We start from the raw sequence: 144179 nt of genomic DNA on the forward strand, positions 1-144179 counted from the left end.
TTATTTATATAGCACATTTTCATACAAACAGTAACTCAAAGTGCTTTACATAATAAAGAATAGAAAAATAAAAGACACAATAAGAAAACAAAATAAATCAACAATAATTAACATCGAATAAGAGTAAGGTCCAATGGCCAGGGGGGACAGAAAAAACAAAAACAAAACTCCAGACGGCTGGAGAAAAAAATAAAATCTGTAGGGATTCCAGACCATGAGACCGCCCAGTCCCCTCTGGGCATTCTACCTAACATAAATGAAACAGTGGACTCTTGGATTAAACTCTTTGGATTTAGGGTTCTCACGGAAGGACTTGATAATGATGGTCACGTAGACTTCTGCCTTTTAATCCATCCATCATTGTTGGATTGCATTTAAAGTGCTCTACTGTATTTGCCTGGCGAATTCCTATTGGCAGGCTATTCCAGATTTTAGGTGCATAGCAGCAGAAGGCCGCCCGCCTCACCACTTCTTTTAAGTTTTGTTCTTGGAATTCTAAGGGGACACTCATTTGAGGATCTGAGGTTACTATTTGGAATATAAGGTGTCAGACATTCAGATATATAAGATGGGGCGAGATTATTTAAGGCTTTATAAACCTTAAGCAGAATTTTAAGTCAATTCTGAATGACACAGGTAACCAGTGTAGTGACATTAAAACTGGAGAAATGTGTTCGGATTTTCTTTTCCTAGTTAGGATTCTAGCAGCTGCATTCTGCACTAGTTGCAAACGATTTATGTCTTTCTTGGGTAGTCCTGAGAGGAGTGCGTTGCAGTAATCTAGTCGACTGAAAACAAACGCGTGAACTAATTTCTCAGCATCTTTCAGTGATATAAGAGGTCTAACTTTACTTATGTTTCTTAAGTGAAAAAATGCTGTCCTAGTGATCTGATTAATATGCGATTTAAAATTCAGATTACAGTCAACAATTACCCCTAAGCTTTTTACCTCCGTCTTGACTTTTAATCCTAATGTATCCAGTTTATTTCTAATAGCCTCATTGTATCCATTATTGCTAATCACTAAGATTTCAGCTTTCTCTTTATTTAACTTGAGAAAGTTAATATTCATCCATTCTGAGATACAAGTCAGACATTGTGTTAGTGAATTGAGAGAGTCGGAGTCATCAGGTGCTATTGATAAGTACAGCTGTGTGTCATCAGCATAGCTGTGGTAGCTCACATTGTGCCCCGAGATAATCTGACCTAAAGATAGCATGTAGATCGAAAAGAGCAGTGGACCCAGGATAGAGCCTTGTGGAACACCATATTGGATATCATGTGTCTTTGAGTTGTGATTACAACAACTAACAAAGAATTTTCTCCCTGACAGGTAGGATTCAAACCAATTTAAGACACTGCCAGAGAGGCCCACCCATTGACTATGGCGATTTCTAAGAATATTATGATCAATGGTGTCAAATGCAGTACTCAGATCTAAGAGGATGAGAACAGATAAATGGCCTCTGTCTGCATTCACTCGCAAATCATTTACTACTTTACCGAGTGCAGTTTCTGTGCTGTGATTTGTTCTAAAACCCGACTGAAATTTATCAAGAATAGCATGTTTATTGAGGTGGTCATTTAACTGCATAATGACTGCCTTCTCCAGAACTTTACTTAAGAAAGGCAGGTTAGAGATGGGCCTAAAATTTTCAAGAGCCGAGGGGTCAAGATTATGTTTCTTAAGAAGGGGTTTAACTACAGCAGTCTTAAGACAGTCTGGGAAGACCCCCGTATCTAGTGACGAATTTACTATGTCCAGAACATTATCAATTAGCACGCCTGATACTTCTTTGAAAAATCTTGTTGGTATTGGGTCAAAGATGCAGGTGGAGGGTTTCAGTTGAGAGATTATACTATGTAATTCAGGTAAATATATCCTGGTGAAAGAGTTTAATTTGTTTATAACAGGATGCTGGGGTTTAGGAGGATCCTTAGTGTTGGAGGGATATATTATGTTATTTCTAATATCATTCATTTTTTGATTGAATCACTGATGGTAACATCTGCCTTTTCTCCCACAGCCCTGAGAAACCGCCCATTGAGGGAACCTGACTCCTCCCCCTACAGGCCCTCCATTATAAAAATGAAACGCTCCAGGCATGTTGTGTCTCATTCCAGAGACAACAGACCAAAGGCTGGAGCTCCTATCTGAGCTTCATGTACCTGAGAGAAGACTGAAAAATCCTCTTCTTTAGTTAAACTGCTTTTCATTTTGCCTTATTTGATGAGCCATCAAGCACCTGTATCTTTTTAAGACTTTTTAAAAAGTGCCTCAGCACTTCCTCCATGACCAGTATATTTCCTTGGTCGTTGAAAGTATTTGCAGTAGTGAGTATTAAAATCGGTGTTAAACAAAAAAGGAAAGAAAAATATATTGTGTTAAGTGAGTTAAATGTAGTTAAGTTAGTGGTTTTAAAAAGGTGAATATGTTTTGAGAGTAAAAGAAAGCTCTACCCAGTGTTAATATAGTGTGCTCAATAAATTACCCAGTACGTGTATACATACTGTATATTATACTAACATACTATATGTGAGAATATACCAGGTATCTTACAACAGAAATAGAAGTAAACCTATAAAAATGAACATGATACAATGAATTACATAGGCAGAGAAATACAATTTGCAACTCACTATATGAATAGAGGCATATTATTACCTGCTATGCCGTTACTGCCACTCTAAATCAAGATTTTACCGAAGAATGATTTTCAATAAGTTCAAGATGAAGCATATTTCTCACAAAAATGGTTTCTTCCTTTGAACCTATTCATCCATACATACATTGCCATATTCAGTTTATCTGTCATGATTTGGGGAATCATTTTTGATTCTTCTCTGCTTTTCACTTGTATTTAACATATTTTCTCAGTTTTCTCTATTTTTTATATAGAGAACTTGATTCCTTACTTAGTTTTCTGCTATGATTTGGTTTCATTATATATACATTTTTTTTTGCTTTCTTGTAGTACTTGGTTGGACTTTATCAGATTTATTTTAGGTTTTGGAACATGTAGATACCACTTATGACAACAGTGTTCCTAATTGGAGGTAGCGCATTGGTACCACTGCTAGCTCACAGTAAGGAGACCAGGGTTTGTGTCCAGGGTCCTCCCTGTGTGGGGTCTGCATGTTCTCTCCATGTCTGCATTGGGTGTCCTCCTGGTGTTCCGGTTTTCTCCCACAGTCCAAAGACATGCAGGTTACGTGGATTGCCATTTCTCAATTGGCCTTGGTGTGTGTGTTTTCACCCTGCAATGGACTGGCATCCTGTCCAGGGTTTGTTCCCCACCTTGCACCCTATGCTAGCTGGGATAGGCTCCAGCAGCCCCCCGTCACCCTTTTTAGGACAAAGCAGCTTAGGAAATGACTGGTTTATTGTTCCTAACTGGAATTTAGTTCATTAGGTTGAATTAATTTTGAATCTTTTTAGACATCATTTTGTTTCTCACAGGTGGGATTACTATTCATTGCTATGTAAGCAACTCAGAAATGAGCGACTCTCACATTGCATGGTTGTGGGTATAAATGTTACGATGAGAACTTTGTATTCATCTGAATTTATGGTGTGAAAACGAGGAAACTTGTGCATTACACTTTTGATTATCTATTTGGCAAATTAATCTTTGCAAACAAAATATTGACTACAGTTTAGAATTTATTTTTTGGTTTGACGACTCTGTGGTTGACTTCCTGTTTTACAAATCTTTGTCTGTTTTCTTGTCCGCGTCTTATCTGGTGCCATTTGAGGACAGGTGGGAGGACAATCGAAGACCTCAAAGAAGCATAGGGTGCCAGCTGGATCACCCCATATAATCCTAAATTAAATATAAAGAAAACAGGCACTATTTTTTCCACAACAAATAATACATACAACAGAAATAAAAGGCCATCATTTTGATTTTTGAGATGTGGCAGCTCAGTGGTGCAGTCCTATATGCAGTTAGGGACCAGATTGAGACATCTCTTTCTGAGGCATCTGGGATTTTATAGGGGTCTGGCAGGAAGGGGCAGTGCCAGTGGACCTCAATAGGCATCTTCTTGCCACTGCCATTGAAAGAAGAGATAATACTGTTAGTGACAACACCCCCTCTTGCCCAGGGGTGGTATTGATTGCTTCAGATGAACCCAGAAGGTGATCTTCTGATGTTCATACGTGATACGTTCTTAATTATTTTCTGCCTTAATCTTTCTGGCAGAACAGGTTTCAGTTTTGAGCTTTTTTTGAGGCACCTACATATTTTTTAAATCTTGACACTGCCATTTTTTTTTTTATCTCGGTAGGGTGCTGTCATTTTCCGGTATTGTTTGTTCACTGTCACTGCCATGGTGACTACAGAGCACAGAGGTCAATGTCACACACTTTTAGATTGTCCGAGATTCTGGATTCAAAACAAAGAATAGACTGAGATGTAATTACATTAGTGTTTAGGATTTTGAATCTTTTGACACACATTCTTTAATTTTGAGTTTTTCTTTGGAGTTATTAGGTTATTTGGTAACAACATCTGCTATAATTTTTTAACTTGGACTGTTGGAATATCTATCTCTCAGTGTGTTATTCACTCTGTTTCTGTTTTATTTCACTTCTGGCCAAACATTATCCATAATACTGTTATGAGGAGCAGGAGTCTATACTGATAGCATGAGGAATCAAGCAGGACCCAACCTTGAAGGGAATGCCAGTGCACGTCAGTGCACACACCCATTCAAAGTGGATCAGTTTATAAAGTAACCATCCATCCATCATCCAACCCGCTATATCCTAACTACAAGGTCACGGAGGTCTGCTGGAGCCAATCCCAGCCAACAAACCCTGGGCAGGGTGCCAGCCCACCACAGGGTGCACACATACCCACACACTAGTGACAATTTAGGGTCACCAATGCACCTAACCTGCATGTCTTTGGTAGGAAACCAGAGCACCCGGAGGAAACCCACGCAGACACGGGGAGAACATGCAGACTCCACGCAGGGAAGGCCTGGGAAGTGAACCCGGGTCTCCTAACTGCGAGGCAGCAGCGCTGCCACTGCGCCACCGTGCCGCCCATAAAGTAACCTACTTTTCAAATTCTTTGTGATTTTGTAAGAAAGTGCAATACACAGAGAAAGCCCCAATAAGTGAGAAAAGAAGCCAGGTCAGATCAATGAGGCGGTAGCACTAGACACTTGGGCACAAGGCATCCATTTGCTTTTTTTTTTTTTGCTTTTGGAGTTTTTTTTTTGTTTTTTCTGTCCACTCTGGCCATCGGACCTTACTTATTCTATGTTAATTAATGTTGACTTATGTTTATTTTTTATTGTGTCTTCTATTTTTCTATTCATTTTGTAAAGCACTTTGAGCTACATTTTTTTGTATGAATATGTGCTATATAAATAAATGTTGATTGATTGATTGATTGATTTGCTCACTCATGTATTTGGTCATTCATTTTCTAAGCTCACTCCTGTGAAAAGATTGAAACTGTCTGGTTAAAGACCAGTAAAATATGAATAGAGGATAAGGAGAAAAAAAGATGACAAGTTAAAGGATGTAAGCCAAAAGAACAGTTTAAACTAGCAAAGGCCAGAAGCCAAATGATCCACAAGTACTAACAATCAAAGTCAAAATGGAGTCAAAAAAATAAAGTAGCTTTACAAAAAAGATGTCCCTAATGAAAAGCACAGTCGCTGATGCAAAGTTTAATTTTTCTCTCAGAAAGCCGCCAAATAAGGGACATCCGATGATGTCATGCACAGCTATGTCAGTGGTCATGTGACTAGCAAAGTGTACCATTTCTAACAAAAACACGGCTACTGGCACAAGATAAAACAATAGTGATACAAAACAGTCCACAAAATGACACCAAACTGAATAAATGACATAACATTAGATATTGTAAAATACATTAAAATACGTATTTCCAATGAAAAAAAAAAAATATCCAAAATTTGTTTATAAGACTTGTTTATTCGAATAAAGGATTGTGTGGTAGAAAAGCCATATGTTGCAAGTGATGATCAAAACAGTTGAGTTTTTGCAGACAGTTTTGCAGTTGCCAAACTCAGTAGAGAGTTTTTGTGGGTTTAAATTTATTTAGTTCTGGGAAACAAGAAATTTTGCTTACCGAAGCACTTCCTTGTTTCTCTGTCTGCTTTCTGCAAAGCTTATAATCCATGCCACACTGGCAATCTTAGTTCTGTCTGGGATTCTTTTTCACGTCACTATGGAGATGCAGTGTGCCATTTTTTTTTTATTTGATACGCTGCACATTTTCCACACAGAAACACACTAAAAGGCACCATTGTGCAAATTTTCTCCACAGCAACTTTATCTTACCAACCCTGCACTGTGTGCTGTACCCACCTGCTGGTTTATGTATAACTGCACTCTATGTCACTTTTTTAAACTCTTATCTTATTTACTGTAATATGTATTTATTAATCAATCAATCAACCGTCACGCATGAGCACAAAGGGAGCCGCTTAAAGACCCAACGAGCAACATAGCATACCGTGCCAGGGGACAATGATGGGGTACTAACCTCTCTTTCTTTATTTCCGCAGAAAGAACAAAGCACCAACATCTTGAATTTACCTGGACTTGCTAAAAGAATCCAGCCACTTCTGGGTCCCTTCCTTCCCTCTTATCCCCTTCTGATGACGTCATGGTTCCCATCCACCACCACGGTTCCTTCCCAGCATTCCATCTGCCTGTCTCTGGTCTCACCCCATAAATTGTTCCCCTTCCCTACCATCTTAGTCTGTTGTAACCTTTGAAAAAGCACACATTGACCATCAATTCTTTACAGTATACGGGGCCGGAAACCCCAAACCTTTATCCTTGTTTTGTGCTCTTTTTACAAAATGTATTTATTTATTTGTTTATAAATCTTCTGCTACTCTTATTTATTTATTATATTTATTTATGCACCACTGCATCTGTGGCACAAGAATTTCACTATACCTTTGAAGTGTATATAACAATAATGATCTCTAATCTATCTTCTACACAAAAAAGACCCCTCTACCAATCCGTGCTCCCCATTTTGAGAATTGAAACCCTGAGTTTCACCGTGAAAACCAACTTTTTCAAATCTTTTTGCTCATCACAACGAGGAACCAACCCTGAACAAAAAAACTGATCCATCACAGGGCACGTTCACTTATGCCCACTCATTCAGTCACACTGGGTCAGTTTAGAGTTTCCAAGCAACCTAACAGGCAAGTCACTGATACATCGAGAAAAAACTGGAGTTCACTGAGGCTACGTCCATACTACTACACTTTCATTTAAAAGAGGTTTTTTTAAACAAAAACTATCTCTGTCCACACTAGTGTTTCTTCATTCTTTATGAAAGTACAGTATCTCCATTAGCAACTGATAATGTATTTGTCTTTTGCAAATGTATGCAGCATTCAAACTGAACAAACTTCATACAGGTAAGCAGCACAACAAGTGCCTTGGAAAGCAACTCCTCTATGTCTGCTATGTTGGAATATATTTTTCTTCTATGAAGACCAAACAGGAAATGAGATGTTGTAATGAGCAGGATCCAGTCAAGGAACGGGCCCATTAATAAGCACAAACAAACAAATGAGAGGACAATTAGCACTTGTGTTTTTAAAACTCTTCACTTTCATCAATCCACACTGCAATGCTGACCCAGAATTTTTAGAAGTGTATGGTTCTGGAGAGCGTTTTCAAAAGTCTCTGTTCTTGTGAATTAAAAACATAGGAATAGTGTAGGCAAAAGGCAAACATGGAGACTAATGTGTGCATTTTTAAATTCAAACACAGCCTGAGAAAAATTATGCGGTGGCAATGAAAATAAGACTGCGACCTAAATCAGATTGTTAAGCCTGACAGGTCGCAGCACTAACCTCTCTGTTGTACTTTTACTTGTTCATTTGTTTATTTTTTTATTATCCGATCTTCAGCTGAATTCAAGATTCTGGTAAGGTGTCGCTTATACCAGCAGTATAATCAGAAAGAAGAAATCAACCAAGTGTGAGATACCAGTCCATCACAGAGCCTAACATGCATGTCTCTCGAGAATAACCCATGCAGACTCAGAAGACAGCTGGGTGTGGCATTCAAAATCCATGAGGCGGCGACAATTGGCACTCTACCGGCATGGTGCAAACCAAACCCACAACTGCTTCTCTAAAATCGCAGAAATGAGAATTATGCATCTTGAAATGTTACAGCTAAAATTATATCAAACTAGTAACGCCGCCCTGCACGATAACGTGCAGTGAATACACTTGACTTGAGCATTCCTAGTTTTCATCCTCTTTCTCTGTCTCTGTTCAGCATTCGTTTGCTCAGAGGTTGATGCGCTTGCTGCTTCCTGAGCAGATCTTCTTTTCTCCACTCTAGCGGCCCGCTGCTTCTCTTCTTTCATCAGCATCTTTTCGTATTAAAACTGATTAACTCATTGCTTGCGTTGCAATTACTTAGTACGTTTTCTTTCATTTTTCACTTAAGCAGGCACTTAAGTCTTCAATCTGCCTCAAGAATGATTAGCGAAGGTGGTAGGGAATGAGAACGGCGCCCATACACATGCGCCACATGGCCGCCCTGCTGCGCGCTGCTGAGAGTTGATTCTACAATAAAATAAAATAAAAAATAAAAAGAGTAATAAAAATCATCATCCCGAAAGCGAATAGTAGATGTCACGTACTATATGTGTACCAAATTTCAGATCAATAGTTTAAACGGTTTGCGAGCTACAGGTGATTTAAAATCCTGGACAGACAAACGAACAGCCACAGTAGCGTATTATATAGAAAGATAGACCAAATCAGTCCTCTCACTTCTATGGTTTTAGATCCTGATTTCTTTCTATTTCTTATTGTTGTAAATACACTGTGATTATTAAAAGCAATGTTTAAGTCAAAAGGTTGATTTATGGTCCAAGTTTTTAAACTTGGATTATTGAACAGGGAGCTCCAGGCATGGTGGAGGCCAGCGTTTTTGACAACTATGATGAGTGACTAAGAAAGCCTCTGAGAACCATAATAATAGAAGAGTGATTAGTCATTTTCAAAAATGAAAAAAAAGTAATTATCCCTTCAAAGGTTTCTTATCAGTGGGAGTTCGAACGTAAGACAGTGACAACCGTATTGCAAAATGTTCACACAGCTTTGCCATTTAATCAAATGATGTTCATTACACTAAGTTACAGATGTAATGGTGGAGCAGCAATTACTACTGCTTTTGTCACAGAAGACTGTCTGTGAGGCTTGCATGGTCTCCTCGTGTCTTGTGTGCATTTTCTACCATGTTCCAAACATGTGTGCATCAAGTTAATTGTGTGGAAACGTTTGTGATGGGTTTCAGGATTGGTTCCTGCCCTGCAAATCTGGACAGAGGAAGTAAGTAAAAAATAATTGTCTAATACTGTAATAAGCTTAGACGTTTAATGTGTCACTATGCTCTGTGCAAATATATTTTATATATCTGCCATTTTCTACTCACATGCACAGTTGACACAGAGCCAGATTGAGCCCAGGGATTCACCATATAGAACTTGAAATGGGCAGTCAGACTGAGGACCATTGCATACTATTTTACTGTGTCAGTCAGTCACCTTTAATGACCTCTTGGGCACAGCCATCAGCAGTGTGTCTGTTTGTGGAGAGAGTGTCAACCTTGTCGAGAGGTTTACTTACCTTGGCAGTGACATTCATGTCTCTGGTAACTCTTCCTATGAAGTCAATAGATGGATTGGGAGAGCATGGGGGGTCATGAGGTCGCTGAAAAGGGGTGTGTGGTGCTCCCGATATCTATGCAAAAGGACAAAGGTCCAAGTGTTTAGAGTCCTGGTGCTTCCTGTCTTGCTATATGGTTGCGATACATGGATGCTATCCAGTGACCTGAGATGAAGACTGGACTCCTTTGGTACCGTGTCTCTCTGGAAAATCCTTGGGTACCGTTGGTTTGGCAGTAATACCTGCATTGTGAAGGTGCGTCAGTTACGGCACTACAGCCATGTGGCGCGTTTCCCAGAGGGTGATCCAGCTCATAAGATCCTCATTGTTGGGGACTTGAGTGGCTGGATCAGGCCAAGGGGTCGCCCACGTAACACCTGGCTGTGGCGGATAGAGGGTCATTTTTGGAGGGTGGGACTGAACCGCGTGCCTGCCTGGGGTGTTGCCAACTGGGACCCCGAGATGTTTCGTTGTGTAGTGGGTGCGGCAACACACTGTACCAGTGCATGCTCCCCAACTTGACTTGACTTGACTTGAAAGTCAGCATGAAACTGTATTCTCTTTTGCCTTGTTTGGAATGGCATGATTTACCTAAGTGGGGGAGTGCACATGAACAAAGAATATAAAGCCTTGGCACATCGCCCGGAACACATTTGAAGCCAACGGACGGATGGAAGATAATGTCATCTGATCCTGAAAATCTTTCCACTGCAGCAGCGAAAATGGCAGACTCTACACATCGGGCCCAAACTCCCAAACTGGGTGCATGCCATTGGCTTCCTTTGACTGTTAAGCCGTCATTAAACAAAGCTAAGTTATTTCTCCTATGTGATTTCTTACCACTGTATCACTAAGGGAGAGGTATCGCCTTTTTATATTATATCTATATAGATTCGGGTTATGTAACTCATTCCCAGGGAGCTGACGCTCTTTGCAGGATACAGGCACAGCCATCCATTTTCAAAGCCACTTAATCCAGAGCCACAGAGTGTTAGGGTAAAATTGTATGCAAATTATAAACTCTGGACAGGGCACCAGTCTATCATAGGGAGCACTTACTTATAATGAGGTGCCAACTAAATGAGCCCACACATCTCTTTGAAGAAGGTGGAGTAATCACAGTACTGTACCTTATGATAAAACCCATGTAGAGGCAAAGACAACATGCAAGCCACACAAAGTGCATGGACCAGAGTTGGAAGACAACACTCAGGAGATGGCACTACATTGCCAAGTGCAAATATTCAGGCAAAATTTAGCATCAAAAATTAATAAATAGATTTGTGTTTTAGTTCAGCTATGTATATGTAGTGTTGATCTCCATGAGGCCATCTATTTTTCCTCAACTTGTCCTTGTGAATTAAAAAATTATACCAATTTATTAAACAACTAATTAGCCATTTTATAAAATTCAGATGTGATGCATTGATCGGTAAATCTACTTCGTATTACTTGTTATAAGTGCAAGTGGTGTGAAAAGTCTAAGGTTAAGCCTAAAAGTAGTCCAGAATCCCATTAGCCTGTCCGGACAAAGGATGACTCCTAGGCAGCCCAAGTTGGGGCTACACAGGGTTAAAAGGTACTTTGGCTTCAAAAGTTAAAATATATATGCAATATCCTAAAATATTCAAAATGTCCCAGAAGGGTGTGGATTACCATCAACCCCTGGCTTGTGATTAAAAATGCAAACAGAAAAAATCTTAAAAAAAGATTTGTTAACAGAAAAAAAGCTCAGAAAACCAAAAGGAGTTACCAACAAGGAAATCTAACGTCAAATAAGTTCCAAAACAAAATCCCTAATTGAAATCTCAAAACAGAGGCATAAAGAGCCGTTAAAACCAGTAATCTAAAGAAACAATGCAACACTCACGGAGAAGATCCACAGTCAATACGCCACTGACCGAACTAGGATTTCAAAGCTGGGGGCAGTTCCTCAAGTTGAGATGTTTGTGGTCCCTTCTCTTAAGTGGGTCCTCTAATAAAATACAAGAGACATAGCAGAACAAGATTACGCATGCAGAAATAAAATAATAAATAAAATAAAATTGACATAGAATACGTACATAATAATAAAAAAAAAACCTAACAATATTAACCCTTTAAACTCAGTCCCCATTGTTTTGGACCCACTGGCAGAAGTGAACAATAATGAAACAATTTTAAAACCTGCATAAAAAACATAAATTTCCTTGTTGCTATATTTAAAGTACAGTGTTTTGCCATTCAAATGCCATAGTGCTTACTTCAATATCATATTGCAAAGTTTTTCTTCCTTCCCTCATAACTGTTCAGCTAGATGTAACATAGCAAAACCCAAACTCCACGGTTTTCTTGATTCAATTGCACACAATTTGATCAACAGACTATTATCTCGTAAACGAGAAGGGTGTTATAGCCTTCAAATTACATTACATTCCACTTTCTATGCTTTCCATTTTCTATATTTTTATTTATGTAAGATATTTTTGAATCTTGCAACAACTGGTGTTGTAATTTCGAGACTCGGTGTAATTTCTTTACCAAATATTTATGTTATGAAAGAGTAAGAGCTGCCCTTCAAAATGATACCTAGCCCATGGGTCTCTGGTAACAGATATGGATGCTATAAAATTATTTAGTATTTGAAAACAACAAAAGTGGGAAAAAAATAATCCTGTTTTTTTTTTTTTGTACTTCTTCAAAAGAGTAAAACTATACATATTAGATGTAGGTATTTCACAGCAATTTTTTTGAGGTGCTCCTGACATATTCACTTTCACTTTTACATTGTTTGGAAGAATAGTTAATCACCTACAGTGATAAGAATAACATTCAAAGTGCATTTTTTGGTAAAAACATTTCTGAATGTTGTGTCTTATTCTACTGTAGCATTTTCATATAGCATAACATGGTAAAATTCTGAAAGAGAACTGACTAGCCTTTATGTTGAATTATTTTATGTTGAAGTTATAGCCTGTGTCACACATATGCGCATGGGAGGCAGCTAGAGGGCTTAACTAATGGTAATACCACGCCAGACCAGAGTGTGGCGAGCTACACTAACTCTCTCTCTCTCTCTGTCTGTCCTCTGCAGATTATCTTCAGGAAATCCCACTGGGTGCCGGCACTTTTGATGATGTCTCTTTCCGGTACCAGCGCCATTGATGAAGTCACCTCTGGTCCCAAAGACATCACTTCTGGGCACGACACTCCAGATGACGTCACTTAAAGTCCCAGTGACATCACTTCCGGTGCCAGTCCAGATGACGTCATTTCCTGTCACGACCTTTAAAACCGCCATTTTACTCAAACTAAGGCAGTTCTGTTTTGGACATTGTACCATGCACAACTCTTGGAAAAATTTGCCATTTTGCAGCCAGGGATATTATACGGGTGGCTGCCCCAAACCATTGATGTTTCCTGTGTCTTATTGTGACATCTGTTAAATCAAAGAAAAGAGTCAAAAGCATAGCTGAGTGTAAAGGGTTAGCATAAACGGTGGTATTCACGGAATCAAAAAGGAGCAAAATAGGAACTTAAATGTAACAGTAGTTAGCCAGCAATGGAGCACATTTATTCCACCCTTCTATTTTCACTTCCAAAAATCAACTTTGTGATGAAAAAGCTATTTTGAATATTATAATTACCAGCCGTAAGTTTGTTAAGTTTCTTATGCTAGTGTGTTGACAGTTTCAGGTAACTTCTTTTTTAATATTTAATGTTGGCTTTCCAAGTGGACGTGTAAAAACATGATGTATCTGTGGTCACAGTGGTAAAGATTGTCATAATAACCATCTATTGCTATAAATTAACAGTTTCTAAAAATTATTTCTTGACTCTGCAGTGCTTTGTACTAAAACACAATCTCGCCTCACTAGCTTCATCTCCAAACTGTCCAACCTGAGCTGACCCTCTAATGTCCTCATTTCTAATCCTGTCCATCATCAACAAACTCGATGTGAATCTTAGCATCTTTAACTCTGTCACCTGCTCTGCCAGCTCTGTCTCCTGCTTTCTGGTCAGTGCCACCGTCTTCAACCAATATAACATAGCTGGTCTCCCTACCATCCTGTAGATCTTCCCTTTCACTCTTGCTGATACCCGTCTGTCACAAATTACTCCTGATACTCTTCTCCATCCACTCCACCCTGTCTGCACTCTCTTTTTCACCTCTTTTCCACAATCCTCGTTACTCTGAATTGTTGATCCCAAGTATTTAAACTCATCCACTTTCACCAGCTCTACTCCCTGCATCCTCACCATTCCACTGACCTCCCTTTTATTCACACACACATATTCTGTCTTGTTCCTACTAACCTTCATTCTTCCCCTCTGTTTTGTCTTGGTAGAGTAATATATTGCTCTACTTTCCCCTTTTGTATTATTAATAAGTAGCCTTTGTCAGAATGCCTCAAGTCTCCCAAGCTTTCCACTGTTTATAAGGTATTACAGTAGAGTATATAACTTTTCTCCACCTTCCCTTTTACATCTATAACCTCAGGCAATTAGGTGTAGTAAAAGACAAGCAGGAGTTAAGTTACAATTTAAACAATGTAGTATTGATAATATTAATAAATAATAACAATATGCAAAGTACATTTGAATATCGGCAACCATACAACCTGATTAGATAGATAGATAGATAGATAGATAGATAGATAGATAGATAGATAGAAAATGGTGATGTGTAGTTTCAGGCGGCACACAGACTTGTTTGTTACTTAATGTCTCTAGTTAAGGCATCACTTGTGGTCTTCTTTCTTCAGAACAGGCCGCATGCCTGTTTCAATATGGCTGCCGAGCTGTGCTCTCCATTGTGTTGTCCTTTCAGTTCATCAGTTTGGTAAGAGAGAGAGATGCTCCTTCATCAGATGTTAGTAAGGGAGAGAGTGAGGTTAACCAAGCCAATTTTATAGATGTTCTGTCCAACTCTTACAGCCAATAGGGCATTGTGGTACTTAAAGGCTTCTGATACAGATTCAAGACAAATGGGGAAATAGAACATCATAACACCTGCCATCCCCCAAAACCATTTGTTGAGGTAAAGCTTGGCAGTTAGGCAACCTGGCTTTGTGTGGGAGATGAGAGAGACTCTAGCAGAGAAACATTTGTTTCAAGCACTTCCCCCAACTCTGTCATAAAATTCACTTTCCTGACTTAGTTGTACTTAAATTACAAATAAAGACATACAAAATATTTTTCAACTTATATGTAAAATCTCACATCACAACATCCTCTCTAGAGCAGATCTCCACCTCTCCAGGGTCTCTTCAACCTGCTCCCTACTCTAACTACAGATCACAATGTCATCAGCAAACATCATATTCCACGGGGACTCCTGTCTAATTTCGTCGTTCAACCTGTCCATCACCATTGCAAATAAGAAGAAGAAGAATCATTTGGTGTGGGTTTTGCAATTTTATCGTGTTTTGTGAAAAAAACGTAATTATATTTTTATTGTGTTCTTTTGTACATTGCGTTCACATTTTGTTTTTCTAGGGGCTCTGCCATTTTGTGACCTTGTCACTAAGATGTGTCCCTCAGTGGTTTTGCACAATGCGATGATGTCTGACAAAAAACAGTGCAACATAGTAAATATTGGCACAATGTATTCCTTTTTATCTGTGATTTAGATTACTCATGTAAATGAAATCATTGCTTTGTGCTTCTTTTTCTTGAAATTGTATTTTTAAATCCCTGTGCATCAATTTAGATAACAAGTTTGTTCTGTGGTTTTGGTTTAGTCATTTAGTCATCTCTCTTGTATTCCTGGTTACAGACCTTCTATGGCTTTGATTCATTTACTGGCCACTTTCCATCCAGACCTATTCTTTCTGGTTCAGGTGCTGAACAGAACATCTATTGGTTTTATGGCTATTTATGTATTTGTTATTAAATTTATACAAAATACATTCAGGTTTACTATTTTTTTGATTTAATCTGCTTCCCCTGGGGGATAATCTCAGCTCCCTACTAGTTCCAGTGAAAAATGATAAGATATTTGAATGTCTCAGTTTAGTCCCATTAATCAGTGATGACGTTTGCCTAGAGAAGAACCACATGAGAACATGACAAAAATGCCCATGCCGTTGTCTGTCTGTAAAGAGATATGTTATCTTCAAAAAAGCCAAACCAGTTCTGCTGAGGCCAGTAGGAACATTTTCTCACTGTAGAAGGGATCAAACAGATCCTGTCAAATCAACACCAATTCAAAGATTTAAACAAAAGAGAACTTTCAACAAAAGCAAAAATGATAAATGGTTTGTCAAAGTTTAAACCTCACACCTCTGCGGTCAACACTTTCTTCCGGCACATTTTGGGATGGGCAGCCAGTATTTACAAAGACAAAGGACCTAATTGCAAGAAAACTGGTTTTAGTAGTCTGAAATTGAATTGAATCATGCAGGTGTTGACTTCTGTCTAAAAGGGCTGATTGAAAGAAATTCATTGTGTAGCAGAGAGGCACTAGCAATCTACAGTCTACACGTGAAAAATTCATATTTTAAAATGGAGTAGTGAATGAGTTACAGCTGCTGTTCCACAGCTCGAGGGATCCTGCCAGGTGATTGTCAGTGCGGAGCTTGCACTCTCCTTCTCTCCACATGGGTTTGTTTGAGTGCTCCCAAAGACATGGCGATTGGATTAGATTAATGATTCTATTTGAAAACTGAAAGAAATATGCACAAATATGGCATTCAAAACTGTTGTAAGATGATTCAGTTTTATTATTAAGCTGCTGGAGAATAAGGCAGGATCGAACACGGGTCATACTTGTGCCAAAAGAAATCTCTCAGTCCAAAAGTTTGTTTTAAAAGATTTATTGAAAATTCAAAGCAGACAAGTCCACACAAGAATCAAGAAAAAAGGTTGTTACACACATAGAATAAAAGGCAAAAAAATGCAAAAAAAATGTCTCTTCTCTAAACTTAGCTTTTCTTGTCAAACTTCAGTCGCTTCTATACTTAAAGATGCTTTACTCTGCCTTCAGTATGCTCTAAACATATGGCACTGCTCATTCAATAGAGCAAGTTAACTTCATACTATTGGCCACATGTTAAGTCACGGTTTGAAACCGTGTGCCCTCCATGCCTTACACACGGCAAGGCAGGTCATAAACTGAGACTAATCTGTGGTGAGAGGGACAAGAAACAGTCAGAATATACCAATGCAATTCTTTTTGTAGGGGTTATAAGAACCTCCCATAGTCTATGCACTAAATATATAGGCAAACATTTAATATAACTTAAATAACTAGCAAATGGCTCTTACCATTATTATTGTGTCCTGTCTGTCTCCTTTATTCAAGGCAATGTACGAGATACAAGACAAGACATTTTATAAACTGATTATATTTCTAACAACTAGAGCACAGGCGGTGACTTCTCTATGTGATACCAACAACAACAACAACAACATTTATTTATATAGCACATTTTCATACAAACAGTAGCTCAAAGTGCTTTACATAATAAAGAATAGAAAAATAAAAGACACAATAAGAAAACAAAATAAATCAACATTAATTAACATAGAATAAGAGTAAGGTTCAATGGCCAGGGGGGACAGAAAAAACAAAAAAACTCCAGACGGCTGGAGAAAAAATAAAATCTGCAGGGATTCCAGACCATGAGACCACCCAGTCCCCTCTGGGCATTCTACCTAACATAAATGAAACAGTCCTCTTTGAATTTAGGGTTCTCACGGAAGGACTCGATGAAGATGGTCACGTAGAGTTCTGCCTTTTAATCCATCCATCGTTGTTGGAGCATCATGAAGCTTTGAGTAGGTGGAGGTGGCGCAGGCCACCACCACAAAGAAACCGGAAAAAAGAAACAGAAGAGAGAGTAGGGGTCAGTACGGATTTTAGAGCCACCATGAATAGTCTGAGGGTAAGGATTTAATGGATAATTTTGTGGTTTAATGTCCAAAGCTTTCACAACTACGCCACAATGCTTGTCGTCTTACATATTAGAGCATGCAGTTTTACTTAAATGATCACACAAAACTACCCGTCACTTTTTACTGCAATACTACAACTTGTGTCGGGTCAAAACTCCTTTACTAATAATACAAGACATATGCAACTATATACATGTGTAGAGTAACTCTTTGTCTATAACATGGAACGGTTCAAAACAGTTTCTACCAGTGACAAAGTATTTGCCCACCTTTGACACCCAGTTGTCAAATCCTCTTTGGAAAAACACTTTTGGGCACTCCTTGGTCCAGCGTCTGATAGCTTCTTCCACTTCACTTGTATCATCAAAATGTTGTGTCCATAGGCTGACCAAACAAGTGAAAGTCTGAGGGTGCCAGATTGGGGCTGTAAGGCAGATGTGGTACCAATGACCATCCCATTTTTGGCAAAGAAGTGTGGGGTCATGGATTATTATGGTGTACATCCTCAAGAACTCAATGACTGCTCTTTGTTTCTGTTTCATATCCATGATTCCACAACACCTAGAAATTACAGAAGTTATGTCAGCAGTACTAAGGTGTTGTACCATGTTTGCCATTATGAATGTAGTGGCAAGTCAAGTAAAATTATACCTTTTATTGGCTAACTAAAAAAGATTACAATATGCAAGCTTTCGAGGCAACTCAGGCCCCTTCTTCAGGTAAGACATCTTGTCTGGAAGCTTGCATACAGAAATTATGTCAGTAAGCTGGTAAGAGTTACAGTATCTGGTGGTGTAAAAACATTGCATTTGGGTTAATAGTTTCAGAGAAAATGGCAACCATTAATTACTTTCAGTACAAAGTACGGAGCACTAGGAGCACTGTCATCTGAGGGGCAACATTAACTGATCATCTGAGGGTTGTTAAACTCTGATGATAATACTGAGTGAGTGCCGTCACCCGCCAAATGCCATTTGTGTAAGTAACGCTGTATACGCACAAAGGGCTAGTGAAGGGGCACGCACTCCAGGCAGCGAGGGGACCACGGGTCAACAAACACTAATAATACTGAATACCCAATGTGGACAATGATGGGCAGCGTCCGTCAACCTCACCTAGGACTATAGAGGGATTTCGACTGACACTGAGTATGGTCCTCATATTATAAATATAAAAAAATTGTAGTTTGTACAAATTGTACAAAAACTGTACTGCATGCTGAGCATGTGTTACGTTTTTATGAACTGAATGTTTTAGTAGACACTTAGGGTTGTGCAATGCCTGAACGCTCTAGCAGATTGAGTTCAAATCCTTCCCTGAAGACAGTCTGGGCAGAGTTTTACAGCTCTGCCTGTTTTCTTCCCACACTAACCTAAAGATGTGCATGTTACATTCATTGGCATGTCTGAGCTGGCTCCGTCGTTTTAAGCGTGCTCTGTGATGGATTGGTGCCCTTTTCCGAATCGGCTCTTGCCTTGTGCCCTCCTGGCACACCTTTAAACTCCCTGCCCTCATCACTTCGTCTTTAACTTATTAGTGATGCAATTCCAGTTCAGGGGTCATTCTGTGGCTTTCTTCCTCTCACAGTCCACAGTTGTGACATTTGGGTAACTCGTGGTATTTACTTGTGTGTTTATGTGCTCAAAAATAAAAAGTTCATTGGAGCAACTTAATTTTACTAGCTCTAAAAATTCCACAACGTGAGTAGTTCAAACACAGTTCAAATGAGCTAATCAAACCGCAGTGTCAGGCATAAAGAGAATGAAAACAATTTGAGTTACTCGCACTTTAACTGACAACTGTGAACACAGAACAGTCAATCATTCTCCAATCTGCTACATCCTAACACAGGGTCACGGGGGTCTGCTGGAGTTAATCCCAGCCAACACAGGATGCAAGACAGGAACCAATTCCGGGCAGGGTGCCAATATTCACACACACACCCACACACCCACGACAATTTTAGAATTGCCAATGCACCTAACCTGCATGTCTTTGGACTGTGGCAGGAAACTGGAATACCATGAAGGAAACCTATGCAGTCACGAGGAGAACATGCAAACTCCACTCAGGGAGGACCCAGGAAGCGAACCCGGGTCTCCTTACTGTGAAGCAGCAGTGCTACCACCGTGCCACCCACATAAAACAGTTTTGTTAAATTAAATTTGTGAATATTAACTTAATAACACGTAGATACAGTGACTGCAAACTCTCACATTAAATGATTATTTCTTATCAGTTAAATACACCCAAAAAACAAACTTTTATTTGTACACATTTGATTTCACATTTCAATTGAACTGGCAAGTCATCTCATTACCAACCAAAACCAAATCATTATTAAATAATATTGACGAGTAACCAAGTACACCAGGATTAGTAAAATGTAAGAAAGCCTCCACAAGGTGAAAAAAAGCCTACTCATGTGCATCAGGTATGCCAGATTATTGATGACCAACAGTGCCCAATGCCACCTTCAGAACCACACTTAAATTAGTGTAATGGCTAGCCTTTACTTATCTTTCTCTAACATTAGAAATGTTAGTTTAACATTAATTCTCTTTCTCTAGCATTACAAAAATGGGTGGCCATTGCTAAAACTCTGCAAGATCTTTACTAAAAGTGGAGGCCTTTATTGCAAAGAAACTATATTTATGCTAACATGGCATTTTTGCCACCAAAAATGAATCCAAAATTGCTCAAACATTCTGGAAAACATACGAAGAACATAGCACTCTATCTAATCCCTTGTCTCCCTAAAGAAAAAGTTTTTTAAAAAAAGCCAGCTTTGGCCGCATTGCTGTGTGGCATCCCAACACAATTAATGATCCAATGCTAATTAAATTAATTTGCCATTCATAAATAGAAGTTAACTGGGTTATTGTGACATCCAAACATATTATGTCAGTTGTTCTAGAAACAGATATACATTTTGACAAAAATCCTTTTTTAAACTTTAAAAGCATATTCATGTGGAGTAAAGTCAACCTAAGATATCCGGCTAAAGACTAAATACCCCAAAAAAAATTTCTCTGAGTGCTGCTGTTAATTAAAGCTATGAAGTCCACTCATACTGTTACTATGAAAATTATACTTCCTAATGTGACAACCCATTGTACTAGAAATTAATCCATGAAGCCGTAAAACCGAGTAAAGGCACAGCAATGTACCCTCAAGAATCATTTTTTGAGTGTGTGAGCACCTGGCAAAAATCATGTAATGACCTGGGTGAATATAATAAACCAGTAACGGCAAACTACACGATAATGTGCAGTGATTACACTGGACTTGAGCATTCCTAGTTTTCATACTCTGTACGTTTAGCATTCGTTGGCTCAGAGGTTGATGAGCTTGCTGCTTCCTGAGCGGCTCTTCTTTTCTCCACCCTAGCAGCTTGCTTCTTCTCCTCTTTCGTCGGCATCATTAAATGATTATGTCAGTGTTTGTGTTGCAATTACTTAGTATGTTTTTCTTTAATTTTTCACTTAAGCTGGCACTTAAGTCTTCAATCTGCCTCAAGAATGATTTAAGATATGAAGAGGGAGGGGAAGTGATGGCGAAGGTGGTAGGGATGAGAATGGCGCCTGTACACATGCACCGCACGGCAGCCCTGCTGGCCGCTTCCGAGAGTTGATTATACAAAAAAATTAAATAAAAATAAAAAGAGGAATAACCTTGGAGGTCAATCATCACCCCGAACGCAGATAGTAGACGTCACGCAGTATATGTATAACAAATTTCAGGTGAATAGGTCTGAATGTATGTGCGTCTCGGGAACTGCAGGTCTGACATTGTGGTCAGCAACACAGGAGCGCTGCAGGGGACTGTGCTTTCTCTAGTCCTGTTCAGCCTATATACCTCGGACTTCCAATATGACTCGGAGTCCTGCCACGTGCAAAAGTTCACTGACGACACTGCTATCGTGGGCTGCATCAGGAGTGGGCAGGAGGAGGAGTATAGGAACATAATCAAGGACTTTGTTAAATGGTGCGACTCAAACCACCTACAACTGAACACCAGCAAAACCAAGGAGCTGGTGGTGGATTTTAGGAGGCCCAGCCCCCTCATGGACCCCGTGATCATCAGAGGTGACTGTGCAGAGGGTGCACACCTATAAATACCCGGGAGTGCAGCTGGATGATAAACTGGACTGGACTGCCAATACTGATGCTCTGTGCAAGAGAGGGCAGAGCCAACTATACTTCCTTAGAAGGCTGGCGTCTTTCAACATCTGCAATAAGATGCTGCAGATGTTCTACCAGACGGTTGTGGTGAGCGCCCTCTTCTACGCGGTGGTGTGCTGGGGAGGCAACATAAAGAAGAGGAAATCCTCACGCCTGGACTAACTGGTGAGGAAGGCAGGCTCTATTGTAGGAATGAAGCTGGACAGTTTGACATCTGTGGTGGAGCAACTGGCACTGAGCAGGCTTCTGTCAATGCAGAATCCACTGCATGCACTAAACAGGATCATCTCCAGACAGAGGAGCAGCTTTAGCGACAGACTGCTGTCACCGTCCTGCTCCACTGACAGACTGAGAAGTTCGTTCCTCCACCACACTATGCGACTCTTCAGTTCCAACCTGGAAAACGTTAACATTATACAAACTTATTGTCTGTTTTTACCTGCATTTTTATCACTCTTTAATTTAATATTGTTTTTTATTAGTATGCTGCTGCTGGAGTATGTGAATTTCCCCTTGGGATTAATAAAGTATCTATCTATCTATCTATCTATCTATCTATCTATCTATCTATCTATCTATCTATCTATCTAAACAGTTTGCGAGCTACAGGTGATTTAAAATCCTGGACAGACAAACAAACAGCCACAGTACAGTATTATGTATAATAAATATGAAATTCCCATCCATTCATCTTTTGGGGTCACTGTTAGCTGGAACCCAGTGGGAATGGGCCGGAGCCAGTTATTATTATTATTTCAATGGTACATTTTCATACAAAGGGTGTGGCTCACAGCATTTTACAACACATAGCTACATGCAAAGAAAAGCTTCTGTTTCTTTTAGCTTTATTTCCCTATTTTGGTTTGTTTCATTTATTTACATGCGTCTCCCGGTTTTTGCTCAGGAGTTTATCTGCCACTTTGCTGACTGAATACTTTCATTCAGACATCACAGGTACCTGCACAGGACTCTGATCAAGTGCTGGTGGTAACCAGAAAAGATGACACAGAAAAGCAAAGATTGATAAGGATTGCAGATTCACTGAAGAGAATGATCATTCTATAGATATCTAGGTTATTAAGAGTAAAACTAAACCGAATCTACAAAAAAGCAAAATTTAAAAAGTGTGATTTTAGCAGTTTCTTAAAATGTTCCCCAGTATTAGCGTGGCGTATCTCAGCTGCTGAAGTATAAGGACTTAACATCTATGAAAGAGGCACACCGAAAGGATCATTTGTTAAAGTTTTCTCAGATCTCTTTAACAATTTAATTGCTCAATTTTCTATAATTTTATTTATATATAGAGATACCTACATTTAAAAAATAGAAATATAGTACAGGTTGGCAGTATCTAGATACAAAAATTCATTGTAGGTGACATTTCAGTTACATTTATTCAGTGTGTGCATTGGCTGACAATCAAAATCTGGCACCCTCTTTTTTAATAATTTCACATGAAAAGCATACAAATATTTAATTCGTTGGTAATCAAGCACTGGTATCCTACAGAAAAAGCCCAAAGCCATCCAAGACATTTATGACTGTTTGGTGTCTTTGAAGTAATGATAGTGTCAATAAGGAAACATGGAGAATTGTTTGTTCACTTTGGCTTTGCAAAACAACCTGCCATTGAATGATCGGTCCAGGGATGACATTGCTAGCACTGAGTCTGCAGGCCATATTCTGTGATCTACCTGGTAACTTACCAATTTGGTCAACCCGAGCACAATATGTCTACCAACACCATTTGGTCCACAGAATGACCAAATGAGGCCACTATCAGCTTCATCTCCACTGAGCTACTGACAGATATTACCAACAACTGCTGGGAGAGAGTGGACAAAGTGTGTGTCATAGCCACTCATCAAAAATGTGACCTTCTCTTTCAAAAAGCAAGCACATAAAGTGCAGAAAATAAATGAACATGCACAGAAATGTAGGAAAAACTGTGCAAGGATAATGAGAGTGTAAATAAGTTAAATGAAATTGCAGAGATAAAATGGCCCCTCATGGACCCTGTGATCATCAGAGGTGACTGTGTGCAGAGGGTGCAGACCTATAAATATCTGGGAGTGCAGCTGGATGACAAATTGGACTGGACTGCCAATACTGATGCTCTATGTAAGAAAGCTCAGAGCAGACTATACTTTCTGAGAAGGTTGGCATCCTTCAACATCTGAAATAAGATGCTGCAGATGTTCTACCAGACGGTTGTGACGAGTGCCCTCTTCTACGCGGTGGTGTGCTGGGGTGGCAGCATAAAGATGAAAGACGCCTCACGCCTGGACAAACTTGTTAAGAAGGCAGGCTCCATTGTAGGATTAAAGTTGGACAGTTTAACATCTGTGGCAGAGCAACGGGCACTAAGCAAACTCCTGTCAATCACGAAGAATCCACTGCATCCACTGAACAGGATCATCTCCAGACAGAGGAGTAGCTTCAGTGACAGACTTTTGTCACTGTCCTGCTCCACTGCTCCACTGACAGACTGAGGAGATCGTTCCTCCCCCACACTATGCGACTCTTCAATTCCACCTGGGGGAGTAAATGCTAACATTAATTTTATTTTAATTTTTAAAATTCTTTTCATTTTTATTACTATTTAATTTAATATTGTTTCTTTGTATCAGTATACTGCTGCTGGATTATGTGAATTTCCCCTTGGGATTAATAAAGTATCTATCTATCTATCTATCTATCTATCTATCTATCTATCTATCTATCTATCTATCTATCTATCTATCTAAAGTACAAGAAGTTTAATACAACAAAGAACACTAATTTCCACCAAGAAATGGCTGTTTCTTTCAGTTCTGTTTTGCACACACACAAAGTCTACCTTACATTTTTTTTTTGAGAACCCAACCCTATTCCATCCCATCCCATCTGCTCTAGTCTGGGTTGAGATCCCCTGTGTGCCAAATCAGAATTTGAACACTTGATAGAATTTCAGTCCATCTTGGGGTCCAGTCAGTCATTTCAGGCCAAATTAGAGTCCCCAATTCACCTAAGAAGCTCCTTTCTTAGGAGGCAATAGAAAAACATGAAGTAGCAAGAGAAACACCCACCCAGACACCAGTTAAATGTGCAAACTTTGTCATAACTGCACATCGCAGGATCATCTTCCGCGCTCATCAGAGTTATGTAATAACACTCTGGGACAAAAGGTGGCGCTGTCGCTAGTGGTATTGTCTCTTTTCTCATCCACAGCACCAAGAAGATTCCCAATGAGGACAACTGAGCACCCCGTCCTGGTTGGAGTCCTATAAAAACTGGATGTCACCTCATTTATACCTGAGCTGGCTGCAGAACAGAGTTCCCCCTAGACAGACCCACTCCACTGAGCCGTATTGAATTAAGAAGCCAACATAACAACTGCCTATTATTTGTGTTCTTTTGCACCATTGTGGGCCTGTTTTCTTTTTCTAACTGCCAGCATCAGATTAAACAGGGTGACCCAGTTGGCACCCCAACAATTCTTTGAACTTTTCCAATGTCTTCCCTCATCCACAGCTTAGAGACAGCATTTTTACTGGACTATGAATAATATAAACATTTTAAAGTCAGAAATAGTCCATTTTATTGGCCTGTAGTTTTCTGCTGTAAGCCAAGTTGAGCATACAAACAAAAAGGCCAAAGGAGACTTCAACCAATATGAACAATTTAAAGGCAGAAACAGTCAATTTTAATAGTCTGTTTTGGCCTGCATTTTTGTAATGTAATTCAAGTTAATCATATTGGGTACAACATCTTGAGCACTGGACAGCAACGACATCACCTGCACTTCAGAACAGGTCATCCTCCTGAAGCCTAAGCATGTTTGGGCCCAGCCAGTACTTGCATGGGAGACGAACCAGGAAAAGCTTGGGTTGCTGCTGGAAGAAGTGTTGGTGAGGCAAGCAGGGAGCGCCTACCCTGTGGTCTGAATGTGGATTTCAATGGCCCAAGGCAGTGACGGGGACATTGTGCTGTAAAAATGGTGCCGTCCTTTGGATGAGACTTAAAACCAAGGTCCTGACTCTTTGAGGTCATTAAACATGCTTGGACATCCTTTGTAAACAGCAGCCAATGTCCAATATCCTGGCTAAGTTGCCCTCCATGGCCTAGTCATTCTGACCCCTAATCATCCCCGGTTTCTAATCTCTCTCACCACCTCATCACCTGACAGCTAATGTGGTGAGCATCCTGGCACAAAAATGGTTACCATTGCATCATCCAGGTGGATGCCACCCATTAATGGTGGTTGAAGTGGTTTCCCACTCAATATGTATAGCGTTTTGTGTAGTGAGAAAAGTGCTATATAAATGTAAAGAGTTGTTATTATAATTATTATTAAGTAATATTGCAAAATAACCAATTACACCAAGGTAGTTAATATATAAGAACTTCTTTCATCACGATGAAGAGAAGAAAAGCTCACTCATGTGGATTGGGTTTGCCAGATTATCAAAGACCAACAGTCCCCAAAGCCATCTTCAGAACCGCACATATGTTTGTAACTTCAAATAAAGTGACGTCTAACATTAGATAAATGGGTGGCTATTGTTAAAGCTTTGCAAGATCTTTACCAAAAACAGTGGTCCTTATTGCAAAGAAAGTAAAATTATGCTTATATGGCATTTTTTCTACCAACAAATAACCCAAAAGTGCCCAAACATTCAGGAGAACATCCCAAAAAATTATTTTGTCCAATCCTTTGTCTCCTGCTACAAAATATGTAATAAAGAAAGAAAGAAAGATTTGGCAACATTGCCTTGTGGCATGCTAACATAATTACTGATTCAACGCCAACGAAATTCATTTGTTTTTTTTTATAAACATAAGTTAAACAGGTTATTGTGACATCCTAATATATTATGTCAGTTGTTCTACAAAGAGATAAGTAAAGCCCTTCAATGTACTCATTTTTAATTAAATCAACTGAATAGATAGATTTTGCCAAAACATATTTTTTTAATGGTGGCGCAGTGGTAGCGCTGCTGCCTCACAGTTAGGAGACCCGAGTTCGCTTCCCGGGTCCTCCCTGAATGGAGTTTGCATGTTCTCCCCGTGTCTGTGTGGGTTTCCTCCAGGTACTCCGGTTTCCACCCACAGTCCAAAGACATGCAGGTTAGGTGCATTGGCGATTCTAAATTGTCCCTAGTGTGTGCTTGGTGTGTGTGTGTGTGCCCTGCGGTGGGCTGGCACCCTGCCCAGGGTTTGTTTCCTGCCTTGTGCCCTGTGTTGGCTGGGATTGGCTCCAGCAGACCCCTGTGACCCTGTAGTTAGGATATAGCGGGTTGGATAATGGATGGATGGATGGATATTTTTTTAACTCCTAAAAGCATATTAATTATGAGTAAAGTGAACCTAAGGTAATTGGCTAAAGACTTAATACCCCAGAAATGTTTTCTGTCAGTGGTGCTGTTAATTAAAGCCATCAAGTCCACTCATACTGTTACTGTGTAAATTATAATTCCTAATGTGACACCTCATCAACTAGATATGAATGTGTAAAGCTGTAAAACTGGCTCATTTTGACTAAAGTCACTTTAAGTTAGCATTAGCTTGAATTAATAACAATGTACCCCAAGAATCATTTTTTTGAGTGTGTGAGCACCTGGTAAGAATTATTTAAAGATCTGGGTGAGTATAATGAATAAGAAAATCCGATCCATACATCTTTAGAATCAGCTTATTCCATTTTGGGGTCACTGTTAACTGGAACCCAGTGGGACTGGGGCAGAGCCAGTCTTGGATAGGACCCTGGTGCACAACACAGGAGAGCATGACACATTAACAATAATTTCAATGGCACATTTTCATACAAAGGGTGTGGCTCAAAGTGCTTTATAACACACAGCTACATGCAAAGAAAAACAAAATTACATTTAGATAAGAATAATAACAAATAAATAGTATACAAACGATAAATAAATAGTGCACAGTTGCATAAGAATGATCTATAATTAAGAAAAGCACAGTCATCAAGTATAGAATTGTTTTGTAAAATTCTAAATGACATTCTGATGATATAGTCAGATGGCCAGGGTGGACACAAAGAATAAAAAAAATCTTTAATAAGCTGTAGAAAAATAATTTAATCTACAGGGATTCAATGCCAAAAGACTACCCAGCATCCACTGGGCATTCTTACTATTACAAGTGTTTTTAAGTTGTACTTTATTGTTTTCTTAAGGGTTCATCTTAAAGGATTCAACCCAGTGGACCTTCTGATAAGTTGGGTAATCACTTTTCTCTCATGATTTGGTAGCTTTTGGGTCCTCAATGGCTGTCAGTGTGTATTTCCATCATTAGGTCCTGCTCGGGGCTTGGCCTCTGAGGTCGGGACTCATGCATAATCGACACGATGGACAGCTATGAGTGCAAATCCTTATCCGAACTGCGTATACCAGATCTCAGAAGTATTCAGTTTAACTTTGTGCTCTTTTCTCACGTGTACTTTTTTTTGACCAGAGTTGTCAGGCGTCCTATTTGAGCAGGGATGTCCAGAGTTCAACAGACAAATCCCAATTCCCATATTGCTTCTGAAAATCCCAATTGAACAAAAATTATATGTAGAAAAACATAATTCAATTTTTATATTGAACACCTAGTCAAAGAGACTCACAAAATTTTTGTAGACAGCCTGGCCTACCACCTTTAATTAATAAAATTTGTAACTGTCAGCTGAATCCAACTGTTTGAATCGTGTGTTTACACATACGTCGTGTAGGTATTTACTGTACGTATACTTGTTTAGATATATTTAGATTATAAATGTTTATATATTTATATATAAAGTTTGCTCAGATCTCTTTAACAATTTAATTGCTCAATTTTCTATAAAAAAATGTTCCCCAGTATTAGCGTGGCGTATCTCAGCTGCTGAAGTATAAGGACTTAACATCTATGAAAGAGGCACACCGAAAGGATCATTTGTTAAAGTTTTCTCAGATCTCTTTAACAATTTAATTGCTCAATTTTCTATAATTTTATTTATATATAGAGATACCTACATTTACAAAATAAAAATATAGTACAGGTTGGCAGTATCTAGATACAAAAATTAATTGTAGGTGACAGTTACATTTATTCAGTGTGTGCATTGGCTGACAATCACAATCTGGCACCCTCTTTTTTTAAATAATTTCACACGAAAAGCACACAAACATTTAATTCGTTGGTAATCAAGCACTGGTATCCTACAGAAAAAGCCCAAAGCCATCCAAGACATTTATGACTGTTTGGTGTCTTTGAAGTAATGATAGTGTCAATAAGGAAACATGGAGAATTGTTTGTTCACTTTGGCTTTGCAAAACAACCTGCCATTGAATGATCGGTCCAGGGATGACATTGCTAGCACTGAGTCTGCAGGCCATATTCTGTGATCTACCTGGTAACTTACCAATTTGGTCAACCCGAGCACAATAAGGCTACCAACACCATTTGGTCCACAGAATGACCAAATAAGGCCACTATCAGCTTCATCTCCACTGGGCTACTGACAGATATTACCAACAACTGCTGGGAGAGAGTGGACAGAGTGTGTGCCATAGCCACTCATCAAAAATGTGACCTTTCTTTTTGAAAAAGCAAGCACATAAAATGCAGAAATAAATGAACATGCACAGAAATGTAGGAAAAACTGTGCAAGGATAATGAGAGTGTAAATAAGTTAAATGGCAAATGAGATTGCAGAGATAAAGTACAAGAAGTTTATCACAACAAAGAACACTAATTTCCACCAAGAAATGGCTGTTTTTTTCAGTTCTGCCTTACTCACTCACAGTCTACCATACTTTTTTTGGAGAACCCAACCCTTTGCCATGCCATCTCATCTGCTCTAGTCTGGGGTGAGATCCCCTGTATACCAAATCAGAATTTGAACACTTGATAGAATGTCAGTCTATCTTGGGGTCCAGTCAGTAATTCCAGGCCAAATTAGAGCCCCCAATTCACCTAAGAAGCTCCTTTTTAGGTGGCAACAGACAAAAATGAAGTAGCAAGAGAAACACCCACCCAGACACCAGTGAAACGTACAAACTTTGTCATAACTGCTCATCAGCGGATCATTTTCCGCACTCTTCAGAGGTATGTAATACCACTCTGGTACAAAAGGTGGCGCTGTCGCTAATCGTCTCTTTTCTCTCCACAGCACTGAGAAGAAGCACAATGAGGACAACTGAGCACACCCCACCTGGTCGGAATTCCTATAAAAACTGGATGTCTCCAATAGGAGGCACCTCATTTGTACCTGAGCTGTCTGCAGAACAGAGTTCCCCCTAGACAGACCCACTTTACTGAGCCGTATTGAATTTAGAAGGCAACCGAACATAATGTCTGCCTATTATTTGTCTTATTTTGCACCATTTTCTGCCTGTTTTCTTTTTCTATCTGCCGCCATTGACTTAAACATGGTGACTCAGTTGGCACCCCAACAATTCTTTAAACTCTTCAAGTGTCTATCCACATCCAAAGCTTAGAGACAGCAATTGGACCGGACTATAAATAATATGAACGATTTAAGGACAGAAATACTCCACTTTATTGGCTTTTATTTTTCTGCTGTAGGGCAAGTTAAACATACAAACAAAAAGTCCAGAGCAGACTTCAAACAATATGAAAATATGAATGATTTAAAGACAGAAATAGTCCTTTTTAATTGCCAGCATTTAAGTTATGTAATTCAAGTTAAGTATATGACCAAAAAGTCATATTGAGTGCGTCCTCTTGAGCATTGGCCAGCAACCACACTATCTGTACTTCAGAACAGGTCAACTGAAACTAAGCATATTAGGGCCAGGCCAGTACTTCGATGGGAGACCAACCAGGACCAGCTTGGGTTGCTGCTGGAAGAGGTGTTGGTGAGGCCAGCAGGGGGCGCTTACCCTATGGTCTGAATGTGGATCTCAATGGCCCAGTGCAGTGATGGGGTCACTGTGCTGTAAAAATGGTGCCGCCCTTTGAGTGAGACATAAAACCGAGGTCCTGACTCTCTTTGGTCCCTGGGCATCCTTTGTAAAGAGAAAGGTGTATGTCCTGGCTAATTTGCCCTCCATGGCCTAGTCATTCTGGCTCTCTAATCATCCCCTACGTCTAATTGACCAATTGTCTCTCACCCCTTCACCACATAACAGGAAATGTGTTCTGAGCATACTTGTGCAAAAATGGCTGCAGTCATATCATCCTGGTGGATTCTATATATTTGTGGTGGTTGAAGTTGCTCCACATTCTCTATGTAAAGAGCTTTGAGTAGTAAGAAAAATGCTATATAAATGTAAAATGTAAATGTAGAACAAATCACAGCACAGGTACTGCACTCGTTAAACTAGTAAATGACCTGCGGGTAAATGCAAACAGAAGCCATTTATCTGTTCTCATACTCTTAGATCTGAGTGCCGCATTTGATACCATCAATCACAATATTCTTAGAAATCGCTTTAGTCAGTGGGTGGGCCTCTCTGGTAGTGTCTTAAATTGGTTTGAGTCTTACTTAACAGGTAGAAAATTCTTTGTTAGTTGTGGTAATTATACTTCAAAGACACATGATATTCTATATGGTGTTCCACAAGGATCTATTTTGGGTCCAGTGCTCTTTTCAATCTACGTGCTTCCATTAGACCAGATTATCTCGGGGCATAACATGAGCTACCACAGCTATGCTGACGACACACAACTGTATTTATCAATAGCGCCTGATGACCCTGACTCTCTTGTTTCACTGACGCAATGTCTTACTTGTGTTTCTGAGAGGATGAGTAGTAATTTTCTCAAACTAAATAAGGAGAAAACAGAAATCTTCGTGATTGGCAAAAATTGATATAATGAGGTTATTAGAAATAAACTTGATGCATTAGGATTAAAACTTAAGTCAGAGGTAAAGAATTTAGGGGTAATTATTGGCTCTGACCTAAATTTTAAATCACATATTAATCAGATTACTAGGACAGCATTTCTTCTCTTAAGAAATACAGCAAAAATTAGACCCCTTAAAACTTTGCAAGATGCTGAAAAATGAGTTCACGCTTTTGTTTTCAGTCAGCTAGATAACTGCAACACACTCCTCTAAGGACCACCCAAAAAGGACATCAATCGATTGCAACGAGTGCAGAATGCAGCTGCCAGTATCCTAACTAGGAAAAGAAAATCTGAGCACAACTCTCCAGCTTTGATATTACTACACTGGTTACCTGTGCCATTTAGAATTGACTTTAAAATTTTGCTTATGGTTTACAAAGCCTTAATTAATTTCACACCATCCTATATCTCGGAATGCCTTTCACCTTACACTCCAAATCGTAACTTTAGATCTTCCAATGAGCGTCTGCTTAGAATTTCAAAAGCTAAACTTAAAAGAAGTGGTGGGGCAGCCTTCTGCTGTTATGCACCTAAAATCTGGAATAGCTTACTGATAGAAATTTGCAAGACTAATACGGTGGAGCACTTTAAAAAACTGCTAAAAACAGTTTGTCTTTCTCATAGCTTCATTTTAGTTTAACCCTGATATTCTGTATGTACGTTTAATTATCTTTTTTTTTTTTTGCCTCCAAAATCCTTACTAACCCCTACTTTCTCTTCTGTTCTTTTTCCAGTTTTCTTTGGTGACGATCTGCATCACCACCACCTGATCAAAGCACCATGATGTTCCTACATTGATGGATTGAAGGCCAGAGGTCCACATGACCATCACTATGCAATTCTTCCATGTGAAGCCTGAAAACCATGAGGACTGATTAAGATCATTGATGTTAGGTAGAATGCCCAGTAGGGGTGGGTGGTCTCTTGTCCTTGGAACCCCTGCAGATTTTTGTTTTTTTCTTCACCAGCCCTTTGGAGTTTTGTTTTTTTCTGTCCTCCCTGGCCATTGACGCTGACTTTATTCTTTGTTAATTAGTATTGCCTAATTTTTATAATTTTTCTTTCTTCATCTTGTAAAGCACTTTGAGCTCCATCACTTGTATGAAAATGTGCTATAGAAATAAATGTTGCTGTAAAGAGTTATTATTATTTTCCATGATGACTGTGGATTGGACAATAATTGGTATCCTGCTGAGAATACAGAAACCTGTTACTAATATGGGCAGTAATTTGTTAAAATTAAAGGAATCGATCAGGTTTGGATTAGCCTTTATAAAGATTAGGAAATTATAAAGGTTAGCTGCAATCAATGACTTTGTCCTTAAGAAAAAGGGAGACACCCCAAATGTAACAGTAAAGACAGACTGATGGCACAGTATGATGAGCAGTGATGGATAATCAATTCAGTGAAGTCTAATAATTAAAGGACCACATGTTATTCGTTTTGGATATTTGTTTTACTGCAGGGCACTATAAACGGCAGGCAAAAAGGTGCAACTTTTCAGTTTGCTGATTAAAGTAATCAAAACAAGAGCATTAAATAATTCATTCTTTGAGGTTTAGCTGGCATTTGGATAGTAAAGTTTTGAAACCAATAGTAAACAGCTGTAATTCTAAATTTAGTCTTCTACAAACATCTAATTCCACCACTGAAGAGAGAGGGAAAAAAATAACTACATTAGTTCTGCCTGAGTAAACATGCAGTAGTCTATAATGTCAGTACTGATATCTTCAGGCATAGGGAGGCTGGATGAGTGTTTGTGGAGCTGCCAAGGATGTTGTTTTAACCAAATGCTGAACCTAAGGAGAAGACATTATTGTTCCACTTATTTGTTTTCACACCTGCTTCATTCAGGTCAAAGTCATGAGGAATCTGGGGCCTGATTGTGAACGCAAGGCAGAATTTAATCTCAGGAGGGACACTTCTCCGTGAATGGGTATTGTGGTGTGGCCTGAAGTGGGCATCACTGAGCCCCAAAACTCCTGACACAACTACACACAGATAGTGTGGGCCAAAGTGAAGGTATTTTTAATAAACAAAGTACCTTTCCCCAAGTCTCATTTCCCCAATCACAACAATACAATCCTTCTTTCCTTCCTTCTCTAATCCCTCCTTTACTTCTCCAGGTGAGTGTTGTCTTCTTCTTCTTCTTCCCAACTCCAACTCCCTGATCTGAATGGAGGGCTCTTTTCTAACTCTGGTACTTCCAGGGCTTAATCAGTTCCCTCCAGGAAGCACTTGCGGATGAAGTAAGACTATAGCGGCCCTTGTACTGTCACTTTCTGACAGCTCCCCTTGGCAGGGCAGGCCCGTGGGTTCACAGCTCCCATGCTGCCTTGCAAGTATCCATAATGGGGCTTGCTAGATGGGATGCTGCCACCCAGTGTACAGGGGGAATGCTCGACCCATAGCAGGCAGTCACCCACTATGCTGTCCTTTGTAGTTGCCGTGGAGGAAGGACAAGCATCCTAGCCGGAAAGAAGGATGAATTGTTGTCCCGCCAGGAGGCTATAATGGATGAACCAATACGCAGGTCCAATTAATATAATGGAAGATTGCTTTCAGAGCTCCTACGCTTCGTCCATTAGAGTCAGGAGGCCTCCATAACTTAAAAGCAGGGAGCTATAAAAAGCGCTCTTGTGCCATCATCCAAAGTTTATAAAACTAAAAGGCAGGCAGTGTGGAGCAGTGGTTAAGGCTTTGGACTTCAAACCCTCAGGCTGTGGGTTCAAATCCCAGCACTGATACTCTGTGAGCCTGAGCAAGCCACTTCACCCGCCGGTGCTCCAATTGGAAAAAGAAAAGAAATGGAGCTACCAGTAATTGTAGTGCTTTGGATAAAAGCAGCAGGCAAATAAATAAAACCATGTCTCCAAAATCACTGTCTTTTGTAGTTGCCATGGTGGAAGGACAAGCATCCTAGCTGTGAAGAAAGATGAATTCTTGTCCGGCCAGGAGGCTATACTGGATGGACCGGTCATATAAGAATGCCAGGAATAGTCATGGGAAATGGAGTCCAGAAACGCAGCCCTGTCAGGGACTTTGGGTGCTGCCAGGGGGAGGACTGTCCTTGTGTGTTCCAGATGACCTGGCCATGACACTGGAAGCATTTCCCCAGGCCTAATTTAAAAGGAAGCCTGCAGCCTCACTTTACTGAGTCAGACTTGGGAGGCAGCGGGCAACACTCTACTGGAGGTGAAAGGAGAGAATTTCTAGTTGTGTATTATGGCTGGTGCTTGTCTGGAAAAACAAAGCTGTTGTGAATAAATGTCTTTTATTGGAACCCAGAATTGCATCAGGTGATATTGTGTCTGTGGTTTGGGGCTCAGTGGCTCCCCTTTGTAGTTACACCTTTCCAGTACCTAAGTCCATCCTGGGAATTGATCAGTGGCTATTAGGACACCAGCCCCGCTGTATCCAATGTAACGTTTTTCCACATCTTATTCCTGGCACGAAAAGGAGATATTTTCATTGTTGCCCTGAACCTCCATTATCGAGGCCTCCTGACCAGATAAGGCAGTGGGGTGCACACAGGCTGGGACGCTGGTTCATCCCTCACAATACATTTACACACACTTCCACACTCACTCACATGGGGCTAATTTAGAGTAGCGAGTAGGCCACAGGAAAATACACACACACACACACACACTCATACACACTCACAGAGACATACAGAGAGAACATGCGGTCAGAACAGTGCCATTGTGCCAAACTGAACACGTTTTGAATGCACAAAGTAAGAGAAAGTTTATCATCTATTCTGTTCATATGTCTCTGTCAGTTTTGCTGACATGAAATTTTCAACAAAATTCTAACTGGATTTGAATATTCAGTGTGATAACTGAAAATGTATGCAGAGCCCACACTGGCATGCAGCGAGCTAGGATACAACGTTTATAGGATGAGTGATTATGTGATAGACTATGCAGTTAGATTTAAATTATTCACATATCTGGTGCAATGGGGGTGTCTCCAACATTGACTTTAAACATATTTGTTACATTCGTTTACAACCCTACTTCTGCTTTTTAAAAAAACAACGTATTATTTTTTTTTAATTTAGATTGTAGCAGTCTAGCCATTCTTTAATTTTCCAAGGCTGCAATCATCCAGTCAGGTGGAAAAAATGGCAGCCTATCAAAGGGCACACTCCGACAAACAGGTCCAATTAATCCTACGCTTCTGCCATTAGAGTCAGGAGTTAAAAGCAGGGAGCTAAAAGCAGGGAGCTATAAAAAGCGCTCTTGTGCCATCATCCAAAGTTTATAAAACTCTAAAAGTCAGGCAGTGTGGTGCAGTGGTTAAGGCTTTGGACTTCAATCCCCGAGGCTGTGGGTTCAAATCCCAGCACTGATACTCTGTGACCCTGAGCGAGCCACTTCACCTGCCGGTGCTCAATTTGGAAAAAGAAAAGAAATGGAGCTACCGGTAATTGTAGTGCTTTGGATAAAAGCAGCAGGCAAATAAGTAAAATCAGTTCCTTTAGCGCACGCCTCGGACATCACAAATGGCACTGAAACAGCACCACATGTTTGTAAGACTTAGAAACAGCTTTTGAAGCCAGACATGCATTATGGTAGCAGTTATCAACAAGCCAAGCAATGACTTAGACTCACAATGACACTTTCTACTTAAACTAATTGTCACAGCAAATGGCAAAGCATTAGCAGCATTAACAGTGCACTTTCAGAAGCCAAGCAATGTGACAAGCTGTTTTGAAAGAATAAAGAGTCAAATTTTTACAAAAACGTTCAGCTGATTTCTCCAACAGCAGCCTACTTTCGACTCACCCCTAAACTTAGCAAACATGCTTCTGGGATGGGGGACCAAACTGGAATGATCAGAAAATGGACAGAGGGAGAATGGGGAGAATGGGAGTATAGGCAAAGTCCACAGAGGCCGTGCTCAGATTAGGTTCTGTACCCAAACTATCAATCAATCAATTAACATTTATTTATATAGCACATATTCATACAAAAAAATGTAGCTCAAAGTGCTTTACAAAATGGAGAATAGAAAAATAGAAGACACAATAAAAAATAAACATAAGTCAACATTAATTAACATAGAATAAGTAAGGTCCGATGGCCAGGGTGGACAGAAAAAACAAAAAAAAAAACTCCAAAAACTGGAGAAAAAAATAAAATCTGTAGGGGTTCCAGACCAAGAGACCACCCAGTCCCCTCTGGGCAATCTACCTAACATAAGTCAAACAGTCCTCTTTGTATTTAGGGTTTTCATGGAAGGACCTGATGATGGTCACGTAGACTTCTGGCTTTCAGTCCATCAATGTTGGTGCATCATGAAGCTTTAAATAGGTGGTGGTGGCGCCCGCCACCACAAAGAAACCGGAAAAAGAAACAGAAGAGAGAGTTGGGGTCAGTATGGATTTTAGAGCCACTATGAATAGTTATTATGATGAAACTACAGCTGAGACCTTCTACATCGAGTAACAAGATTAAAAATTTAAAAAAAAAGGCATCAACAGCAGGGACAATTTAATCCACGATATAATGAAAAAGGAGAATCAGAACTGGAATTAATTTCAATCGACCAAAAATAATGTTCCTTAATAATAACAGACAGATGTGCACTTTGAAGAATGACTCAGGGTAGCACAGCAGGGGCCATGGCAAGCTTAGACTTGGAATGAGTCATTCCTTTCAAGGAACTACTCTGAAAGTGGACTCCACTCAGGGAACGCCTTTTACTGGAAAAGTCTTTTAACAAAATATGACATTCACATTCCTTGTTACCCACAAACTGGTGGAATGGAAAACAGAATGACCAGCAATGATACGCTACATTTACAAAATAAACTTTTTAATAGACGAGAGGTAGAAAGCTCTGAGAGAAGCATTACAAGCAGAACAATTGGCTCACGTCCATGAGAAATAATGAAGCACTGATGACTCAGCAGTTAACTGCACCAAGGCAAGCAGACACAAGGCATGACTTCAGTGTCAGCACCGGAAATGAAAAGAATGCTTGGAGGAGAAACAGCCTGCAAGAGACAGATGTGGGGCAAGGACAGAAAGTAACAGACAGGAGAACATTAGAAACTCACAACCACTGGAGCTCCTCTGGTCTTTCATGGATGGAAAAGAAGATGATTTAACTTCGAAACTCTATTCAGTATCGGTAATACACTCAGGAATACTAGAAAGATTACAATATGCAAGCTTTTGAGGCGACTCAGGCCCCTTCTTCAGGCTTGACTTCTCACTACATTCATAATGGCTAACATGGTACAACACTCTAGTACTAAAGAAATAATAGAGAAACAGATCTACAGTCCTAAAATAAAAAGCAAATAAAAACCAAGTTAAAACATAGGGAACTGTTGACACTTCTTATGTTTTGTAAATAGCTTATTCTTTTAGCTTCTCTAGAGCAGGGGTCCCTAACTCCACAGTGGCTGCAGGTTTTCATTCTAACCCTTTTCTTAATTAGTGACCTGTTTTTGCTGCTAATTAACTTCTTTTGAATTACGTTTATTTGACTTGCTCTTGAAGACTCAGACACCTTAATTGTTTCTTTTTCCTTTATTAGTTGCCAAACAATAATAAGATACAAAATGCGCCAAAACGTGACTAGCAAGTGTCCATCATACAATATCTAAAAATAAAGAAAGATGAGGGTCTCAGAAATGTTCATCTGCTCAGGTCCTCAAAACATTTTAACAATGCCGGTTCAAGTCCCATCTACCCCATTGGGCCCTTGACCAGCAATGGCTCCGTCCTGGGTATAACATTAATCTACAACCAGCGCTGGAAGCAGGTCCTCCATCTCAAAGGGAAAATTTAGGGGTTGGTGGCAGGATTGGCACTCCAGCCACCATAAAAAAAAACTCACACTGTTCCACTCCATTTGAACTAGTGTGGTGCTGAGGTGTCACCTGCTGCTCTTGGATCCCAGTCTGGGTGGTTCATTGTATGGTGGGTGCATCAAGTACTCATCATTTGATCCCAACCTCTCTCTCTCTCTCTCTGTCTCTCTTAGAAAAGAGAAAATCAGCAATTTCAGAAATGTCTGCTATTGTACAGTGAGAGCAGCAGCATGTCATTGAATTAAAGAATGGGTTTAAATAACAATAATTAAGCAACTGCTTGGAGTGAAATTGGTTGGAGTTCCAGGCCCTGACTTAGTTGGTCTTCTGTTGGCTCACTCACTTTATGTTTTATTTCTGTTTGGGTGCCATTTAAGGAAAGACATGAAGCAATTCAGAGGAACGATGAAGAAATTCAGTGGAAAAAATCTTAAAAAACCAAGTCAATTAAAATGAATTCACAAGAAGTTAATTAGTAGCAAAAACAGGTCACTAATTAAGAAAGGGGTTTGAATGAAAACCTGCAGGCAATGTGGTCCTCGAGGACTGGAGTTGGGGACCACTGTATTTTATTACTTCTGGTGGATGGCAACACATTTCTTTTGAAGTGACTTTGGTGGTCACATTGCTGATGTAACTTTGCTAAGCAGTGGTCTTCAAAGATACATGGATGTAAGGACGGAAAAGGAATACTTTCATATGGGTGGATGTTTCAACTATTTGATCATTTTTTCAATTTTCGCCATGTATTTCTGTCTCTTGGGCGTTCTTGCATTCTGTATTCTGGACTTTGTCTTGCAGGTCTATGAGCCATCATGTTTTTCTGCTGCTCAATTCTCTCTATTCAGAATTAATTCTTTCTTGTCTATGTACTTTGCTGAAAGTCTTGTCTTCTTATACTTTCTTGCCCTTGATCACTTAATCACCTTCTGCAATTTGTTTGATGTTCAGCAGATGTTGCCGTTCTTCTTTTTCTTTCAGCCATTATGAAGGTTATCACTTGGATTTTCAATCACTTTTCCAAAAACACACAATGAATGGTCCCTTTGCCATCCTTTATTCATATTTAAATAAAGTTCAATGTTTGACGATCAATAAACACAATACTTGCATATGATTTATGAATTCTGAGCATGTACATGAAGTGTCCTGGGGGATTACCAATAGTTGGGCTACCAGTGACTGTACTTTTTTTACAATAAAAATTTCAAGCAACCAGGTCGGCGTGAACTAAAATATTTCTGAATTTACAGAGCATTTCATGCCATATTCAGGGTGACCCCTTGCTTGACTATGTGCTTCAGTGTCTCTTCTTATTTGTTTTCATTCTTCATTAGTTAATTGCCTTCTGTGATTTTCTTGACACTCAGCAGATGTTGCTGCTCTTCTTTTTCTTTCCACCATTATTCTGGTTATCATGTGGTTCATCAATCACATTGCTGGAAATGCATGACCACTGGTCAGATTGTTGTCCTTTAGGGCCACCAGGTTGCCACTATCTACACTCTTTGAATTTCCATATCATGCAGTATCATGCTATATTCAGGATTACTTCTTGCTTGTCTATGTGCTTCACTATTCTTTATTCTTAACTTCTTCTTCTTCAGTTAATTGCTTTTTGTGTTTTGCTTGATGCTCAGCAGATGTCACTGCTGTTCTTTTTCCTATTGCCATTATGGTACTTATTACATGCTTTTTTTCAATCTTTTTTCTATGAACACACAAGCACAGGTCACTTTGCCATCCTTTATGACCACTAGATTGCCACTACCTAAAATGTTTGGAATTTCCAGAATATTAAAGGTCATACACTTCTGTATTAAGACCAAGATCAAGGTTCTAGTCCCATTGGTTTGCGAGTTATCATGTGACAGACAGACAGACAGACCTTCGCATTTTACATACGTATATGGAAGTGAAAGTCTGTGATACAGTCTGCAAATTTGTAGCTGGGAATCCACAAAGGGAGAAAATGAATCATGTATCTTAAAATAGCTTTTTATTCCTAAGCTTTTGAATCCTACTGGGAATCATCATCAGAGGAACATGATTGGACTTGCAAGAATTCAAGGCAATATATACTGTATAGCAAATAAGTATTAATAAGGTGGGCTTTAGAGGGTGTTGGTCATAAAGTTTTATTTATAAGTGCATGTTCCTCTTTTCAAACCTGCATATGCTGGGTTCATGTCCAAATGTCTGCTAATGGCATTTTCATTGGATAGCCAGGTTTAGAGGCACTGTTAGATGGGAAGATTCATACCATACACCAGCATACCACCTCAAAATGAAGGTACAGTAAAAGAAATGGGAATTACAGTGCTGGTGTTTACCGTCATTAAAGGACCCTGATCATTAATTATTAGGAGGAGGGAAGTCCATCTTCACCATTATGGTCTTCACAGTAACGCTGCTGGGCCCAGCCGGTTGGATTTTATATCACCTGCCGGACTACAAGACGCGTCCTCTGCTGGACTGAAGCCCCTTACAGTCACCTCAGTGGAAAAGAAAAGCAGAAAAAGAAAAGTGCGGCTGTAAAATTGCAGAAATAAAGTGAAGTCCACAGAAAAAAAAAAAAAAAAAAGAAATGGGAATTACTGGATATCAAACCTGTGAGTTGCATATTTCACGGTGGTGTGGGGCAGGTCTTCTGTATGTGCTACTAGAATTTGAGTGCAAGAAACTTCAAAACACTTTGTAGTGAGTTGCCAAGTCACGTCTGAAATGGCAGGCTACAGTGAAGGCGTACAGCTCAGCTAAACACTGCAGCTCCCCCTGGCAGCACCCAAGTACTCCAACAGGATTAGAGCTCCCGATATTCCCTGTGGGTGTGCCAATGGTAGTCCCATCAGAGGGATGCTGCCACCCTATATACAGGGGGAGTATATGGCTCAGTCTCTCTCTCTCTCTCTGTCTTTCCATTATGGCCCCCTGGCCGGGAAAGATGAACGGCAAAGTACCTGGCCAGGGTATGTGAGTGTCCATCCACATCCTCGTCCTTCTATTATGCACTCTTAAAATTCAGAAAGAATCTTTTATGTATTTGGATCTGTAACAGGCTCCATAAAGTAAATAACCATGACTAGATGGTACCAGATTTGTGAAATAGCAATGGCTCATAATTTTAAAAGGACTCTCGCTGCATACAATAACACAGGCTATGTCCAGGTTTTCTTAATCTGTTAGTTTCCTGCTAGGTAGCCTACCATAGATTAAAGTTTTTTTTCCCCCACATATTAAGTTTTTCAAGGCACAAAGAACCAATTTCATAGGCAAATCCATCCCAGAATGAAATGGTTCTTTGTTAAGCAACAGTTCAATGAGAAACCACACAATCCAGTAAAGAACCATATAGTGTCATTAAAGACCCAGCATTTTTAAGAATTTGAATTAAAATAGAAAGAAAGAAAGAAAGAAAGAAAGAAAGAAAGAAAGAAAGAAAGAAAGAAAGAAAGAAATCCCTTCCAGGCAAAGACTCGTGAGTTATGTCCATCAGGATGCCCATCCCACCATTACGGCATTCACATGGGGTATGTCACATTATGTGACGAGTTTCACGACAGTGTTGTGCCTGCTGAGTCGCTGAGATTATGTAAATGAAAGCTACAGGAAAAGTCTTGTAATGTGACATACATAGCCTTTGGTTGAAGCAGTTCTTCCGAGCAGGAATGGGATAGAATTCCTGTACACTGATATGCAGAGCTCATCACGAATTGTTTAGTTGAAGTTATTGCTGCACAGGTGGGTGACACCAGTTACTGAAAGCAAATAACCACAAATACAGTACATAGCACTGGATCATTTTCCTCATAATTAATTTTAGGATTTTCCTAAAGCTGATCACATTTTAGGTCATATTTATGCAAAAACTGAGCAAATTCTGAAGGATTCATTCACCAACATTCTAGCACCACCGTTATGTATGGCCAGTTTGAGGGGGGAGGCGGGGTAATTATTAAGCTAACAGTCATGGCTTTGGAATGTTGAAGAAAAGCAGGATTACTTTGAGAGAAGGTAGGATAAGAACCGAGGACTTTGGTTCTGTGAGGGTGTGCAGCACCACTGACTAAATAAACAGAAATGCAAATATATGCCGTACGCACCAAAACTCGTATTAATCAGGGGAGTTCCGTCCTTAACAACATGAGGAGAGTTTATTACACGCTCTATGGTAGCTCCTGGTAGGACCGTGCAGGACGGCACTGGAAGCACAGATCGGCGCTTGTTTCCTGTCGGACTCTTATTTAGAGAACACTGATGTAACTTTGGAGTCCTGGCTCTTTTCTTTTCACATCTTAGTAGTTGTAGTCAAATGTTTGTAACTGCGCTTCTATGTAGTATTTATTATTTTTGTTTTACCTTTACCAGTTTAATATAACTGTGCTTCATACGTTATGATAAAAGTGATAAAATGCTTACGTTAAAGAAGTGTGTTTTCAAATGAAGGTAAGCTGCGAATTTAGCAGGTACTTAACGGAGAGCCGGTATGGGCATACCTTTGAATTACTGTAATCGCCATAACTGCGGTATACCATTTATTTGTTTTTCAGCACTACTTAATACTGCTTAATAGTTAACAGCATGTTGACAAATACAGAAGTATTGTTAAAAAAATATTTGACAGCTGTAAGGAAAACCTCTTTGCCAAATCTTTGATAGTCCAGCAGGTGCAAACTCACCAGACAACATCGATATAGTTAATGGACACTTCGTGTCATTCTAATAAATCGACCCTTGTAATGCTGTGCAGAGACGCGGTGGATGTGTTTGTTCCTGAAACACTTGCTGGTGTACTTATGTTCAGTGTTGTCACCTTAACCAGGTAACCGGAGAATCATTGGCATGTTTAATAAGGTGTACACGGGGGTTCTGATTAAGTATAACATCAGTACACGTCCGCCACATACATCTAAGCGTCAGAAAACCGGAACCGCATACCCAATAAGCAGTAAATGGCTCATTCAAGCTTAGGAGCAGAACATTTAGCAGGACCTGGCCTCATTTGAATCAACAACATCATCTTGATCTTCCTGTCTGTATTTTTCCAGTTTCTCACAGTATCGTAACACCGCCCTTCTTTAATGTCGTTGATGACCGATTTTTTTGCCTTTCGAAGCCTTGTTATCTGATGACCTCTTTTGCTACCAGTCTGCGAGGCACCCTGTGTGTCTGCTTTGTCTTCACCACATTCAGATGAGAAGACTCGTTCAACATATCGACAAGTGTGGCAACTCCAGTAGTTGACACATGAAACCAGATACAAGTCAGAATTGTTGCTTCTGATTATCATCTAAAACTTGCTAAGGCCTTTCCAAAAAGACAGTGGTTTCAAACCAGGGAAGTGTCTGACAGAATCTTGAGCGAAATGAAGTGTCTAAAGCAGGTGAATCTAACTCTTGATATAAGGCTTGATTGAACACGCACAAAAAGAGGCTTGAACTGAGCTTACACCATTTCCCACGCAAAATGTCGGGATTTATACATGATATCATGACAGGAGAATTTGAGTATATTTATGACAACTCTGACCTTTGCTTACGCAATATTTCAAAGAAACTGGGAAATGATGACTCCCTAGGGAACCAGCCAAACGACGACACGCACACATGATTCATATTACTGAGCAGTTATAATGTGCATTGAAGTGACCTCAAAAACAATGAATATGATGTACAGACTCTTATTTATACCCCTTTTAAGAGGACCAATGCAATGTATTTATACTGATGAACATTTTTGGTTTTTCTTCGTTGTATATCAGGTACTTGTCACTTCTCAGTGAATTGGCCAAGGTTCAGTCCATCATGCCTGCTGTGCTGGAAGCCATTAACCGACCGGCGAGGCACTACGCCAAGTTTTCATGTGGTCTGGTTGCACATACAAAATATAAAAAAGCAATTTTCAGCAGTGTCTGGTTCTCCTAGCGTAATCGGAGCGATTGACTACATTCATATTTCAATAAGGGTGCCTAGTCTGAACAAAACAGTCTATTATTGAACAAGTTATTTATGATGCCAGGATGTGGTTGGCACATGGCATGCATGTCTTATGAACTGGTTCAACCAGTGATTAATTTAATTTAAGGCACAGTAGATTTGGTAGACATGGCAATACTGTGCATGGTGAATGGCTTGTTGGTAAGGTAACAGGCTGAACCCTCAATGTTTCATATGGCTTGTACTATTCATCGTAAGAGCAATCACTTCATTACATGTGCCAGGTGGTAGTGACTACTAGTTACCAATTAAATAAAAAGGTTAGAATGAAAACCTGGAGACCCCCGAACTAAAGCCACTTCTCTGGTATCAATGACAGAAAGGGCAGAACGACACAGGGGGGCAGTCTATAGCCCCTTTCTCAGGTTACATCTGGTATACTTTTTGGATCTCAGTTTGGCAAGAATGCAATTCTGCGAAAGAGGAAACTGGTAGGCATTACACAGGATGTGATGTTAAGGCATGTATTGCCAGTCACCGTGCTAAGTATAATTTGGTGATGCACCGACCAATAATTATGTTTTAGTGATTTGCAGAGTTGATCATTTTTCATTAACACAAACAATACACAAGAATTTGTACTTTGTAAATTGTGTTTGTGATAGTCCTCAAAATGAACACTAAAGGGCATTCAGTGACATTAGAGATAATAAAACTTGCAGTATATATTTTTTTTTGGCACATAACAGCTAAACGAGTACAATATGCAGTGAAAAGATGTAAAAGAGAAGCATAAATTAGCAAAAAGGTACAAAACAATATCCAAGTGTTTGGATTTTCCAGTAGGCTCTGTTGATTCAGTTTTGTCGCATTTGGAGCTATGTCAGATAACCCAGACACTGTGTCTAAAAGATTGTCCCTCAAAACTCTCTATGCAGACAAGGAGACAACTTGTGGGTGAAGCCACAGTGAGGCCAAAAATCACCTTGAAGCATTCATTGGCTGTGACCACAGTAAAGGCGTCGCAACCAGCCGTTTCAATGACACAGGCCAGTAAGGGAGTCTAGTAGAACAGAAGCCACTACTCCCAAAGAGCTGTGTGAAACCATATCATCTGGAGTTTGCCAAAAAGCATTAGAGTTATCTAGTTGCAGTGTGGCTAAAGATTTTGTCATCAACAGAGCATAAGATAAAACTTTTTGGCCAAAGCTCAAGGAGATATGTGTTGTGCAAATGCAACACTGCTCAAACCTTACAAAAAACCTATGGTTGTGCTAGCATTATGCATAAAATACAAAGAAGAATGGATGGTGAGTAATTACTGTAGGAGAACCTTGTTGAGTCTGCTAAAAAAAAATAGAACTGAATGCAAACGTACATCATTCAGCAAGGCAGTGATGCCTACTACATCAGAGTAAGCTTAGGGTGTATCATTGACAAAAAATAAATGTCCTACAATAGCCTACTGAAAATCCTGGCGCTATTTAAAAATTGTAGTGGCCAAGTGTCATCCAACTCACGGTAAACACTTGCAGCAGGTCTTCCTGGAGAATTGGGCCGAGATCACTCCCAACAGTGTGCAGGGCTGGAACAGACTTCCCCAAAATCACTTAAAGCTGTCATGGTGATTGAATACTTACACAAACAGAATGTTTCCCTTTTCATCTTTTAAAAAAGTGTCACAATAAAAAAAAAAAAAAGGCTGGAGAAAAAAAATAAAATCTGTAGGGGTTCCAGACCACGAGACCGCCCAGTCCCCTCTGGGCAATCTACCTAACATAAGTGAAACAGTCCTCTTTGTATTTAGGGTTTTCATGGAAGGACCTGATGATGATGGTCATGTAGACTTCTGGCTTTCAGTCCATCAATGTTGGTGCATCATGATGCTTTGAGTAGGTGGTGGTGGCGCAGGCCGCCACCACAAAGAAACCGGAAAAATAAACAGAAGAGAGTAGGGGTCAGTATGGATTTTGGAGCCACTGTGAATAGTTATTATGAAGAATTGAACATACAGAGTATCAGGATTAAGTTAAAGTGAAGTTATAAAAAGGCCATGTTAAAGTAATGTGTTTTCAGCAGTGTTTTAAAGTGCTCTACTGTATCAGCCTGGCGAATTCCTATTGGCAGGCTATTCCAGATTTTAGGTGCATAACAGCAGAAGGCCGCCTCACCACTTCTTTTAAGTTTAGCTTTTGGAATTATAAGGAGACACTCATTTGAAGATCTAAGGTTACGATTTGGAATATAATGTGTAAGGCATTCCGATATATAAGATGGAGCGAGATTATTTAAGGCTTTATAAACCATAAGTATTTTTTTTTTATTATTATTTATTTATTTTTATTTTATTTATTTTTCACTAAATAAACTCTCAAAACACCCTTTTTCCCCCCCGAAATGGTAGCCAAACACAAATGAGATGTGAGCCATGTGAGAAATGAGTGAGCCAACAGATGACCATAATGGCTTACACAATTTGTTGTTCTGTTTTGTTGCTAGGCTTTCTTTTCTCTTTTGGATAATTTACGTGATCAAATATTTTTCTTTTACTTCTCTAAAGACTTGTGAAAACGTTTGGCAAAATAAAGATGGAGTCCCCCCACCCATATTTGTACGTGGTGCATTTGACATGTTTGCCAGTTATGGCCTCAGTTAGCTTTTTTTTTTTTAACAGTCCCACATGCCCACAGGCCATAAACAGAAAGAAGTTTTTAACATTTTTGTTTTTGTTAGTTGAACAATGCAAAATATGAAAACCTTGGAACATTTCAGTGTACTTAAAATGTTGTTACTGATATTCTTATATTATTATGCAGGCCAAACGGAATCTTCCTTCACAGTAAAATAAAATGTCCAGTTTATGGGAAAAAGTAAGAAGAACCCTGCCATCCACTGAAGTGGAGTTTGTACTGGACTTCAATGAAAAAGTTGACCAAAGTGTCATCTTCCTCCTGAACAAAGCCAAGCAGCTACTGTACAGCGATGAGAAAACAACCGAGTGTTTGCAGACCAGTGAAGCCATTCTTGATTACTCTTGGGAAAAGCTGAACACTGGTACCTGGAGAGACGTGGACAAGGAATGGAGACGAGTTTATTCTTTTGGCTGCTTGTATAAGGCAGCTTCACTCTGCCAGACAGAAGCACCAGGAAATGTGTATGAAGCTCTAAAGATCTGTGATATGGGTTTATTGATGGGAGCAAGCATAATGGATAACATTCTAGGAAGAGTTGTGAAAGTATTGGTGAATGAAAAGGCTGCTATAAAAAGATCAACAGAAGAAGAAAAAGAAGAATCTTTTAACATAAAGGTAAAAAAAAATTTAGTTTGTCTTATCTTTTGAAGGTTACAGACATCTGAATCTTATAGCATATCCACGAAACAACCAATGTCTGTACCTTGCTTTTTTGTTCCTATTCTGCTTTTCTATTCTACCTAATTTTCCAGTTTTGCCTCATCTGTTAGCAGATTGTGTATAGCTGAGGTGTCCATCTCCAATCCTTGAGTGCTATGGTGGCTGCAGGTTTTTCTTCCTGTGACTTTCTTAATCGATGACAGATTTCTGCTCTTAATAGACTTCATTTTCCTTCATTTTAATTGCTGTGTTTTTCAAGACTCTGTCCTCTGAATTGCTTCTTTTTTTTCCTTAAATGGCAGCCAAACAAAAATGAGATGTGAAGTGAGCCAACAGATGACCAGCTAAGTCGTGGCCTCAAACTTCAACCAATTTCACTTCAACCAGTTTCTTAACTGGAAGCTGATTCTTGTTGGTCATTAAACCTGTTATTCAATTCCATGGCTTGCTGGTGCCCCCATTCTGCTACACCAGACGTTTCTAAAAGTGATCATTTTCTTTTTTGTAAGACCACCACTCAAAATGTTTTGTGGACCTGGACAGATCAACATTTCTGAGAACTTCACCTTTCTTTTTTTCTAATACTGTACGATGGACCCTGGTTAGCTGGTCGGGTGTTGGCTTGTTTTGCGTTTCATTATTGTATGGCTGCTAGTTAAGGGAAAAAAGAAACAAAGAAATAGCAATCCATTAAAATTCAGAAAGAAGTTGATTAGTAGCTAAAACTGGTCACTAAATAAGAAAAATATTAGAATGAAAAGCTGCAGCCATTGTGGCCTTTTCCCCAGGATCAGAGTTTGGACACGCCAGGTTTATAGAATACTCATGAGCTGTTTTTCAAAAGAGTGGTTTCTACTGGGATAGGTTAGTGTTGACCACAAAAAATGGAATATATGTAAGAATAAGATGAGGATTTTGATCTTCCGAGAGGTTCCACTGCTACTAGATACCTCACAGGAATTTATATATGGCAACTTCTTCTTACAGTGCCTAGGAAAAGTAGTTATTCCCATGGAAGTTTTTTCACAATTTATTGTTATGTAATATTGAATTTTAGTTAGGGTTTTTTGACAATGATGAACAGAAAGACTTTTTAATATCAAAGTGAAAACAGATCTCTGCAAAAGTGGTCTAAATTAATTAGACATATAAAACACGCAATACTTGATTATGTAAGTATTCACCCCCTTTAATGTGACACACCTAAAGCATCACTAGTGCAGCCAATTGGTTTTAGAAGTCACAGAATTAGTTCAACGGAGATCACCTGTCTGGCCTTTCAAGTGATTTTATAAATGCACCTGAATCTGGAAGGTCCAGCTTGTGCTGAGACAGGATGGCGGCCTGACCTACATCACAAAGATAAAAAAAAAAAAGAATACTTTAAGCAACTCTGTGAAAAGGTGGTTGAAAAGCACAAGTCAAAGGATGAAAGTATCCATGTCACTGAGTATCCTGTGGAGTCTAGTTAAAAACATTATTATGAAATTGAAAGAGTATGGCGTGGCTGGAAATCTGCCTAGAGCTGGCCATCCACAAAACCTGACTGATCATGCAAGAAGATTAGCAAACAAGGCAACCAGGAGACCCATGATAACACTGAAGGAGTTACAAAGTACAGAGATTGTAGAGACTGTACAGAATATAACCGTTGCCTGGGTGCTGCACCAATCGCAGGTTTATGGGAGAGTGGTAAAGAGAAAACCACTGTTTAAAAAAAAAAAAAAACCTAGGCTAGAGTTTGATGGAAGATACATAGCAGACATTGAAGTCAGCTGGAAGAAGGTCTGACGACACCAAAATTGAGCTTTATGGTCATTATACTAAATACCTTATCAAAAACACACCACTCGCAGTGAAACATGGTGATGGCAGCATCATGCTGTGGAAATGCTTCTATGCAGCAGGTGCTGGAAAACTTGCAAGAATGGAAAGGAAAATGAATGCAGCAAAATACAGCATAGTTCAGTCTGCAAGAAACCTGCCCCTTGGGAGAAAAATGGCTTTGTAGAAAGACAACAACTTCAAGCAGAAAAACAAAGGTGCACTTTGATGGCTTAAAAACAACAAAAAGTCAGAGTCCAGATCTCAGTCCAATTGAAAGCCTGAAAAAGACTGTTCACACATAAGCCACATGTAACCTGACAGTTCTGCAAAGAAAAATGGGGGAGAAATGGCTGTGCACAGATGTGCAACTCTGACACGGAGACCTGTGTATACAGACCTGAGGCTGTGATGGCTACCAAAGGTGCATCTGTTAAATACTGACTTAAATATTTGGATACAATCCATTATTTTGTGTTGTGTAGATGTAATTAATTCATACCACATTGCTGAGATCAGTTTTCTCTTTGACATTAAAGTGCCTTCTTTCTGTTATTAATGTCAAAATAAGCCTAACTAAATTCATTATAATTAAATATTGTGTAACCATAAAATGTGATACTTTCCAAGGAGGTGAATACTTTTTACAGGCACTGTAATGTTTGCGCAGAAATTTGCTTCATTTTATTTAATTTTAGCTTTAGGTGTTTGGTAAATGGAGCAAGTACTATGTATTAAATGTATCGCAGAAATAAGTGTACTGTATGTCTTAAAAAAAAAGTTAGATTGCCCAACCCCTGGGCTGTTGGTTTTCTTATTATACCACTTTCTTGATTCCTTTACTTGAACTAAAGTGCTAGTTTTACCTATTGTTTGCTTCATTTCACAATCCTACCACAATGAAAAGTTCACATTTAACAAAAAATAAATGAACTATTATTATCCTCAGAAGTTTTTGGAATAGAAACATCTCTTTACCCTCAATTAATTTTCATCTTCATTTATAATAATCTGTGAAGAGTTTCCTTCAATAATTGTTTTTAAACCTATAACCTTTTAAGCGTAAAAATTAGCAAAGACCGTGGCAGGGAAATTGTGAAAGTGTTTTCTGAATCTGTTGTTCTCATTCTATGGGAAAGCTTAAATGGTGTCCCCAGGGAGCAAGAGTGGGAAATGACTGTGATTCTGGGTGGTGTTGATGGTTTTGAAGGTTATGTTTTAAGTCACATTTCTGATTTTCTTTTTACTTACTCATTTAGGAGTGGTATTTTGTTTTATTACATATTGCCATCAATGAAAACAAGCCCAAAATGAAGTAAAACAAAAAACCCTATCCTCCATAGCAAATAAGTGAGTGTGTTAGAGAAGTTGTCAAGGATCATTGCCAACTGCAAGATTTTAAAAGGCATGCTGATAATGTAGAAAAGCATGCCAATGGTGATACATGGTGAGTGACTTATTTGGTGCCAAAAGAGAAAAAAGGATTAAAAATTGTCATAAATATTCTCTCTGCCAGAAGTATTAAATTTGTAAAAAGGTATCACACCTATTAATATTAGCAGAGTTTTAAAAAATATGCATTTTTACAAAATTGCAAAGAAATAGTGTTTGATGGAGGTAATTAATGTGTATAACTATGGCAGGTTGAAAACGATCAGCTGTGAAGGTCAAAAAAGGATGACATTTGGTTCACCTAGTAATGAATGATCTACTACATCTCCCATTCTGACCAACAAACCTGATAAGAATGTAAACCAGGGACTGCGCTTGGTTCAAAATTTCATTTCCTTTTTTTTTTCCCCTTTACCTGATTAAGCAAAGCTAAATCGGTTTCTGTTTCCTCACCCTTTTTTACTGCAGCTGTCATCTTGCTTCACTGAATACCATATGTAGAGGTTTCTTTTAATTCAACTTCTGTATAAAAAAGTTGTTTGAAATTTATCAAGCTCGGCCTGAACTGGAAATTTTACCATGGGTATCTAACTTTTAAAAGAGGAAACATTTTACAGTGTTTGCCTCACGCGACTGTTAGTATTAATTTTGAACCTACCTATTAAGATGTTCCACTTCTCCAAAACCCATTTGAGATTCATTGTCTTGCGTTATATAGCTTGTCACTGCACGTACACGATGTGGTTATGCTTCTCCACATCTAAATATCGTGGAAGGGTGGTATTTGCTTTAACCCTTCATCTTGCTCAAGTTCTGTCCCGTGGAAGTACAATGTAAATCACCCCTGGGAATTATCTTTATGTACGTGTTTTTACTTCAGGTGCCACTTATGCTCCTACACCAGGCAGCATACTACAACTACTACTACAACTAATACACATTCAGTTATTTTGCATTTAGCATTGCAGACATGCTTCTCACACAGTCCTGGAGACATGCTAATTTTCCCGATACAGAAATTGTACTTTGACGGCTAAACGAAGTAGAGGCTAAACTGTTAATGAACATAAGTGAAATCTGAGCGATGGAGAGAATACAGCAATGAAAGTCAAAAGAGGTGTGATGTGGAAGAAGACTCCACATTAAGGTTACAAATATTGCAGCAATGGCTCTTCATTACATCCTACTCTAATACAGATGTAGGAAAATGTTTGTCTATTATTGTGACTTTGTTGAAGATCAGATCTCATGTTTATGAGTAATAGCTGTTCTATTGAGCTTCGCCTGGAAGTGTGATAAAACTAATGTTACATGCATGAAATAAAAAGCAGAACTGACATTTATGACAGCCTCACTGTGGTACAAAGACATGTATTTTTTAATGTTATTTAGCATCTGGTGCTCTTGAACTTATTAAGGCCTTGTGCAATTAAGCATAAGCTTTAGAGAAATAGTCATTTTACAGCCAATAAAAAATTGTAGTATGATAAAAAATAATTATCGCAATTACTCAGGAATTTAATTCTTATAGAGCATTTAGGTTATTCTCATTTATTTCAGTTTAGGATGTAAATGAAAAAGACAACATGAATTGGCATGACAAATCAAATAATATGGCAAATATATCATAAGTCCACATTTAATAACTACCTGGGCTTAAAGGGCTCAAACCTTTTGTCTCATGTTTTCTTAATATTTTCAGTTCCACACAACTATTTTGAATTATAATTAAAATTTGGCGTAATTTGATATTCTAGAAAACATGAGACATCACCTATAAAAACACAGGGTGGGCCACATATACTAAAGTATCATACATATGTTGCTCACTTATGGTAAATACTGGAAGTCCCCTCCCCAGATTTTAAATACTGCTAGTGTTTTAGGACAGCACTCATTGAGACCTTCTCATAATTATTCACTGTGGCAGACACCTTGTGGACTTCTTAGAATTCTCATGTTCTCTTTACTCAGAACGGGTCATTGCATATTAATCACACAGCCTATTGCATTGTTCCTCATTATTAAAGTTTTGGAGGGTTCATTTACTATACACTCTACATGCAGGCACAAAATTGTGACATATTTGTTAATATATATGATCATTAATTCGTTTTCAGAAGACATTTAATAACATTCATGTTTTACTGTCTGTGACCTTGTATTGCTATAAGCATCCATCCATCCATCCATCCATTTTCTAACCCGCTGAAAGCAAGTTAATACAATTTTCTCATTCTTTTTTTTTTTTTACCTCCCTGCTTTTCCTTTCTTTCCATTGCTGGTTGCAGATACTAACTTAACAAACTTCTTATTTTCCACTGGCTTTTATGTAAAGCACCATGTGAAATATCACTTTGCATCCCCAACCATATTTCAAATGTGTTAAATGTTTAAACACCGGGTATTAAAGTCCACAAATACATTTTCTTTGTCATATTTGAATATGAGAGAGTAAAATTACTACTTCTTTGTCTTGTCTTTGCACAATGTTTTGTCTTGTTTGTGTTTTAATTTTAAATTTTAATTTAAATTCTATTTTTAATTTATTATTTGGACTTCATGTTGTTACACTGTGGACCCCGAGCAATTTCGTCTATCTGTATAGTTGTATATGGTTGAGATGACAATAAAGTTAGCTTTAACAGCATAAACTTATTAAGTAATTATTATCACATTATTTCACTACTGTCCATTACTTTTCATAAGAAATCATCAGTAGTCTTCAGGCTGCTCATCTGCTGTATCCATTTTCTAACCCTTTTATGAGTTGCAAAGCGCCAGTGCCAACCCCATCAATATTTGGCACAAGGCAGACGCCCACCTTGGAAGGAGAACCAATGATCTATTGCAGGGCAAATCCACACTAGGCCAATATACAGTCACCAGTTGATGTATCATTCAGTTACATTTTTTATTCTTTTTTAAAACTTCTTTTTCTGCTGCAGACCTCATGTGTAGCATTTTATTGTAAAGAAGTAAACGCATGTAAAGTCTGTCATGAAATTGCCCAAATAAATACAGTCTTTCTTTAGCTGGTTTCACACAGCCTGTAGGAGGAGGATTAAGACCCAGTGTGTACAATAAGGTCTTCTGTTTGGCAAGTAGATTGATGTTTCTCTTTGCTCAACTGGATGATTCAAAGTCATTTCTTAAACTATTAATCTTACTTTTACCTCAGTATAAACCAGTACTCTCAAGAATTGTAAGAAAAGAGTATGAGAGATTGTATATAAATATACAGGAATATATGCTTTTTATATATACAATCGGAGGGAGCCTTATTGTGTTCACCTAATTAGTATCTCTAGGACACCCTTAATTTTTGTGTAGGTGCCATAGAGGAAGATCAGGCATCCAGTCTGGGACAGAGGATGATTTGTTGCCCAGCCAGGAGGCCATAATGGATGAACTTGGTGAACGACCGTGCTGGGAGCAGTTCAGTCCCCCACACGAAAGGTGGCATTGTTCATCACGGTCTTTGGTTCCTGCAAGGGGGATCTGCCATAGGACTGTCCTGGTGTTTTCCAGACGAGTTGGGCGTGACACCAAAAGCAGTTCCCCAGGTCTAATTCAAAAGCATAGCTGCAGCCTCACTTTATTGAGACAGAGTCCAGAGGTCGTGGGCAACTATCTACTGGAGGTGGAAGGAAAGTATTTTGAATTTGTGTATTTTGGCTGGCGTTTATGTAGAAAAGTGTTGGTGACAAATAGAAACCTTTTATTTAAACCTGGAAACGAGTGTTTCAAAAGAGCATGGAGGCACAGATGGACATTCATTATGGGTACATTTCATTCTAAAGTTGGTAGTACTAGGATGTTGTACCATGTTAGCCATTATGAATGTAGTGAGAAGTCAAGCAAAATGACATCTTTTATTGGCTAACTAAAAAGAGTACAATATGCAAGCTTTCGAGGCAACTCAGGCCCCTTCTTCATGCAAGCTGGTGATGGTAATCACAAGGGGTTCTTTACATCTTTTTCCTGAAGAAGGGGCCTGAGTTGCCTCGAACGCTTGCATATTGTAATCTTTTTAGTTAGCCAATAAAAGATGTCATTCTGCTTGACTTCTCACTACATGCTAAAGTTACAAAGTAGTTTTCCACACTGAATGTAAAGATCTTTGGAATAAGTTACCACTTAACATAGTAGATTGTAGGTTGACTGCATTATTTGTCACTTTACTGTTACTCATTTATATTTTTCTGTTATACTATGATTTTGGCGTCTATTTGATTTTTACATAGCATGTGCAACACCATAGTTTGCTTAGATTTAAAGTCTTATTTTGTGCTTTTTGTTAACCTGCTCCTACATAGTAGATTTAATAGATTTTCTCTTGTAGGATTCAATCTTTGTATTAATAAGTTGATTTGGACTGTAACCATCACATATCCACTGGATATCTTGCAGACTCTGTTGGTGACTCTAATTTGGCCTTGTAATGGTGAGTGTGGTTGTGTGTTATCTGGCATCCCACCCAAGGCCGACTCCTACCTTACAATTGATGCTCCAACTCTCTGTGTTAAAAAGTGGATAGATGAACTTTGGCTAAATAACCTGACTTTTTTTCTGTTTTAAGTTTTAAAATATTTCAGTTTTCATACTAAAACATATCTAGTGTTATGGAGGTGTAACAGACTGCATTGTAGTCTCACTCCACTCCAGATCTCTGTTTCCTGGCTGGAGATTTTATCTTGGTGTTATCCTGCCAATATACTACACTAATGAACAAAGCTGAACGGGTGCATTAAATTGCGAGATGTACAGATAAAAACATACCACAGCCTAAATGATGTGTAGGTATCAAAAACAGCATTCTCAAACCTGCTTAACCCTATTTAGAGTTTTGGGTCGGTGTCAAAAAGGGAGAGGCAATAAATATGTCTAAAGAAGCAGTTTTATGTTTTACTTTTTATAGAAGCAGAAGACTGAATGCTGGTTGCTGCCAGACATCAGACCAGAAGTTGAGGTTTTGAAAATTCACAAGCCATCAATGGAGCATTTCAGAAAACAAATCTTGATTCCAGAGCAGCCCATTATAATAGAAGGGATTATAGAGCACTGGCCAGCCTTCAAGGAGCATCAATGGAGGTAAACATTTCAAAAAGAAACCTGCCCACCGCTTGGCACCTGCAGTTGATTCATTTTTGAGCTAAATTACACAATGCACTTCTCCCAAGTGACTTGTGCAGTGCTGCCCAAAGCATGAAAATAGTACAAAAGTATGACTACAAATGTCCATGATCTTTTAGTCTTTGTGTTTGGAATCAATACACAGGTTTCTATTGTATTAATGTCTCTTTACTACTTGTAGTGACACTCCTTACACAGAATATCTAGACATAAAATAGTTTTATGTTGCATAACTGGCATCTTGTAACCTTTTTTTTTTGCAAAAAGGAACATGCACCGAGGTACCAAAGCATTAAAGAAGTTGTTTTATTTGGTAGGCAGTGTCTCGCCGTGTGACATTTTGAAAATAACAAAGGACTTACTGAGCCATTTAATTGCTCACCTAAAAGAAATAATGTACATGCCATAAATAGCAAATATAATCATTTTTCTTTGCATTGTCTGATGGAATATCAATATGCCTCTATTACAGATGGTACACAACTTGCAAATAAAATAATTGCACTTTGCTCCCCATGTGAAACAAAGCTCCTTTAGTGTGGCTCATCAAATAAAACATTAGCAGAAAATTCTCTCAAAATGTAACTAATAATAACTTTCTCAAACCCTGTTAACCCAATTCCCAGAGACGATTCTACTAGCACTGGGAACAAGACATGCACCTGCCATGGACAGGGCACACTCACAGTGGTGCAGTTCGAAATCACCAGTTACCCTCACACCCATAGCTCTGGTAATGTGGAAGGGAAACTGGAGCACCCAGTGGTAAACCCACACAGCTATGGAGAGAATGCGCAAATTCCATACGGACAATGTCAGGGCATGGGACTCAAATCCAGTACACTGGGTCTGTAAGTCAGTTGGGCCACCATTGTATCTAATTATTAATAGAATCTTGGTCTGTGTACCGCTGTTTCAGTTTATGAGGAGAAGATTGTTACTGACACGAGGATCTCTTTCATCCAAATAATAAAACTTTACTTCCTTGCCCTATGACGTGTTTCTCCAGCATTAAATACCTCAGAGAAGTGGCTGGATGTCGAACTGTGCCTGTTGAACTTGGCCAGCGATACACAGATGAAGACTGGTCTCAAACGCTTATGACGGTAAACAATTTCATTGATAAGCACATCATCAACCAGGTTAGTATGAGTTTCACATTTTAAACTTGGTCACTGTAGATCTTAAGTGTTAAGATTTGTAAAGCCAAAAAAATAGCCTTTTTGCTTTATTTTATTTGCATTACTTAGGAAAAGTATGGCGTAGGATACCTTGCCCAGCATCAACTTTTTGACCAGGTAGGAAGTTTATTTTCTCCACCTAAAAATGTCTCTGTACATATCAGCGTTTTCAAGCAGAGCACTTAGCAAAACATCTTGGGATTTTTAGCTTAGAACACTCCAAGTGCAAGAATACGCAATGCAAAGTGGTGCCGTTCAACATAACCGGTACTTCCAGGGCAGGCTTGTTTTGTGTCCTTTGTTGTCTGTGAACCCAGACCACGATATGAAAGTCATGGCAACAGACCGATGACTGTAGACATTTCTTAATTTTCACTTATGGGTGTTTAACAGTTCCGCAATGGCTAGTACTGAGCAGGGGTGTGCACAGCTAGTCCTGGGGGGCTCTAGTGGCTGCAGGTTTTTGTTCCAACTCAGTTTCTTAATGAGTAGTCAGTTTTTGCTGTTGAACCACTTATTGTTTAAGTAGTATTTTTATGCTTCACTTTAGTTGTATCGCTTGTTAAGAATCCCCCGATTGCTTATTTTAAATAACTGCATTCACTGTTAGCAATCATGCAAATGATAAAGCAGCCAGGAGTTTGCTCCGTGTAACTTGTTTCCATTTACAACTGTGGCATTCATCATGATTTGCTTTAATAAAATGTTTGGAAGGAAACTGAGAAAACAAAAATGAAGGACTGAGAATTACTCATCTGCGTCAAACTATTATTTGGATGATATCCTTGGAAGGAAAAAAATCTATGATATAAAAATTACCTGCCATGGCAGAATCAAAGCATTAACAAATCGTATAATTAAACACCATTGATCAAGTAGGGAAATGCATGCAAACCAACTAAATGATGATTCGTGTGAGCCATTATTATAATGTGCTTTGATGCGACAAACGTATCAAGCCTCAAATGTGATGTACAGATTATATCCCTTTTAAAAAGGGCCAATGCTGCATATTCCCTGACCCCCAGAACACAGAGGAGAGGCGCTATAATGCCGTGCTTGCTCTTGCATACTCAATTGTAAAGCACAGCATAGGACTCCTCAATGGCATGTGGTGGGGTCTCGACTCATCAGGTGGAGGGCTGCTCTACCAGCCAATGAAGGTCTTCTGCATTGTGATTGCATATGTACAGAACATGGTTGATCAGCAAAGTCCATATATGGCTGTTTCAAGGGTGGCCAACAGGTGGGATTCGAGGTGTGTTCACGTACACACATTTTGCAAGATGGCTGTGATTTATAAGGGGTAAATTGTATACAAACACAGTTCCACATTTTCCTGTTTTGTTTATTGTACATACTCTTTCATGCTCGATTCCACACAAAGTTTTATAAATGAGACCCCAGGTCTTTCTTCAGCCATGATTCTACCAGGAATATTGTCTAGTTGGTGACAGTGACCACTGGTGTGCCATATATTACTTTCCTAGAACCAGGCTTACACAGGTTGTCATTATGCCTGTGCTTGCCATTTTAATTGCTATTTTTACAACTGTTTGATTTGTTTAGTGGTTTACTGTTCATTGTTTTTTGTTTAAAACTTCACATTTGTGCATTTTAAAAGGTATGTTACAATAAGTTCACTTGGGGGTTTGTCCTGGAAAGAAAATGTACATTGATGCTAACATACTAAAACACGAGGAAAATTGTGACTGAATTTAGTAACTTTTAATTCTCTGAGCAAATTCAGTGTTTGGTTCCCAGAAGGGCTTTGGTCTTAGTCAGAACTCTAATCTTCAGCAGAACAAAGGACTCAACTTAGGTTTCTTATTTGTACCTTTTGTGTGCAAACATTAAGCTTGGGATAGTATATGCTGTACATAGTGAGAATATACTTGAGAATTGAGAACAGCGCTTACTAACTTTGATAGTTTTTGAAGTAATAGAAAAATTACATGGCAGGTGCTACTGCGCATTCAGATTCCATGTTGCTTATTAGTTTGGGTAACAAATTAATAATAATGAAAACATAATAAATAAAGGGCAGTGGTAGTGTTACTGCCTGGCAACACTGGATTCACATCCCATGTGCTCCCTTAATGGAGCTTGCATGTTCTCCCTGTGTCTGTGTGGGTTTCCTCTCATAGTCCAAAGACTAAATGAACTGGCCCTGATGGTGTGTGTGTCCACCCTATGGGATGGCCTGCATTGTGCTTGATACTTACAGCGATAGGCTCCAGTGACGTTTGGATAACAAATAAAAGCAGTAATTATATTATTATACTATTATTGTGTGTATAATCCAGGGTGTTGCACCATGTTTATAATGTCTATGTTGTTGCAGAAGCAAGTAAATTTAATTTTGGGGATCCATAAAGTTCAATCCGTCTGCCTCTCAGAATTATAGTGCCTTTCATATTTATCTATGTTGTTCCTCTATTGATCTATTACAGCATATGCTGCCTTTCACATGTTTGTTTTATATTGTTTCTCTATATAACACTCACTGTATGTAATAACTGTAACATAAAGACAAAGTTTGATTTGATATACATGTACAGGTTCACAACGTGGCCACCACAGTCCACTAACCTTAGTGACTCGTACAGTTGTGACCACTGTACTCTGTTCCTGACAGAGCGCCAGATGCTGACAGTGTAATATTTTTCTAACTGAAGCATCTTGCTACAGTTATGATTCTAATCAATCTATTTTACTTACTGATTTGCATTCTCCTTCTTTAACTTGGTCACCAGTTTGTTTTGTGTTTGCAACAAACTCGAGCCAATGTTTTTTGGTTCTGCCTCCTTGCAAGTGCCTCTACTACTGAGCTGATGATGAGAATTTGTTTAGAATTCAAGTCCCTGACACTCAGAAAGCATTTAAAGTTGGTAAATATGAACTCATCCTGCACAGAAGCAACTATTAAGCATTCCATGAGCGCTACTTTAGCCCCATTGGCTTCAGATATATGACTGGGACTTAGATGGCAGTTCAGAAGCACTTAACTTAATTCTCCAGGGCAAAAAGCCTTAAATCATAAGGAATGTCTACATGGTCAATTTTTGACTCTTGGCTTGTAGTCCAATAAGTAAGTCAGATTACTTTCAAAATTATTGTTTGGTCTGGACAGGTAATTCAGTTCACTTTACTTCTGTGTGACACTCTTCACTGAGTGCAGGCCCAGGGCCTATAACAAGTTGACAAGCAAATGCAACTGCAAAGTTTACTAAATAATAATTACATAATGAATACACATAAAGACATAGATTTGTAGTTTGAAACTGTTTAGCATTAATGGAACTCAATCATGTCCATTAACATTGAACTATGGCTTTGCACAGAAATAAAGTAAAAATCATCACTTGGGCTCAGACTCTTAAGGGATCTCCTCCAAGTGTTCAAGAAAACTGAATTTTCCTAGTTGGACTACAGAGTCAGTAGGCACAACTGATCTACCATCTCCAAGACAGCTTTTGCATTTACAGTATGCCATGTTTAGAAATGCCAGCAATAGTTTTCTTCCCTGCAATGTACACATTTGCTGAGGTAACCCTCACTTCCAATGGCCCAAACAACCAACTGTGTGGTACCGGAATGTGGTTTTGTGCCTCTTCATCGGGGCAGCTGTAGAAGGAGGCCACCCATAATTACGATGTCTAACTATAGTATACCTAGCTGGTAGTTTTATGACATTCTGTACAAGCTTTCACTCTTTCACAGAAAATGAGAGAATGATTCTTCTACCAAAGCCAGCTTCTTTTATTTTCAAGGTCTAGTACATCTATCCATCCATCCATCCATTACCCAACCCGCTATATCCTAACTACAGGGTCACGGGGGTCTGCTGGAGCCAATCCCAGCCAACACAGGGTGCAAGGCAGGAAACAAACCCCAGGCAGAGCGCCAGCCCACCGCAGCTAGTACATCTAACTACACTATTTTCCCAAAAGTATGGGGACATCCCTCCACATCATTGAATTCAGGTGTTCCAATCACATCCATGGCCACAGGTGTATAAACTCAAGCACCTAGGCGTGCAGACGGCTTCTACAAACATTTGTGACAGAATGGGTCGCTCTCAGGAGCTCAGTGAATTCAAGTGTGGTACTGTGATAGGATGCCACCTGTGCAGTAGGCCACATAAAATCACAGAGCGGGGACAGTGCATGCTGAGGTACACAATGAGCAGAAGTCGACAACTTTCTGCAGTCTACAGACCTCCAAAAGCTCAAGGACAGTGCGTAGAGAGCTTCATGGAATGGGCTTCCATGGCTGAGCAACTGCATCCAAGACTTACATCACCAAGTGCAATACAAAGCGTCAGATGCAGTGTGTAAAGCCCACCGCCACTGGACTCACGCAATCCGATGGATGAGTCTGGGTTTGGCACATGCCAGGAGAATGGTACTTACCTGACTGCATTGTGCCAAGTGTAAAGTTTGGCGGAGGGGGGATTATAGTGTGGAGTTGTTTATCAGGGGTTGGGCTTGGCTCCTTAGTTCCAGTGAAAGGAACTCTTAATGCTTCAGCATACCAAGCCATTTTGGAGAATTTCATGCTCCCAACTTTGTGGGAACAGTTTGGTGATGACCCCTTCCTGTTCCAACATGGCTGCGCACCAGTGCACAAAGCAGGGTCTATAAAGAAATGGATGAGCGAGTTTGTTGTGATGGAACTTGACTGGCCTGCACACAGCCCTGACCTACACCAGACAGAACACCTTTGGGAAGAATTAGAAGGGAAACTGCAAACGAGCCAGGCCTTCTCATCCAACATGAGTGCCTGACCTCACAAATGCTCTCCTGGAAGAATGGTCAAAAGGTTCCATAAACACACTCCTAAACCTTGTGGAAAGCCAAGCTGACGCTGTTATAGCTACAAAGGTTGGGCCAACTCCATATTAAAACCTATGTATTAAGAATGGGATGTCATTAAAGTTCATGTGTGTGTAAAGGCAGGCGTCCCAATACTTTTGGCAGTACAGTGTATATTATTGACATTTTGTATCATTTTAATGGGAGCTGTACTTGAACCTCTCTAGTCCCACACATACCAGTTGCTCCATGTGGCTTTTTCTGTCTGGTATTCTCCTAGAAACATCATAAGAGTCCTTTTTTTTGCTTGCCCCTTTGCCTGGTCACTTCTCTGTAGTCACCAGAAACTTGCTTGCCAAGGTTAGCCCCATCACAAGCCCAAGGCCACATAGCTCAGTGGATTATTGTGGCATTTAAGCCACTCCGTTACATCAAAGTCACAATGCTAGGAAGAGTCTGGTGTAGTAATGCTGCTGTTATTCAAGTTTTACTTGTCCTTTATTTATGTCAAATCCTTAGGTTCCAGAGCTGAAGCAGGATATTCGTATTCCAGACTACTGTTGCCTGGGTAAAGGAGATGAAGAAGAAATTACTATTAATGCCTGGATCGGTCCAGCAGGAACAATTTCACCAATACATCAGGATCCTCAACACAACTTTCTTGCTCAGGTCTGATTGTAGAAAATGAAACAACATTTATTTCATCTACCTTTTTGCTGATGTAAGAATAAAGAATGTACTGTGCTTGCCGGACATTTTGAGTTTTACTTTGAAAACTGTAAAGAGATCATTTAAATCTGGTGAATACAAATTGCATTATTACCATTTTCTTTCATTTAGAGAGCACAGTTTTAACACAATTGTATTTTATAACAGGTAGTTGGAAGGAAATACATTCGCCTGTACTCGCCTGCTGAAACAGAAAGACTCTATCCTCACAAGACACAGCTCCTTTCCAATACCAGCCAGGTCTGTATGTCTTCCATAACTTCAGATTTTCTTATAACTGTTGACTCAAAAGTAGACTTGCACAGATTTGCTTCACTTTCCTATCTTGTGAACGTTGGTCCTGCGTGATCCATGTCTTTAACTATTTTGTCAGATGTTATAAGACGCCAGTAAAATGTCACATTTTCATGTATGACTTTGGCAATCCCAAATGACTCAAAGGCAGTAGAGCCTTTTTTAAATTATAAATGCTTCTTATAAATTACTATGTAAGCTATTACACTCCAAGAAAAAAATAATAAAAACTAAGGCTCTTAATACTGGGTGGAATGGAATAAAGAGTAGTGTTTGAAATTCAAGGTAGTCAGAAATTATACTTTCGAGCAAACAAAAGGGCCATGTATGAAATAGTGAAGGAAACAGGGCAGAGTAAGTAACAAATATCTTTTAATAATCTTGTTAAATTAATCTTAGCCTGAATGAACCTATTAATTTTTTACATTTAAGATTTTTCATTTAAAGATTTACCAATGTTGCTTCTTGTCCTAGTGTGTGGATATAGACACAGGGAACCAGTTTCTGTATTACATTTTGCCTGAAGAAGGGGCCTGAGTTGCCTCAAAAGCTTGCTTATTGTAATCTTTTTAGTTAGCCAATAAAAGGTGTCATTTTGCTTTTCTCTGCATTCATAATGGCTAACACGGTACAACACCCTAGTACAATAAACAGGATCCAATTTAGAACAATAACTACATTTAGTAACAATTATTAATAGGCTATTAGCAAAATGTACTAAAATTGTGATGTATGAATATTGTTTTACAACTAGCAGTTTTTCTTCTCATTTAAAATACTTGTTAGTCATGCCTTGTGCTGTACTTGTTTTAGCAAAAACAAACAAGAGTGACAGGCAGTGCTTACTGACGTTGCATTGCAATGTACTTTTGTCAAGAACATCAAGTGTGGCATGCAGCTGGGGTCCTTGCCTGGTCGGGACGCCTTCATGCTAGAAGGACTGGGGATGGAAGCGTGGCCAGAGCATTACCTCCCGCAGAGCGCAAGGGTTGCAGCGGTGCCTCAGACTCTTGCAGGGCTCCATGGGAGATGGAGTTTGATACAACCCTGTTGGGATGTGTGGGCGCCACCAGGGGGTGCTGCTGCTGAGCCCTTATGGGCAGCTCTTCCACCACACCCGGAAGTAGAACAACGAGCACCTGGATTACTTCCGGGTGCCTTATAAAAAGGGCCAGCAGACACTACTCTGGGAGCCAGAGGAGGGTGGGGAAGAGAATTGAGTTGCGCTGTGTGCTTTTGAGATTGTGTTATACTTGTGGGGAACAAAAAGTTAAATTCCTGTGTGCTTTGAAGTTGTGCCCTGGCATGTGTCGGGTATTTGCGGCAGTGCCCGCCTTGGTTGGTCCACACAAGTACTTCTGTTGTTAAGGAAGTTAATAACAGAATGTTGGTTGCTGATTTTTTGCCGCTAATACTAATCGCAGTATAAGCCTTAATTAAACTCCTTAATTTTATTTCAGGAGTCTTTCTTTTAGATAACTGGTTCCCAGGTGCAGTCCTATGGTTCTCCTATTTCTGTGGGGCTTTGTTCCTACTGTTTTCACAATCTACACAACTAAAATATGAAATCAACTAAAAGTAAGACTAACAAACTGATTTTGAAACTGGGTGGAAGTAACACCTGCAGCCATTTGGGGTCCACAGGGACTGAAATTGAAAACCACAGGCTCCTTGAAATCAAAGTCCCACATATGGCCATTCTTGATATACATGTCATTTGACGTTAATCCTGATGAGGCAGCCAGAAGAGTGGCAGCGCATCATGAGCATTCTGAAAGTGAGAGAGACCTTATGGTCTAGCAAGTAAATATGACGATCCATTTACTAGTCGAAACACAAAAGCCTTGTCCTTGCTCTTTTAAAACAATTTCTAATTTTAAAAGCAGTTGCCATTAGTCACAAAAGAGGATTATGAAGAAGCCAGAAATGCAAGCAATAAAAAAACTCAAAGCTACGCAAAAAGCAGCATCATGAAAAGCAATTTGAACAAAGTTTTTACATCAGTGCATAGCCATCTAAATCTTTAATTGTTAATCATTTCTAATTATATAAGAATAAAACAAACTTTTTCTGAGTCTCCAGTGCCTTCAAGTTGTATTAAAAAGTCAACAGTTGGTAAAAAATGAGCTTTAAAAAGTCATTCAGGGTAAAATTGGTATAAGGCACAGATCAGGAGATGCTGTTAAAATTTGTTTTAAATCCAACAACATCAAAAAGTCATAGCAGGTGAAAGCAAACAAGCAAACCTAACAGTAAGCCTCTGGTATACAAATTGACACTGAGCTTGATTTGAGCTTTAACTTGAGCCATGAAATAATTCTTCTTGTATATGCTAGAGGCTCCAACAATATAATCCTACTACAAAAAAAAAATCACCCAACAAATAATAATGTGGGGCAGACATAATAGTCAAAGGTTAAAAACGCTAAATTAAACTCATCAGATTTTTGCAGGATTGGGGGGCTGTGAGTTTTTCTAAAGAATACACGACACGCTTCAACAGAGCAGTGACCCTCAGTAACCGGCCCACCAGTGGAGCTGCCTCAGTAAAAAAAAAATAAGCATAAAATGTACTCTGTTAGGACAAGCCTCTTAAATAGTAATAAACAATTGAAATGAATGTAAAACAAGACAAAACAAATCTCATTTTATTTTTAAGCTATTAGTGCAAACTGATCAATTCTCAAAGGCAATGTAGACATTCTTTAGGTAATATGACAAAGCTCAAGAGCCAAGATGAATCATGCTTGGCATTGCCAAGTAACATTTAGTTTCCTCCCCACTTCAGCTCCTTGTTTAAGGCTAAGCTGTTTAAAAGTGGCTGTGTGATCTGCGTCTGTTCATTTAAAAATATATTATATCTCTAGACAGAAACCCGTAACAGACAGGCAGACAGAAAATTCAGACTTTTGTGTAAATTTCTTGAAAACCGCACTCCTTGAAAAATGTTTGGAGAGTGTCACATGTAAAAAGACATTGTACTGGAAAGTAGTCTAATTGAACTACAGTTTGAGGTACGGGGCAGCCCTTTACGATCATCTCCTTGAGCCTCCAGTTTCCTACCTCAGTACACATACAAAATGTGGCATATAAGGCACACATTGAAACACTACGTGGAAATGTATGTCTTACTTAGTCTAGGATTCTATAAGTATTGATCACCACTTAATATTTTTGCATTTACAGGTGCAGGTTGAAAACCCTGATTTGGACCAGTTTCCTGATTTTGCAAAAGCTACCTTTCAAGAATGCATTTTATATCCAGGGGAGGTTCTGTTTATCCCACGCAGCTACTGGCATTATGTACGCTCCCTTGATATTAGTTTTTCTGTCAGCTTCTGGTGGTCATAACAGTATTTTCAGTTCATAGAGACTGTAAAATAAGCAAGTGCATTTATTTATTAAAATATACTTTTTAATTACGGCAATGTGTTATCATTTTATGTACAAAGAAAAGTGAACATGAAATAAGCTTTATAAAGTATAACTTGTTGAGGAAAAAAAAAAAAAACATACACAACTACGGTAACATGAGGCTTGGATAATGTCCTGAAGCTGTTGACTGAGAATTACTAAAAAGCAAAGTTGTCAGAATAATCAGATTGAAAGTAATTTTATTTGTAACTAAGAGAATACTGAAAAGTTGGTGATATAATTGAGAATCACTTTAGTCATTTGGGGCATTTATTAGTCATCCACTTCTTTCTTTTTTAGTTTGAATGAATGGGGTTTTAGGTAATTAAAACTCAGCGCTGTTGGAAGTTCAGCTTATCTGATCTACAGTATATATATAGGGTGGTCCAGATCTAATTATGCAATTTTCATTACGCTGTAACTTAAGTTTATTACATAGAAGATCACCCAAAAAATCCCGGAACATCGAGAAGTGTGCAAACTGATGACATGAAGAATCATCTTCATGCTGAACTGGAATCGTCTCTGCATAAATCAAAGTCATTCAGACAATCTGGATCTACATAATTAGATCTGGACCACCCTATATTCAACACACAGATCTGAAGTGCATTCCAAGCAGGTTATTACTTGCTGGTAAATAACATATAGTAAATCACACAGATTGAGAAACTGCTCTCATGTCCTCAAAAGCTTTGGTGTTTCATAAGCAGCATGTGCCATTAAAATCAATATACTGTAAAAGATAATTGATAATCTAATGGCAGTTGAATGTCCTTTGGTAGAGTACTGGTTTCTGGTATGTTAATACTATGATTACGGAATAAGCCTCATTTTGTGAGTCAGTTTTGTGCACAGGTATTAATCACAAATAACACAGCAAGTGTTCACATGGGCCATTTATTGTATTTGAAAACAGAATGACACCGTGCAAGATCAAGTTGCGGATGAGAAAATTCTGAGGCCAGCTTACTCCTGTTCTTTATCTTCCGTCAGCTACGTGATGGTCAGATTGTTTCATCCTTCCATGGTTTTGTGCCTCTCTTCTATTAGCCCTCTTCATTATTTCCTCTTGACGTCTGAAAAATCTCCTGCACCTGCCTGAAGGGCCTCTCTCCTCTTAAAGGATGTTGTAAGGAAATGGCCAGACTACAATGATGAGCATGAGCAAGCCCAAGCAGAAGAAGTAAAGTACAGAATTACATTTCCTCGTGTATGACATGCACCTGATTTTCTAATGCTAATTTTCAGGAAAAAATGTGCACGTGGTACACGCGTAAATACGGTATCTCCAATAAAGTAAATTAAAACAGAATTGTACAAAATGTTTATAACAGAACCATAGCCTGCCGACCCGCCATCCCGTCCTGAGTCCAGGAGCACTGAACTAACCAAAGCATCAACAAAGCAACAACCATTCAGGATTCAAAGGAATGGACAGCCGTAGACCAGCCCACCGTAGTTTTCATAGATGTCTTGTTAATTTGAGATTTAGATAACTCTGTATGTAGTAAACTGTAAAATTTAGATACCTGATTATCATTTATTATAATCTCAGGGGATTTTCATGGTAAAGTCAAGAGAGGTATAGCATCAGTACTGCCAAAAGTGATCAAGTTCTGCTGGTAAGAGGTGAGATAAAGATGGACAGCTCTAAAAGGATCAGAATTTCAGGCAGTAGTGGAATATTAACAGGGTGGAAGAAAGACATGAAGCGAGAGACACAACCAGAACACGTGGAGAAAAGTGCCTGCGACTCCCTCCACCAGATAGCACTAATGGGGGGAGTAGGGTAAAGTCTGTAAAGAAACTTTAACTAGGATAATTAGGATTTCAAGAGCAGCGTTTTAAATTATGAAATATGGTCAAAAGGTGGGTGCTCTGAGCTAAACTGAAATTAAAGGGAGAGGTTTATAAGTGGGGTTATAATAATACAGTATAGAAGCTGAAAGGGAAAAGCGGTCAGATAGAGAGTCAAGAGGATGAACAGGTAAAGTTAAGTGCTTGGAGTTTGTTAAACGCTTCTGGAACTTTGACAGGAACCATGTTCTGTGGTCAGACAAAGCGAAAATTTGGCTTTTTGGCAACAAACATTCAAAAAGAGGATATCTATAAAGAAAAGAGCCTGATTGCCCCTGTCAAGAATGGTGAAGGCTCTGTGATGTCGTAGGGCTTTTCTTCCTCTAAAGATCCTGAAAACCTTGTTAGGATACATGGCTTCATAGAATGTACAAAATACTAGGAGTTTGTAAATTTGAATTTGTCCGTCTCTGCCAGGAAATTAAACCTGTGTCATCGTTGAATCTTCCAGCAGAACAAATGATCCAAATCAACATAAAAATCAAGCTGCAGCCATGGCCATCTGAATCTCTGGACCTAAACACCTTTAAAAACCCGTGGGGTGAGTTCACGAGGACTCTGGATGAGCTGGAGAGGCGCTGTAAAGCGGAATGATCTCAGATTTCCTGCTGTACACTCACCAGTCTTATAGGAGAAGACTCAGTGCTGTTTCATTGGCATAGGGAGGTTGTACAAAGTAATAATCCAGGGGGTGCCATTAATCATGTCATGAGTGGCTTTCATAAAAATAATTTATTTCTTGATGAGGGATTACTTTATCTCACTTAAATGTAGGATTTCTGTCATGTTAGTGTGACATTAAGGTAATTCACCAAAAGTTGAATTTTCTTAACCATTTTTTACTCATCTTCACCAGGGGTGCCAATAATTTTGGAGAGGCCTGTAAACCCTACAGATAAACCACGTCATTTAAAGGATTTTTAGTGCATAATAGAAAAATGACACCATTTGAACCCACTGTTATGGTATGAATGAACAGTCTTGTTAAACTGACACAATATTTTTTGTTTTATATTGCATTTTTTACATAAATCACCAATTAAACATACATTGCAAAGTAAAAAAAAAATGCAGTATAATATACAGATCATGCACAGAAAAAAGAGTTTAATCACAGGTCTTTGAACTAAAATGTGCTTGGCAATAAGAATGCAGGTCCTGTGAACGCAGTCCTGTCCTGAGTCATCTGCGCTATGACACATGCTGCCAGCAAGTTTCTTCATCAGTACAGCTAAATAAACTTTTTTCATCTATTGCATATTACAGTGCTTAAAAAGGAGTATCAATTTATCAATATTTGTTCAATTATTTTAATCATTTATGATAAGTTAAAAATACAATAATTTAAGACTTTTGTCAGTTGAAACCACAGTTTCCCTCTCCATTATCTTACAGGTCATGCGTAGGATCAGCATTGCTTCATATTTATCAGTATTTAAGAGGGTTTTGTTCAATTTCAACACACCCTGTCTGAGAGAAGTTACAAACCTGTTATATATATATATAAATCCACCTTGCCACTATAGATATATTACATGGCTTGGGAGGTGTTTGCTGAGGCAAAGTTCCTTTGAAGTTGTTCTTGTTGCAGATCTCAATATGGAGGATTATGCTACAGCTTGAGTCTGGATGTTCAGTGCTAACAATAAATGAATACATCTGAAATTCAACTGAAGATTACTGCTTAACATCACTACTAAAATGAGACATTTATAAACAAAATACCTTTTTATTGCCTTGACAAAATATAAAAATACCCAATACAGGTACAACAAAAGAACGGCTTGTGAATGAAAGTGTTTTGAAACAGACAATTTACCTTGCCTAAGGAGTTGTCGGAGTATAAATGAAAAACAACAAAGAGTAAAGAAGGGTCTTCATCTTCTCGGCCTGCCGTATCTGGATGCCTTTTCATTAGATGGCCCTGGCTGACTCGGTGCTGGTAACTGGGATTGTGAAATATTTAATTCTAGCAAAGAAAAAGAATGAATACACAAATTAACACAGAGTTGCGATAAGGAGGGAAGTCCACATGACAAGGGTGATTTTATTTCACTCACCAGCACATTCGTTTTCTTCTAAAGTTATTTTCATTTTTACCTAAGCAACTATATTTGAACAGCCTTTTACACTCGTCTCTCTCCTCACCAGATACCCATTTTTTCCTCCAAACTTCACTTTCCCATTGGTTGTCATCTTCATCTGCCTGTCGCACTGCCATATCTATGACTCTCTTCTCATTACATGCCCATACCACTTTAACTTTCTTTCAGGTTTCCGCAACGTTAAATGTACCACTGATTCTCTCCTTCCTGATTTTATCAAGTTTTGTTATTCCACACATGCCCCTCAACATTCTCGTTTCTGTAGTATCCAGTTGCTTTTCGTGCATCTTTTTAACTGGCCAGGTTTCTGCTCCAAACGACAATGCTGGCCTGACCACTGTTTTATACACTTTACCATTCACTCTTAGGTCCCGTAACACTCCCGATATCTTTTCCTAGTTTTTGCTACCTGATTCCATTCTATGGTTTATTTCTGAATGTCCATCCTCAGTTATTGCTGCTTCTATGTATTTTAAATTTCCCACTCTTCAAAGCTGTTGCACCTGGAGGCTAACTTCCCCATCTTGTTCTTATCCCTTAAATCTTCGATATTGTCTTTTTCCTACAAATCTTAAGGCCTCTGTTCTCCACGGCTGTTACACAGCTCTTCTCCACTCCTCCAGTTTCCTTTTCACATATTAAGAGGTGTGACATCAGCTTTATACCCCTATAATGTCCACAATTCTGGTGGTCTCCCTTCTCCTTATACAGGTACAATCATACTTTATCTCCACTGATCTTTCACATAAGCTCCCATAACAAATCGTTTCCCTTCTCACCCAGACTCTTCAGCCCATTAAAACCCCTACATTTCTCTCCTCCTCTCCAAGATTCCCCTTCGCATCAAAAACACATCTGATGTTTCGAAGTTTAACACTAGAATTACCAGAGCCTACGAAAAAACTCGTAATTCCGTCCCACCTTAAATCGCTTCTTAAATCCCTTCACACCTCTCCGCCAGCGCCCTTTGTCTTCTAAATGTGCTGATAAAGAGAAGCTAGGAGCAGCCGGCTATTCCATCCCCCCACCAATTTAGAACGTGCACGAACTTCTCTCAGCTCATGCCTTGATTGAGTATCTGGGAGTGAAGTGGAGTTTTAGAGTGGAAATAATAGATCGTTGTTTGGAACACACGCATTTCATGTCTGTTCCGTTTCTACAGTAATCTGTGTCAACACATTGTTAAAACAGAAACTTTTTTATATTCTAGTAGTAGATGACAAAATGTAGGCATAAACTATATAATGTATGAAGCCTGAAGTCCAAATAGCAAAGAAACATTTTCACAAGAATAACACAATTGCGCTTTTATTCAAAAATATAACTGCAGAAACAAAAAGCCTTAACATGCGACATTGACAGCAGTTTATTGTAACGGCCTCTGTGGTTCAATAGACTCAGCCCCTGCTTGGGAATCAAGAGGTCATGAGTTTGATCCTGCGCCCCTCTGTTTTGAGATGTAACCTGCTCTTAGTCTTACTGTTTTAGAATAAAAAGCATACATTTGATTTCAGTCTGTAACAGCCGGTGCAATTTATGATCCTTGTAAAGGTTAGCTTTTTTTTAATTCACTTTTCATTTTCTCAGTCGCGTTCAGAATCAATCCATACAACCCCATCTGACACGGCTGTTTTCACTAAAGACGCGCTATAGCTCTGCAGTGTACCACGATGCATACTAACGCCAAACAACCACCCCATCCCCAGGTTCTGACACACAAACGCTGGCGAAGCTGCCTTCTTCGTATCTCACCGTCACTTGCTTTTCTTTTTATTCAGTTTTATTGAGTGTTCCTGCCAGTCCCCGCATGTTGCTGTATGCTGTTTCTTTTGTACTCCAGGACATGCAGAGGAAAGAATGGTAAAGACCAGTAACTTCGGCGCTATATGCAATCATCAGACACTCCCCATCTGCCCGTGTCGTTCAAACACAGGAACATATATTGGTGTAAAAGTATCACAAAAGTGCACTTTTATTCAAGTGCACTTTTTCCATCACCTTTTCCTGTAAGAAGCACTGTACACACTTCTCTCTATGCTGTGGTTTCTATTACACCGACTCTCATCTGAATAACAGTGTTAGATCCTGCGAAAATTTCAGCTAAAGAATAAAGAGACAGAGACTTATTGTCTATAGTACCTCAAGATATATCAATAGTTTTCCACAAATGTAAAAGATATTTAGTTTCAAATATTTAAAGATTGTTGAATGTAACATATACTCATCTACATCATCCAAGTCCCGGGAGAAGGCTTGGTCTCTGGACACAGAAAAAGCTTTTGATAAGAGTTAAATGGGGTTATTTATACTGCATTGCAAAAAATTTAGGTTCACCTCCAGTATATGCTCCTGGATTAAATTATTCAGTTCTTGTCCAGACACTTTGGTTTGGATAAATAATAGAAGTTCGGACTCTTTAAATTGGATGCCCATTATCTCCAAAGTTTTTTGTAATAGCTAATAAACCCCTAACTATTTATCTTTTTTTTTGGTTCCTCATTTCGCCTTATACAATTTCTTGCATTAGGAATTTGTTAGTTTTTGTATAACTCTTGGGGTCAGAGCGCAGGGTCAGCCATTGTACAGCACCCCTGAAGCAAGTGCAGGTTAGGGGCCTTGCTCAAGAGCCCAGCAGAGTAGGATCTCTTTTGGATGTAATGGGGATTTGAACGAGCAACCTTCCGGATACCAGCGCAGATCCTTAGGCCGGAGTTATACTTCACGAGACGCGAAGCATGCTGCAGCGGACGCTCCTGCTACGCAAGCGTTGTAGTGTTTATACTTGCGCGTGTACTTTACGTAAATCTGGAGGAATCCACCAGGTGGCAGCGCGAGATATTATCACGGTGAGAACAGGTTCGGCTTCTCTGTGTTGTGAATTGCCTAGAACACCTATTAATTTCCGATGACACCTTACCGCAATATCTCTGAAAAGGACGTTTATTGATTAAATCTGTAATATCCAGGGATGTGTCCATTCCAGCAAGCATTGGGCACGAGTGAGAAACAATCCCTGGACAAGGCCTCAGCTCATCGCATTGGTGAATACAAGCACACATATACACTAGCGTCATTTTAGTGGCACGAAATCCCCAAATCTGCATATCTTTGGAAGGAAACTGGAGCCCAGTGTGGAATACAAGCAGGAAATACCAGCAACATAACTCCATGTGAGACAGCAGTGCTACCGCTCCGCCACCGTGTCACCCCCATGTGTGTAATTATTCCCCCCATGTGTCTAATTATTAACAGTATTCATTATTTAAACGAAATTATATGTAAAATGTAACATACACAGTTTAATGCATTTCATCATGAAAGTGATATCAAGTATAAATCGAAGGATTCTAAATGTGCAGAGAGTTGGAATATCATACATTTAATTTGTTCTGTGTGGTGATCTATTGCTGCTTGCCACTGCTGTCAGGTCCAAGAAGCTCATAGCGATTAAAAACTGGGATGGCGTTTACGATGGTCTGCTTTAATGATAAAGTAAACTACGAGGTTAAAGTGGACATTTCGAGATTAAAGCCAAAATTTCCACTTTAACCACAAAATACACGTTTTTACCATGTCCTTTATTTTTTTCTCAGTGGCTCAAATACAGCGCTATGCGTTATGTTGCCGTTGTGAAGTTGCAGAAAAAAAAAAGATGTCACAAAAGATGGTATTGGAGACTTTTAAAATGTATCGTCATTACGATCAGGAATATGCGACGTTTGAATATAAAAGCACCATAAATGCATCTGTATGTCGGCATTTTGCTTCACCACATCGAACCATTCATCAAACAGCGAAGTACGCACATCGATCCCCGAACGATCTGCATAGAGGCTTTCTGTCACATGTAGATAGTAAACAGAGAATCTGACGTCACATTCCGACTTTTAGCACACTGTACCCCCCGATTTTTTGCTGGTACTGCAACTCACGCACGCGTCGCGTTAATTTCTGAGGACCTGCTCAGAGGACGCGTGAAATGAACGCTGGGAACGCGTGGCAGCCATAATGCAGGCACATGCGCGTTCTGAGCGTGAAGTATAAACCGGCCCTTAAGCTCAGCATCACCACTTCGCCCCTTCAGATGTAATCCAATATGAAAGGGATTGGACAAACAATATCTCTAAGCTGTTGATATGGTGATCCACATCTCATCACTACCATTTATGTTCAGTTTGTTAGAAGAATTTCACAAGACTTTTGGGTTTTAAAGTCATTTTAAATAAGCACAGTGAATTTTCTCACATGACAGACTGAACTTGATCTTTTTAACCTTGTTTTTTCAATATGAATGAAAGTATTAAACAAGATGGTAACCGATCATTTTATGTCTCATTTTAGCTTGGAGAACCAAGATTTTTAAAAGAAAAATCCTCCAAAAGCTCCCATAACTTCAGTCCAAGGATTTATACATTACCATTTTACAGCTAAATTTTAACTTTGTTTTTTTTTGGAATTTAAAGCAAATACACATTAAAGAGACAACTTTATTGTGGCCTAAAGAAGATGATGTAATGCCACTACCTAACTCTGTCTTCTACTGTTGGGCTGCAGATATACTGTACTTACACAGAGACTTTGGAAGGGGCCTGAAGTCAGTGACCTACATCTGCTTGGTTAGCCACGGAAATTAAATTGTGCAGACAATCCTCTCTGTATGCCTTGATATGTGCTTGAATCAATTCCAGTTACCATCAGTTTACCAGTAACTCCATGGTCGACCATTCACTTAAGATGTAATATTCCTGTACAACATACTTTAAGGCAGGGATGTTTCTACCGGCTACACTTACATATAACATTTCATGTCGTGTGGTTTCATCAGCAAGTTGTCACACTACTTTACGTAAACTATAACACAAGTTATCCTTTGCTGTGAAGCGAGTTAGCTCTTCTTCCTCTTGTTCTTCTTCTTTTGGCTACTTCCATCAGGGGTCACTACAGCGGATCATCGTTTTCCACATCCTCTTATCCTCTGCATCTTGTTCTGTTACTCTGTTTTTCTGCATCCTGCTCTCTGTAAAGTTAGTTAGCTCCAGAGGTGGGTAGTAACGAGTTACATTTAGTCTGTTACATTTACTTGAGTAGCTTTAAAAACAAATTGTACTTCTAAGAGTAGTTTTACTGCACCATACTTTTTACTTTTACTTGAGTACATTTGTGAAGAAGAAAGACTACTCTTACTCCGCTACATTGGGCAACACTCGAATCATTACTTTTTTTCCCCGAAAAAATACTGTATTTTTGCCAGAGAGAAGCAACCAGTGGATCTGCATGACTGTTTCACCAATCAGACATAGCAACAATAATCACAAGACTCCGTTTCACAAATCAGATGTAGCCATGCAGTCACATGACCACACACAAGCTATGGCAGCATAACCGCACAAGCTCCTCGCAGACAGCAGACAGAGAAAGAAAGTATACAAGTGGAACCTCGGTTTGTGAGCATAATTCATTCAGGAAACGTGCTCTCAATCCAAAGCACTCGTATATCAAAGCGAATTTCCCCATAAGAAATAATGGAAACTCAGATGATTCGTTCCACAACTCAAAACTTTGCATATAAAAATGATTAATACAAAATATAAAGTAAAAATACATAAAACAAATTAACCTGCACTTTACCTTTGAAAAGAATCATGGCTGGTGTGAGTGAGTTTCTAAACTCTTGTGTGATTTCACCCAACAAGACGACATGCGTGTCCCGAAGCGACTGCAGGCACCCAGCGCTGTAACAGTTTGCAGTCATGCTGTAAGCACCAGCCATTGATTGGTGATACAAGGAACATTATAAATGCGCAGGGCACAGTATTACTTTGCAACTAACTTGGGCATGACCCTGTCTGACTGCTGTGTCTGTGTATATGAGAGTGGCAGATCCCGCTTCAATAAATAACCGCACTGTTCCTGTTTCAAGCTGAATAAAGATGGTGTTGCTAAAGTATTGGGACTCAGCTTTGTGTTTTGGGGTGCAAGACGGAGACTCACATATCACAGCACACACGCGTGGTCACAATGCTGTAGTAAACAGTATACGCTCGTACAGATGTCGACTATATGAGTGAGGCATGCCGACTGATGATTGCTCATAATCCGGCAGCAAGTGAGAGAAGAACCATCAGCTCAGTTGTGATCACGTGACACTCAGCAGACAAAGTGTATACGGGCTACTCATATTGTGAGACCTCGCTTGTTTAGCAAGTAAAATTTATTAAAAATTTTAGCTCATCTTGGAAAACACTCGCAAACCAAGTTACTCGCAATCCACAGTTCCACTCGTACATGAAAAATGAGAGCCAACTGCTGCTGAAGCTTAACAAGCACGTTTTAACCAAACAGACACAGACACACACAGTCAAGGTAAAGTGAGACTTCTTGTACGTGCACAAGCTGCCTTGTTCTAATATTATTTTCTATCAGCTGTGCTATTTGGAGAGCAAGTGAATATGCAGTATTATACTGTCAGTGTACAGTACGTCTTGCCACTGTCAGTAGTTTGTACTGTTCAAACATACGTTACCTACTGTAGGTATCGGCTTCAAAAGCTTTGTTGTGGAAAAATGAGATTTGGAACTTTGTGTTATTTGTGCATCTTTATTTTGTAAAGATGTTATTTATTTTTACTCATTTTTCTTATTATTTGGAAATAGTAGAATTTGCACATTATTTTATATTTTTGTCTGTCTTATTACAACATTTCTAAAAAATAAATCATTTATTATGATCAAACAGTTACTTAGTACTTGAGTAGTCTTTTCACCAAATACTTTTTTACTCTTACTTGAGTAATTTTTTAGATGACTACTTTTTACTTTTACTTGAGTAATATTATTTTGAAGTAACGCTACTCTTACTTGAGTACAATTTTTGGCTACTCTACCCACCTCTGGTTAGCTCTTACCTGGGTTAATGCTTTTCTCAGTTTTCATACAAATTTGGATTTGTAAAACTATGGGGTACACTATGGACTGGCTACAGATTCTTAGCTTCAAACAAAAATTCTTTAATATGTAAGTATATGCACGTTACTCAATTTTCAGATAAATCAAGATAGAAGTTTAGAGATAAGTTAGTTAATCAGTGCCAGAGACTGATGATATGTTGCATGTTGATTAGCACATGCAATTAAGAATATCACTGTATTCTGTGTAGGCTAATTTCTACTAATGAGATTAGTTTCAATGAAGATGTGGGCAATACTTTTAAATTATCAAAAATTTTCAAGGAATACATTCCTTATATGATCTCAAGGGACAACAGGAAAAGGTCATTCAATTAGAATTTCAGATAAGGAATGGAATTCAACTGTTCATAAAATAACTTATGCTTTTATTTGTGCAAGGCATACTATTTTCCAGCTATAAATTGTACATCATGCACACATATCTTGTTTAACACTGTTAAATATATCCAGGAGAATATCTGAACTGTGAATGCTGCCACCAAACCATATGTTCTAGGAGACCTCTACTCTTAGACTATTTAGGTTTACATTTTTGCACCTCTCTCAGATAGTCTCAGATCTAAAATCAATCTCAACCATTTAATAGCAATATCTGCTGTAGCACTACACAGGATTTACACTATGTAAGGAAAATGTATTGAATGTACATGAAGACCTATGTATGGCATCTTCATTAACTGTAAGTATCCTAACTCAGCTCTCAAAACTGAATGGCATAGCAATGTCTTAGATTATTTTAAACTTTAAAAATATAAATCTCTCCCTTCAGAACAGATAAAAGCTATTTTTCATCATTAGGCAAGTAATAATTAATGTTAACACAGAACAGCTTCCTAGGTCTTAGCTTGACTTTTGCTAATGTATTAATACATTTAAGGAACCACCTTGGGGCTTTTTTGTCACGTGGCTCTCTGATGGGGGAAGGGAAAGGAAGTTTTATGCATTTTTTTTTATTACTTGATGGAATTTTTTTAAATTTCTTGCAACACAATAACTGTACTGTTTAACTGTTCAAGCAAGTGTATTGTTGATTGAACAACATTATTGTATGTTTTTTATTCTCTTAAATTAAAGAAAAAGGTCAAGCTTCCCTTACTATTGCTCATGTGCAATGGAAAAACCTAGTAACTGCCTTTTTTTTAATTTTTGGACTTTAGGTCTTTCCTGATGTTATAAGGTAGTGGTGATGGCCAAATGTGTATTCATTCTGATCATTGCACGATGGAAGAATCTAGTATGTACACAGTATTTTACATACTGTAAGACAAAAACCTAGCAACTCCACTGACCAATAAGGAAAGACCACCAACCAACAATGAAAACATTGGATTAAGATCATGTGATTTAAATGCTGCGATTGTGTGATTTAAATGATAGATGTTGATTTGTGAAAAAAAAAAACAATATTGTGTACATGAAGCTCAGGAAAAATGAAATCTAGAGATTGTTAATTATAGAGGTGACATCATTTTCTAAATTTGCTGAAAACCTGAAAGATGTGACATAATAGGTTTTTTCCATAGTTGGTGAGATTGGCATTCATCAGTAATTCCTAGAGTTGTCATCTTATCACCAACCAGCTTTCCTCCAAAGCTCCTTAACTCTTAGACTGAGATCTTGGAACAGTGACCACTAAGACCCCGTCCCTGACCTAATCTGAAGCTCTTCAAGAAGGGGCAGTTGAACTCCTCCAGAACCAATTCATAGGGTATTCCCATTACATCTTAACTATAGTACCTTAATAAATATCAATTATCTATAGTAAGTTAACATATGGCAAAAGGTCCACTTAAAACTTCTTTTCCTACATTTGTCCCCTTCATAACCTTACTCCACTTCTTTGCCTGCTGATGATTTTGCCACCTATTTCCAGAATAGGGTGGCTGCCATTAGCAGTCAGTTCTCACCCTCACTGGAACCCATTATGGCTCTTTCAAAGCAACACCCAATATTCTCCACATTCTCTCCACTCTCTGCCACTGATGTTTCCAATCACCCCACTACCTCTCTACTCAATCCTATTCCCTCACATCTCCTTCATGCCATCTCCCCTTCACTCATTCCTGCAACTATACACATCATTAACACCTCATTCAGCTCAGAAACATTCACCAACATCTTCAAACATGCTTTGATAACCCCACATCTCAGAAAATCAATACTCGATCCATCCCATGTTAATAACTACAGGCCTGTCTCTCTCCCGTCTTTTCTTTCCAAAACACCTGAACGTGCTTTTTCTAACCAGATCTCTTCCTTCCTTATACAGAATGAATTGCTTAATACCAACCAGTCCGGCTTCAATAGAAACCACTCGACTGAGATGGCTCTACTGACTCTGGTTGACCAGCTATGCCATACTAGAGCTACTAACATGTCATCAGTCCTGTTCTGCTAAATCTCTCTTCTGCCTTTAACATGGTCAACCACAACATCATTGTTGCAACCCTCTATGACCTTGGCATCATCAGGACTGCCCTAAGATGGTAGGAGTCCTACATCTCAGGCAGATCCTACAGTGTGTCCAGACGAAGGGAGCTGTCAAAGGCATACTAGTCATGAACTGGTGTAACCCAAGGATTGGTGTTGGGTCCTCTAATCTTTTCTCTGCACACCACCTTGCTGGGCTAAATCATCCAATCGCATGGGTTCTCTTATCACTGCTATGCCAATGATACACAGCTGTACCTGTCATTCCCCCTGGATGGCAATATGGTATCGGCTAAAGTCTCTGCATGTCTTACTGATATCTCAACCTAGATGAAGGACCACCACCTACAGTTCAACCTGGCAAAAACTGAGCTTCTTGTGATCCCGGCCAGCCAGTCTATTCACCTCCCCATCTCTGTACAGCTTGGCTTACTGTCACTAACACCCACTTGGTTAGTTTGGAACCTTGGGGTGGTGATTGATGAGCTGCTATCTTTTTCTGACCATATTTCTACTGTTTCTCTTTCATGCAGCTTCGTGCTGTACAACATCCACAAGGTCAGACCTTATCTTATGGGATATGCAGCACAACCTCTGCTCTAGGCGTTGGTATTGTCACATCTGGACTACTGCAACTCGCTTCTGGCAGAAGTACCCACATGTGCTACCAAGCCACTGCAGATATCCAGAATGCACCGGCCCTTCTTGTATTTAAGCAGCCAAGACAGGCTCATGTCACTCCTTTCTTCAGGTCGCTACATTGGCTCCTTGTAGCAGTATTCATCAAGTTCAAATCCTTATGCTTGTCTACAGAGTAGTCAGTGGGTCAGCACCTGAGTATAATGGGGCACTGGTGAAGTGCTATGCTCCTTTTCACCCATACAGATCTGCTAGGGAACAGCATCTGGTGACCCCACTTCTACAGTGCATCAAATCACAATGCAGACTCTTTTTGTGTGTTGTTCCAAGTTGGTGGAATGAGCTGCCCACCTCTGTACTGTTGACTTCCTCAATGTATTCAAGAAGTAATTGAATGCCCATCTGTTTTGTGAATATCTGTCTAATTGAAAAGAAAAAAAAAAACACTTTGCGCTACAATACTTTATATTCTTGGCTATTTAAGAGTAATTGCTTTATTTTTCACTTGTGGCAATCGACCTTTGTTACCTGTCCTGATACATGTGTTGAACAAACAGGTCCTAACCTAAAGTTACTTTGATTGTTTACTTTTTTTGTAAGTCGCTTTGGATAAAAGCGCCTGCTCAGCAAATAATGTAAACTGCATTGAAAATTGATTTAACGCGATTTAACGCTATTTAAAGGTGAATAGTTTCTATGTGGATTATAATTAAGTATTACTCATCAGCTTTTTCATCCAGCCATCCATTATCCAACCCGCTATATCCCAACCACAGGGTCACGGGTGTCCAGTGGAGACAATCCCAGCCTACATAGGGCACAAGGCAGGAAAGAAACCCCAGGCAGGGCGCCAGCTCAAAGCAGGGCACACACACACCCAGCACACACTAGGGACAATTTAGAATCGCCAATGCACCTAACCTGCATGTCTTTGGACTGTGGGAGGAAACCCACACAGGCACGAGGAGAACATGCAAATTCCATGCAGGGTGGACCCGAGAAGCGAACACAGGTCTCCTAACTGCAAGGCAGCAGCGCTACCCACCTTGCCGCCCCCATCAGCTTTTTAAGTTACTTTATCCATCCATCCATTATCCAACCCGCTATATCCTAACTACAGAGTCACGGGGGTTTGCTGGAACCAATCCTAGCCAACAAAGGGTGTAAAGCTGGAAACAAACCCCGGGCAGGGCGCCAGCCCACTGCAAGGCACACACACACACACACCCAGCACACATTAGGGACAATTTAGAATCGACAATGCACCTAACGTGCATGTCTTTGGACTGTGGGAGGAAAACGGAGCACCCGGAGGAAACCCACGCAGACACTGGGAGAACATGCAAGCTTCATGCAGGGTGGATCCGGGAAGCAAACACAGGTCTCCTAACTGCAAGGCAGCAGCGCTACAGACCGCGCCACCGTGCCACCCCTCATCAGCTTTTTAAATTACTTTATAATCTTTAATAATTAGATTAATATAACCATGTATTTTTTGTTAAATTGGATGTTTAGGGGCTACTGATGAATGATGGTTTGTTGTATATATTTTATTGATGTTTTATTTAGATGAAGGTCACAAATATCTATGCAGCTGATATTGCTATGGCAATAAAGTAAACATAAAGAGTTTATTATTTTATTTTCTTAAACCATGGATTTCACATTTAAGCCTGAGGCATAATTTCTAAAACAAAAACAATGTAAGCAAAATATATTAATTAAATTCCAGCACATTTAAAACAAGAATAATTTTAAAAACTACAGTTGTTTTTCATAATTAATTACCAGGCATTACAATGAAGGCATCCTTGGAAATAAGGTCAGGGTTTTAAATACTAAGAATCCACTCCTGAGCTGACTTTGGCGATCGGCACAGGCATACACCCTGAAGGGCAAATGTGTAAAGGAATCCATTTCCAAGCTGTTAGTTTGGATAAAGCAGCGTCTGCCAGTAACATGCAGTGTAAATGGGCCGTTAAATGTATCTTCAAATATTTGCAGAATTTGTTTTCCCCGTGCAATAAAATGGTTGGTTACCTGGAATCTCATGAGGCCAGAAGTCCTTGCAAGCAGGACAGTGAGGTTCTGGTTGACCTCGGAAGACTCTTGCAACACATGGGAAGTGCATTCTTATTCCACATAATGGATTTTCACACATCTGACTCTAGAAGAATAGATAAAAATAGGTGTCATATCCAGAATACAGAGATACTAGAAATAACTTTTAAGAATATAAAGGTAAGGCAAATTGCCTATCGGTAAATGGTATGAAAGCTACAGAAACATGCTCAAAGACCAGTGAATACTCAAGTTGACTTATGGCAAGTTTGAGAAATTTTTTGTTAAAAGATACACCATGTTTTTGCATGACAATTTTAAACTACAAGGCAGCACCTAACGTCTATCAATAAATGTAAGGTCTACTAAAGTAATGGAAATTGTTGACTTCTACAGTAAATAATGAGGAATATACTTCACCTGTGTTCAGCTAAACAAAGTACAGTACAACAACATTGCATAAGGAAGGTGAGGTTACACTGGTAAAACCAGACATCTGATACAAATAATATATTCATACAGTGTATATCAAAAAATAGATAAAACCACAAATGATACAGTTTTGTTATAAATTACTGTCAATAAGAGGAGGGCGATTTATTTTACTGAAACATCCGTTCCTGAACCCATTTATCCAATTACAATACTGCTGTGAACTGAACGCCTAGTCTAAACTCATCTGGTGTAAGGCAGAAACAAACACTGGATGAGACACCAGTGCACTGGACAGGACTACACAGACAGGAAACAGACCACCTTAATCCAAATGTCCCTACTCACAACCCATAATAAATTTGTGAGTTTAAGAGAGCTGAAATCTATGCTGAAAGCACTAGGCGCAAGTCAGGAACCAACAATGGACCCAGTGTCTAACAGCCAAAGGCCACATTATTGCATACACCAAAACTCAATGACACAATGCCAATTTAAAGTCACCAGTTAATCTAAATTCAGTGTTTCTCAATGTGAGAGAAAACTCAAAGTCCCCTGCTAAAATTTCAGAAGTTGCAAACTTGGATTTCAGGCACAGTTCCCTGTAGAAGATAGGCAGTAGCAATACTAACCACCATGGCCACCATGCCAGATTAGCATAAAAGAGTACAAGACAGAATAAAAGTACAACTGACTAAGTTTTTGGTTTACAAAAGCTTCCCATCTGGGAGATTTTAAACAGTATACATTAATCTACTGATCTTGAAAAATAAATACACTTCTTAGCATTTTACTGTTCAATGCACATAAATGTACTCTCACTGCTGCCTGCCTCTGTCAGTCTCCCAGAGGAAAGCATTTCAATGAAAAACAGAATTGAAAAGAAAAAAAAAAAAAAGCTAAAAACACTTTACCATGGCGAGTCATAATTTCTGGTTTTAGGTTACCTGATCCTATTCAATGCAGTGTACTCGTGCCTTTTGTGCGCTGTACTTAAGTCATCTCACTTTCTCATTTAAATCAAAATCGATCCATCCATCAGACTTACTTACTAAAGTTCAGGATTTCAGAGACCAAAGCCTATCTGTGTTACATTAGGTGCAAGATACAAACCACTCTATTACATGACACATTTATGAACAATTTTGGCTAGGTTAATTAGCAGTCTTATGTTTCGCTGAATATTTGCAAACTTACTTAATTCAGGTAAAAGTTGGGGGAGGGGGCTGGCAAATTAAACTAACTCATAATTTTAGCATTCAATAAGGAAACAAAAATGCAGTATATGATTAAGTAATGCTACATCCTTTGACATTTCTTTGAAAATATACTTGCACTATTACTTCATCTCTTCAAAAGATTAACGATTTCCTTTTCTGTGCTACTATTCATGAGAAATGCTTATTACTACAGCTTAAAATAAATGATTACTCCTCTACCTCCTCTAAAAAGAAAAAAATACCATACATGCTGTAAAAATAAAGGTATATTTACACAATGGTGGTTTGTAAATGACAAGGAAAATCCATTCTGTCACACTATAAACCTAGTGTGTTAGAAATAATAGCTGCAGATGATTAAATTTCTACAGCACTTCAAAGCTCATATATTACACCCAGTTCATAAATGAGAAAGAATAATACATTCTTTAAAACGTAAGCCTTTACAAAGTGTTAATTAACTTTATTTTATATTTACAGCACAACTCTTGGAGGACGCCTTTCAGAAATGCTATACCACTGAAGCAAAAGCAGATTAACCTACAATCCTTTAGCTTTCAAAATGCCAGAAATTAAGTAGTACGTCATTCAGGGACAGACTCATATAGCCCAACATGCGCTGGTGCCAGTGGTGGTGTGTAAGTCAGAAGTGCTATTTGTTCTGACAGTCATGTTGAGCTGCAACAGGAAAATATGTTAATACCTTTGTCACACACGTGCACTTGGGAAACAACTTGAGGGCTCATCTAGTTGTAATTCCACCCCAAGCCAAGGGTTGGCACTGATACCTAATGCTTCTCCTCCTTTTGATGCTACAGATTGGACAACTGGCAGTCTCCATGACTCAACTTCCAGTCTGTCGTCTTCTGGCCTTGCCCCTTCCTATCTGTCTTCCATTCAAGGGGTTTGCCTTCAAGGTGCCCCAACTCTTTGTTTTTTTTATTACACCTTAAAATGCAGAGCTCCCCTCAAAATTCTCAAGTAAAATCAGTCGTTAATGAATTAAAAAAAACTCATTCAATATTAAATTATATAACAATTATGTCAGTTCTTTTTGTAAAGTATTAGCACAGTTTCCTTCTGAGAAAGTCCAACACATTACTGTCCGATCAAATAGCAGTCTTAACTTCCATGGTGCAAACAACAGAATGTATTAGGATATAAAAGCCCTGTGATTGACTGACATCCAATTCATGAATTGCATGTTTGACTCCCTTTGTTGACAAGACAGCCGAAACACCATTACGACAATAGAAATTCAAAATTTATCAAAAAATTAAGAGAATTTTCAGATAGGGGATTAGTCATGGACTGTTGGCATTCTATGGCATTGAACAAAATTTACTACAAGAGTTCAGTGAAAGTTCAGTTTTAAAAGCAAATTGCTATTCTGTCTTAACTGCTGTTTTATATAAAATGGCTTTGACATTGTTTAAAATATGTATGACAAGCCATCATAAAACTATGCAGCATGACCACCAGTCGTTAGCCATTCAATGAAAAACATAATTTTGGCATGCAGTCTAATTATGTTTTCCTTGCCTGAACAAACAGTACTTTAGCCCGCTGACTTAGCTGTTTTCTCAGTTATTATACTGTATCTTCATTTTAATACTTGATATACAAATACTTAAGTATAACTGAAAAGGAAGTTGATGCTACAGATTATGTTAATCATTTACTACGACAATCATCAGTAACTAATAAAAGTCAGAAAGATACTTTCAGAATCATCCATTTCCTGTATTTCTTTTATAACTTTAATATTACACACATTCATTAACTGCTCATATTTGAATAATTAAAAAAAAAAACTTCTATATTATACTTTGTAAAATAATTAATTATGAATTTAGTGTTCACCCTACAGATATACAAAATCTAAAACACAAACCAGTGCTATAAAATAAGGCTTAAAAGTGCACATATGGGAACATAGTCTTTATATTCAGTATACGCTTTCAAGTGTTAATTCATCATCAGCAACTGTGCTGTGTAAAATTAAAGATAAAATTTATTTAAACTGCATATACAGTACAACTGTTAAAATAAGTTCTTCATAAACTACTTAATCATCACTCACTGCACAGTACTAAAATAGACTAAGGAAGAAAAACACCTGTACACAGGAAATATCATTTGGCAACTGCTCTCTTTGTGTTTGCTTACTTGTATTATAATAGATGTAATGTCAAACAGACTAAAAATTTACTCCAGTCTTGTCTTTGTTAAAAAATAGAGCCACCAAAAAAATAACTCTCCTAAATATGCAGGTGAAAAACGTTTCTAGACATTTCTAGCCTGTTTCCAGAGCAGGCAAAACCAGAGGATTTCTATATATTTCTGTTTAAGAGATCAGAAAATATTTTAGTTCTTGTTGTACAATGCCTTATACTGATTTCTACTGGTGAATAACATTATGATATGGAAGAAACAATGGTCATTTGTGCTACCTACTTTACTTAAGTTGATTCCATTTTTAGGCAATACAGTATTAATCGCATATAAAGGTCAGGCTTTTTGTGGTCACAAAGAGCAAGTCAAAAGACAAACTGTGTTTTAAATATGAATGAGGAATATGACATTTATATTATCTAATATATGCAGTGATGAAGAACTGAATGGATTTTTTTATTTGTTTTTAAACTCCTGAACAGAATAATGAATCACCTACAGATGGATTATGTCAAAGTCATGACCTAAAAGTCACATTATGAACAGTAAAACAAAATAACTCTATATGCCAAATATCCTACTAGGTAGTTTTAGAGAAGAATAATTTAATTATGCATTAAGCAGTCCATTTAGTAAGGTCCCTTTTAGATGAAGTGGGGTTTAACTCACAGTTTTGAACAGCATGTTTTTTCCTTTAGTGGAGCATAATGGCAGTTTTATATATATATGGATATATATATCCATCCATCCATCATCCAACCCGCTATATCCTAAATACAGGGTCACAGGGCCAATCCCTGCCAACACTAGGCACAAGGCAGGAAACAAACCCCAGGCAGGGCGCCAGCCCACCACAGGGCACACACACCCACACACTAAGCACACACTAGGGACAATTTAGGATCACCAATGCACCTAACCACGCAGACACGGGGAGAACATGCAAACTCCACACAGGGAGGACCCGGGAAGCGAACCCAGGTCTCCTAACTGCGAGGCAGCAGCGCTATCACTGCGCCACCATCCCGCCCTATATATATATAAATCATCAACAAGCTGAGATAAGAGGTTCTTTTTACCTGTACTGCTACATTGTGGCAGATGTTGCACACTGAGTCCTGGTAAACATTTCTAATGTATGGCTCCATTTCAATAATACAGCGGGTGCTTAATGAATATTCCCCATTTTTCTATAAAACAAAGGGAATACAAACATCAATCAAAGAAACAAAAGAGTATTCTGATAACACTATCAATAACATAAGAAAAGGGCAATTTTATTTACAAATATAAAAACTATTTACTCTAGTCTTAATTTCATGAGTCTTTAAATCTTCCACAAAATGTAATATTAGAAAAAAGAGACACAGGGAAAATGAGTAATATTAAAACCACTTAATTTTCTTAAAACCATCCTGTATATATGTATAGAATAACATTCTCAAAGCCCCTTAATTCCCACCACCCTTTCATAAAGGCTGACAAAAACAAATTAGCAATCAAACGCAAACACATTAAAAATAGCACACACCAAAAAAAAGACACCACTGGAAAGAACTAGAAATGAAACTGTATCTGGTGCAAAAAAAGCACCATATATTTGGGAAAAAAAAACATTAATTCTTACAAGCCATTCATTAATGACAAAAGTATGGTCCGATTATTTTTAAATAAATAAAATGGTCAAGCAAATTTCATTCAAAATATTTTTAAAGCTTTAATTATTTATGTATTATACTTAATTTTAAAAAAAAAAGTACAAGGTATCAAATAAAAATGAAGCCCAGGCATGATAAGGAGCTCCACACTGGTTTTGGCAACAGCAAACATACTCAGGTGAAACTAGTGAGAAGTTCCCCTAAACATTATGTTTCATTTTGCTAATTCGGTTATCCATGTCCATGCTGGACAGAAGACATGCCATATTTGTCAGAATAGTGTATTTTGATTATGGAGCCATTTGTTCGTACAGGGTTCTTCAAGTTGACACGAGTGATTTGTAGATCAGTATTACATTGTGTAGATACAGTAGTATATGTTCGTCTGAGATTTTCCTCACTTCCACATCTGCCTTAAGCAAAAAATGTCTATTCTGAAATTATGAGAAAAACTAGATGGGATATAAAGCAGTAAGACATTTGCAAATCAAACAGCATTCAGGGTTAACCTACCCTTTACTTATTGATTTTCTGTAAACTTATTATTTTCTTTTTAATTCACTATAAACTTAATGTCAAAGGATCACAATATATGTAAAACTGCACACCACCGGTTCTCATAAAGAAGGCTTTGTATTATAAAGTCTGTGTTACTGCTGGGTTAAGGTTGCATTTTCATCTGTACAACAGTTAAAACATTTCTTAATTTTTGACAAGGCCGCATATTTACAATTAAATCCTTAAAAATGCATATCCATCATTATGCACTGGTAGCACCACAAAGGGAAAATTCTCTTTTGTCAAATTTAAATTCATTAATATGCATATTAAAGAGTTTAAAATATGAATTTAAAATATCCTCCTCTATCTTAGAACACTAAAAATATCCTACCAAATATAAATACTTCATGCTCCAAATCCACTGTGTTTTAGAAATAATAAAAAGCAGAAAATTATATGGTTTGGTTTTTTCATCCCAGCATTTAATTAGCATGAATCAAACAAACACTTCCTCAAATGTTAAATGTAATTAACCAAAGTTTTAAAGGGTACAAAGTGTATAAATGTACTTATTGTCACTTTACTAATAATCCCCTCATCGTCTTTGAAAAAGGAACTAGAGAGTCAGCATATTGAGTTTTTTTTTTATATATAGTATGTTTTACGGTATTGCACATATTGTCAATTTCAAAACAGCAAAGGGATTACCAAGAAACAGAGAAGTAATAAAACATTAACCTACTGTAACATATACCTAAAGACAGATTGTAATATATGAAAAAAACATTCATGCTTCAGCCTCACTCATTTAAAAAGCAGTCTGCAAACACACAAATAAAGACAACAAAGCAGCAAGTTCAATCAAAATTATTACAGACATATTGTATGTCTTATGAACAATATTTTTTATTAGCTTAGATAGGCTCCAGGAGAACCTCTGCTTACAGTTCAGCTCCTCATCATGTACATGTAATCAGAAGTCAAATATAATATAACAACACGCCTCATGGAATATCTTAAATATAGACTTTTCATTAATGACTAAGTTTATAAAACGGAGGTCCTAAAACAGCTTTTTAAAGCACCCACAGTCTAACAAAATAAATACTTTAATTAAAAATGTGTTTAAAAAAATCTGTCCCATGATCAGCTCAATGTCATAATATGCTGTGATTATAATTGTGTGGCTACATTTATCCGCTCATATATTCATTTTTTCTATAATGTAGCCTTGAAAAAGAGGGTTCTGCAGCATACTGGCTATTAAGCTGAAATTTAATTATCAGGAAACACTTTGGGTAATATGATTGGATGGCTTCAAACTGATCACGGGATAGATTTCCTCAAGCAAGTTTTTATTTTCCTTTGCATTTTCAAATGATTGATTATTTTAGACCACACTTGCCAAGTAGTTCAGCCCTCCAGGCTATAAGTTATGAATGAAAAGTGCACTTAAAATATTTGCTGAGACAAGTATTGATAGTATGTGTTTATTATATTTGACTTCAGATTACAGGCAGATGATGATAATTTGAATGGGTGACCCCAGATGATGAGGGATCTTATCTGAGCCAATAAAAATATTGTTCACAGTGCACATGTTTGAAATGATTTTGAGTGTACTAGTTGTTGCACTGTCTTCTGTCTATGAAGCAAAAAAAAAAGAAGTCTCTTATTTTTTTTTCCCAAAGACAACAACCCTGCTGGCTGTTCCGTCCTTAAATGAAAGATTCATATATTAAGAAAAGGAAGTGCACTATCATATTCAGTTGTCCCCAAGGCTACTCATAAGCTATGATTTAAAAAAAATCATGAAACTGAAAAACCTGCCACTTGATAACAAGCAACGAACAGATGCACTTCAGTCTGAGCACTTCAGTTGGGTACCGTGAATGATGGCAAGGAACCATAAAATAAACTACATTTTGTTTGTGCAGATCCCCAAAACAGAATAAGAAAGAGCCTTTGGGGTAAAAACTAGAATGAAATGCAACACAAGTTTAAATTAAATTATTATTATAATTAGTTTAACCTCTGGTAATTTAAAACTGTACCCAAAAACCACAAAACAAGAATTAAATCAGGAACGTTCATGAATTTTATTATGTAGTGCAAGATACATACCAGCAGTCAGCATTCAACAAGAGAATGTTTCCCGCAATCCCAAATTTGATTTTTGCTTCCTTGCTTTTATGTCGTTGTCCATGCATATAATCTTATATATTTGACTAAATGCACATTTGTTAATATATGGAAATAAGGGTACTCCAAAAATTGCATATTAATGAAGTCTAAAATGCATACAATTTAGGATTAAAGTATACAAATTTTAAACAGCTGATTTAACATGCACCACAACACTGTAGGCAGAAATTTTCACCTTCACTTGTCTTGATGTACATGTCTAGCAAAACAGTTCACTGATAAAGGGTCAGAGAGCTGTTAAAAGTTTACAGATAATAAAACATTTTTATAGATCTTATTTTAAAATATGATGTTACTTGTTGACTTCTACAATGTTTGAAAGTCATAGTATATATCATTTGTATGTAAGCAAAATGACATACTCAGTTAGAAATGGCACTTTTCATACTGCAACATCAAATATACTGTACATACCTAGATAGCATTTTAGTACTTGAGGTAGCCATCATACTTCACTGTTCCTGTATCATTTTGCTATTGCTTACAGTATTCTGGAATTAATCCTTACTTATTAAAAGTAATATTTTTGAATTGATAAATTACATTTTAGCAGTTTCCTGAGAAACAGAAGTCAATTTTAATTGCTAAAACTGTACCTTTTTTGCATTATATTACAAGTATACACTATCTACATTACTATAGACTACTCTAATAATCATGCTAAATGCATTGGTCAAGATTGTTAAAACCAGCTGTCTAACCTTTTCATTGTAAGAAATAACCCTTTAACAGTGAATCGCTGCAGGCCAATGTTTTTACCTTAAAAGTTAACGTTACAAATGTCAAGATAATAGTTCACATCCAATTCAGAAATGCCAAGGCCATTTGAAGTTAACTGTATAGCAAAAAGCAAAACAGTATTTAAGACTGGTATTAATTCAGTCTTTGATGCTTTTAATTGTATAAAATGCAGACCAGTTAAGAGGGCAAAGGAAGAAATAAACATCTTAAACTAGATTCAATCGTACAATTGAGCACACAAATTTAAACATTTGTGATTAAAATTAGACTTTCACAAAGTTACTAATCATGGGTGTAAGGATGTACTCACACTAGGCACGTTTGTTCAGTACCGTACCCAAGCACGATTGTCCCTCAAACCCTACCCCACACCCTAGCACTCACACTACGCTTAATGTTCTGGGCTCGGGCACACTTTTGTCATGGTCATGCGACTTGGAGTAACAGCATACATGTCAAAATTATTTTCTTAATTTTTTTAGTCATGTATGGCATAATAACGCTCTACCCCCTTACAGATTTATTTAGTGTGAAGCACAGTGTTTTGCTGTTAATCGTGCTGCACGTACGAAAAGATTTTTACAGAGACAAATGATGTTAAGGGAGGAATTTCCAGCTTTTCTTGCCAACTACAATTCACGTTCATGTATAAGATGAGAATAATAACCTGTTTTTAACTCAAATGGTACTGAATGAAATGTGAATTGCATTGTCTTACTTGTCACACCATTGACATCAAGTCTGTTTTCCGTGCTTGGGCACATTTAGCAATCACACTGTTCCCAAATGCTACTGAACTATGCTCGGGCACACCTCTTCCAACCAGGGCAGGCCAAGGCGTGGTAGAGTTGGTGCAACATGGAGCAATCACACTACCACAGTCAAACGAACTACACTTTGCAGGGTTACATGCGGACTAACGTGCTTGGGCATGGAACAAATTGTCAGTGTGAGTACACCGTAAAAAGCATGGATTCTTTTGTCCACAGTCTTTACTATCATCTGAAAGGCAGTAAATTAAAATAACAGTAACACTCCAACTGGCACAGCAGTTATTCTATTATAATCTAATTTAATTCAAACCTTTTTTGATAGCATACCAATACAAATGACCAAAGTCATCATAATAATACTATAATTCTTCAAATATTTTCTGAACCTAAAAATGATTCACAGAATGATTTTGTAAATTGTCAACTGACTTTTAGAGCAAAATATCAGTGTATGACAGTGTCCTTTATGGAACACAAGTTTTATGAATATTTCTTTCATACATCAGCAAACCAAATACCACAAACTTACTTTACATAACCAGTGCAAAACTCTGTAAACTGAAAATTATACTATAAAAATCTGTGCATGCAGAACAGGTAGACTTAATTAAACAAGGATGAGGATAAGGAGAGAAATTCAGTTCCACAGCAGCTCAACTCTTCATCAAAGTGAATTCTATCTAGACTTGTTTCCTTTTTCTGCACTCAAAATTAACCTAAAACTTTTTTCTGATTTACTGCCAAGGCATTCATTGTGCCAAAGTACATTCATGCTTGAACAGCCCTATTCTATAGACTGAAGTTAACCTGCTTTTTGCCAGTAATGGGTTTGTGTGAATCATTTACACATCCTATCATGTATCAACTTTATATTTCAAATAACTGAAAATTAACTGAACGCACAGATGAATAAATTATTAACCACAAAGAGAATCTAAATGCAAATACATTTAATATTACCTCACAAAGCCATTTGTTTTGGACTAGTCTTTGTAAAACTTGCTCTGCATCTTTCTTTTTCATTTTTTTTGTTTGCACAGTGTCTGCAAGATTAAGAATATCAGTTGACGAAGCCAATCCATTGTCAGAGTCAAGTATGAAGTCCATCTATAATCAAAAGAAGACATTTAAACAAATAAAATATTATAATTTCAACATATAAGTAATTCTGAGAGTGGGTGTGATTAAGATGCATATATGAAAGAATAATAAACATAATCTGACTAAATATTTATTTTGGAGTTTTCATTTATATTACAAATATGTTACTTTACTGTATATAAAGTTGCAAAAACAAATTAGACTCTCCACACAAGTGTATATTTAGTGCTGTTTACTTTAATAATTTACATAGTCATCAAGATTTAAATTAGGTACACCAGCTCAACTGCTTGTTAATACACATATTTCATCAGTCAATCACATTAGAGCAACTCAGTACATTTAGGCATTGTCAAGATGACCTGCTGAAGTTCAAATCAAGCATCAGAATGGGGAAGAAAGGTGATTTAAATGACTTTGAAAGTGGCATGGTTGTTGGTGGCAGAAGAGCTGTTCTGAGTATTTCAGAAACTGCTGATCTACTGGGATCTTCATGTGCAACCATTTCTTAAGGCTTATAGAGAATGGTGTAAGAAAAAAGGAAAACGTCCAGTGAGCAGCAGTTTTCTGGGTGAATAGGCCTTGTTGATGCCAGGCGTCAGAGAAGAATGGCCAGACTAGTTTGAGCTGATAGAAAGGCGAACAGTAACTCAAATAACCACTCATTACAACCAAGGTATACAAAAGAGCATCTCTGAATGCTGAACACGTCAAACTTTGAAGCAGGCGGGCTACAGCAGTAGGAGAGCACACCCGGTGTCACTCCTGTTAGCCTTAGAACAGGCACCTAAGGCTACAATTCGCACTGGCTCACCAAAATTGGACAAAAGAAGATTGGAAAAGCACTGCCTGTTCTGCTGCGATATTCAGGTGGTAGGGTCTGAATTTGGCATCAACATAATGAAATCATGGATCCATCCTGCCTTATATCAACAGTTCGGGCTGGTGGTGGTGGTGTAATGGTGTGGGGAATATTTTCTTGGCAGACTTTGTGCCCCTTAGTACCAACTGAGCATCGTTTAAATGCCACAGCCTACCTAAGTATTGCTGCTAACCATGTCCATTCCTTTAGGTTCACAGTGTATCCATCTTCTGATGGCTAAATCCAGCAGGATAACACGTCATGTCACAAAGCTCAAATCATCTCAATCTGGTTTCTTGAACATGATGATGAGTTCACTGTACTCAAAACTCCTCCACAGTCACCAGATCTCAATCCAACAGAGCACCTTTGGGATGTGGTGGAATGGGAGATTCACTTCATGGATGTGCAGTCGACAAATCTGCAACAACTGTGTGATGCTATCATGTCAATATGGACCACAATCCCTGACAAATTTTTCAGCACTTTGTTAAATCTATGCAACAAAGAATTATGGCAGTTCTGATGGCAAAAGGGGCACCCAACCTGGTACTAGCAAGGTGTACCTAATAAAAGTGGCCGGTGAGTGTCTTTGTGGGTGCACATATAACATAAAATTCTTAAACATACTTAATCCAAGCCTATCCAAAAAACATAAGGTACAAAGCAGTCTTTAGACCATGTTAAAGCACACTCAAGCACACACCTGTGCACATGCAGCTAATTTACTCTCATTAACCCCTTAACATGCACACGTACCGGTCCCGGTACATAACGACGATTGGACGATGTCACAATCATGTCACAGCCATGTGTGCATGCCCCTCTGTCATGCACCTCAACATACTACACATCAAATGAAAATTCAGAGTCTCGTCTTTCCGATGATATAAACCATTTTGACACACAACAACCACAGCACTGACACTAAATCCTTTTTTACAGAGAAGTAAATACTTTTAAGAGCTGACTTTTCCTACCTTTGAAGGCTCTCTGCAAGTCAAACATCAATATTTCCGAGCAACATTGATCTCATTCTGTCCGTAAGGCTCCAGGGAATATAATTCAGTAAAACGATTAGGTCCAAAACACACGATAGATCCTCAAAGGAACAAAATCTCCAGAAAACGTTTCTTAACGAGACTAGCTCCGACATTTTTTTTCATGTCTATTGGTCATATCAGACGTAATTTGTTTCTGTCGGCAATAACCATGCTAAAGCATGTTACACAGGAAGTGTTAGCTTCTGATTGACACCTAAGTTGGCCAATTACGAGGGGTCTGGGGGGTGACTGGCACCTCGTATAGCCAACGCGTGTCACAGACAGCTGAACGATGACGCACAACTCCAAACCCTGGTAGAATCTACCAGTTTGATTGGACGCTGTGAGTGACACTCCAAACTTACAGCCAATGAGCAGCTGAGCACGCCGATATGTAACTTGCCATGCTAACTTGTAAACAAAACCGATCGGAGCTGCGCGAAGCTGGCATTTGTGCCAGTCTGCAGACTTGGTGCGTGGTTGTTTATTGTAATTTCACTTAGTTTTTTCGCATTTTAAATATGGATAAAAGTACAGATAAACGTAAATACGCTCTCGATTAAGTAATAGATGCATGTACGCGGCGTGACAGTGATCAGTCGGACCAGGTGACGTCTAATGGCAGAGAGCGACATGTGACACGCCCTTGTGCTTTCTGCCTGGTGGGATTGCTACAATCAGTGGCACATGGAAAAACGCTGAGCTGTGTTGTAACATTTTGTAAAAAAATGTATATAGTTTGTGTGCATTTTATTTAAAAAAAAGTAAAAAATAAAATATATATATATATTTTTAGCCCATAAGACTTGTTTTGACTATTTTTATATTGAAATGTGTATTTTTTATTGTTTTTATTATGGAATATGAATTTCCATAACTAATAGAGTGACACTGTGTGTAGATATAGATTCCTTTAGGTGTAAGCTTTCAGTAGAGCCCTCATTGATATCTGTGGGTTGAAGCATTCAAAAGTTATTACACTTTTTCCATACATTCCAAAATGTGGATAATGGATAAACCATAGGTCCCTCTAAAAAGCCCCTGGGCATGCCCACATAAAAACTGGTGTAAAATGTCATTTTTACAGGTATTCTTTTCAAATTTGAAATGTGAGTAGTCAACAAGTTATTCTGTTGGTACATAGTGTGTTTCTGTCCCCACCTACCTAATGCAGCTATAGAGGCCTTTATTTTCACAAAAAAACTTAGGCGAGAACAAAAAAAATCATTTTTTCTGTGAGTTCTAATGTGTATAACTTTTGATCAGTCACACCTACAGTGATTCTGACTACTAAGGGTGAAACTAGAGAATGTTACCTTTACAAAGAGACCAAACATGTGTTTATACTCCAGATAGTTCAATAACAGCAATGATTCTAATTTGGAGAGGTCAAATTACAAGCAATTTAGCAAAAATGACCCCGCTTGATAAATCAAACCTGCATATCACTGAAGATGTGGGAAGAATCATTAGTGTTGTTTACATTAAGACCTACAGTCAATGCATAATTCATTTTTGCAAAGGATCCAAAAATATATATAAAAATTACCCAATAACAACAATTTAAAAATAGCAACATGCTTATGTTGCCCGGGAAATAAGTAGTAACTTCAATACTTGATGATGTCATTTCTGAAGAAACTAGGCGAATATAAATTACAAGGTTGTTGGCCTGAAAGGCCTGCTCCACCAAAATTATTGTAATGTTCTAATATGCATGCACACACACACACACACACACACACTGTACATCATAATATTCTCAAACTCAAAATCAGGGAAGCTGGGGGGAGGTAAAAGGTGACATTATCTAAACAAAGCTGTATGCAAACACAAAACAAGGGAACAACAACAACAACATTTATTTATTTATATAGCACATTTTCATACAAAAAAGTAGCTCAAAGTGCTTTACACAATGAAGAAAAATAAAATACAAAATAAATAGAAAAAGAGTAAGGTCCGATGGCCAGATAGAACAGAAAAAACAAAAAAAAAAAAAAACTCCAGACGGCTGGAGAAAAAAATAAAATCTTCAAGGGTTCCAGGCCACGAGACCGCCCAGTCCCCTCTGGGCATTCTACCTAACACAAATGAATTAGTCCTCTTTGTATTTCAGGTTCTCACGGACAGACTTGATGATGAGTGACATGGTGCCAGTCCATCACAAAGCCAACTCATGCATACACCAATACTCACAAAGGGCCAATTCAGCATTGACAATTAACCTAAACTGTATATCTTTGGGGATGCAAAAGGAAACTAGAGTATCTGGAGAAAATCCCCCATAGATACAAGGAGAACAATGCCAACTCCAAAAACAAAATTAGCCAGTGCAAGATGAAAACCTAGAACACTAGATCTGTGTGGCTGCAGCACTTGCTACCAAAATTCCATGCTACCCCTACTTTATATGTGATATATATTTGTATTTATATCTATATATAGATAATACCCAGGCACAGACATTATAAAGTTTTAAGCTCATGAGAGGTGTATACTAAAGTGTAATACAGTGATCTATCAACAGGGAAATCCCACTATACAGGGATTGGGGTGGTGTGATGGACAGTGGGCACATGTGTCTTTCAACCAAGAAATCTGGGTTTAACTCCTGTGCATTACATTTAAACCTTTCTTTAATAATGCTTTTCTCTTACTATTTGTATCATAGTCATAAGCCATACCAGGTGGGCCCATATTGTTTCTGGAATCTTTTTTTGCAATTTGCCATTCTCTGCACCAGAAGGGAAAACAAACAATAATATTGTATACAAGGAAGCTTCCAATGCTTACGCTAATTATGTCCTAAATGCAACAAGTTTAAGGGCAAAAAAGATTAGTTTATTATTTAGTATTAATTAGACCCTCCCACTTTCTCACCCAGGAAACAAAGGTTAATTTAAATAGTATATGATATTATGTCATTTTAATAAGTTTTTGTCACCATGAAAGGCACATGGAATGCTAAACACCATGGATTTTCTTAAAACTGAAACTGTCTTAAGTGTTTTATACCTTATTACTACCATTGATATCAATAATTTATAAATTGTGGCATTTAAAAGTATACCAAGATACTCACTAAACCTTTTATGGGTTTGCCAATTACTGTGGTATCTCAACAATAATGATTAAATGAAATAATACATTCTCATGATTCTATTAAGAAACGTTCCACATAGCGCTTCTGGTTGAAAAACAGTCCAAAATATCTCTACATGCCTTAACATGATGATTTATATTTTTAATTACAGCCAGACATGTTACATTATTATGTCCAGTATTAATAGTTCAGTAAAAGGTGAAATTAAATTGGGGACCAGCATTAGATACTTAAACATATACGGTATACTGCCTAAGCAAAAATAGCTATAAGGCATCAATATAAAAGTGAAAAAATCGGTTACATGTCATCAATGTAAAGCCATATATAATTGGTTCCATCCAACCATCATTCATTTATTTTCTTTGACTGCTTATCCAAGGCAGGGTTGTGAGGAAGCTGGAGCCTATACCAGCAAGCATATGGTGCAAGAGAGGAACAACCCCTGGACATGGCACCAGTCCATCAGAGGGTGAACACACAAACACTCTAGGGCCAATTTAACAATGCCAGTGCACGTAACCAGCATGTCTTTGGATTGGGTGGGGAAACTGGAGCACCTGAAGGAAACTATAGTCAGCTCCCTACGTTTTAAATAATTATCACTTACTTGGAGAAAATAATTACAATAACAAATTAAAACACAACAATGAATTCATAGGTGTTCTTTTCAGATACTCACAGCTTTTCTAAACAATTCTAATTCATTGTCTGAATAATCTGTTGCCATCCTAGTTATTTCTGTATCAGCAAGATTCACCTGAAAAGCAGCACATGAAACAATGTGAAAAATATGTATCCTACAAAGTAAAGCTAAATATTTTATTTTATAAATTTTATTTTGTAAAGCTGCATAAATAATCCACTGAACATTAGTCGCCAATTACAAAATTTAATAAAGTAAAAACAGGTGTATACTATACATTTTGTGTGATCAATTTAATCTAATAAAATGGATTTAAAAACAAAGCACAACTTACCAATGCATAATACTGTTGTCCATCTTCCTCAGACATTCCACATCTAATATGCATGAACATCGGTTGTAGAGGAGTGTTGATTTCATTTACAAAGTCATCCAGTTTATCAGGAACATAATTGGCTGTGGATGGAGAGCAGACAATGCATATTTACTTATTGCATTTAATTTTATGACTTTTTTTTAGTTTCACAGTTGAAATAAAAACTGGATTGCACCTAACCCATAATGTAAAAATAAAAGCTAGACAGTAGTAGGCATTCATTTTAAACCCATATATAATATCCATTCATGTTCTAAATGTGATCCACAGACTGTCCTGGCATTGTTGGGCACAAGACAGGAATTAGCCCTACATGTGGCTCACGTTCATCACAATATCTACTTGCACACATACACACAGCTGTAATCGCCACTTAACCAAACATGCATTTGTGATAAATAATCACTGAAGCATCAATATATACATCTAATCTTTATGTTAATATGAAATGATTATAGTTAATACAGAATCCACCTTAATAGACTGAATAGATCAATTTAAGTAATGTAGTATACTGCCGGGCGGCACGTTGGAGCAGTGGTAGCGCTGCTGCCTCACAGTTAGGAGACCCGGGTTCGCCTCCCGGGTCCTCCCTGTGTGGAGTTTGCATGTTCTCCCCGTGTCTGCGTGGGTTTCCTCCGACAGTCCAAAGACATGCAGGCTAGGTGGATTGGCGAATCTAAATTGTCCCTAGTGTGGGTGTGTTTGTGTGTGTCCTGCGGTGGGTTGGCACCCTGCCCGGGATTGGTTCCTGCCTTGTGCCCTGTGTTGGCTGGGGTTGGCTCCAGCAGACCCCCGTGACCCTGTGTTCGGATTCAGCGGGTTGGAAAATGGATGGATGGATACTGCCAAGAAATTTACAACATTGTATTACAGGTTCTACAGGATACATAATGGTCTATAAAGAAACTTTTAACTATAAAATTATATATGTTAAAAGTTATTAAATTGCTTGAGTACTTAAGTCATAATTACATGTCACCTTCAAATTAGTCATTCCAGGCTCAGGCATGTTCTGTTTTTTGTTTTTTATATTCTGGTAAAAGATAATGTAACAGCTGCAACTACTGTATCAGATTTATTAATGAAACTGAGGAAAAATGAATTATAATAAATATTAAAGAGAAAGCAGGCCTGAGACACAAATACATTAACCATTTACACTTTACAATATTAAGGAATACTCTGTAATTTTGGATATATAAAGCAGTATAAACTAGGCAGTGAATCCTGCAGATTCTTTATTAATATGCTGTGTTATCAGGCAAGGATTCTACTTTACCTTACATTCAAACTCAAACATCACAGTTTTTAGCACTATCTAGGGGAATTTTACAATACAAAAGAAAATTCTGAATTTGAGAACATTAACACCAGAATTAAATGCAGTGTTTAGGTCATATTCAGACTGAAAAAAAAACAAGTTAGAAAATCGACATGTGGCTAATCTACACATTAGGATGCATGCAATGGCTTAGTCAAGTTTCAAATTTTACTGACTTCATCAAAGAATCGTTTATTACATTTTTGTTTGTTTTTTTTTAACAGTAAATCATACACAAAAATAATAGTAATAACAGAATGAAATTACATGCATTAGTAGACGGAATGTGCTTTTTAACAGCACTTTATAATGTCATGTAGTTAAAATCCTACTGCAAATAGGTTTGTGGTGGCTCAATAGCTTTCATAGACAAAAGCGTTCAAATCAAGTCATGTAAAAATAGCATCAATTGATGTGCTATCATGATAATTGCTAGTTGGGGAGAGTCTATGACTAACTGTTGTCCAGACTTCCTTAAATATAACACTAATGAAAAAAGTACTTGATAGAAAGTTGAAATTCTTTGTTGATCTTTGTTGAAATTGTCTGATTCGAACCATTGGAGATTTTCTGATACGTTATAATGATTTGGTATTTTTCTGACGATATAATTTTAAAATAGTTGTGACATTGTTTATAGTGCAATGTAAACTGTGCTTATACAGTGGCACTTACATAATTTATTTCCTTTTCATACTCAGAGTTTTTTTTTTTTTTACAGCTAACTTACTTCAATTAGCACTAGAAGTGAGCACAGAACGTTTCTCTGTTTTAAAAAAGACAAGTTTGCTAATTCGCTAATGCTTTTCTGTATGAGACTTTGAAATTTCAAAACTATACAGTATGCTGTATTCAAGATATCCCAAAAAATGGGATTTTCACAATACATGTCCTTAAAGAATAGGTGTGCCAAATTTCAACAAAATCAGTCCACTGACAGCCCAGTTGTTTAATGCAGACAGACCGCAGCAGGTGCTTGTCACATTATAGTCAAGCAAATATAAAAAAAAATGTAAAACACTGCACATGGATACCATGTGTTGATACTTTGGGGAAACAAATCAAAGAAAGTTATAAAGAAAGAGCTTGGAACTAGCATCTTCATGTAACTAACATGGGCCAAACCCAGGTGAACACTGGTGTTGAAAGAAACAATTGCTGAGCAGCACTCTAATTTTTTTGTGCAATGTGCAATTTAACAAATACCATCTCCATTTGTTAATGAATGACACCTGTATCTGTAGTCACAGATTTTGCACTGTTCGGAATGCATTTGCCTGGCTTCGACACTTGTAAAGTCATCTTTATGTAAGCAGTGTACTTTTACTCTTGTGTTGTAACTGGTGACTCCAGGGATGGTCTCTCCCTTTTGCTCAATGCAGCCAGGACATGCTCAAAATCTCATGCCACAAAACTGGATAAAGTGGACACAGGAAATGGATTAATATTGCTAAGTAATGTCTCTCATTTTAATGCTATATAAAATGAGGAAGGTCTGTTTTGGAATATCCACACACCATCAACCACTTAGACTGCAGCTGTACCACGTACACTTCAGATCAGGTAATCCACCTGAAGCTAAGTATGTTTGGGTCTGGCCAGTACTTAGATGGGAGAACCACCAGAAAAGCCTGGGTTGCTGTTGGAAGAGGTGTTGGTTAAACCATTGGCGGTGCTTACCCTGTGATCTTTGCCTGTCAATACAGCACTGTGGCATTGGGATCTACACATACCGTGCAAAAAATTGTGCAATCCTTTGGATGAAATGTAAAACTGAGGTCCTGACTCTCCACAGTCATAAAAAAAATCCCTGGGCATCTTTAAAAACAGTAGGGTTTCCCCAATGTCCTGGATAAATTGCCCATCACAGCCTCATCCATTTGGCCCCCCTAATAACCCATTCTATAATTCTCACACCCCTTCACCCCTAATAGTAATGTGTGGTGCATATGCTGGTGCAAATTGGCTACCAATGCATTATTCAGATGCTGTCTATATGTAAATCACTTTTAAAAGTCTAGAAAAGCATCATATCAATGTAATGATTTTTTTTTTATCTTTTGTTTTGCCTACCACTAAAAGGTGCCACAAAATGTAAAGACTCACCTTTATGTATTTCACAGCATTTTTTATAAAGAGAATTGCACTTTGAGACATCCATTATACCACATTTCATCATTTCTTGCAAAAATCTTCTATGGCTTTCAGTCAGATCTTTCGGCATCCTCAACACTATAATAAAATTTGACTTGTTACCTGATAATATATGCATTCAAACAACAAGTAGCTTTTCTCCAGAATACGCCAAGGATTTGCTTTCCCTCTGCGTGCCGTATATTTCAATCCAACTGCAATACATTTCTGTGCACTATGGAGGCTGTCAAAATCAATTCCCCACTGAACATGCTAAATTTACACCTGTCATTACTCTTTACTTGAAAATTGACAGCAGTTAGGTTTGGACATTCAATAATTGAATATGTTTTAAAACACTTTTGTTAATCATCTAAATATATTTACATGCACGCTTAATATTTCATAGACAAAACATTCAATCTTTTTCATTATTACGGGAAAATATGTACTTAAAGAAAATCAAAATAATGTCCTACAGTGTAAATGGCACGTCTAAATGATCTCGTTGTGTGTGAAGGACAGAATACGTGAGTGTGCCCTCGGTGAGGTGGCGTCCCGCTCAAGATTGCCACCAACCTACCACCACACTGCAGTGGATACGTGATTGGCAAGTAAACGATTTTTTTTAAACCAAACTCGCAATTTTAAATATGAACACTTTTTTTTTCGTCCTCCCCCCAACAGCATTTACTGATGATGTTAAAGAAAATGTTTGTATTAATGTTGAAAAACTTTGCACTGTTATTTAATAACACCACCTCAATAAAAGTTAAAACACGGAAGTAAAACTTGTTACGCCACATGAATGCCCAAAGTCCTACTCACAGTATATGCCTATTGGCCAGTCGCCAAAAAAGTACGTCATGATTGGCTGGGTCCTCATTTGCTCCGCCCCCGCAGAAGGATCACGATTGTGGCCGTGCACTTTGGATACGCGCATAATAACGTATGTTTAACAACAAAACAATTCCTTTACTTACACAAACTATCCCAATCTCACCAAGAAATATTTCATGTGTAGGCCAGACGGAAAAGCCCGCTCGGTATGTTATTTACTGTAATGTAGCATAGGTAGTTTTTATTCTTAATAGAAACTTACCTCAGTGTCCCTTCTTAAGTTTCCCCTTTGATAACAGAAGCTACGTTTGGAGAATAAAAGTTTAAAGTATGTAATGTTGCTGGCTCCACTAATAAATCAAGTGATGATATATTTATTAACGTTTATTTTTGTGACTCCGCCTTTCTAACCCGTATCTCCCGCTTTCCCAGAATGCAGCACGAGTCGCGCGCAACGCACATTCACTGACTTGTGCATTTTGATTGGCTCGTCAACAGAGCGAAGCCATAGCCCAGCTGCGGATGTCAGCTGCTGGCTGGGGTCTTTTGGGAAAAGTCGGGTTTTGCTCGCTGCTTCCTAATTCAGCGGACGGACTGCAGTGTGGAGTAATGTTAGCAGAAAGGAAACGTACATTTTTTGTGTTTATGTTGAACCGATGTCCTGGGGAACGGTAATTCGTGCCACTGTATGGTGCATTACTGCGTTTGAATGGTTATTATAATAAAACTCTCGCAAACAAGACAATGCGGTAACAATTTTACAAGTTTGATTTTAAAAAAAAATCATAGTTAAATTCGTATGAACAACAAAATGGGATCACAGCAAAAAGGATTTTGTAAAGGATGAAAAGATAAAAGAAAAAATATTTTATTTAAATTCTAGAGTCAGATAATTGAATTACAGGGAACTAAAGAGACTTTAGCCACCATCCATTGCAGTGTTTCAGTGATTTTGAAAATAAATTACAGGCAAGCAGATTAAGCAAGCAAACGGACAGCATTCAAGTCACATTATTACCACCTGACAGTGCCTCTCAAAGAATAAACCGTACACATACCTACATACCTGTGTGTGTGTGTGTATATATATATATATATATATATATACACATACAGTACAATGCAATGCCTTGAAATAGTAGATGCACCTTCCTGATTTACTTTTTTATTGCATTTTGTAAACCATCTTTTCATGTCTTTAACCAAAATCTGTTATTAAAGGGTTTAATGCTGATAAAAAAAGTTCATTAACAGTATATTAAATATGACTCAAAATGAATTTTTGCATTTTATTTTAGGATTATTTAGATAGAGCTTTTAAGCTGTGTGTCCAGAGCTCGTATGGGAAAGCTGAGATTGTATAATCAAAATGTTCTGTTAACCAAATAGCAGGCAAGGTTCAAGTGAGCTCATTACCAATTAATCTTTTTTTTTTTTTTGAAAAATAAAATTAGGTACAGAGTTTTCAAAGAGACAAATTTGGGACTAGATGAGAATTCTGGGGACATGCAAATGTAAAAGAAAATACAAGAGAAGCTATTACCATTAGAATGTGTATCTTTTAGACTGAAAAATCTAACCAGTGTGTTTATGCTTGTAAGAATATGTGAAATGCAGGCTTGGAACTTTAAGGTTAATTTTTTTCATGTTTAGCTAAAATTAACTTAAAGTAACAATCAGCCGGACTATTAGAGCTTATCATTACATAAAGCAGCTTGCAAGTCAATTTAAATTCACAGGATTTTTTAAAAAGCATTTTAGAGAGAGAGAGACGTCATAGCTGGCAGAGAGAGAAGACAAGTGTAGTTTGCCGTCTACCATCCCAACGTTTACAAGCATCACACCTGGCGTAAGAAGGTAAAGATTACAACAACTAAAGCTAACACCTCTGCATGATACAAAGCTTGCTGTGTGACCCTGATATGAATCATTCAGAATCTATGTTTTCATATCTAATATTACACCACTTGTTTATGCAAGTAAACAAAAGTGATGATTGAAGTGAAGGTTGAGTATAACCTTGCTGAAGTTGTCTGATTAATTACTGACATTAAGCAATGATTGATGATTGTTAATATAAAGCTATTCAAGTGTGGCATGCTATGAGTCTGAAAGGGAAGTTCTTTCAAGGAAATTGTGCAGCCCTTTTAAACGTAGTTATGTGGGGGCAAAGGACAAGTGCAGGAGTAGCCCTTGCTGCCCCGGGCTTTTGCTAAGGTATTTTGAAGTGCAGCCCTTTTTGGGGAAGTAAACCAGCCAAAACACATTGATACATCTGTGGATCCTAGCAGGGACAGTTTTTTAGCACAATGTCTTCTATCCCTTAGTAAGGTATTGTAGTTGAGGTAGCCAGCCTTGGCCAGTACTGAGGTAGTCTTTCTTTGTGTTTGAGAATATCCATGCTGAATGAATGTTAAATAGGCAAGCATTGCAGGACGCACATGCAAATCAGTTTATGATGCGTGTAATGTATAATTCTGAGCGGAGTCAAACTGGATTTAATGCAACCAAGTAGAAAGTTATTTTTTCTGAAATTGTCAAATTAACACAGTGGCTAGTGTTGAGTCATGTGTTCAGGCCCTGGTCATTGTCCAGTACCCTGTCATTGTTCATCTGGAATCTGTATGTTCTTCACATGTCTTGTGTTTTTTTTTCTCCCACATCCTTTTATGCATGCATTTTATATAGGCGCCCTATGAAAGTATGAGAGTGCACATGAGTGATCCTGTCCGATGCTTTTTTTTTTTATTGCCTTGTGAGAAGTGCTGCCAGGATAGACTCCACAACCCTGAATTGGACTGAGCAGGTATGACAGTGCTATATTACGCCCCATCACACTACACAATCTTTCCAGCAATTTTCTGTCATTGCTTTTGTTTGCATGATCTCAGTGAGTTTTTGTGAGCAACCATAATCTGCAATCATGTGGTTTGGCATCGCCAGTGACTTAGCCATAATGGTTGTTTTTGTTAACCTTAGCTCATTTGCTATAATATCTTATTCAGACACTCTTTTAAACTTGTCACAGAACATGCATACCTCACACAGAAAGTGACCAGCAGGGAATCAAACCCAGTTTCCCGTGAGACAGCAGCACTAACCAGTTTAAAATTTAGTAAAAGTTAATTACCAATGCTGCAGAAGTTACAGCGCAATGTGACGGGTTATGCATTTGTGTTAGGCACATCAGTTTTACAGTTTGCCCACAAAAAGTTAATGTGCCCAATAACACTGATCTGATCCCACAGTTGCAGTGTATAGTGTGCCTCTTTTTATTTTATTAGGAATCAGGCCTATAGTAATGCAGTGCAAACTTTCTGAAATAAACTCCCCACAACAGCGCCAACGTCCCAAGGAAAATCAACCTAGCCCTGAAGGTGAATGTAATGATTACATAATTTTTGAGACAACCCAAGGGAAAGGAGCTTGTAAGTAAAGGAAAACAGATACTGTATAATGTAAGGAAGACAAAACATCAACAAGTAGACTCACAGTGAAGTTCTTCAGCCAACGAACCCAAGATCATATAGAAGATCTTTTGCTCTGCACTGTCGATAGTGCTAAAGAAAACTAGCTTTAAGAAAGAGGACTTTCAAGTGGTAATTGAGGGAAAAACTTTAGATTTCCAGCAAGAGGTCAAAGCTAATTTTAGAGCAATTGTACCAAGAGAGCGAAGGCTTTGATGGGTATAAGTGATAGAAAAATATATAAATCCAGAAGGAACAATACTTGGACCAGAAATGGATTGTTATTTGCAAGAAGAGAATACAGCAAGTTATTGACAGCTTTCTAGAAAAGAGATTCAGATGGACCAATCATTGTGGCAGTAAATCTGAAAATGTGCCAACCTGTATACAATAAAATAAACAGTGGTGTTTTTGGCAAGAAATTTCTGATGGAATTTTTTTTCTGTGCAGACTGTCAGAAATGGCAGGACCATCCTGAGAAGTTGGCCGTAAAAGGAATCATGCAGAGTGTGTTTGTGTAGAATGAGTGAGGAATATGATCAATCACTTAAAGAGGAGTACATACAACACACCACTGCTTAATTCAGTTGGACTGGGTACCTGGTGAGGCATCTTGACTTGAATCAACTCACAGAATTGGGGACAATGATTGCAGAGGGTGTTGTTTCTGACAGTAAGTTAACAGGGTAAAGCAGTGGACAAAATACAGAAAAGATTATTGGTGGGCAGACGATCAAGGAGAAGGCTTCCTGTATGCCATGCTTAACAAAAAGATGGAGAGACTTGGTATTTCAGAATGCATAGAGCTAACAGCGTCAGGGATGTTAAAATACCAGCTCAGTATTGCCATAAAAATCCTGCAAAATATAGATAGCACTATACCTGTCATAATAGGAGATTTAGCTTCTACAGATGCTCAAGAAATATAGAAATATTCTAACACACAACAGCAAAACACATGTCCTCCCAAACAAACAATTACAAAAAAGAAAGAGAAAACATTTGACTTTGTTAATTGGCTAATGATAAGAGAACAGTCACAGTGAGGCATTAGAAAGGCATACTGAGGGATGAAGGAGCCCCAGTAGTGTTTCACAACACATTTTAGTTGAATAATTTGTTAGCTGAAAGCCCTTAATGCTAATGTGTCATAGGGAGGATGTTAAGCATTGTTCTTAATTGCCATCAGTTTTGTCTTCATTCTCTCCTCCACTTCTAGCTCCTCTTTGTAACTAGACCGGTCTAGCCTGTCACCCCCAAGTACTTGTAGCAGTGTGCCACCTCCCCATCCACACCTTGAATACTGCCCAGGTGCAGAGGACTTTGGTGCAATAAAGGTCAATAACCAATTCTTTGGTTTTGGTTGTTAACTGTGCAGCAAGAAACAAGGTTCTCCATCTGACTCCTACACTCTTTCATTAGCCTTGTCAATGCACCTCATTAGTGCAGAATCGTCACAGAATTTCTGCCAGTGACATGGGCTGGTGTTATATTTATAGTCTGAGGTGTACAGGGTAAACAGTAAAGGAGACAGGGCTGTTCCTTGTTGTGCTCCAGTTTTACTCATGTCCATGTCAGAGACATGGTCCTCGAGTCTTAGAAACTGTGGTCTTCTGGACAGAAAATCTATTACCAGGACACCAAAAGCTTATCCAACCATTTATCTATGAGGTTACCATTAATTGAGATGGCTGGATTGTATTGAAGGCATTCGAGAAATCAAAAAAGATAATCCTTACAGTGCTGCCAGCTTTGTCCAGAAAGAAATAAGTCTTGTGGAGCACATAGATAATTGCATTGTGCAGTCCCAATTTTTGTCCAATAAGCAAACTGCAGTAGGTCTAAGTGGTCTTTCATAAGAGAACTCTGTTAATGGTTGTCATGATGTGGGTTGTAAAGGTTACTGGTCTTTAATCATTAGGTGAAGAAGGCAGGCTGGGAAGCGAGTCCTTTAGTGGTTCATTGTATGAGTATTCACTGTTTTATGAGTATTGCTATTTTTTATCAGCTTATTTGATATACTGTACTATGGTAGCAGCTACTAGTAAATGTGTAATAATATTATTTTTATCATAAATTTTATGTCACTGCTGTATTTATATGTTCAAAATATAGGTTTTATGGTCAAGTTCTTATTTACTTTGTTTTTAATGTATAGTCCCCCCCGGGACAATAAACTCACCATTGAACAGAACGGAACAAGTGTGAAAAAGTAGTAAGGCCTTCAATGTACAAAGATAGCACAAGGGATCTGCAAATAACTCATGGCATAAAATTCAGGAGAAGTGAGATAGAAATGGAGAACCTGTCTGTACTGGATATATCGGTGATTTGGATTCTCAATACAATAAATGGAAATTTTAAAAAACAGATTATTAACAATGGAGTCATAATACTTCTGCTGCTATCTATATGCTCCTGTTAGGCCAAATTATCACAAAACACAAAGTGAAGTTTCACTGTTATGCAGGTGGCCCGCAGCTTTACTTATCTGTAGCATCTAATGACTCTGAAGCTTTAGGCCCTTCTGATCCAATGTCTTATTTGCATTTCAGAATATATAAGTTGTAAATTCCTAAAGCTAAACAAAGAAAAACAGAAATCTGAGTTATTAACACACTAAGAAGGACTTCAGTCAGTTGCAGGTAGTTAAAAATGCAGCAGCAAGAATCTTAACCAGAAAAAGGAAATCTGAGCATATCTCACAAGTTTTAACACCATTACATTGGTCACCTGTATTCTTTACTAATAATGGTATATAAAGCTCTGAATAGTCTTGTGGGTTTTTGTGTTTTGGAATGCCTGCCTCGTTATATTCCCAATCGTTAATCTTAGATACCCAAACACTGGTTTATGTATTACTCCAAGAGCTATGCACAAAACAAGTGGTGAGGGTGGCCTTTTGTTGTTATGCACCAAAACTCTGGAATATTTCACTAATAGAGAAACGGCAAGCTAATACAGGAGAACGTTTTAAAAACTCCTAAAAACCCACTTTTTAATTTTTTTTTTAGCTGCAGGTTAATTGCACTTCTAGCTAAATATATAGGCATTTGAAATCTCCTAAACTTCTTGCAATCATTATTCAACTTTTCTGGTTTTCTTTAAGGGCGGCATGGTGGCACAGTGGGTAGCGCTGCTGCCTCACAGGAGACCCAGGTTCGCTTCCCAGGTCCTCACTGCGTGGAGTTTGCATGTTCTCCCCGTGTCTGCGTGGGTTTCCTCCCACAGTCCAAAGACATGCAGGTTAGGTGCATTGGCGATTCATTGTCCCTTGTGTGTTCTTGCTGTGTGTGTGTATGTGTGCCCTTCGGTGGGCTGGTGCCTTATGCCCTGTGTTGGCTGGGATTGGCTCCAGCAGGCCCCCATAACCCTGTAATTAGGATATAGCGGGTTGGATAATGGATGGATGGATGGTTTTCTTTAGTGTTGTCGTTGCCACCACCATCTGAACAAACTACTGTGCAGGTGCCTGTGGTGTTGGAATGAATGTGAACCCTCCAACTGTCAATGGGGCAGCAATGCATCAGATCTACTAGGATGAAGCTTTAAACAAACAGGAGCTACTTACAGTAAGCACATTTATGTTAGGTAGAATACCAGTTGAGTTTTATTATTTTTTCAATTTTCCGTGGCCATATGGCCATAGCATCGGATTTATAATTATATTCATGAGAGACTTAAAAATGAATACGGTCTTTACTTTATCAATTACTTGTTTATCTGTATAATTTAAATATGTATTGATTTACTCTTATTATTTCTGCTATTTCATTTATTCATTTATATACTTATTTCTAACTTGTTTTTCTTGCAATCGTTTGTTTTTTTCTTGTAAATAGCTGTATGCCTTGTATGAAAATATGCTTTAGAAATAAATGTTTTTGTTGCAGTATTTTATTTATACAATAAGTCATCCAACAGTTCATAGATCATAAGCACTTGCTTCTGTTTAAACTCACAGCCTGTCCCCTTTTTATATTTGATATTTTGTTTTAATGTAAATTGCAATTGGACTATGTGTAAATAAACCTAATAAAAAGGTGAAGTGTGGCCGAGTTTAGGCAAGCAGGAAATGATGGTAGAGCACAAAAAGAGGATGTGTTTATTGCTATCTGCTTGTCACCTAATGTAGCTGCCATGCCTAACCCACAATGATTCTTGCCACACACTAACTGCATGGCTTTGAGTGCCAGTCACACGTTTACGCATTTTGCTGTTCGCTGACAGACTGACTCATTCCAGATCATTGTTTTACTTTAATGGGTGCACATCCAGTAAAGGAATAACACCATAAAATCAACACAGCAGCCTATAATGGCACCCATCCCACTTTCTGTAATTTCCTTCATCCTCCTAAACTATGTAACAAGTAGGACAGCCTTCTATGTATCTGAGTTACAATAACAGTCTGTATGTTCAAAAGGAGTGGCACAGTGACTAGTGCTGCTGCATCACATTTCTAGACACCTGCGTTCATTTCAAGGTTGTTGCTGGGATAGACAATGTAATGGAAGAGCAAATTCCATTAATGGATGGCTTTTCAGAATTGAATATTACATCTAAAGAGCAGCCTGTCACCTTATATAGTATAAGTATTTTTGAACTTTTATCAGGGAAGTCATAATGTCTTATGTTTGATTTGATAATGTAGCTTAAGCTTATGCTTTTCATGAAAGACATAATTGAATTTAAAGATGGCTAAATGAATCTGGTGTAGCTTGCTTTTTTTGCTTTATTTAACTTGAAAATGCATACTTGTGGCAGTGCAATCCACGAGAGGTATAATTTAAAGAAAAGATTTACTAATTATTCATAATTAGCTTATGGTTAGCATAAGCCCTAATGGGTGATCAGGCCCTACCCAAATAGTGATGCATACTTACTTTAGTAAAAGTACCAGTGACACCAATAATGGTTTTCAGGTAAATTAATTAAGCCAAAGACACAGAGACCAGCAAAACAGGAATGAGAAAATAACATACAATCTTGGAACCCTAGAAGTTCAGACAGGGAAGATGGCAACAGTTGGGATAGCTGTGTGTTTTAGAAGAAGGCATAAATTCAAAAAGGAGTCATGTATTTCATGAACAAAAATGTGTTTCTGATACGGATAAGAGCAACACTGGAGCACAACAAAGAACAGTCCTGTCTCCTTTTTTCTTCACTCTGTACACCTCAGACTATAAATACACCAGGTCATGTCACTTGCAGAAATTCTCAGATGATTCTGCATAGTGATTCTCTGACAGGTTTTTTAAGGCCGATACCAATCATCAATTTCACATTACTTGATCAGCCGATTCGGATACTGATTCTGATTGGTTTTTTTTTTTCCTTTACCCTTTTACAAAACTTTTTACACTAAGCTCCTGCATAACCAGATGCACAGAAGTGACTACAATACCTATGCCATTGACCAGTTTTTGTTGAATTTCAGCAGGTTTCACTTACTCTGCCCAAAGAAATCCCACTACGGTGGGTTGTTCAAAGGTGCAATCTGGCAACAGAATTTCCATGTTCATTTTACCTTGTGTTCAACCAGCGCAGTGCTTGTTCAAACTGCTCATAAGCCATATGTGCGAGTATGCACACACTAGTGTGTTTCTTCGGGCTGGTCCCAAGCCCGGATAAATGAGGAGGGTTATGTCAGGAAGGGCATCCGCTGTAAAATTTTGCCAGATCCATATGCGGACAGGTGATTAGCTGTGGCAACCCCTAACAGGAGCAGCTGAAAGAAGAAGGAGACTCATAAGCCATTATGAACGTGTTGTACTCTATCGGCTTCTCTCCGTTCTGGATACCACATAACTTTCAAATTGCCATTCCTTTTTGATTTACACATTTACTTATATATGTGTCTGTGTGAATATGCAGTGTATTCTGGGCCTCAACACAATCATGTCTCTAGGCTCTGAAGATAGTTCCTATGACTTCGTTTTTGCTCAGCCATGAGACCTTCAATAAATAGTTGTGTGCCATTCCTAATCAGGTCCAATCATCCTAATTGACCACAGGTGGACTCCAAACAAGGAATAGAAATGATCAATAGAAAAGGATGCACCTGAGACAATTTTTTTGTTGTTGTTCTTTATCTCGCCTTGTATACAGTGGTGTGAAAAACTATTTGCCCCCTTCCTGATTTCTTATTCTTTTGCATGTTTGTCACACAAAATGTTTCTGATCATCAAACACATTTAACCATTAGTCAAATATAACACAAGTAAACACAAAATGCAGTTTTTAAATGATGGTTTTATTATTTAGGAGAAAAAATCCAAACCTACATGGCCCTGTGTGAAAAAGTAATTGTCCCCTGAACCTAATAACTGGTTGGGCCACCCTTAGCAGCAATCACAGCAATCAAGCATTTGCGATAACTTGCAATGAGTTTTTTACAGCGTTGTGGAGGAATTTTGGCCCACTCATCTTTGCAGAATTGTTGTAATTCAGCTTTATTTGAGGGTTTTCTAGCATGAACCGCCTTTTTAAGGTCATGCCATAGCATCTCAATTGGATTCAGGTCAGGACTTTGACTAGGCCACTCCAAAGTCTTCATTTTGTTTTTCTTCAGCCATTGAGAGGTGGATTTGCTGGTGTGTTTTGGGTCATTGTCCTGTTGCAGCACTCAAGATCGCTTCAGCTTGAGTTGACGAACAGATGGCCGGACATTCTCCTTCAGGATTTTTTTGTAGACAGTAGAATTCATGGTTCCATCTATCACAGCAAGCCTTCCAGGTCCTGAAGCAGCAAAACAACCCCAGACCATCACACTACCACCACCATATTTTATTATTGGTATGATGTTCTTTTTCTGAAATGCTGTGTTCCTTTTACGCCAGATGTAACGGGACATTTGCCTTCCAAAAAGTTCAACTTTTGTCTCATCGGTCCACAAGGTATTTTCCCAAAAGTCTTGGCAATCATTGAGATGTTTCTTAGCAAAATTGAGACGAGCCCTAATGTTCTTTTTGCTTAACAGTGGTTTGCGTCTTGGAAATCTGCCATGCAGGCTGTTTTGCCCAGTCTCTTTCTTATGGTGGAGTCGTGAACACTGACCTTAATTGAGGCAAGTGAGGCCTGCAGTTCTTTAGACGTTGTCCTGGGGTCTTTTGTGACCTCTCAGATGAGTCGTCTCTGCGCTCTTGGGGTAATTTTGGTCGGCCGGCCACTCCTGGGAAGGTTCACCACTGTTCCATGTTTTTGCCATTTGTGGATAATGGCTCTCACTGTGGTTCACTGGAGTCCCAAAGCTTTAGAAATGGCTTTATAACCTTTACCAGACTGATAGATCTCAATTACTTCTGTTCTCATTTGTTCCTGAATTTCTTTGGATCTTGGCATGATGTCTAGCTTTTGAGGTGCTTTTGGTCTACTTCTCTGTGTCAGGCAGCTCCTATTGAAGTGATTTCTTGATTGAAACAGGTGTGGCAGTAATCAGGCCTGGGGTGGCTACGGAATTTGAACTCAGGTGTGATACACCACAGTTAGGTTATTTTTTGACAAGGGGGCAATTACTTTTTCACACAGGGCCATGTAGGTTTGGATTTTTTCCTCCCTAAATAATAAAAACCATCATTTAAAAACTGCATTTTGTGTTTACTTGTGTTATATTTGACTAATGGTTAAATGTGTTTGATGATCAGAAACATTTTGTGTGACAAACATGCAAAAGAATAAGAAATCAGGAAGGGGGCAAATAGTTTTGCACACCACTGTAACTTTTTGTTTTAGGAATTTGTTAGTTTTGCACACCCCTTAGGGTCAAAGTGAAGAGTCAGCCATTGTACAACAGCCCTGGAGCAATTCCAGGTTAATGACCTTGCTTAAAGGCCCAGCAGAGTAGGATCTCTTTTGGCAATGACGGGGATTCAAATCGGCAATCTTCCGGATACCAGTGCAGATCCTTAGCCTCAGAGACGGTTTGAATACTTGTGTCAATATGAAATTTTAGTTTTTCATTTTTAATAAATTTGCAAATATTTCTCGTATTGTTATTATGGGGTATTGAGTGTTGCTTAATGTGGGTAAAAAATAATGTAAATGATTTTAGCATTAAGGCCATAGTCTAACAAGACCTGTAAAAGTGATGATGTGAATACTTTCTGAATCCACTAATATACAGTATATTGTATTAATCACATTTTCATACAAAATGTGCACCTCAAATTCCTTTGCAATTAGTAAAAAAAAATTACAATTCTGAAGAAAATAAATAGAAAATACAAATGAAACAGCAACAAGACAGAAGTACAAAACTTGAATTAATGTCAAAACCAACAAAAAAGAAAAGAAAAGAAAGTAGAAGTCCTAACACTGAAACCATGGGTTCTTTTTATTCAGAAAGGATCCAACACTAAGTTATTAGAAATAAGGTTATTTTAGGTCCATTTTCTAAATTTGTTTTTTATTTCTATGCTATATTCTCTTATCATTTGATTTTCTGGTTAGTTTTATGAACTTCTGGCCATTTCTATTTTAGTTTTAGTTTTTGGTAAGTTTGCGTTGATTACTATTTATTTTGAGAGATCTGTATCAGTTTAGTTTTCACTATTCAATGAACATTAAGAAATTCACGCACTGCCTATGTAACAAAGGGATTGTAGAAACATGCAAATTTTGTCCCACTGAAGACTCCAGGAGGCTCTTTTGCTCCAGCCATCTATACACAGAGTTATCTTCTGAATGTCTTGTAAATTGTGTGTCACTCATTTCACAGCATGGTCCACCTGTTCAGGCTGTTTACTTTGGCAGCACTTGGCATTGTAATCTTCGGATCGAGTATATCGCTGAACCCTACAAAAGCAGGTAATTCTCAAAGCCTCCTAGACATTCAGTAAATATGCCAACAGACTTTCCTTTTGTGTTTGCTTGACTGAGGTGAACAAACAGCAGCTTTCAGGTGACACAGCCTAAAAGTTTGTTGACTCACATAATGTGTCATTTCACTTTCTTTGGGAGGTTTGTGCCTTTCCAGTGTGTCATGTTCCTCAGTCTCTTCAGAGTGATTTTAAATTTGTTGGGTTCATTTACTGTAGTTGAGTTCCACAAACCTGACTGCTGTGTCGTTAACTACACATTTGCTCTTGTTACTGACTATGTCATACTTGATGTCCCTTTAAGAGCAACTTGTTGCTGTGAGTCCATGTTGAAATGCATGTTCTCTCTTGGCAGCTGCTGTAATCTGCCATACAGTGTCATTAGCCATTTAGTGAAAAAGGAGGGACAGTCTGCAACAATGGTTAGCATGAGCAAATATTTTCAATTAAATTACCCTGGCCCTCCTTGAACCGTCACCTTATTGTGGTGGAGGGTTTTGCGTGTCCCAATGATCCTAGGAGCTATGTTGTCCGGGGCTTTATGCCTGGTAGAACCACCAAGGCAAACTGGTCCTAGGTGAGGGATGAGACAAAGACCAGTTCAACAAACCTCTGATGAAGAATAAAAACCTTGGATGACGTTTTCCCTTGCCGGACGCTGGGTCACGGGCCCCCTCTGGAGCCAGGCCTGGAGGTGGGGCTCGATGGCGGCGCCTGGTGGCGGGCCTGCACCCATGGGGCTCGGCGGGCACAGCCCAAGAGGTAACGTGGGTCCTCCTCCCTATGGGCTCACCACCTATCGGAGGGGCCAAGGAGGTTGGGTGCAGTGTGAGTTGGGTGGTGGCGAAGGCAGGGACCTTGGCGGTCTGATCCTCGGCTACAGAAACTGGCTCTTGGGGCGTGGAATGTCACCTCTCTGAAGGGAAGGAGCCTGAGCTAGTGCGAGGTGAGAGGTTCGGCTAGATATAGTGGACTCACCTCGACGCACAGCTTGGACTCTGGAACCAATCTCCTTGAGAGGGGCTGGACTCTCTACCACTCTGGAGTTGCCCGGTGAGGCGGCGAGCAGGTGTGGGCATACTTATTGCCCCCACTGGAGCCTGTGCATTGGGGTTTACCCGGTGGGCAGAGGGTGGCCTCCCTCCGCCGGGTGGGGAAGGGTCCTGACTGTTGTTTGTGCGTATGCGAACAGCAGTTTGGAGTATCCACCCTTTTGGAGTCTCTGGAGGGTTGCTAGAGGGCATACCTTCTGGGGATTCCCTCGTTTTGCTGGGAGACTTCAATGCTCACGTGGGCAATGACAGTGAGACCTGGAAGGGTGATTGGGAGGAATGGCCCCGATCTGAACCCGGCGGTGTTTTGTTATTGGACTTCTGTGCTCGTCACGGATTGTCCATAACGAACACCATGTTCAAGCATAAGGGTGTTCATATGTGCACTTGGCACCAGGACACCCTAGGCCTCAGGTCGATGATGACTTTGTGGTCGTGTCGCCGGACTTGCGGCCATATGTCTTGGACACTTGGGTGAAGAGAGGGGCGAGCTGTCAACTGATCACCACCTGGTGGTGAGTTGGCTTCGATGGTGGGGAAGATGCGGTCAGACCTGGTAGGCCCAAGCGTGTTGTGAGGGTCTGCTGGGAGCGGCTGGCAGAGTCCCCTGTCAGAAGTAGCTTCAACTCCCACCTCCGGCAGAACTTCAACCCGCCCCGAGGGAGGTGGGGACATTGAGTCGAATGGGCCATGTTCCGTGCCTCTATTGTTGAGGCGGCTGACGGAGCTGTGGCCGCAAGGTGGTGGTGCCTGTCGTGGCGGCAATCCCGAACCCGTTGGTGGACACCGCGGTGAGGGATGCCGTCAAGCTGAAGAAGGAGTCCTATAGGACTTTTTTGTCCTGTGGGTCTCTGGAGGCAGCTGATAGGTACCGGCAGGCCAAGCGAACGCGCGGTTGTTGCTGAGGCAAAACTTCGGGCATGGGAGGAGTTTGGAGAGGCCATGGAGAGCGACTTTGGACGGCCGAGGAGATTCTGGTCCACCGTCCGGCGTCTCAGGAGGGAAGCAGTGCAGTGTCAACACCGTATATGGTGGGGATGGTGCGCTGCTGACCTCGACTTCGGGACGTTGTGGGTCGGTGGGAGGAGTACTTCGAAGACCTCCTCAATCCCACTAACATGCCTTCCAATGAGGAAGCAGAGCCTGGGGACTCTGAGGTGGGCTATCCCATCTCTGGGACTGAAGCCACCGAGGTGGTCAAAAAACTCCTTGGTGGGGGTAGATGAGATACGCCCGGAGTTCCTTAAGGCTCTGGATGTTGTAGGACTGTCTTGGTTGACACGTCTCTGCAACATCGCATGGACATCGGGACAGTGCCTCTGGATTGGCAGACGGGGTGGTGGTCCCCTCTTTAAAAAGGGGGACGGAGGGTGTGCTCCAACTATAGAGGGATCACACTCCTCAGCCTCCCTGGAAAAGTCTTTTCGGGGTCCTGGAGAGGAGGGTCCGTCGGATAGTGAACCTCGGATTCAGGAGGAACAGTGTGGTTTTAGTCCTGGTCGCGGAACAGTGGACCAGCTCTTCACCCTTAGCAGAGTCCTGGAGGGTGCATGGGAGTTTGCCCGACCGGTCTACATGTGTTTTGTGGACTTGGAAAAGGCATTGACCGTGTCCCTCGGGAATCCTGTGGGGGTGCTCGGGAGTATGGGGTACGGACCCCTGATAAGAGCTGTTCGGTCTCTGTACAACCGGTGTCAGAGCCTGGTCCGCATTGCCGGCAGTAAGTCGAGCCTGTTTCCAGTGAGAGTTGGACTTTTGTCACCGATTCTGTTCATAACTTTTATGAACACAACAGCCAGGGTGTTGAAGGGGTCCGGTTTGGTGGACTCAGGATTGGGTCACTGCTTTTTGCAGGTGATGTTGTCCTGTTTGCTTCATCAGGCCGTGATCTTCAGCTCTCTCTGGATCGGTTCGCAGCTGAGTGTGAAGCGGCTGGGATGAGAATCAGCACCTCCAAATCCGAGCATGGTCCTCAGCCGGAAAAGGGTGGAGTGCCCTATCAGGGTTGGGGGAGAGATCCTGCCCCAAGTGGAGGAGTTCAAGTATCTCGGGGTCTTGTTCACGAGTGAGGGAAGAATGGAGCGTGAGATCGACAGGCGGATCGGTGCGGCATCCGCAGTGATGCGGGCTCTGCATCGGTCTGTCGTGGTGAAAAAGGAGCTGAGCCGTAAGGCAAAGCTCTCAATTTACCAGTCGATCTACGTCCTACTCTCACCTATGGTCACGAGCTATGGGTAGTGACCGAAAGAACGAGATCGCGAATACAAGTGGCTGAAATGAGTTTCCTCCGCAGGGTGTCTGGGTTTTCCCTTAAAGATAGGGTGAGAAGCTCAGTCATCCGGGAGGGGCTCAGAGTAGAGCCGCTGCTCCTCCGCGTCGAGAGGAGTCAGATGAGGTGGCTCGGGCATCTGATCAGGATGCCTCCTGGACGCCTCCCTGGTGAGATGTTCCGGGCACGTCCAACCGGAGGAGGCCCGGGGAAGACCCAGGACACGCTGGAGGGACTATGTCTCCCGGCTGGCCTGGGAGCTTTGGGATTCTCCCGGAAGAGCTGAAAGAAGTGGCCGGGGAGAGGGAAGTCTGGGCCTCTCTGGGAAGCTGCTGCCCCCGCGACCCGACTCGGATAAGCGGAAGAGGATGGATGGATGGATGGATAAATTACCCTGTGAGTACTACTTTCCATTATGTAATAAAATAATTTATTCATATGTAATAATCTGAAATTTGTATGCATTACAGCACACACTTGAAAATGAATTAATTAAAATCCCATTTTTTTTTAGCTATTCAGGCACAATTTATTTATTCATTCATTCATGAATGTTGCTCATAATCAGAAGTAAAATAAAGTTGTGCAGATGACTTAACCTTAACCTTTCTTAATAGCTTATTACATATAATTAAGTCACAAGAAATCTTTCAGACTCTAAAAGCAAAGTCACATTCTGGACTTGGAAAAAATTACCACTGGCCAGAAACATTTATTTCTTTTGAAAAAATGTATTTTTTTGTATTTAGCCATTAATTCACAATCAAATCCACTTACTCCTCCAGAGTCAGTATCAGGTACAAGGTAGATGTATTGGCTCGGCAGGAAACAGATAAATAATTTTTTAAATGAACCAGGCGATGAATAAAAAAAGCCAAAACAAATAAAATAAAATATAAATGAAGAAACCAAAACCCAGATTAGGGGCATGGAAAGTCTGAAAATTGAAAGTACACCTTATGAAAAGGCTTTAGTAGTCGTAGTTGGTTTGGACATGCGCAGAGGAGAGATGCTGGGTATATTGGGAAATTGACACTAAGGATGGAGCTGCCAGGTAAAAGGAAAAGAGGAAGGCTTAATAGGAGGTTTATGGATGTGGTGAGAGAGGACATACAGATGATGGGTGTGACAGAGCAAAATGTAGATTACAGGAAGATATGGCACGAGATGATCTGCTGTGGCAACCCCAAACGGGAGCAGCCGAAAGAAAAAGAAGAAGAAGTGGACTCTTCACTATCTCAGTCCCCACCAAGAACTGCCCTCTACCTATAAATCTGGAGGTTCTTCCACAGTTCCTGATGGTTCATTTTGAATGTGCTGAGGTTTTTCTGTGTTTGTGATTATTGTGGATATTTGGAACCTGTATTTCGTGTATTTTGTGAGAATAAACTTTTTAACTAAAAAGATCTGGCATTTTCCCTTATTGCGGGGATTAATACAGTGTTCCAAATACTAAAGAAAAATATTTAGCCAGGTGTTTAATGGAAAATCCCCTCTAGTGCTTATGGGACCTATGTGCTTTGGTACTCCTAGCTCATGACACTCAGTAGATGAAATAGTACTTAAATCTATTGCTCTTGAGAACTGAGAATATAAATCTCCAGCTTGATGAAACTCATGAAACATAAGATGACTATTGTCTGGCAGAATTGAGATATTTACATTGTGGTCCATGGCCAGCCATTTATCTCGGCCAATACCCCCTGGCTGCCAAAGGGAGCCCTCCCTGCGACATGGAGATGCTCCAAATTGCAGCAGGACATCATGGACTATGGAGTTTTCCTGTAAAGCCCTGCTAGATAACGTCGGGACCACCAGGGGTTGCTCCAGGGAGAACCAGGGACTACTATTTGCCCTACTTCCTGGAAGTACATCCGAGTTACATGGACAGGAGAAATGACGTACCTCCGGGGTGAAGAAAAGGACTTCTTATCTGACCCTTCCGGGTCAGGGAATATAAAAGGACTCTGGGAACTCCCAGACGACAAGCTGAGTTGGGTGGAAGGATGGCAATGTGTCTGGGAGTGGAGGATTGTGTTTATTGTGTATTTAATAGTTATTTATGAGTATTGTGGAGAGGAGGGTGTTTTGTGCACTTTGTGTTAATAAAAAGTCAACTATGGACTTTTACCTGGTGTCTGGCGTCTTGGACAAGGGTTCAAGGGAGCGATAGCGCCCCCTATCTGTCACAACTTTAAAAAAATAGGACTTCCATCTTACCCGGAACTGATTTCTTTGGACAATGTCCTGGCACCCACTGTAAGTACTTTGGGGTTGATATAAAAGAGGCATCTTAATTTCACTTGGGGAGTCAGAATTATGTGAAAGAGGCCTGGAGGATTGAAGGAAGGAGTGAGGAAAGGAATGGAAACAAGAAGGAAAGTAAAGGAAGAGTGCTGGTTATTGTGAGACCTGTAAAAAAAATTTTTTTATATTTTATAAAAAAAAGGTTATTTTTGAATCTTGGACTGTATTTGGTACGATTTTGTCTAGCATTTGGGTTTGGTTTGGACTGTTACACTAACTAGTGGCCACAATAGTTACTTCAGGAAGAACATTCTTTTCTTTTCTTACAGAGTTGTTCTACAGTACATTGAGGTCAAAGGTTAGCCTGTTATCAATGATTGGTCCAAGATATTTGTTTTATTAAGAGAAGCAGAGAAGAGAAACATCTAAAATCGACAGCCATATTCCTAGTTTTGTACATGTTCATTTGTAAAAAGGAACAATCACACTGTTGACCAAAGCAATTAATAATGGGTTAATTTTTTTTTTTTTTTGTCAATGACAGAGTTATCTAACTCTTTATGATTAGCTTGGCCATATATGAACTCTTACAGTCATTTGTATACAGAACAAACAACGATAAGGAGCAGCCTTGTGCTAATACAGTGGATGAAGTAAGGTTAACAGAGAAATGGCAGTCAACACTCACGTAACAAATGGGTGACTTTAGGAAGCTATTTGTGGTGGAGAAAACTCCATTAAGACTCAGATGAACCAAGTCTTTTTCAAAACCTCACTCTCCCCAATGTCTAATTAATCTCTGGATTAGCCTTTAAAGATACAAAATTGTCTTATTATTATTTATGACTGAATATTTCCACCAGACACTTGCCAGGTTTCACTTTTGATTAATTTGCCTATAGAATATTCCTTTACAAATGTCAAGGTCCATCTTTAGTTCTTTGGTAAAAATGAGTCATGCTTCAGTGTTGTGCATGAACAATGGGTCTTGTCTTTCTTTTCTCCCATGAATGCCATCCTTTTTCAGAGTTGCTAGGTCCTTAAAAAATGTATAGCCCAAGGGAAGCTTAAAAATAGTGAATTTGCCCAGAAAAAAGCCCAGTTTCTGAGGTAGACAAAATGACAAACTAGAAAGCAGGGAGCAGTGTCAGAACGAAAGGATAAGGTAGATACCATCAAGGAGCCTTGTTTCCTCAGAGATATTACAGAGTGATAGAATGGAGATATCATCACACAATGATGATTTGGGTCTGGGTTCTCCAGGAGATTTTACACCCGTAAGAATATGTTCAAGTGCAAAGAGCAGGGGAACGGTTGCCAGATGGATCAAAAACATGGTAAAAATGAGGTAGAGAAGGGTTGAAAAATAATCCAAAATACAGCATTGTTTTTTTTAAAAAAAGTATCTTAAAAATGGAACCCATGAAAGCCCATTTTTTTCCCCACAGACGATGATAAAAATATCCCAGTTGGACGAGAAAAGCACAGACTTGCTGACCCTGATCCTAATACAATGCTTTCCTAATTGTGGTGTGATGTACTCTTGCCGTGTTTCTAAACTTGGGTTAGAGAATGACATCATGTTGTACTAAATCACCAGACTCTGTTAACTGAGCTTTAGGATCTGGTGAACGTTATAGAAAAAATGAGTAAAAAAAGTAAAGACTAACAGGTTGGATGTAAAAGCAAACTGTGATCAAAGGATATACAATATATAAAAGTGTTGTGGTCCCCGGCCGGAGGGCTTGTGCCTCCTCCAGACCACGAGGGGGCGTCCACCCTGGTTATGTTGGGGGCCTCGGGTAAAGTGCATGGAAGCCCAGCCCTGTAGGGACCCGTGGCCACCACCAGGCAGCACCCCAGTGCCTGAATATCCCGTGTGGTACCCTGTCGGGACACCCAGGAGGACCGGAGGAGGGCTTGTGCCTCCTCCAGACCACGAGGGGGCGTCCGCCCTGGTTATGTTGGGGGCCTCGGGTAAAGGGCTTGGAAGCCCAGCCCTGTAGGGACTCGTGGCCACCGCCAGGCGGCGCCCCAGTGCCTGAATATCCCGGGAGGCAGGGGCCTCGGAGTGACGGGAGCCGGGAGGTGAGTGTCCTGCCCTGCGATAACCGGCTCTTCGGGGGCAGACATATCTTGTTTCTTTCAGGGAGGGACGACCCGGATCCGCGTCGGTGGCAGGAGCACACCGGTCCGCGGGCTGTCGGCAGCGCAACGGCGGCAGCATTGGAAGCTGCAAAGTTAGAGCCGCTGCAGCTCAAGGAATCACAGCAGCTGCAAGGCTGCGAGGAGGCACGTCACCGCACCCAGAGCAGGGGAGACAAGATGGCCGCGGGCCGGATGTCCCTCCCGCTGACAGGCACGGGATTGGCCGTTGTGTCTTGTCAGCCTGCCAATGACGGTACAGAGGCGGGACCAAGGAATGCCAGTCTCGTGTCAAGAAGAGACCGGATTGTGCCAGAGGGAGTGGCCAACAGGAGGCAGGTGACGAGTGGGGCTGATCGACAGGTAAGCCCACCGGCGTCTGTCTCTCTGTTTTCGCCAGCGGCTCCGCACGAACCGGAGGGATCCTTCGCCCGCCCGAGTCGCCTTTGTTACAGCTGCTGGGTACTATCGTCATCCGGTTGGAGCAGCTGAGGGGGAAGGCGGTCATGTCGGGAGAGACGGCAAGTAGTACGGAGGATCGGCGCGACGCTGGAGACTTTGGCCGACAAAGTACCGCGGGGAAGGTAAGTCTTGCCGTCCCCGTAAAGCATGAGCCGTGACTGTGTAAAGGAAGACCGGCTTCGAGTAGGCAATTCCCAACAGCAGACGCGCGGTGCAGACGGCCGAAGGAGCGAGGAGAGCGAGTACACAGGCGCTTGCAGGACAGGGGCTGATGAGTGCCCTGGGTCCTAAGCGCCCTGCGCTCCAAGCCAGCGCAGTATCCGTCACTCTCCAGGGACGCAAACGGAGCTGGATTTGAGCTGTTGCCATGCTCAGACCCAGACCGTCAAGGCGTCCAAGAGGAGAAGGAAGAACCGAGGGTGAATGCGGTTCCTCCGATAGGAGGGGACGTCTCACTGGGTGCGAGCGTCCGGAGGAAGGCCGTCCTCTGCGGAGGCAGAGGGAACCCCATGGGCGACTGGGTGAACCGCCTGTGAGAGCGGTCCTGCTGACATCGAGAGGACGGGCATGGAACCTGCTGCGGAGGAGCCAAACAGGCAAGTCGTGGGCTGTCAGTGGGGGGGGAGAGCGCTGCCGGTATGGAGAACGGTGAGACGCTTGGTGCGAGTGTCCTGGCAGTGCTTCTGGCCCTCGCTTTTCTCTTTTTACAGGACCGAAGCCCCGATGAGCGCTGGGACCGACACCATGTGGAACCTGCCCTCCTGGAACGGGCTGCTCCGCGGGAGGACTCCCCGCCGGGAGGCCGATGGTGCCCTGGCTGGCGGGGACGGAGGGAGCGAGAGCAGCGCAGACCAGAGGGGCCCGTCGGCGTTGGAGGGGGTGCCGAAACGAGATGTACCAGGGTGACACTTTCGGGGAGTATCGCTCGGACCCACGTGTCTTCGCTAGCGGTGGGGCACTGTGGTCCCCGGCCGGGCTCGCCCAGGAGGACCAGAGGAGGGCTTGTGCTTCCTCCAGACCGCGAGGGGGCGTCCACCCTGGTTATGTTGGGGGCCTCGGGTAAAGGGCTTGGAAGCCCAGCCCTGTAGGGACCCGTGACCACCGCCAGGTGGCGCCCCAGTGCCTGAATATCCCGGGAGCCCAGAACTTCCGCCACACCAGGAAGTGCTGGGGGAAGACGACAGGGGACACCCGGATGGCTTCCGGGTGCTCAGCCGGCACTTCCGCCACACTGGGCGTGGCTACGGAGGAATGCAGGGAAGCAGCTGGAGCCCATCCGGGTTCCCATTTTAAGGCCGCCTCCCTCCAGTCATCGGCAGAAGTCGGGTGGAAGGGCGGAGCTCGAGGGAGGACTAGAGGCGGCCAGGAGAAAGGAAGTAGGACTGTGTGGCCTGGACATTGGGGGATCGGTGCTGGAGGCACTGGGGCTTGTGCACTGTAAATATTGTTGAAAATAAACGTGTGTTGGGTGAAATATGATGTCCGTCTGTGTGTGTCCGGGCCAGCGTCCACAGTGTATAAAAATAGTCTTAACGCTAACAGAAAAAATGGCTTCAGGTCTAAGCAAAGGTTAGAAGCAGGGTGCTCTGTTAAATACGGACTTAAAATCTAAGTCAAGTGATCAGTTTACCAAATTAATGAGCCTAATTTCAGACTCATGTTTTGTTTTCACAGGCTTTGTTGCTTGTCAGCATCAGGTTGTCCTTGGTCTTCTGAATGTAAGCAGGCTAAAACCCCCTCGCAGTAATCTTAAAATATATAATATATATGTATAGATTCTCAGATGGTCCTAATAAAAGAAAGAAAAAATTAAAAGACTACTAAACTACTAAGACTGTTAAACTGTTCCCCCTTGAAAATGATCATGGAACCAGCAAAGGGATTTCTTCAACAAAGAAACACAATAAAAAACAGAAGAACAAAAACAATATATGCCTGTGAATTATGGCCAGCAGCTTATCCCGGCCAATACCCCCAAGCCGCCAGGTGGAGCCCTCCCTGCAATGTGGAGATGCCCCGAATTCCAGCAGGGCATCATGGACCTTGGAGTTTTCCTTTACAGCCCTGCTGGATACCTTGGGGGCCGCCAGAGGACGCTGCAGGGAGACTCAAGGATTCGTATGTTCTGTATAGCCCAGAAGTGCTTCACAGTCATGAGGATGGAAGAAATAAAGGGCTGAAGAAAAAGAGGAGTTTTCTCCTGACCCGGAAGTGCTGGGAAATCACATGGACTGGAGGATCAGAAGCACTTCCGGGTCAAGGACTATAAAAGGATTATGGGAAACCCCAGCAGGTTGAGCTGAGTTGGGAGGAAGGGTGACAACGTGTCTGGGAGTGGAGGATTTGATTATTGTAATTATTAAGAATTGTATTGTTTATGAGTATAGTGGAGTGGAGGGTGCTTTGTGCACTGTATAGTACAAATAAATTCATTATTTGGACTTTTATCTGGTGTCTGGCGTCTGGTCTGAGGGTTCAAGGGGACGACAGCACCCCCATCTGTCACAGCAATTAAACAAAGACTAACTGAAAACACCAAAAACTGTCAATATGCCACAAACTGTAAAGAATGTAACATTATTCACATCGTAGAAACAGGAGACAGAATCAGAAATACTGTAGGCTCACACGCCATGGCTACAAGGACATGGACCATAAAAGCACTTTTGTTAGTGGTGCACTTTGTAATGCTTTGCTAAGTTCTCTTTAAATTATACAGTGCATCCAGAAAGTATTCACAGCACATCACTTTTTCCACATTTTGTTATGTTACAGTTTTATTCCAAAATGGATTAAATTCATTTTTTTCCTCAGAATTCTTCACATAACACCCCATAATGACAACGTGAAAAAAGTTTACTTGAGGGTTTTGCAAATTTATTAAAAATAAAAAAACTGAGAAATCACATGTACATACAGTAAGTATTCACAGCCTTTGCTCAATACTTTGTCGATGCACCTTTGGCAGCAATTCCAGCCTCAAGTCTTTTTGAATATGATGCCACAAGCTTGGCACACTTATCCTTGGCCAGTTTCACCCATTCCTCTTTGCAGCACCTCTCAAGCTCCATCAGGTTGGATGGGAAGCGTCGGTGCACAGCCATTTTAAGATCTCTCCAGAGATGTTCAATCGGATTCAAGTCTGGGCTCTGGCTGGGCCACTCAAGGACATTCACAGAGTTGTCCTGAAGCCACTCCTTTGATATCTTGGCTGTGTGCTTAGGGTCGTTTTCTTGCTGAAAGATGAACCGTCGCCCCAGACTGAGGTCAAGAGCGCTCTGGAGCAGGTTTTCATCCAGGATGTCTCTGTACATTGCTGCAGTCATCTTTCCCTTTATCCTGACTAGTCTCCCAGTTCCTGCTGCTGAAAAACATCCCCACAGCATGATGCTGCCACCACCATGCTTCACTGTAGGGATGGTATTGGCTGGTGATGAGCGGTGCCTGGTTTCTTCCAAATGTGATGCCTGGCATTCACACCAAAGAGTTCAATCTTTGTCTCATCAGACCAGAGAATTTTGTTTCTCATGGTCTAAGAATCCTTCAGGTGCCTTTTGGCAAACTCCAGGCGGGCTGCCATGTGCCTTTTACTAAGGAGTGTATTCTGTCTGGCCACTCTACCATACAGGCCTGATTGGTGGATTGCTGCAGAGATGGTTGTCCTTCTGGAAGGTTCTCCTCTCTCCACAGAGGACCTCTGGAGCTCTGACAGAGTGACCATCAGGTTCTTGGTGACCTCCCTGACTCCCCTTCTCCCCCGATCGCTCAGTTTAGATGGCCGGCCAACTCTAGGAAGAGTCCTGGTGGTTTCGAACTTCTTCCACTTACGGATGATGGAGTCCACTGTGCTCATTGGGACCTTCAAAGCAGCAGAAATTTTTCTGTAACCTTCCCCAGATTTGTGCCTCAAAACTATCCTGTCTCGAAGGTCTACAGACAATTCTTTTGACTTCATGCTTGGTTTGTGCTCTGACATGAATTGTCAACTGTGGGACCTTCTATAGACAGGTGTGTGCCTTTCCAAATCATGTCCAATCAACTGAATTTACCACAGGTGGACTTCAATTAAGCTGCAGAAACATCTCAAGGATGATCAGGGAAACAGGATGCACCTGAGCTCAATTTTGAGCTTCATGGAAAAGGCTGTGAATACTTATGTACACGTGCTTTCTCAGTTTTTTTTTATTTTTAATAAATTTGCAAAAAATCTCAAGTAAACTTTTTTCACGTTGTCATTATGGGGTGTTGTGTGTAGAATTCTGAGAAAAAAAATGAATTTAATCCATTTTGGAATAAGGCTGTAACGTAACAGAATGTGGAAAAAGTGATGCACTGTGAATACTTTCCGGATGCACTGTAAGTGTAGAGAAAAACAAACGTGAAAGAGAAAATAATGAAAGTAAATAGATACAAAAAAACTAACTACAATTGTCCCCAATGAACTTAGCCAAAAATGTCAATGGGGACCGCAGTGTGCGGAATGGCCAGTGTACTCTTCATTTCACAACAAAAAATGACAGCCATGGGGGAAGAAGTCTCTCGTCCTAACCCAGTAGAATGCGTCATTTCTGATAGATGAAGCTGTAAGATAAGAACACACCATTTTCACAAAATGATCTGCCAATCCTTATTCTTCTAATCTGTGTGAAACTTGATGGTTGCTATAGATTTGCTATGTACTTCACTTCTTGATAATTTATTCCATGTATATGTATACTGTATATGTAACAATTATAATGTTTTATGCATTTGTTTTAGTTGATTGTCTATTTTTAGTTTTTGAGTTTTTATCATTTCAATTAATTTTGACAGTTTTATTGTATTCCTGCTTTATTTCATTCTTTGTTTACACAATGCATTAGGGTGTGTCACATGACCATAGTTGTCACATCAGTTACATTGCAGGATGAGACATAACTAGATTGGGTTATTCTATTAAAAATTTACATGAAACATTTTTCTTCAATGTGATCTAACAATAGTGGTTCCATGGAAAGACAGGTGTATGACTAGGCTGTGTTATGTCTTCTATTCCCTTCCAAGCTGCCATCAACTGGAATATGCAAGATGCCAAATCAGACAAATAAAGAGGCACCAAGTAGATCCTATAGTCCCAGCTAAAAGACTGAATCTTTACCGATGACCTTACTGTATTCTCTCTAAACATGTTGCATCTATAGTGACTAAATATAAACAGCAAATAGAATAACCTGAGTATTAGCCCCCTCAAATCTAAAGTGATGTACAACAACCTAACAACCAGTCACAGTGAATGGTGAGTCTCTTTAGAATGCAGAGGAATGTATTGATTTAGGAAGCCACTTCAGTACCAATAATGCAGATAGTAAAGATATCCGGGCAAGATTAAGGAACACATGCAGCACCTTTGACAGACTCCAGTGTATCTAGAGGTCAGAGAAATGCAATCTGCAGACTTATACCCAATTGTATAACAGCAATGTGAAGTCTGTTTTGCTGTACATCACACAAGGCTTGAGGGTAACATGAAGTGACATGAGATCTTTCAATGTCTTCCAAAATGGATATATGAGAAGGATCTGACCCAAAAAGTTTTCAAATGGTAAGCTGTACAGGAATACCAACCTGAGTGTAGCACTTGAGATCAAACATTGGCATCTGAGATAGCAAGGGCATAAGTTAAGAAAGGACTAAGAGTGTATCCAAAATGTAGCTCTCAGATAGACTCAGTATGGAAAGAGGAAGCAAGGATGGACAAAAACAACACAAAAAAGGACAATAACATCTGACCTAAATGAGATAACCTCAGCTGAGGTGAGGTTCAGCATGTTGCCAAAGACCAAATCAAATGAAAACAAGTCATCTTAGCCTTATATCTTGGTTGGAATGAAGAGAATAAGCTGTAGTAGTAGTGGACTTCTGTTCCTGTATCATCTAACTGAAAAACTTAATTTAAAGCTGAGCAATCAGTCCTACTAATTCCCTTCATAATTATATAAACTTCTGTCATATCACCTCCAAGGTAGTTTGCTAAAACCAAATAGATCCCCTTCAGTATTCCTTACAGTTTAGTTTCAGCAATCCTAAATAATTCTAGTAGCCATTCCCTGGACGTCTTCTATTGCCAATATGTCTTTTGCTAACACAGACATGAAAAGTGCACACAAAAGTTGTGAAGATGAGGACTCACAAATGAAAAGTAATCTCGCAATTTACTCCAAAACTTAGTTGTGATCTAACCCGATGTTCCGCTCTCCTTCTAAATCCCTTATTTCTGCCAAGATATTAACAGCAATGAGTCCACTTTGACACCTCTCAAAGTGTACTTCTAAGTCTCATACACCCAGAGTACAATTGTATCAAATATTATTTCTTATGATTAAAACTTTACCATTAGACATTAGATGTTATCTGTGTAATCTTCAGGCCAGCAAACACCCAGACTAACTGGAATTTTTTTAGAGGTGAATGAGGAAATGAATGAAAGGTTTATCTGAATGTCTTTGTTGAGGAAACAAGAGCTGTGGTCAGAAAAAAATAGTTATTGAAAGAAGCAGAGACAAAAACAAACTAACCAAAATGAGAGCAAAAAGCCAAACCATTCAAAGTTGTTGTGGATTCTGCCATCATGAAGCACACAAAGAAGACTAGGCCTTACCAATGGCAGCCTAGCCCCAAAATAAAAAGGCAGCCTTCAAGCCCGCACAGGCCTTTAAATAACAGAAGCTGAAAAATCAACAATAAGGATGAGATGAAAACTGTGAACCTCTTCTCCCAGGGTTGGCAAATACAAAATCTCTTTGTATTTATGAATTTATTTACAAAAAAGCCATATGAAAAAGGCAAGGGAGAAAAAAAAAACAAAAGTATGTTTTGCCTAAATGACAAAAACCTAAAGTAAACAAATCCAAATCAGAAACCAATAAACAGTACCTTTAGAGAGAAGCAGTAAATACAAACAGAGCAGGTACTGTAATGCCATCATTTCAGTGTATGAGATTGCTGGCCAGAAAGTGTGAGGGTCCAATTAAGTTCACTGGATGTGAGAATTTTGTGCGCTACCACACTTGGGCAAGCTTGTGAATTGAGAGCCGATTAAGACATTCACATAGATAGAGAGAGGTTGGGAGCATGCACTGATAACACTTTGCTGCATCCACCATACCACCTGGATTGGGACCCGAGTGCAGCAGGTGACTCCTCAGCATCACAATGGAACAATGTAAGGTTTTTAACAGAGTGTCAATCCTGCCCCCAACCCTGTAAGTTGGATGACCTGCTTGCATGGCTGGATGCAGGTTAATGTCATTCCCAGGACGGAGCAATTGCAGGTTAAGGTCTTGCTCAAGGGTCCAACAGAGTGGAGTCACTCCTGGTGTTTACAAGATTCAAACCAGCAACTTTCTGATCCCTTGTCTCAGAGCCACCATTCACTTACCGGTCTGGATATATACGGGGGAAATTAAATAATTGCAGGGTAGCTAGGCATAATTATTCTGATTTCCTTTCAGGGTACTCAAAGCCACGAGTATATAAGTAGAGCCGGGGCAAAAGCAAATGAAGAAAGACAAAGGTGGGTAGTTTTTGGCTTGAGATGTTTTGCTGTTGTATCTCCACAGTATTGAAGTGGTGAGGAAGAGCCATAATTGCATTGTACTGAGAGAGAGCAGAGAGGAAGGAAAGGTGTGATTGAAATGGAGGGACATACAGAGAGTGGGAATAGGAAAACTCAGAGTCAAAGAGAGCGATTGCTGGGAAGATGACAGTTGAAGGGAGGCGTATAGCCAGAATTTTGGTCAGATTTTGGTTCCTGGTTACTTGAGAGGAGTGTTTTTAATCAGGAATGAGGTCCTTGGAATTGGATTCTTTTTAAAGAATGCTTTTGTTTGGATGGCACTTTAAATCTTTTCTTCAAGCACTACTGGGAACTCTTTTAAGTATAAATTTTGAAATACACTATTTATTTATCTATCTATTTATTGAAAGACAATATAAAATAAAACAATCCCTTAATTTGCACTTGGCCAAACAAACAGTAGTCTGAGTGTCTTATTCTCTCAATTGGGGGTCTTAGTATATGACTACAACGTGCCCCACTGGGGAGACGTGCCCTTTGGCTATTGGCATGGACCGCCTCAAACATCAAAAGCATGAAAATCCAAATGTAGGCAAATACTTGTTTTCAGAATAGCCTGACTTAATATTTAAAAGAAGGTGTGTCTCTTTCACCAGCAGCGTAGCTCTCGGCTTTTACAGAATGATGGATGAGCAGCAGACACTGTGCAAATGTTATACAATTGAAATACCACTGCAGTTTCTATACACAAGCGTTCAGACACAAACGCAGAGGATGATTCAAACACATGAGTGTCTTCCTACATCTTATCTGGATTAGTTTATCTCCTGAACTCTGAGAAAAGAGAAGTTCTTTTAGTGGAAGGAAAATTTGTACATACTGTAGCAATGCAATGCTGTCAACTCAAAACTGATAAAGCTTAAACGGCTCAATCTATTACTAACAGAGGTTACTTTGGCTTGAGCCTTCCTTTAAAAACACACACATTAATTACTAACCATTTACTGTTTCTTGCTTTGAATTATTGCAAATCCAAGATTTTTAGTAATTGTGCGAACAAGATGAAGAGAGAAATATTTCCCTTTTTTGTTACTAGGCACAAATGATAATGGGAAAGCCTATATTTAAATACAGTTAAAAAACATTTTCTGTCCTTGCTAAAATAAATGCACAATGCCGAAGTGTCACGTGAGTCTCACATTTAGCTGTTTTTATCAGTAAATCACTTAAAACGCATGGGTGTGGAGCCCTAATGGGTGTTTGGAGAAAGTACACAGCTGCTGGGCAAGGTAGAGGTCCTTGCAACTGTGAAGCAGTTGCTGTCATGATTTTTATTGAAAATATAATTGACTTTTATGTTATGTTATTAAATATCCATCCATTATCCAACTCGCTATATCCTAGCTGCAGGGTCACGGGGGCGCAAGGCAGGAAACAAACCCCGGGCAGGGCGCCAGCCACCGCAGGGCACACACACACACCAAGCACACACTAGGGACAATTTAGGACCACCAATGCACCTAACCTGCATGTCTTTGGACTGTGGGAGAAAACCGGGGCACCAGGAGGAAACCCACGCAGACACAGGGAGAACATGCAAACTCCACACAGGGAGGACCCGGGAAGCAAACCCGGGTCTCCTAACTGCAAGGCAGCAGCGCTACCCACCTCGCCACTGTGCCACCCGTTATTAAATATCTTCAACATTTTTTGACATCATTGTGCAGCCATTAGTTTATTTGTTTGTGCGTTTATGACACCATTTTGGGACTGTTTTGTGAGTACAGCCATGTTGTCATTGTTGTCACATTATTTCGGTGTCTTGGTGCGCTACATCATTACTCTGCTACACCAGCACAGGCGCTTCTTCTACGTTGTTGAAACAGGAATTTCGACTCTAGTGTACCAATCACCAGCCTGATGATCTGTTTTCCTTTTGTTTTGTTCTATTTTCTCATAAATGAATATTATACCAAAATGACTTCATGATGATGTAAACCAGGGGTCTGCATAGCCCGTTCTGGAGGGCCATAGGGACTGCACATTGTTTTTCCAACCTGATTCCTTAATCAGAAACTGCTCCTTAGAATAATGGATCTTATTTCAATTTAACCCTTTAACACAACCTGATTTTGGCCATTTAACTGGCTATAACTTCGTTATCCTTCACTCAATATTCATGATCTAACAAAGAAATAAAGTCAGGCATTTCTCTTTCAGAATTTTTACAGCTGGAGATATAATTATGTTGTATACATATTCAGTAATGTTTTTACTATGAAATGCACTTTGAATGCTCTTATTTCCATTGGTGTTGGAGTAAGCTTTGAATATGTCAGGAACACCCAGAAAAAACTTTTGAAATGTTTTGAAGCAGTATAAAAAAATAGTATTCCTTTTCTCCGGTTTTACTGTTTTCAAATAATTATCCATAGCATACATATCCAATTATTGAAGACCCATGGCCTATGTATCGTTTTGAAGGGCAGATTTAACTCAGTCAGAACATATATAGTTGGTAAAGACATTATACTTTGTATCCAGATTACAATACTGACAGTGGCAAGATTCAAAAACATCTTTACAAAAACTAAGGCTGAAATGTACAAAGTGGAAAACATAGAAAGTGGAATGCTGTAACACCTCTCTCATTTAGGAGATAACAATCTGTCAGTCAAATTGTGTACAAATTGAATCAGGATGTTCAAGATATCCACGTTGAGTGAGATAGGGGGCAGGTGTTTATGTGATGTAGCAATTCACCATCTTTGAGGAAATAAAGGAAATAAAACATCACAACGTTGTTTCAGGGAATACAATATAGCAATTTAATTCTGCCATGTCAGCTAATTCTTATATTTTTCCTTCCAAGAATATCATCGAAATGATTTGTAGCCTGAAGCAAATGAGTAGTTCTCAGTCCTTCACTTTCTGCTATTCAGTTTACTTCTAAATATTTAATTAACACAAGACAGTTCATGATGAATACACACAGGTGTAAATGGAGACAAGTCAGAAGAAGAACTCCTGGCTGCTTTGTCATTTGTAGCTGCATTGCTAACAATCAAGGAAGTGATTCAAGATTAAAATAAGTAATTAAGGCCTTGGAGGATAAGTTATTTCTTCACAAACAGGGAACATGTGTATTTACCATGCAAAATTGTTTTCTAAAGTTAAGTGCATTCTATAAATTTAAAAAAGTGTCTGGCCTGTACTGGCGCTTTACAATGGAGGGTATTGGGCACATATGAAAAGCATAAAAGCTTTCCAAATGTGTCAGTTTTTCAGCCCCAGACAGTTGTTGAGTATTGATCTGTGTCTTCCGTGTTTCCCATGCAGATCTGTGACAACAAAAGAAATCTGAAAATAATCATTTCCCATAGGAATAAAAAATCAAAAAGATAGATCTCCTTAATATCTTTTTGGTTTGCTGCTTTCCCGCTTCTCAGATTTTTCTCCAGAGACCTCATACCCCAGTAGTCTCGCATGTGTCTCCTCTTGAGTTTCAGCAGAGATCTCAGCAGAATCACATACTGGGCTCAAATCTTCCATGTAACGTCTTGACATTTATTTTTTTTTTTGCAGTTTGAGAGTATTTGCATTGTGCGTTCAGTAATATCTGATGAAATGTATGGACAGTTGTTTGTGATAATAGAACATTTGACTATGATTGCAAAACTGTAGTCCTTGCCTCTAAATAATACTATTAGTTGCTCTAATTTATATTATGTGCTCCAATTAGATCATACTCATTCTGGACCTAAAGGCAGGCAGTGTGGCATAGTGATCAAGGCTTTGGAATTTGAACGCTTGTGGATTCAAATCCCACTGCTGACACCATGTGCCCAATTAGCAAGTCCCTTTACCTGCCTGTGCTCCAATTCAAAATCTAATGAAATGTAACCAATCATATCTCAAATGTTGTAAGCCTCCTTGGATAAAGTAAAGTAAAGAATATGAGGTCTTGAAAGAGATTAAAACAAGACTAGAAAGAGATCTCATAAAATATAATGTGCTTTTCAAACCAAATTCTCAAGTATGACTCCTTTTGTATCTCATGTCTCCTTTCTGTCTAATGCTATTTGTCCTGAGTAATTTTAGAAGAAACATCTGAGAAAAAGTCTCTTAAATGAAACATAAATGAGAATCTCTTAAGTCTCACAAGCCATCAAAGATCAACCTTTGAGCAGAACAAATTTCCTATGGGTTTGTTTTATATTCCTGGTACTATTTTTCTTGCGGTGAGAATATGTTTTCTGTTGGCTTGTGTAAGTTCTCATATAAATCCAGAAGTAAATCAAAATGAAACCGACCACGTGGTCTTTTGAGAAGACACCACAGTCCGGAGGCGTTAAATGTTATTGCAGAGGAGGATTAAGTGCTGAGCTATCATGAACAACTGCTCTTCTTTTCAAAATGGCTGAATCTCATAATATTGATGGTATTTTACAATGTGCATGTAATCACATAATGCAGATCAATACTCGATCAATCTACAGGGTGGTCTAGATCTAATTATGCAGATCCAGATTGTCTGGATGACTTTGATTTATGCAGGGATAATTCCAGTTCGGCATGAAGATGATTCTTCATGTCGTTAGTTCACACACTTCTCGATGGTCCAGGATTTTTTGGGTGATTTTCCATGTAATAAACTTAATAGTTTATTATAAAAGTTATAGCGTAATGAAAATTGCATAATTAGAACTGGACCGCCCTATACAATGACTACAATGCCAATAAGAATAGTGCCAAAAGGATAGATAGATAGATAGATAGATAGATAGATAGATAGATAGATAGATAGATAGATAGATAGATAGATAGATAGATAGATAGATAGATAGATAGATAGATAGATAGATAGATAGATAGATAGATAGAGCTTGAAGTCCTTATAATTCACATTATTTCACTCCTTTATGACAGTGCTTAGATTATATCACATTGGCTTTTCCAATGCATGTCATGTGGATAAAAATACAAAGAAAAAGGGTTTAAGACTGGTGGAGGACCACCAAAAAAAGACAGCCTGACCAGTTAAATGATTTCCTGTCAGGGATAATAAAGAACTAGCAACCTTTTTAAGGTATACTAAATGATGACCATTAGGATCGTTCAGATGTGGGATCTGACACACTTACTTTAGGGATGTATATTTCACATTGCCAGCGACATCCTTATCATGATATGTCCTCTACTGTGAGACTTGCTCCTTCCACCTCATGTGAAAACCTGCTAATTTGACAACTTCGTCAAGTGATGCTTTTATTTATGGTGTTGTCACTTAAAGGGAAGTAAAATGAACAGGTCTGAAACAGGTCTGCATATCTTCCACATTAGCAGAGTGGGAAACTGTCACCAGTACAAGTCTTCAAGAAATGACCAAGCATAAAAAGCTGGTGTTGGAATTTCATGAACACAAGCCAAATACCTGAAAGAGAAACATGAACTAAAACTCCAGGGAGATGCCCTCCATTGAAGCAATTCTTTTACGTCTAATTCCAGTTCGCTGCCCCAGTGATGGTTCCAGTGTCTCATATTTAAATGGATACTTATGCAATGAGTTATCTTGTTTTTTGTATTTGTAATTAATTTTGACAACTTTGCAGAGGTCTGTTTTCACTTTGACATCAAGGAGTCTTTTTCTGTAGATCACTTGTCTAAAAAGGCATATTTAGTCCACTGGGATTCCACTTTGTCTAACAATACAACAACATGAAAACTTCCAAGGGGGTGAATACTTTTCACAGGCCCTGTATCTCCCTCGCCCTATGATCCAAAAGACAGATGAACGACAGCCAGAAAATAAAAATCACTTAAAGCAGATTTCTATCTCATTTTGCTATTCTATCTAACAACAAGCCACATTGTTTTACCACACACAAAAAAAGCCGATTTCTTGTTTACAGTACCTGTGGTATTAGCAACACTGTGTTTGAGGTGAACACCTGAGGGAATGTTTCTCCGGATCGCTTTGGTACAACATACTAAACCACTACAGCTGTCATCTGACACCCCAGCACAGCTCAGGATGGCACTTGCTTCTCACAACATATTTGCACTCTTTCTCATCCACCATGCAGCTGGCTTTTGCTCTTCTAATTCAACAAGCCTTCTTCTGGCCCCATGTTTTTTGTTTTCTATCTGATGATTATACTGTCAGCTTTCACATTTCTTTAAAGACAAGTGCCAATTTCAGCCACTGTAGCTGCCAAAATCATGTTGCCCTCTGGGTAAAAATCTGAACCGGTAATTCAACATGACTGAATGATAATGATGTGATAAATGAATCCTCCTCAAGCTAAGCACCACCAGCATAAACAACGCTTTGCGTGACAACGCTCTGTTGCAAACCAATGACTGCCCTAAAAATGAATACTTTATTTACTTTATGAGGTGTTCTGAAAAAAGAAGCCTTCTTTATTTATCCCCTCTCTTTGTTATTCCTTTCATTGCTCATTCTTAGACTATGGCAGGGTGGTTGATGTGTTTGCAGGTCATTGCAGATACCTCCAGGTAAGTGGGTGGATACTAGGGATGTTCTGTAACACACAACTAATCAACCAAACTGACAGGTCACATCTATGGTATGAATCCTCATTTCATTGTCAATACTGCTATCAAATTTCCTTTTAATTCTTGTTTCCTTGGATTGAAATCATTCTTCTTCAATGTTTCATGATTGGTTCTATAGATGCCCTATTAGAAAATCTTGGGGTCTCACACTTCTATAAAATGAATGCCAGGGAGCAGGGAACATTTTAGTGATCCATTCATTTTCATCCAGATGCTGGATGTGTCACCTGGCCTAGCTCAGGAAATGTGCTAAGACAATGGTGATGCAGCTGTCCTCATACTTTATAATCTGACATAAAATTGCCTTTGATTATTTTGTTTGCATCAAGTGATACAATTTAAAACACATTGTTTGATTTTCTTATAGCACTGAGGAAATGTTTTAAGTCTGGGAATAAGCCAAATACTAAAATTTTAACAGGTGTGACAGATAGGGGGCACTGTTGTCCCCTTGAACCCTCAGACCAGACGACGCCAGATACCAGATAAAAGTCCAATAATTGACTTTATTTAGACAATAACGTGCACAACGCACCCTCCACTCCACAACACTCATAAACAATTACAATACACAATAATAATCAATCCTCAAATTCCCAGACGCGTTGTCACCCTTCCTCCTAACTCAGCTCAGCGCTCTGGTGTTTCCCACAGTCTTTTATAGTCCTTGAGCCAGAAGTGCTTCTGATCCCTCAGTCCATTAGATTACCCAGTCAGGTGAAAACTCTTCTTCTTCTTCAGCCCGGAAGTACTTTATTTCTTCCGTCCTCATGACAGGGAAGTAATTCCGGGCTATACGGATAATACATGTCCTTGAGCCTTCCTGCAGCGTCCTCTGGTGGCCCCCATGGTATCCAGCAGGCCTGTGAAAGAAAACTCCAAGGTCCATAGTGCCCTGCTGGAATTCGGGGCATCTCCACGCTTCAAGAAGGGCTCCAACTGGCGGCTTGGGGGTATTGGCCAGGATAAGCTGCAGGCCATAGTCCACACAGGCCATGGTAAGTTTTCAAATGGTTATAATTTGATTTTTCCACTTTTGCAGCTTATTCAAGGTGAATCATCTAATCATTTCAATGTATAACTATATGAACTTTTAAAATTAATGGACTATAGAAGAGTTTCTTTATTTGATTCCCAATCAATGTGTAAATTATAATTAAACTCATCGTTGCAATATCTCTTTTGATTTGCATATGTTTCTCAATACATATCAAAATTTAGCAACCATAAGTCTGATCACTTTAGTATTTTCTGTATGTATTTAGTTATATTTTTTCATGTATACAGCATTTAGCACCTGCAAGTCTGTTCACATCTGAATTTTTTCATGTATATTTAGCACTAGCAAAATACCCACGCTTTGCAGTGGAGAAGTACTGTGTTAAAGAAGTTATGAGAAAGAAAAGGAAACATTGTAAAAATAACATAACATGATTGTCAATGTAATTATTGTCGTAGGCTTATTTTAGTATTGAGAGTGAATTTGATGATTGTAATGAAAAGAGAGTCACCAGCTGGAAGACGTGAAGCAAGGCCAACAATAACAGGTTTGAAGTGGTGGAGTAAATGAAAAGGCAGGAGTCACCAGCAGGAAGACGTGAAGGAAGGCGAACAATAACAGTGGAGTAAAAAAGAAGGGAGCAATGAACACAACGAACAGCTGAGGAAAGTAAGGAAGCAAGTGAAGAGGCACATAAGCATGGGATGTTGTTAATGAATATAGGCAGGGAGCCAACCACGTGGTAGGTGCACGGACAGCGGCCATGCGGAAAAAGGAAGGGGGACCGGGGGCGGCCCATATGCATCTCTGCCGTGAAAAGAATCATCGGTTAACAGAAATAAGGAATGAAACCACCAAAAGGAGAGGGCATTTCTAAAAGTTGCCTATGGCATTATGGTGAGAATCGCCAAAAAGAAGACGTTATTTTCAAAAGTTTGTTACAGGGCACAGCGCAAAATGACACATACTTAAAGTTTGTAAGTACAGCGTAAAGGATTAGCATGAGAAATTTGGGCTTCCTACGTACAGTATATTGGAAGTCGCAAAAATAGTGAGAGGGGTTTCCCCTATCTATCTATCTATCTATCTATCTATCTATCTATCTATCTATCTATATATATATATATATACAGTTTAGGGGGTACACCCGTTTTCCCCCCTTGGGTGTTGCAATAGGACATGAAACACACCTAACTTTTGTAAGTACGTTGCAAGGAATGAGCACGCGAAATTCCAGCTTCCCACCTATATAGAAAATGGGAGAATTAGTGATGAGTCAGCAGGCCCGCCGCCAGAAATATTTTGGGCCCCAGACAACTGGGTACATGTGAGCCCCTCACATGCCAAAACCTTCAAATACAAATACAAAAAAAATGAAACGTGAAAAATCAAACGTAACTTCCGTTAGGGCCCCGGACCATAGTCCCGTTTGTACCCCCTGGAGTCAGTGAGGGCTTTGCCTTTTACATATATATATATAGCAAAATACCCGCGCTTCGCAGTGGCAAAGTACTGCCTTAAAATTTTTATTAAGAAGAAAAGTAAACCTTTTTAAATTGAGGGAAAATATACCAATAATTATTTGTTAAGGATCTCTTTGTATGCCACATTGTCAGTTCGGCCCTCCGGTTGTAATATGACCAAGCTGTGCGCTGAGCTTACTCTTGAGCATGCAACGTACAGTTGGCCATGTGAACAGTAATCTTGTTTCAAATCTCACAGCTTGGATTGTTGCTGCCATAATCGGTTTGAGTTTCATGGTTTGTTTCAATTACGTTAGTAATTACAGGACTTGTTGTGTTGAAGTGACATTCGGCATCCTTCCAGCGTTATAAGCATACAACCGGTTTCATCGATAACTTCGCATCCAGCTTTTGAGAGTTTCAACATTCATAAACATCAAAGTGTCCACTACTCAGATCGTCACCTGTGAATCTAAGATGTTTAAGAGGCATTGGCGGTTGTCCAAAGGTGTAAAATATTTGGCCATTTCGGTACACTTAAAAGCGACAACCGAACAATTCAGCAGCAGTCACTGAACTACATAAGACACAATGTTTCTCCGGATATCAAGAGTGAGCCTGATATGGCCGTGCAATATGTAACAAAGAGAATGGAAAAGAAAGGCGCCATCTCCGGGCTTGGAAACCACTCAGTAAGTGGCGTCATACCACCGAAATAAGTACGTACATCGGTTTCAGTTAGCGCAGTTAAGCCGCCTACCAAATTTCGTGAAGACGGGGCCATAAATAAGAAAGTTTAACGTGGCGAACGTTGTCGACCAATATGACCGTTACGCGTAGAATTGCAAAATGAAACCTGCTTAACTTTTGTAAGTAAGCTGTAAGGAATGAGCCTGCCAAATTTCAGCCTTCTACCTACACGGGAAGTTGGAGAATTAGTGACACTGGAAAGTTCAATATGGAGGCCGACAGTGACGTCAAACCACAGAAATAAGTACGTACATCAATTTTGGTTAGCGCAGGGAAGCGGCCTACCAAATTTCGTGAAGATGGGGCCATAAATAAGAAAGGTTAACATGGCAGTTGTCGACTGTTATGACCGTTACGCGTCGAATTTCGAAATGAAACCTGCTTACCTCTTGTAAGTAAGCTGTAAGGAATGAGCCTGCCAAATTTCAGCCTTCTACCTACACGGGAAGTTGGAGAATTAGTGATGAGTGAGTGAGTCAGTCAGTCCGTCAGTGAGGGCTTTGCCTTTTATTAGTATAGATTCACAAGTCTTTTCACTTTAGGAATTTTTTGTTTATTTAGCAACCGCAATACCACAAGTCTGATAACTTTAGAACTTTCTCGTGCATATTTATCAACCATAAGTCCGTTCACTTTGGAAAGATCAAAAGTAGTAATGAGTTTGTAATCAGCTCAATGATTTCCGCAATAAAGCTCCTGTAAGGTGCAGTCTTTTACTGGCTAAACATTTGCCACAAATTTAACAAATACATCATTTCTGTAAATTTCAAATACACTTTTAAAAATTATGTGGATAACAATTCAAAAGTGGGAACATGGGCTGAGGAATTTTGCATATCATTCATAAACATTTCAGCTTCATTGTAATTGTCGCCATTTGTGTAATACGAATACATTTTGTATAGCTCCCACTGTCTCACTAAGAGAGGTAGGGAGCATGAGCTGATAGCACGTTGCCACTCCAACCACACAATAAACCATCTGGATTGGGACCCGAATGCGGCAGGTGACACCTCAGCATCACACTGGAATAGTGTGAGGTTTTTTTTACATTGGCTGGAATGCCAATCCTGCCACCATCCCCAAAGTTTTCCCTGTAATTTGGAGGACCTGCTTGCAGGATTGGATGCAGATTAACGTCATACTCAGGAGTTGCAGGTTAAGGGCTTTTCTCAAGGGCCCAACAGAGTAGAGTTACTTCTGGTATTTACAGGATTACAGGATTCAAACTGGCAACCTTCTGATTGCCAGGATAGATCCCTAGCCTCAGGGCCACCACTCTGCCCTGTCTCACTGAAAATTTAATATTTTCATTAATTTCAAAATTTAATACAGTTGTACCATATTCAAACAATAAAATACACCATTTCCATCCACTTTTACATATAGTACATCCGGAAAGTATTCACACCACATCACTTTTTCCACATTTTGTTATGTTACAGCCTTATTCCAAAATGGATTAAATTAATTTTTTTCCTCAGAATTCTACACACAACACCCCATAATGACAACGTGAAAAAAGTTTACTTGAGGTTTTTTGCAAATTTATTAAAAATAAAAAAACTGAGAAATCACATGTACATACAGTAAGTATTCACAGCCTTTGCTCAATACTTTGTCGATGCACCTTTGGCAGCAATTACAGCCTCAAGTCTTTTTGAATATGATGCCACAAGCTTGGCACACCTATCCTTGGCCAGTTTCACCCATTCCTCTTTGCAGCACCTCTCAAGCTCCATCAGGTTGGATGGGAAATGTCGGTGCACAGCCATTTTAAGATCTCTCCAGAAATGTTCAATCAGATTCAAGTCTGGGCTGGCTGGGCCACTCAAGGACATTCACAGACTTGTCCTGAAGCCACTTCTTTGAAATCTTGGCTGTGTGCTTAGGGTCGTTGTCCTGCTGAAAGATGAACCGTCGCCCCAGTCTGAGGTCAAGAGTGCTCTGGAGCAGGTTTTCATCCAGGATGTCTCTGTACATTGCTGCAGTCATCTTTCCCTTAATCCTGACTAGTCTCTCAGTTCCTGCCGCTGAAAAACATCCCCACAGCATGATGCTGCCACCACCATGCTTCACTGTAGGGATGGTATTGGCCTGGTGATGAGCGGTGCCTGGTTTCCTCCAAATGTGACGCCTGGCATTCACACCAAAGAGTTCAATCTTTGTCTCATCAGAACAGAGAATTTTGTTTCTCATGGTCTGAGAGTCCTTCAGGTGTCTTTTGGCAAACTCCAGGTAGGCTGCCATGTGCCTTTTACTAAGGAGTAGCTTTCGTCTGGCCACTCTACCATACAGGCCTGATTGGTGGATTGCTGCAGAGATGGTTGTCCTTCTAGAAGGTTCTCCTCTCTCCACAGAGGACCTCTGGAGCTCTGACAGAGTGACCATCGGGTTCTTGGTCACCTCCCTGACAAAGCCACTTCTCCCCCGATCACTCAGTTTAGATGGCCGGCCAGCTCTAGGAAGAGTCCTGGTGGTTTCGAACGTCTTCCAAATATGAATGATGGAGGCCACTGTGCTCATTGGGACCTTCAAAACAGCAGAAATTTTTCTGTAACCTTCCCCAGATTTGTGCCTCGAGACAATCCTGTCTCGGAGGTCTACAGACAATTCCTTTGACTTCATGCTTGGTTTGTGCTCTGACATGAACTGTCAAC

At 39.4% G+C, this 144179-nt stretch overlaps 2 protein-coding genes across 6 annotated transcripts; one reads left to right on the plus strand and one right to left on the minus strand.

Annotated features, from left to right (window-relative positions):
- The first annotated feature begins 42663 nt into the window (after window positions 1-42663).
- On the plus strand, window positions 42664-66521 carry kdm8 (lysine (K)-specific demethylase 8). Its single transcript, XM_039776144.1, has 8 exons — window positions 42664-42883; window positions 47190-47681; window positions 55864-56036; window positions 57088-57220; window positions 57329-57376; window positions 62596-62745; window positions 62953-63045; window positions 66286-66521. The coding sequence occupies exons 2-8, from the start codon at window positions 47223-47225 to the stop codon at window positions 66448-66450; spliced, it is 1221 nt and encodes a 406-aa protein (XP_039632078.1). The 5' UTR covers window positions 42664-42883; window positions 47190-47222; the 3' UTR covers window positions 66451-66521.
- On the minus strand, window positions 66386-104161 carry nsmce1 (NSE1 homolog, SMC5-SMC6 complex component). 5 transcript variants are annotated; one of them, XR_005636311.1, is made up of 9 exons: window positions 103974-104161; window positions 102845-102970; window positions 99373-99494; window positions 99075-99152; window positions 93241-93387; window positions 87482-87592; window positions 82555-82681; window positions 70193-70342; window positions 66386-66472 (listed from the first exon to the last, which is right to left on the minus strand). XR_005636311.1 is itself a non-coding variant. In XM_039776145.1 (8 exons), exons 2-8 carry the CDS (start codon window positions 102960-102962, stop codon window positions 70251-70253), a joined length of 795 nt encoding a protein of 264 aa, XP_039632079.1. In that variant the 5' UTR covers window positions 102963-102970; window positions 103974-104161; the 3' UTR covers window positions 69358-70250. The 5 variants fall into 5 exon arrangements, 2 of the variants coding, with proteins under 2 accessions (XP_039632079.1, XP_039632080.1); XR_005636312.1 differs by lacking the exon at window positions 66386-66472 and adding an exon at window positions 67398-67662; XR_005636310.1 differs by lacking the exon at window positions 66386-66472 and adding an exon at window positions 69358-70012.
- Between the last annotated feature and the right edge of the window lie 40018 nt (window positions 104162-144179).

Source organism: Polypterus senegalus, chromosome 13 (assembly GCF_016835505.1).
Source record: "Polypterus senegalus isolate Bchr_013 chromosome 13, ASM1683550v1, whole genome shotgun sequence".
NCBI lineage: Eukaryota > Metazoa > Chordata > Cladistia > Polypteriformes > Polypteridae > Polypterus > Polypterus senegalus.

Excerpts from the sequence above, each read along its gene's own strand:
- kdm8 (XM_039776144.1), top strand. The coding sequence starts at position 47,223 with ATGTCCAGTTTATGGGAAAAAGTAAGAAGAACCCTGCCATCCACTGAA. Across the intron at positions 57,377-62,595 it reads AGCATCAACTTTTTGACCAG|GTTCCAGAGCTGAAGCAGGA; the intron begins GTAGGAAGTTTA and ends TCAAATCCTTAG. Across the intron at positions 63,046-66,285 it reads TCCTTTCCAATACCAGCCAG|GTGCAGGTTGAAAACCCTGA; the intron begins GTCTGTATGTCT and ends TTGCATTTACAG.
- nsmce1 (XM_039776145.1), bottom strand. The coding sequence starts at position 102,962 with ATGCCGAAAGATCTGACTGAAAGCCATAGAAGATTTTTGCAAGAAATG. Across the intron at positions 99,495-102,844 it reads ATGCTGTGAAATACATAAAG|CCAATTATGTTCCTGATAAA; the intron begins GTGAGTCTTTAC and ends CTCCATCCACAG. Across the intron at positions 70,343-82,554 it reads CTGGCCTCATGAGATTCCAG|AATTAAATATTTCACAATCC; the intron begins GTAACCAACCAT and ends TTTCTTTGCTAG.